We start from the raw sequence: 115,209 nt of genomic DNA on the forward strand, positions 1-115,209 counted from the left end.
TTGATTTGGCTATTTGAGTTTAGATATAGGCTATGCCATTTTTTTGTGATTTTTTGCTTGTTTACACTTTTAATTTCTGATTTTGAGATGGGTAAGTTTAAGCTTATTTCTAGGATTTTTAGGGATAGTTTAGCTGCTTTATCGGCGTTTTCATTACCATATATTCCCACGTGGGCGGGTATCCACAAGAAGGTTATTTGTTTGCCTTCCTTAGTTAGGTCGTTGGAGCTTTTAAGTATTTGATTTATTAATTTAGGTCGGTTTTTGGTATTTTTGTTTTGGAGGGCTTGCAGTCCACTAAGGGAGTCGGTAAGTATTAGGATTTTGTTTTGTGGTTTTTGGATTCTTGATTATGGAGGGCTGAGGCCATGCCCATTAGTTCTGCCGTGAATATTGATTGGTTGTTTGGGAGTCGGAAGGATTGTGTGGTTTTAGTTGGTTGTGTGGTATGGACTCCGAAACCTGTTGTGTTTGGAGGTCGGATCTGAGGATCCGTCCGTGTAAATGTGACACCAATTTGGCCAATTTTCGTGTATGTATGCTAGTGTGGTAGTTTTAGCTATGTTTGGGTCGGTTTGTTTATTTATTTGGCTAGCTAGTGTTGTGTCTATTTTGGGTATTTTAAGTTTAGGGGTGAAGATATTTGATTGTTTGCAGTTTTGTTTAAGATTTTTAATTTGGTGTTCATTTAGGTAGTTTGTTATTCTTTGGGATATTGGGTTAAGTAAGGGGTGTTTACGAGCTAGAGCTTGGTTTTGGGGGCTGATGTTTTGGTTTATTAAGTTTTGCATGAGAGGGTTTGATTGGGACGCGGCCCAGAAATTTAAGCTTAGCTGTTCCCTGCGTAGACTTAGTGGCATTTCTCCTGTTAAGGCCTGAAGTGAGGTGTAGGAGGTGCCATGTTGGGTGCGTGTAATTAGTTTGAGAGCCTGATATTGTATTGAGTCAAGTTTTTTAGATAGAGTGTTGTTTAGAGTGTTGTATATAGTCTAGTTTTGATCTAATTAGTGATATGTAGAGAGAGAGAAGGGTATCTTTGGAGGCTCCCCAGTTAGAGCCAGTTAGGCATCTTAGGGTGTTTAGGTCTTTACTGCATTTAGTTGTTAGGTTTTGGATGTGAGCATCCCAGGTGAGATGTTCATCGAAAATAAGTCCTAAGAATTTGGTTTGTTTTTGAAATTTGATTGTTTGATTGTTTAGCTGGAGGATTGGGGAGGCGGGTTTCATGCTTTTATGTTTGAGTATTATTCCTGTTGTTTTTTCTGAGTTAAGGGAGAAGCCCCATTTGTCAGCCCATTGTTGTATTTCTTTAAGAGATTTTTGGAGTAAATTTTGGACCATTTTCATGCCTTTAGTGCGGATCCAGATGGCTCCATCATCCGCGAATTTTGATGTGTTTACTTTAGGGGATAGGCCCTCGAATAGATCGTTTATCATTATATTGAAGAGGGTGGGGCTGAGGATACTGCCCTGTGGAGTGCCATTTTCTAGGGGACATTGGTCCGATAGAGTTTGGTCTATACCCACGGTTATTTTACGATTGTTTAGGAAGTCCTGAATGTAGTTTGTTATGTGACCTTTGAGTCCTATTTTTTAAAGTTTTTGTATTAGCCCATCGTGCCATACCATGTCGAAAGCTTTAGAGAAGTCTAAGAAGATGCCTGTGGTATATTGTTTATTTAGTTGTCCTGTCTTAATATCTTGTTCTAGTCGAGCGAGGTTATCTAGGGTTGAGCGGCCAGGAGTGAAACCGCTTTGATCTGGGTTTATGATGTTATTTTGGGTTAAGTAATGTTGTAATCTATTTTTAGCCATTGATTCCATTACTTTACATAAGTTTGAAGTTAGGGATATTGGTCTATATGAGTTAGCTTTATTAGCTGGTTTATTAGGTTTAGGGATTGGTATGACTAGGGCCTGTTTCCAGGGAGTAGGAACCTGTCCGTTTAGGTAGATGAGATTGTATAGTTTGAGAAGTGCCTGGAGTAGTTTTAGGGGGAGTTTTTTAATTATTTGGTAAAAAGTTAGGTGTAATCCTGGGGCTGTGCCCTTTTTCCTGTTTTGGATTACGTAGAGGAGCTCCTCCATTGTGTAGGGTTGATTTATTTCTAGATTGTTATTGTTTGGTTCTTTTGTGGGTTTGTTTTCTGTTTTAAGTTTATCTTGGAATTTTTGACTGAAGTTGGTGTTACTGCTAACGGCCGAAAAGTGGTTGGCGAGATTATTTGCTTTTTGGGCGGGGTTGGTTGAGTTGTCAATGTTAGGGGTTTTTGTATGTCGTTTTAAGCCTCTGATGGCGTGGATTTTGCGCCAGACCATTCTGGCATCTGTACGGTTATTTATACCTTCGCAGAATTTTTTCCAGTCTCTACTTTTGGCTATTTGGACTAGTTTTTGAACCTGATGGTTTAGTTCGTGGGCTATGTTTAAATATTTGTAGTCGCGTTTTGCTTTATTGAAGGCTGATTTACGTTTTCGTCTAGTCTGTTCTATTTCCTCGTAACCAAAGCGCTGTACCGCTTATATAGTCGCCAAGGGAGCCAACTCCCAATAATCTGGAAATTGGTTGTGTACGGCCACATGGTCCCAGATCCAAATCAGCAGTCACCTCTCCGCCCCCTCTTGAAGGACCAAAGTTGAAAGACGGCCAAGCATCGCCAATTGGATTTCGTTACACTTAGACGTTTACCAACAGAGCCACGGTGAAACCCACGAGCACTAGAAACATAATCGGGGCGAACTGTGATTCGAAAACACTATCATTGGTGTTTGGCGTGCCCAAGGGACACAGTTCTGCACAGCGAATTGCGGCGCCTTAGACGACTGGGCCACCATTGCCCTCGAATCATGATGGCGAATATGTGATTAAGGAAACAAGGCGGCAATAATCTGACCTATGAAAAAAATATCTCATTATAGGCTGACAGGCTACGGGGTTAAAGAGACTGCAGTTACTTGTCAATGCTGCAAATCAGCTAATGAAAGGACGGCTATGTCACGTTTCGAAGACAAGCCCTGACTTTTTTCACATTTTCAAACTAAAATATATAACACATGGCAATTACAGGATCTTCTGTAGACACGAAGAAAACAAATATTCGCTGGTAATGGCTTCATAATGACCAAGCAAAACATCTGTTTACGACGTCAGGGCAACGCAATGAAACGAATCTGAGACCGTAGTTAATTGTATTTACATTACATTCGTCTTTCAAACTACCCTCAGATGAAACACATTTCCTATTCTTAAGTGACACATATGTAATATCGTTTCCTAGTTGTGATTGATGGGTTGAATGGATCCACACTGATGCCAAGGGTGAAGTAAATACGTAAGTAAGTTGATGAGGACGGATTCCATACTACAACGCTCATATGACTTCGTGCTAGCCTCCACTCAACTCCTGATTTGTAAAATTCAGAAACATCGAAACAGATCCATACACTCAGATCAAACAGCACCTTATTGTCCATAAGTATTTATATAAGTGAAAGTATTAGCTTATCCGAAAGTAATGTGCGTGTGTTCATGTGTAAGGAAATCCTAGTCTAATGAGATTGTTGGTTCTTAAAATAATGATCATATTTAAATTCGTTGGATTGCAACATTTCAAATGTGGTGTAGTTGCCAAAGTTGCCAAAGATCCTGTAAACCGTTTCATGTAAAATGTTTACATAGTAAATTACATAGCTCAACTTCAGAGCTAAAGTTAGCTTCCATATTGTCTGCTAGGAGTGCGACTACGGAGGAAAGGTTAAATCAGGAAATCACCCTCAGTAGTTCCGGGAATGATGTCGGGATTATGTGCTATACAAAAAGGTAGAAATGACATAGGTTTTGAGCAATTTCACAATCTCTCATGCTCCGACGATGGCTTATAAAATTGTTAACATGTATTTGGTTCAGTTAAAAAATTAAATGCACCAACAGGTTTCTTGTGTTTTGCATGTTTTGTTTGCATAGATATGTGTCAGTGATACAAATGTGCTATATTGGAATGGTAATAGCGTGAAAAAGTCGCTCGTTTACTGTTGCGCAGGGATACATTTGTTTTGAGCAATAAAAGACGTTCAATCTAGAGAGAGAATTAGAGGGAGAGAGCTTATAAATATTATAAAACGTAGTTTTTGTAAATGATGTTCGTGTGTTCAAGTGAAAGGAACTCCTATTCAAATTTGATTGCCGTTTCATGAAAAAGTGATTATTCATAAATAGGTGACACTGCAATAATTAGTTCGATGTTGGTGAATGTATCACAAACTTGACAAAGTCTCGGCAATCCTTATATATAAACAAGAAGTGAAACACAATCAACATGTTTGCACTCATGATTAGCATAAATATAACTACGTCAAAACAGCAACCGCTATGTGAGCAACAAACAAGACATCATAATATTTACTATGATAATTTATTTCAACATTGCTGCATTCAGACATTGTGTGGGTAGCACCTTCAGAGGGATTAAGATTTGGCTTCTTGCAGTCTTCTTTCTGAAAAATATAGTGACATGCTAGCTTTAGAATTCGAATGCCTTTCTACTACATAACAATAAAGTGACACATCAGAGCAAAGAGGTGCACTAACATACAGTTTGTATCAATATCCACAACACGCAGTCCTCTGAGACAATGTTCAATAAGACAGTATGTATACACCATGATGTAAATAAGTAATTGGTACAAGATAATCAAGATTTCACATTTGCATACGAAGTAAGGCCCGACATGTTCAAAAGGAATGTTCAAACCTATTTCCCGTGATGGTGGTGACCATGGTGATGGTGTCCGTGATGGTGGTGACCATGGTGGTGGTGTCCGTGATGGTGGTGACCATGGTGATGGTGTCCGTGATGATGGTGACCATGGTGGTGGTGTCCGTGATGGTGGTGACCATGGTGGTGGTGTCCGTGATGGTGATGACCATGGTGATGGTGTCCGTGATGATGGTGACCATGGTGATGGTGATGGTGTCCATGATGATGATGATGATGATGATGATGTCGATGACGTCTATGGCGGCGACAACGTCGATGACGATGAGCAGAAGATAGTTCAAACAGCAGCACATAGCCTGTAACATGTATCAGAGAGCATTAGAACTGGCACTTTCAGTCAGTTTACCGTATGTAGTGTGGAGGGGGCAAATCATTCCAGATAGTGACGCCATGTCACTTTCAGAAAACTCGCACTTACACAACAGAGACACATCTTTGTTATAGTGATGACTCTATCAAGCTAACTTCTATCCTTATTCTAATACACTGAACATAGAATTTACAATAAAAGGGCGTCATACTTACAAAGAATAAATACCACCAAAAAAGTAGAAATTTTCATGGTTCGTTATTGTCTTTCCACTCTGGATGTGAATGAGCAAATAGGGCGGTGAGTGTCATTTATACACATTAACCAGTGATACGCACGTGAGGTTTAGTACCCTCTTTACCTGGTCGTCACTGCTCGTGTTTATTAGACCACCCTATGTGACCGTGGTCCCACATCCTGAGTTCCATATATAGGAATGGGAACTGACATAGACGACATGAAACCGATGGGCATCAGCGTTGTCAGCGTGAAAACTCCGCTTGGTGTCACTTGGACCAAACTGTGTAGTTACAGGGAAACTCAGCATGGACAGCCTTCATGCGGATATATTAACCACATTCATTCACCTATAGGCTGACCAAACTTGGCATTTTTGCTTATTGTACCACTTTCCTACATGGTCGAACAAGCTTAAAGCGATTTATATGTATTCATGTAACACCAATTCATGAATATACAGGCCACAGGCCCTTTGTACAAAATGTATGGCATATTTATGGCAACAGTCACAATGATAAAATACGTGTTCTCTCTTCTTTACTGTGAAACAGATATTTAGCGATCAGCTTTGTGTTGGTTGTAGATAAAAGAATATTAAACTTATGGACATTTGGGTGTAAATAATATATTTGAAGGAATATAGAGATGGCGTAGGTGAGTGTATGCAGGGCACACTAGCAGGAAATGAAACTCGTTTTCTATTAGGCCAACTTGACATAGTTTGCAAAATCTTTTTTCGCGAGGGATATTAAGTTTTCTACCAGTTTCTTTTTCCAGCCAGTGTGCGCTGCATCTAAACCTTGACATACATGACCGGAATTTACTCACGGTTACACAATACAAATATTCTTCACACTTCAACGTTAATTTAAAATGAGAATAGAAGGACATTTTGGAGCTATTACATAAACTTCTATGGCATATTTGTTGAAAATTATCTTTCAAACGTTGAAATAAATACCTGTACGTTACCGGGTGATTGCGATAACCAAACATGACCGAATCCGAGTGAAAATAACGTTGTTCTAATATTAGTAACCCAATTCTTCTTTCCTTGACTATCGTATAGATACATCATTTCATAACACTTTTTAGGTAAGCGGGTACACGGCATACACATTAAACGTAGCCAATATTTAAAAGCTCTCATCATTGCATTGATATGTAAAGGGAATCTGCCACATTCACCCAATACAGCGCTACTTGATGTACATTGTTTAACATTCAATAACCATTTACACGCATATAAATGAACTTTCTCAACTTCTTCCATTTTATGGAATGCCCATATTTCTGACCCATACAGTAACATAGGTGATATCTTGGAGTCAAACAATCTGAAAAGAAATTTTGGAGAATAAGGTTGTAAACAATTAATGCTTTTTAATAAGTTGATTAGTACTATTTTAGCTTGAACTGCTATGTTGCTTAAAGCTTGTGTCCATGAAAGCCCGCTGCAAAAAAAAAAAAAAAAAAATATTTATACCCTTGTGTGACTTCCACAAGTTGTCCATTCAGATACCATTTTTCACTTTTTTTCAGCCGCCCACCTTTCTGAAAAACTACAATTTTAGTTTGTTCAATGTTAACTGACATACTCCAGTCCACACAATATTTATCTAAGATAGATAGTTCCTTCTGTAGTCCACCAATAGTGTCTGAAATTAAAATCAAATCATCTACAAAGAGCAATAATAAACTTGTATAATATCAGGGTGTATCTGTACTCCGTATAGCTGCTCCAGTTCCATTGTGTGTACAATTTCATTTATGAATAATTGAAATAAGAAGGGGCTTAAAACGCAACCTTGTCTTACACCTAAATTATAATTGAAATTGGTTGTTTCTTCTGACACATGCCTTGACATTACAATGAATTGACTTTAACATTTTGGACATCTTCGTGCTGACACCGTGCTTTCCAAATACTTTCCACAAAAAAGAACGACGAACAGAGTCAAACGCCTTTGAGAAGTCTATAAAGACTACATATAACTTACGACCAGACATACCTAAATATCTTTGAATAATAGCATTTAAAATAAATAGATTGTCAATTGTCGAGTGTCCTCGTCTAAAGCCAGATTGACATTCTGATATTTTGTCATACATATCTGCCCAAAAAAACTAATCTATTATTTAATATACTTGTGAACACTTTAGACAAAATACTCAATAAACTAATAGTCTTTAGTTATCTTTGATTAATCTTGAGCCTTTTTCATGTAATGGGATAATAACACCTGTATCCCAATCTTTTGGAAAAAACACCACTATCAAAGATACAATCGAAAATTATCTCAACATGGGGGACAATGTTAGGTAGTGCAAACTTCAGGTATTCTGGGAGAATATTGTCCATACCAGGTGATTTAGAGTTTTTGAGAGAGTTAATACTGTCAATAATTTCATCTTTTGTGATTGGTCCATCCAGGATGACGCGGGAGATTTCCTCGCTTTCTATTATTAGTGGTTCGGCTTCGTCGTTTAAGAAATCACTATCTTCTTCAATGGTAGATTGATTAAATAAATGTTCAAAGTATTCCATCCATTCTTTTGAATCTATGGGATTGTAGTTACTTTTCGTATTCTGCAAGTCCTTGATATTCTTCCAAAATGACTTTGAATCAGTAGTTTGCCCCGGTGTGGTACGTTTACTGGTCATGTAATCCCTTGTTTTTTTCTACAAATAGTCTTATATTCATTCCTAATTTGATGGTAGTTCAGCAAGTCTTCATTGTCTTGAGTTTTTCTAAATTTGTTAAGTGCACGACAGCGTTCGTGTTTCATTAACAGACAGTCATCCTCATGCCACGGGTTTCTTGTTTTACAAATATGTTGATGATTGTTATTATTATTCCACGTTGTTTTTTTAACATGCTGCTATAAGAATTGCCTCTGTAAACGTTGATACACTCTTGTCTATGTCAGTAAGAGCTTCTAAGCTCGCTTTTTCCAGATTCGTTGCAATTCCATATTACATGTATGCATGAACTGTTCCTGCTTGTTATCCACCCAGGGGTATCGAACACGACGGTCTGTTGATTGCGTTTCCGCGGAGCATTTTACCACAGGCGTTGTCATAGTTACAGGTAGATGTAGTGAGTCACATCGAGGCACAACCTCAAAATCACATATATGATAAAAGAAGTCAGATGAGCATACAACATAATCTATGGTACTACAACCATTAGGGCTGACATAAGTGTACTCTCCTATTTGGTTATCCGCACTTAGTCTACCATTCACTATGTGAATGTCTAATACTAAGCACAACTCAAGTAGGCTTGTTCCATACATGTTGACTACTTTATCGCAGGAATATCTTGGTTGGCAGAACCTTGGAAAATAATCTGAGTAACACCCATTATTATCAAGGAATGGGAAAATGTCATCTTCTAAATAATCTGCTTTGTCACCTGTTCTTGCATTATGGTCTCCCATCAAAACAATAGGAATATTTGAATATTGCCGAAACAGTTCCAAAATATCATTTTGAAGTAATTCAATAACATTCTTGTTTTCCTTATTTCCATACCAGCTGGAACGTTAAGGATGTACATATGAAAAGACATACATGATATTATCAGTCAAATTTAGCATTTCTTTTGAGAAAACAATGCATATGCTATGTTCAAAAGTAACAATATTAATGACAAAATCAGTCAGAGAATTTCTTACTAAAACGATAATTCCACCTGATCATCTGTAGACTGCCACATAAGAAATCACAATTTTCAATTTGTAAAGTTTTCATTATATCGTCTTCAACGAAATCCTTATCCGTACCGGCATTGAAGTCACTCCCTAGTACAATAGACACGTCACCAAGTTGTTGCAAAACATCCATAAGAGAATCTTGAAAAATAGACATTCCACAATTAATGTTTTTTATCATAATACCACGGTGAATTCTCTGGGTTGATATTACAGAGACTAACAGTATATCTTTGGGTGAACTAAGAAGTGACTTGTCAAATAAAACAAATATGCAATTATCACAGACTTTGGAAAACTTAATGAAGTTTGATATTCTTTTCCTTATCAGTAATGAAATTCCTCCTGAAAGCCTACCATACAAAGCAGTTTTACATGCCTGAACAGTGCGCGATACATAGTCTTGGAATACTGCAGCTAAATCACAACTTTTTGTCCATGTTTCACTAAGCGCGACTACATCAAACATGTTTACAAAATCAATAAAGTCATTGTCACATATTTTTGCCATTAAACCATTGATATTCCAGAAGAACAAGTCAACAGGTAACGACTAAAAGATGGACAGTGGTCTATTTATACCAAATAATACTTGTTTTACCTGCAGACATACATTTTCAAAGTGCTTGGTCCATACTAATGACCTACTGATACATCTTGATATTTATACCAAACAACTCTCGAAACAAAAGTACTTGAGGATATTAAGTCTCATTTGTAAGTCAAAACCTATATCAGAAATAAACGTGTATCATAAGCAAACGAAAGAAGAAATAAGTTCAGGATGAACCTGAATTCCTGGTTCGCCACGTGCTTCGATTTCATAACCTGTTCATTTATAAGAATGGAACATAGAAGAGGGCTCAAGATACACGCTTGATGTAAACTCAGTGGATAATCTAAACATGTTGCAAATTTATTATTAAACTTGACACATGCTTTAAAATTCATTCCTTGATTCATGGGACATTTATTACAAAACGTGGTTCAGGGCAATTCGTCAAAAATTGAAGCAAATACTATCTGAAGATTACTGAGAACACAATTTGTGAAATGTTGGACTTCCTCATAGATAACTTCTATGTAAAACAAATTAGAGTAAATTATTTTGGCAAGACGTAGGTATCCCCATGGGCACCAATTGTACTCTCCTTCTTGCTGATCTGTTTCTTTATGTATAGGAATCGAAATTTCTGCTCGGATTGGCAAAGTCAAAACAAAGTCATTTGGCCAAGAAATGTAACTTAAGCTTCAAGTATATCGATGATCTGATATCGTTCAATAACCATCAAAGAACCAATACCCTTTCATTGATTTACCCACCTTAACTTGAAATAACTTGACCAGTGGGTTGCCTCGTCACCATGTGATAGTGATTCATCAAGACCTGCTCAAGACATAGTCTGAATCGTACAATCGACTCTTTGAAATTTCTTTGAAATATGGAAGGGGTTTTGTCGCTATTATTGCCCCTTGTATAGACTAGATTGATTTTAACATCTCACTACTGCTCCCTCTCACCCTTGCAACATACTGTCACCTGGAATTGTTTTTGATTGTATGATTTCAATACCGAAATCTGGACAATGTGTTTGCTGTTATAGTATATTGAAGTCTATTATTACAGGGAATCATTCCGTTTCATAGCTTGTGCATGGAGGCACATTATTATTTGTTGCCTGCTCCAGTGATAATTAACGCCTCCACAAACGAAATTATAATGAATTGTATTTATGCTTCAAGCTGTGTATATGAGATGGTGAATTATGTTCTCTAAACCAAGTGTTATTTTGTCCGTCAGATATCTCCAATCAAACTCATGAACATCAAGCGAATTATGACTTAATTGTCTCATCTTGTTGACTTCATGACCTATCGATTACCTGTAAAACAAGTGATTTGCACGGGCAACGTATTTACAAAGGGGCCTATCAGCAAGATACATGCGCGCTGTGACAAATCCTATCGCATATCAATAGCATGCCACACTGTGCGTCATCCGCACTGCCTACACTGATGGTGGCAAGGCATAATAAACAAGCAGCCACAGTTATTTGTTTCTCGGCAATCAGTAAGGGCTAAAGTGTAAATGTATGTTGTATAGAAAACAACAACTTGTTTATTTCTCATGGAGTTATTTACAGTTCAGTGCCAGTTCAGTGGGGTAATCATAAAGAAATGTAGCTTGATGGATTACTATGCCGAAAACACCCGTGAAGAATTGTCGGAAGAGGTGACTGACGGGATCATGTGGTTGGGCTTGCTTACTTGGTTTATGAATGTCATCGTATCCCATTTGCGGAGATCGATGCTCAGAATATTAATCGCAGGATTGGTCCAGACTCGTTTATTTACAGACCGCCGTCATATAGCTGGATGATTGCTGAGTGTAGCGTTAAACAACAAACAAACAAACAAACCACGCCGCACACTTCTAGTCTCCCAACCAGTTTTGCAACATTTTTTCATCCCCTTTACATCGCGCCACTGCATCAGTTGCCAACAGTCATATAGCAGTGTGTTTTCTCCCCCTTTACTTCCCAAGGGATAAGGGGTCAGCATTTACACAAGTGAGAATTGTCAGAATTATCTTCCGCTTGTTGGAATGGAATTGTTTTATTTTGGTCGCGGTGACCTTGATTTGAGACCTGGACATGGTAGGAGATGTGTTGGTAAAGAGAATGTGTCGAATTCATGGCAGTTAATGGAACAGTCACAACAACAACAGCAACCACGCCATATTTTCCAACCATTCCACTGTTGTGTGTTGAAATATTAAAATAAAAGCGAAAAATCATCTATGTCACTGATGCGTCAAACTAGGGAATATCCTCCAAATGTCTATCATAATAAATCTTTTCAAGCTATATTTAGGCCTTGAATTTTGTAACACTGATCAAACAACCTTTTGAGCATGAGTCGAATGACGCTCTTTGAAATCTTCATGGAATAAGCATGCCCGACTGTGCCTCAAAAATTGGGAAATGTAGACACAAACGGCCGCAGCTGCTGGAATATTGCTCGAGATGAAGGAAAAGTAGACTATTGGCAAGTTGAAGCCATCCTTCTTGCCATACACTCTGAATGTCACTCTGAATCTTTTTGCATAGCTCTAGGGAGGAAACAGACGAGGCTGTCTCACTGGTCTCCTTCATGTCCAGTTTAGGTGGGTAAACACAGTTGGAACTCATCATACACACTGAAGATTACTATCGATCGTGTCGTCTTCCTGTGAATGTGAGTGAGCGACTCAGCCGCCTCACTGCAGGGCACCACGACCACTCAGCGGCGGTTGGCTGTGGTTATACTGTTTCATTGCGGTTGGCTGTGGTTATACTGTTTCATTGCGGTTGGCTGTGGTTATACTGTTTCATTGCGGTTGGCTGTGGTTATACTGTTTCATTGCGGTTGGCTGTGGTTATACTGTTTCATTGCGGTTGGCTGTGGTTATACTGTTTCATTGCGGTTGGCTGTGATTATACTGTTTCATTGCGGTTGGCTGTTGTTATACTGTTTCATTGCGGTTGGCTGTGGTTATACTGTTTCATTGCGTTTGGCGGTGGTTATACTGTTTCATTGATATATTAATCCTACATATGAAATGAAACACGTCCCTATGCAACCTGTTCGTGCATTAGACGGTACATTTTCCTTATATCAAAATAAAGGGACCTCAAACCTAAACACATATATACATATATATGCAATATTTCACGGTATTCCAAATAATTTTTCGCGTGACCTAAAACAAACGTGGACGTATTAATATCACAAGAATGAAGACTATCCGTGTTCCACCCCTGTTGTGTGAGTTAAAGCACCTTCTTTATAAATCCTGACACTCGTATTAAATGTTTAATGGAGACATTGCAAACAATGTTTCTTCTTCTAGTGTTTGATAGCAGTGTCGCATAGACGGCGTCAGAAACGCCATAGCCATCACAACCACCATCACCACGGGCAGCATAGAAACTAGGACATGATAGTAACACTATGAAGTTGTATGATAACTCATGTTCACGAATTGTTGAGGCGATCCAGCTAATGAACAAATATGGCTATCAGTGTTATTGGCGGAGTTTGTTTTAAATTGTTTAGCGCAAGCACAAACGGCATGTGGTCAGAAACTTGAAAGATACATAACGAGATAACAGTAACACACTTCAGAAGGTCAAGTTATACAAAAGATTTAATAAATCTATATAAATATATAGGTATTATTTCAGTACGTACATATGACCTGATCTTTCCACAGGACATATTTGTTTTATATATCATGCTATACTTTCTATACAGTTCTAACGCGTTAAAACGTTAAAAAGAACTATCTTAACTTTATTGAAGTGTATGGCACATATATTTTCTGTGAAATTGACTTCAGTGTTACTAACAGGCTGAGAGAGGGAGGAACTGTTAGACTTCCTACACTAAACTGTCCTGCTCCTGTCTCCGCACCACATCAAAACGTTAGCTATACACTGCGACACTGTCGCCAGCTAGTGTGACCGAATATAGAAGAGGTAGTGTTGTGTGTGAATGCAAGACGAAGCGTTTTAAATACAAAGGGTACATACTGCCATGTCGTCGTGTCATTCAAGAATCAATTGTGCTAACCCAAAACAACCGTGTATTTGCGTTCTGTTGAAACAGCAGAGAGCAAACAGGTTCTGTGCATGTGCAAACATATTTGCATTGGCTCCCACTTTATCGATCGGTTTACAGGAAACCAATACGAAACATCGATTTGTTCAAACGGTCCTAGATCAATTATGTCTCTCGTGGAATCGTTAAAGCCATAACCCAGCATTTGTACTTTTTGTGTTTTTTTTACTATTCATACAGTTCCAGATGTTTATATATATTATCTCCCCAAAAAGTAGATGGTCATGAAATATACATGATATGATCGGTCTTTGAATATGACTACCAGAGATAGAACGTTTTCAGAACCAACCCCTAACGTGCAATTCCTCCGTGCAGATGGGAAGGTGATCATTCTTGATTTTGACACTTCAATAAAAGGTCTTTGCTCTGATACATTAGTACTGTTGATTTTCAGCATCCACAGTAACACATACGCTCTCTATTCTTGTTTTAGTGCAGTATTTGCTGTGAGCAGATTGGGAATGCGTCGTCTTCAGGGTGATAAACGCCCATTGTGTCTCAGTCTATGATTTGCAGACGTTGAAACATGTTTCTGCAGACACAAGATGTTAATGATGGGCCCTGTACAGAGTCCTAGGGCAACAACATTAGTCCAGGATCAGAAACCAGGCTTTAAAAAATAGAGCGCAGTCAATTAAATCGCTATCAAAATATGAAAAATGGTATTATAAAGGTAACCAATTGGAGATAACAAGTTTTTATAAATATTTAGGAGTGTATTTTACTAACCGTCTTTCATGGACATATCATGTAAGCCAAGCATCCTTACAAGCTCAAAAGGTATTCATTGGTATACAACGAAAAGCATATGGTCTAAACTTTAATTATAATACACTTTTCAAAAATTTTGATGTAAAAATAAGTCCAATTTTATTGTATGGTGCAGAGATTTGGGGACTCTGAAAAGTAGATGCTTTAGAAAAGATTCACTTGTATGCATGTAAGAAATATTTAGGTGTAAAAGTTAATACACCCGGGGTTATGGTTTATGGTGATTGTGGTCGCTATCCACTGTATATTTTTGCATATATTAAAGTTATCAAATATTGGTTAAGAATTTTAAATATGTCTTTGTATAGATTTCCAAAAAAGTGTTATAAGATGTTATTGTTGTTTGATTCAAATGGTAAAAGAAACTGGGCAACTGGTGTTAGAGAACTCTTATTTGAATCTGGTTTTGGTAATGTTTGGTATGATCAACGGGTCAATAATACTGCTGCGTTTATCCAGTCACTGAAACAAAGACTAAAATATATTTATTTACAATCATGGAATGTTTCATTAGCATTATCAAATAAACACTTTTAATATAAACTTTTTAAATCTTACATTTATAGAGAATGCTGTCTCGTTGATATTACCATACCAAAATATAGAAAAGCATTGGCACGGTTTCGTTGCATGTCGCATGATCTACATATTGAAACAGGCAGATATATAAATACCCCACGAGAACAGAGAAAATGTAACTTAAATGAAATAGAAGACGAGTATCACTTCCTTATCAGATGTCCATTATATGTAGAACTAAGAATAAAATACTTACCAAAATACTATTACAGTGAACCAAACATATGTAAATTTACAAGTTTATTAAAATGTGAGAGAACAGAGGTTGTAAAGAATTTATCGATGTTTATTTACCATGCTTTTGCCCATAGAAATGAAATGTTAACTATTAATTAAATACTAGCTATGCCAGAATAAAATGAGCATATTTATGGTTGTCATTATGTATATATGTGGGAGATAATTTATTTCAATTTGATGTTCTATTGTAATGATTAATTATGTTGAATTGTATTATGTACTAAAGGCCTGTGGCCTCTTGAGTACGAAATAAAGATTGATTGATTGATAATGCACTTTTGCCTGATCACCGGTGTTCAAGTTACAGTCCAGGTGATTAGAAATCGTCTGCATGCTCGACGACTACATGTCTTACCATCGTTAACAAATCGACGCTCTATAGCCAGACGCCAGTAGGAAAGCATGGAAACTGTTGGAATCACCGATGGTCTCGTGTAATGATGAAAAGAGTCCAAACTTTCTGGATAGGCGTAGGACGTGTCTGAAGGCGTCCTAACGACGGTCAACGTAAGACATGACAGGTTTTGGGGTGGGTCTGTAATTATATGGGACGGGAACACACGAACTGCCAGAACGCGCTTCCGAGACAACATACGGGCCGAATAGTCGTGTCGTTTGCGCGTCGTAATGGTCCACATTGTCTTTCAAGACCACAAGGTTCGTGCCGACCGTGCACGTATCGTGCTACATCCAGCAGCGAAACATCCCCAGAATGCAATGACCAGATTGTGTTGAAAAAGAAACTTGAAGCTTTGAATCCAACAGATAATCTTTTTTATATTAGCGTCAATCAAAATATGGGTCTTATAAGTTTTTTGTTTGATACTATATCAAGGCGCCGAGTTCAAGGTTAATATATATATATTCAATTTCCTATAAAACAGGTCCTTAATTCCATTCGATACCTGTCTCCGTCAAGATCTTACAAACTCTAAACAGAAGGTCATATTCGGTAAGCGAATGTTTAGCCCAACCGAAATGGTGTCGTATTATTTTAAATCAATCAAATGTCAGGTTTGTAAAACGATTCGATCTCACCAAACTCTCAGGTTTGTCAACACAGTCCGTTGTCAATAACGGTTTCTGCTTGGTTATTGTAAAGCCTCTGTCCCTGTTTCTGAAAAATCGATCTGAAAAAACACGAGCCCACACAAAACACTAAGGTTCCTTTGACCATACATTTAAACTGGCATATTGTAATGATGATGTGAACCCTGCATCTATGTTATATACTGCATAACGTGGTGAACCCTTCATCTGTGTTATATATTGTGTGGCAATGTGAACCCTGCATCTATGTTATATACTGCATAACGTGGTGAACCTTTCATCTGTGTTATATATTGTGTGACAATGTGAACCCTGCATCTATGTTATATACTGCATGATGATGTCAACCCTGCATCTATGTTATATGCTGCATAACGAGGTGAACCCTGCATCTGTGTTCTATATTGTATGACAATGTGAACCCTGCATCTATGTTATATATTGTATGACAATGTCAACCCTGCATCTATGTTATATACTGCATGATGATGTCAACCCTGCATCTATGTTATATACTGCATGATGATGTCAACCCTGCATCTATGTTATATATTGTATGACAATGTCAACCCTGCATCTATGTTATATACTGCATGATGATGTCAACCCTGCATCTATGTTATATACTGCATAACGTGGTGAACCTAGATCTGTGTTATATATTCAATTTGTATGACAATGTGAACCCTGCATCTGTATTACATACTGTATGACAATGTGAACTCTGCATCTATGATATATACTGCATAACGAGATGAACCCTGAATCTGTATTACATACTGTATGACAATGTGAACCCTGCATCTATGTTATATACTGCATAACGAGATGAACCCTGCATCTGTTTTACATACTATAGGACAATGTGATCCCTGTATCTATGTTATATACTGCATAACGAGGTGAACTCTGCATCTGTATTACATACTGTATGACATTGTGAACCCTGCATCTATGTTATATACTGCATAACGAGATGAACCCTGCATCTGTATTACATACTGTATGACAATGTGAATCCTGCATCTATGTTATATACTGTATGACAATGTGAACCCTGCATCTATGTTATATACTGTATGACAATGTGAACCCTGCATCTGTTTTACATACTGTAGGACAATGTGATCCCTGCATCTATGTTATATACTGCATAACGAGGTGAACTCTGCATCTGTATTACATACTGTATGACAATGTGAACCCTGCATCTATGTTATATACTGCATAACGAGATGAACCCTGCATCTGTATTACATACTGTATGACAATGTGAATCCTGCATCTATGTTATATACTGCATAACGAGATGAACCTTGCATCTGTTTTACATACTGTATGACAATGTGAACCCTGCATCTATGTTATATACTGCATAACGTGGTGAACCCTTCATCTGTGTTATATATTGTGTGACAATTTGAACCCTAGGCCTGCATCTATGTTATATACTGCATGATGATGTCAACCCTGCATCTATGTTATATGCTGCATGACGAGGTGAACCCTGCATCTGTGTTATATACTGTATGACAATGTGAACCCTGCATCTATGTTATATATTGTATGACAATGTGAACCCTGCATCTGTGTTATATACTGTATGACAATGTGAACCCTGCATCTGTGTTATATACTGTATGACAATGTGAACCCTGCATCTGTATTACATACTGTATGACAATGTGAACCCTGCATCTATGTTATATACTGCATAACGTGGTCAACCCTTCATCTGTGTTATATATTGTATGACAATGTGAACCCTGCATCTGTGTTATATACTGTATGACAATGTGAACCCTGCATCTGTGTTATATACTGTATGACAATGTGAACTCTGCATCTGTATTACATACTATTTGACAATGTGAACCCTGCATCTATGTTATATACTGCATAACGTGGTCAACCCTGCATCTATGTTATATATTGTATGACAATGTGAACCCTGCATCTGTGTTATATACTGTATGACAATGTGAACCCTGCATCTGTATTACATACTGTATGACAATGTGAACCCTGCATTTATGTTATATACTGTAAGACAATGTGAACCCTGCATCTGTATTACATACTGTATGACAATGTGAACCCTGCATTTATGTTATATACTGCATAACGAGGTGAACGCTGCATCTGTGTTATATACTGCATAACGAGGTGAACCCTGCATCTATGTTAGATACTGTAAGACAATGTGAACCCCACATACTGGAATGGAAAATGAAAATATTTTTTACATGTTTGTTAACCGAATGTTGAATCAGCCTGCTGGCATATTGAACAGAGAGTACACTTGAGTTACAAAGGCATGAAACTAAAGCGTAAATAGTTAAATAAATAGGATATTGCATGGACATGGTAGAAGAGAATTATATTTTATTGTCTTTAAATAAATCAAACCTACATTTATTCAGTCTTTGTTGACATATGATAAAATAAATGTCCTTTTCACACATGATTGTATCTCACTCTGGTGGTCGATGATTTCCACGTCTGGTGTTCAGTACACGACTCTGCACTATATTAACAGCAACAGCCTGGTTTTACTCATTTCCTGAAGCCTATAGTCACACTGATGGAGATCTGAGATGAACCACACGCTCACGGAGAGATTACGTTACGGTCAGTTGGTTTAGTTTGGTGGTCTCCCACAAAACCAGTCAGGCATGATAATCCCCAAGAACAAAAGGTGTCTAATTGAGTTTGGCGTTTCTGTTCTCCTTTCTATTGTCAAGCTCAGTCAGGAAGGATAAACATGACGACAAGATGCAGGGTTCACTCGTGATGCAGAGTATAGGAGAGATACAGGGTTCACCTCGTGATGCAGTGTATGAGAAAGATATAGGGTTCACCTCGTGATGCAGTGTATGAGAAAGATATAGGGTTCACCTCGTGATGCAGAGTATGAGAAAGATACAGGGTTCACCTCGTGATGCAGTGTATGAGAAAGATATAGGGTTCACCTCGTGATGCAGTGTATGAGAAAGATATAGGGTTCACCTCGTGATGCAGAGTATGAGAAAGATACAGGGTTCACCTCGTGATGCAGTGTATGAGAAAGATATAGGGTTCACCTCGTGATGCAGTGTATGAGAAAGATATAGGGTTCACCTCGTGATGCAGAGTATGAGAAAGATACATGGTTCAACTCGTGATGCAGTGTATGAGAAAGATATAGGGTTCACCTCGTGATGCAGAGTATAGGAGAGATACAGGGTTCACCTCGTGATGCAGTGTATGAGAAAGATATAGGGTTCACCTCGTGATGCAGTGTATGAGAAAGATACAGGGTTCACCTCGTGATGCAGAGTATAGGAGAGATACAGGGTTCACCTCGTGATGCAGAGTAAAGGAGAGATACAGGGTTCACCTCGTGATGCAGAGTAAAGGAGAGATACAGGGTTCACCTCGTGATGCAGTGTATGAGACAATATAGGGTTCACCTCGTGATGCAGTGTATGAGAAAGATCTAGGGTTCACTCGTGATGCAGAGTATGAGAAAGATACAGGGTTCACCTCGTGATGCAGTGTATGAGAAAGATATAGGGTTCACCTCGTGATGCAGTGTATGAGAAAGATACAGGGTTCACCTCGTGATACAGAACATAGGAGAGATACAGGGTTCACCTCGTGATTCAGACTATAGGAGAGATACAGGGTTCACCTCGTGATGCAGAGTAAAGGAGAGATACAGGGTTCACCTCGTGATGCAGTGTATGAGAAAGATATAGGGTTCACTCGTGATGCAGAGTATAGGATAGATACAGGGTTCACCTCGTGATGCAGTGTATGAGAAAGATACAGGGTTCACCTCGTGATGCAGAGTATGCGAAAGATACAGGGTTCACCTCGTGATGCAGTGTATGAGAAAGATATAGGGTTCACCTCGTGATGCAGTGTATGAGAAAGATACAGGGTTCACCTCGTGATGCAGAGTATAGGAGATATACAGGGTTCACCTCGTGATGCAGAGTAAAGGAGAGATACAGGGTTCACCTCGTGATGCAAAGTATAGGAGAGATACAGGGTTCACCTCGTGATGCAAAGTATAGGAGCGATACAGGGTTCACCTCGTGATGCAGAGTAAAGGAGAGATACAGGGTTCACCTCGTGATGCAGAGTATAGGACAGATACACGGTTCACCTCGGGATGCAGAGTATAAGAAAGATGCATGGTTCTCCTCATCATACAGTATATAACTTAGATGGAGGTTTTATATTGTCATGCAGTATATAACTTAGATGCAAGGTTCACGCCGTTATACAGTATATAACACAGATGCAGGGTTCACATCGTCATACAGTATTTAACACAGATGCAGGGCTCACATTGTCATACAGTATGTAACGCAGGTGCAGGGTGTACCGTATGCAGTATATAATATAGATGCAGGGTTCTCCTCATCATACAGTATATAACACAGATGCAGGGTTCACATTGTCATGCATTATTAACTTAGATGGAGGGTTCACATTGTCATACAGTATATAACATAGGTGCAGGGTTCACATTGTCATACAGTATATAACACAGATGCAGGGTTCACATTGTCATACAGTATATAACATAGGTGCAGATGTACCGTATGCAGTATATAATATAGATGTGGGGTTCTCCTCATCATACAGTATATAACACAGATGCAGGGTTCACATCGTCATGCAGTATATAACTTAGATGGAGGGTTCACATTGTCATACAGTTTATAACTTGGATGGAGGGTTCAAATTGTCATACAGTATATAACATAGGTGCAGGGTGTACCGTATGCAGTATATAAAATAGATGTGGGGTTCTCCTCATCATACATTATATAACACAGATACAGGGTTCACATCGTCATGCAGTATATAACTTAGATGGAGGGTTCACATTGTCATACAGTATATAACACAGATGCAGGGTTCACATCGTCATACAGTATATAACTTGGATGGAAGGTTCACATTGTCATACAGTATATAACACAGATGAAGGGTTCACATTGTCATACAGTATATAACATAGGTGCAGGGTGTACCGTATGCAGTATATAATATAGATGAAGGGTTCTCCTCATCATACATTATATAACACAGATACAGGGTTCACATCGTCATGCAGTATATAACTTAGATGGAGGGTTCACATTGTCATACAGTATATAACACAGATGCAGGGTTCACATCGTCATGCAGTATATAACTTAGATGGAGGGTTCACATTGTCATACAGTTTATAACTTGGATGGAGGGTTCAAATTGTCATACAGTATATAACATAGGTGCAGGGTGTACCGTATGCAGTATATAAAATAGATGTGGGGTTCTCCTCATCATACATTATATAACACAGATACAGGGTTCACATCGTCATGCAGTATATAACTTAGATGGAGGGTTCACATTGTCATACAGTATATAACACAGATGCAGGGTTCACATCGTCATGCAGTATATAACTTAGATGGAGGGGTTATATTGTCATACAGTATATAACATAGATGCAGGGTTCACATCGTCATGCAGCATATAACTTAGATGGAGGGGTTATATTGTCATACAGTATATAACACAGATGCAAGGTTCACGTCGTTATACAGTATATAACACAGATGCAGGGTTCACATCGTCATACATTATATAACACAGATGCAGGGTTCACATCGTCATGCAGTAAATAACTTAGATGGAGGGTTTATATTGTCATACAGTATATAACACAGATTCAGGGTTCACATCGTCATGCAGTATATAACTTAGATGGAGGGTTTATATTGTCATACAGTATATAACATAGGTGCAGGGTTCACATCATCATGCAGTATATAACATAGATGGAGGATTCATATTGTCATACAGTATATAATACAGATGCAGGGTTCACATCGTCATGCAGTATATAACTTAGATGGAGGGTTCACATTGTCATACAGTATATAACACAGATGCAGGGTTCACATCGTCATGCAGTATATAACTTAGATGGAGGGGTTATATTGTCATACAGTATATAACATAGATGCAGGGTTCACATCGTCATGCAGCATATAACTTAGATGGAGGGGTTATATTGTCATACAGTATATAACACAGATGCAAGGTTCACGTCGTTATACAGTATATAACACAGATGCAGGGTTCACATCGTCATACATTATATAACACAGATGCAGGGTTCACATCGTCATGCAGTATATAACATAGGTGCAGGGTGTACCGTATGCAGTATATAATATAGATGTGGGGTTCTCCTCATCATACAGTATATAACACAGATGCAGGGTTCACATCGTCATGCAGTATATAACTTAGATGGAGGGTTTATATTGTCATACAGTATATAACACAGATGCAGGGTTCACATTGTCATACAGTTTATAACATAGGTGCAGGGTGTACCGTATGCAGAATATAATATAGATGTGGGGTTCTCCTCATCATACAGTATATAACACAGATGCAGGGTTCACATAGTCATGCAGTATATAACTTAGATGGAGGGTTCACATTGTCATACAGTATATAACATAGGTGAAAGGTGTACCGTATGCAGTATATAATATAGATGTGGGGTTCTCCTCATCATACAGTATATAACACAGATGCAGGTTTCACATCGTCATACAGTATATAACTTAGATGGAGGGTTTATATTGTCATAAAGGATATAACATAGATGCAGGGTGTACCGTATGCATTATAAAACTTAGATGGAAGGTTTATATTGTCATACAGGATCTAACATAGACGCAGGGTGTACCGTATGCAGTATATAACTTAGATGGAGGGTTTATATTGGCATACAGTATATAACATAGATGCATGGTTCACATCGTCATGCAGTATATAACTTAGATTGAGGGTTTATATTGGCATACAGTATATAACATAGATGCATGGTTCACATCGTCATGCAGTTTATAACTTAGATGGAGGGTTCACATTGTCATACAGTATATAACATAGGTGCCGGGTGTACCGTATGCAGTATATAATATAGATGTGGGGTCCTCCTCATCATACAGTATATAACATAGATTCAGGGTTCACATCGTCATACAGTATATAACTTAGATGGGGGGTTTATATTGTCAAACAGGATATAACATAGATGCAAGGTGTACCGTATGCAGTATATAACTTAGATGGAGGGTTTATATTGGCATACAGTATATAACATGGATGCATGGTTCACATCGTCATGCAGTATATAACTTAGATGGAGGGTTTATATTGTCATACAGTATATAACATAGATGCAGGGTTCACATCGTCATGCAGTATATAACTTAGATGGAGGGTTCACATTGTCATACAGTATATAACATAGGTGCAGGGTGTACCGTATGCAGAATATTATATAGATGTGGGGTCCTCCTCATCATACAGTATATAACACAGATGCAGGGTTCACATCGTCATGCAGTATATAACTAGATGGAGGGTTTATATTGTCATACAGTATATAACATAGATGCATGGTTCACATCGTCATGCAGTATATAACTAGATGGAGGGTTTATATTGTCATACAGTATATAACATAGATGCATGGTTCACATCGTCATGCAGTATATAACTAGATGGAGGGTTTATATTGTCATACAGTATACAAACATAGATGCATGGTTCACATCGTCATGCAGTATATAACTTAGATGGAGGGGTTATATTGTCATACAGGATATAACATAGATGCAGGGTTCACATCGCCATGCAGTATATAACTTAGATGGAGGGTTTATATTGTCATACAGGATATAACATAGATGCATGGTCCACATCGTTGTGCAAGCGACTTACGTCCCCCACCTTCTAAATGTATTTGAAGAACAAACCTGTAGCCTATTAAAAGTCAAGTTGAAACATTTTAGGGGCAATCTAGATACACACCTTGTTGTATTATCTTTTCCTTTTCTCAACTCACATCCACTACTCACACTTTAGCTCAATTTTATTACATTCATAGTTACAATGTCCCTACATATATGAAATAAACACATGTATGGACACGGTTGTGTGTTGAAGGATACACATGTGTCGACCGTGTTCTATGTTAAAGTATATATATATATATATATATATATATATATATATATATACGCACGGTAAATCAAAAAAAAATGAAGAACGAGGCGTGATTTATTTCACGATAACGTTTAACGTCGCGTTCAAGATTATTGCACTTATATAGCGACGTGCTTGCACGTGTGCGTGTGTGTGTGGTTGCCTGTATTAGTCTGGACTAATGAAAACCCCACTCAGGAACAATATACTGACTTCGAGACCGCCAGTCCTTGTTTTAGCCCCTTTATCCCGAGCGCCAGGCGGGGAATCAACAAGTACCATCTTTTGGGTATGACGCGGCCGGGGATCACACATCCGACCTTCCTCTCTTCGGGCGGACGCTCTACCACTAAACAAGGGAGGCGGTCAACGGATGTATGGAAATAAACATATAAAATATCTATTAATATTATCATCTTGGGTTGCTGTTTTAAATATGTTGTGTTGGTCTAAAGGAATCAATACACATATACTTGTTCATAAAGCTAGTACAGCATTACTTTCTTTTAAAGACTTACAATATATTTCACCATCAGTTTTATTTAACATTTTGTTACCCAGACTAAACCAATATTATTTTATACATGTGAAGTGTGAGGTTTCACATAAAACTGTTTAAATATGAAATATGTGTTGGTAATCATGTTTCAAATGTTGCTGTAGATGAGGTGTATTTGTTGACTATCAAAAGAGATGTATTATATACTGTTTGAAATTGTAATCGATATATAATAACAGATATCCAAACCTAAAACGTCCTCAGAGGGTAAGCATGTCCTGCCCTACCGATAGCACCCGGCACTCTCACATTTGCAAATAAAAGTAAGTGTTTGTTGCTTGTTATCGCACAATGTTATCGTTGAAGTCAGTGTTTAGATCAATATAATCCTTTAACCTGTGCAGCAAATGTGAAACTAGTCTTGATCACTTACGGTTGTCGTCTTGATCACACAAGACGCAGGTGATAATCTTGTATGTCTTATCACATCTGTACAAAGATAAAGAGATTGTGATCAACAAGACCGGTATTCGGAGGTTTGTAAATCTAGTAAACTCTGTATCAAGAATATTTTGAGAGAATCTCCTATAATTAAGAAATGTCCACATGTACAAATGAACGTTTCAATCAGTAAGGAACCCTGCTGTGACTGTATGCACATGGGCCATGTTGTCCGAATACGTATAAAACTTAAATGTCCGAGTTTATACATTGTATAAAGTTAAATGAATGATCTTTCTGAACCGCCAAGTCCATAACGTTGTTAAAATGGTGAGAATAACTGACCATACATAACATGACATGTTATTACCATCACAACGTGAAAGGTGCCGATATCCCACATGTTGTTTGAACGAAATCATTAACATCAATAATCAATTACATGAGAAATATGTATTATACCCAAGCCATGTTTCCTTGAGTGGGGTTGGCGACAGAAGGGGAGGAACCACTTTCTGGCTGTGTTAATAGCCCATTGTCCAACACTACTTGTATAAAGGACTACATTGATCATCCATAAGTTGCCAGCCCCTGGAATGCTCTCTGAGTGATGGCACGACAGCTTCTGCCTGGTTCTGGAAAACACCAGCTCCTCCAGTGAAGACAAACACCCGGCCACAGGTTAGTTTGCAAATATATTGTTTCCTTAAACAATTAAGATATGGAGATCTTTGTTTGATTTTCTGTTAACATTAAACGTATTTTCTTAATCCAGCAAGTTATGCATATGATAAGATCGGCTTGTAATTAATGTGTGCGAAAAAAACCTTCTGACAACGTTTTATGGACTGCTGCAACTGACAACAGTCCATGTACGTACAGACGGCATCCTTATAGCAGGATCATGTTTCGTCTATAGTTTGTAGCTATCAGTCCATGTACGTGCAGACGGCATTATTATAGCAGGGTCATGTTTCGTCTATAGTTTGTATATATCAGTCCATGTCCGTACCGACGGCATCCTTATAGCAGGATCATGTTTCGTCTATAGTTTGTAGATATCAGTCCATGTACGTACAGACGGCATCCTTATAGCAGGATCATGTTTGTCTATAGTTTGTAGATATCAGTCCGTGTACGTGCGGATGGCATTCTTATAGCAGGATCATGTTTGTCTATAGTTTGTAGATATCAGTCCATGTACGTACAGACGGCATCCTTATAGCAGGATCATGTTTGTCTATAGTTTGTAGCTATCAGTCCATGTACGTGCAGACGGCATTATTATAGCAGGATCATGTTTGTCTATAGTTTGTAGACATCAGTCCATGTACGTACAGACGGCAGTCTTATAGCAGGGTCATGTTTCGTCTATAGTTTGTAGATATCAGTCCATGTACGTGCGGATGGCATCCTTATAGCAGGATCATGTTTGTCTATAGTTTGTAGATATCAGTCCATGTACGTGCGGATGGCATCCTTATAGCAGGATCATGTTTCGTCTATAGTTTGTAGATATCAGTCCATGTACATACAAACGGCATCCTTATAGCAGGATCATGTTTCGTCTATAGTTTTTAGATATCAGTCCATGTACATACAAACGGCATCCTTATAGCAGGATCATGTTTCGTCTATAGTTTGTAGATATCAGTCCATGTACGTACAGACGGCATCCTTATAGCAGGATCATGTTTCGTCTATAGTTTGTAGATATCAGTCCATGTACATACAAACGGTATCCTTATAGCAGGATCATGTTTCGTCTATAGTTTGTAGATATCAGTCCATGTACATACAAACGGCATCCTTATAGCAGGATCATGTTTCGTCTATAGTTTGTAGATATCAGTCCATGTCCGTACCGACGGCATCCTTATAGCAGGATCATGTTTGTCTATAGTTTGTAGCTATCAGTCCATGTACGTACAGACGGCATCCTTATAGCAGGATCATGTTTGTCTATAGTTTGTAGATATCAGTCCATGTCCGTACCGACGGCATCCTTATAGCAGGGTCGTGTTTAACTGTCACTTGTGTACTCTTGCACGCATTGAAGAAACAGGTCACAGAAACATAGGGTGTTAATGATATTTTCGTAGTGCACACTCAGAAGGATTGGCAACTAAGGATAGAAAAGAAAGAATGTTCTTTGAAACTGATTTTTATAACAAGGTTGCGTCACATCGGACATGTGTGTGTTCATCATTACGTCACATATCGGAGGGGCCGTGGGGTAACCCAGTGGCTAAAGTGGAATATCCGGGTTCGATTCCCCAAATAGGTACAATATGTAAAGATCTCCTGTGTCCCCCGACGTGCTATTGCTGAAACATTGCAAATACCGGACACATGTGTGTTCATCATCGCGTCACATAACCCATAACCGATAAAAAAAATATATAATCGATAAGCCGTATATGAGGAATGTCTGCATGTGTGCTGCTAATATGAAACGAATTGTAAGCGAAATACATATCATTAAAATGTAAGTAAGCGTTTACTTTGATCACTCAATCCAAGTCCAACCACGTCCATATCCCTGTCACCATAGATACCTCTCTGTAGTCTAACCTTGGTCCATATCCCTGTGACCATAGATACCTCTCTGTAGTCTAACCTTGGTCCATATACCTGTCACCATAGATACCTATCTGTAGTCTAACCATGTCACACATTGGTCCATATCCCTGTAACCATAGATACCTCTCTGTAGTCCAACCACGTCACACCTTGGTCCATATCCCTGTCACCATAGGTACCTGTCTGTAGTCCAACCACGTCACACCTTGGTCCATATCCCTGTCACCATAGATACCCCTCTGTAGTCCAACCACGTCACACCTTGGTCCATATCCCTGTCACCATAGATACCTATCTGTAGTCTAACCTTGGTCCATATCCCTGTCACCATAGATACCTATCTGTAGTCTAATCATGTCACACCTTGGTTTAATCCCTGTCACCATAGGTACCTCTCTGTAGTCAAACCACGTCACACCTTGGTCTATAGCCCTGTCACCATAGATACCTCTCTGTAGTCCAACCACGTCACACCTTGGTCTATAGCCCTGTCACCATAGATACCTCTCTGTAGTCTTACCATGTCACACCTTGGTCTATATCCCTGTCACCATAGATACTTTTCTGTAGTCCAACCACGTCACACCTTGGTCTATATCCCCGTCACCATAGATACCCCTCTGTAGTCTAACCATGTCACACCTTGGTCCATATCCCTGTCACCATAGATACCTCTTTATAGTCCAACCACGTCACACCTTGGTCCATATCCCTGTCACCATAGATACCTATCTGTAGTCTAACCTTGGTCCATATCCCTGTCACCATAGATACCTATCTGTAGTCTAACCATGTCACACATTTGTCCATATCCCTGTCACCATAGATACCTATCTGTAGTCCAACCACGTCACACCTTGGTCTATATCCCCGTCACCATAGATACCCCTCTATAGTCCAACCACATCAAACCTTGGTCCATATCCCTGTCACCATAGATACCTATCTGTAGTCTAACCTTGGTCCATATCCCTATCACCATAGATACCTATCTGTAGTCTAATCACGTCACACCTTGGTCTATATCCCTGTCACCATAGAAACCTCTCTATAGTCCAACAACGTCACACCTTGGTCCATATCCCTGTAACCATAGATACCTCTTTGTAGTCCAACCACGTCACACCTTGGTCTATATCCCTGTCACCATAGATACCTCTCTGTAGTCCAACCACGTCACACCTTGGTCCATATCCCTGTCACCATAGATACCTCTCTGTAGTCCAACCATGTCACACCTTGGTCTATATCCCTGTCACCATAGATACTTCTCTGTAGTCCAACCACGTCAAACCTTGGTCCATATCCCTGTCACCATAGATACCCCTCTGTAGTCCAACCACGTCACACCTTGGTCTATATCCCTTTCACCATAGATACTTCTCTGTAGTCCAACCACGTCACACCTTGGTCCATATCCCTGTCACCATAGATACTTCTCTGTAGTCCAACCACGTCACATCTTGGTCTATATCCCTGTCACCATAGATACCTATCTGTAGTCTAACCACGTCACACCTTGGTCTATATCCCTGTCACCATAGAAACCTCTCTGTAGTCCAACCACGTCACACCTTGGTCTATATCCCTGTCACCATAGAAACCTCTCTGTAGTCTAACCATGTCACACCTTGGTCCATATCCCTGTCACCATAGATACTTCTCTGTAGTCCAACCACGTCACATCTTGGTCTATATCCCTGTCACCATAGATACCTCTCTGTAGTCCAACCACGTCAAACCTTGGTCCATATCCCTGTCACCATAGGTACCTCTTTGTATTCCAACCACGTCACACCTTGGTCTATATCCCTGTCACCATAGATACCTGTCTGTAGTCCAACCACGTCACACCTTGGTCCATATCCCTGTCACCATAGATACCCCTCTGTAGTCCAACCACGTCACACCTTGGTCTATATCCCTGTCACCATAGATACTTCTCTGTAGTCCAACCACGTCACACCTTGGTCCATATCCCTGTCACCATAGATACTTCTCTGTAGTCCAACCACGTCACATCTTGGTCTATATCCCTGTCACCATAGATACCTATCTGTAGTCTAACCACGTCACACCTTGGTCTATATCCCTGTCACCATAGAAACCTCTCTGTAGTCCAACCACGTCACACCTTGGTCTATATCCCTGTCACCATAGAAACCTCTCTGTAGTCTAACCATGTCACACCTTGGTCCATATCCCTGTCACCATAGATACTTCTCTGTAGTCCAACCACGTCACATCTTGGTCTATATCCCTGTCACCATAGATACATATCTGTAGTCCAACCACGTCAAACCTTGGTCCATATCCCTGTCACCATAGGTACCTCTTTGTATTCCAACCACGTCACACCTTGGTCTATATCCCTGTCACCATAGATACCTGTCTGTAGTCCAACCACGTCACACCTTGGTCCATATCCCTGTCACCATAGATACCCCTCTGTAGTCCAACCACGTCACACCTTGGTCTATATCCCTGTCACCATAGATACTTCTCTGTAGTCCAACCACGTCACACCTTGGTCTATATCCCTGTCACCATAGAAACCTCTCTGTAGTCTAACCATGTCACACCTTGGTCCATATCCCTGTCACCATAGATACTTCTCTGTAGTCCAACCACGTCACATCTTGGTCTATATCCCTGTCACCATAGATACATATCTGTAGTCCAACCACGTCAAACCTTGGTCCATATCCCTGTCACCATAGGTACCTCTTTGTATTCCAACCACGTCACACCTTGGTCTATATCCCTGTCACCATAGATACCTATCTGTAGTCTAACCACGTCACACCTTGGTCTATATCCCTGTCACCATAGAAACCTCTCTGTAGTCCAACCACGTCACACCTTGGTCTATATCCCTGTCACCATAGAAACCTCTCTGTAGTCTAACCATGTCACACCTTGGTCCATATCCCTGTCACCGTAGACACCTCTATGTACTCATGGGCAATTTACAATGTTATGTTTTATTATTTTTTTAGATTATTAAATGATAAGATTTGAACAGAAGAGCAGCGTTGAGGAACGCCATGGATAATCTGCTAATTATTATGATCGTTCTTATGTGTAACAGAGGTAAGCGTAAAGATGTCGCTTGACAAGAGTGAGTGAGTGAGTGAATATGGTTTTACGCCGCTTTTAGCAATATTCCAGCAATATCACGGCGGGGGACACCAGAAATGGGCTTCACACGCTTGGCAAGAGGCTGTCCTACTCAAACAATGAATGTTATTAGCAAACGGTTATAATAGAGCATAGGTGCGTCTTAAGTATATTGGGTTTTTGATTTCAATTTTATCTTTTCAGGCTGTGATGTAATTTGCGGTATTCAAACCTGAAAGTGAATATGCGCGCACGCGTGTGGCATACGTGTTTGTTGGCACTTATTCTGTCTCTCAATCCAGGCTGCTTTGGGAACGCCGGCAGTGACTTTGTGTTTGCCTTTATACAAGTGTACCACACAAATGACAGCTATGACTATCTGGTCCTAACACCAACCACGGACCAGGGAGCAGAGGTGAGAGTTATCGCCCCTGGATATCCTAACCTGGTCAACGAAACCATCATTCTTGCCCCAGGTCAAATACATTCTCTGAAAGTTCACGGAGCAATGGCAATGAACTATGGGTCTTACATAGACAGAAGAGGTATACATGTGACGTCATCACATCATATAACCGTTGTAGGAATCGACACGGAGTCGTGGAAAGGATCCGGCAGCAACTACGACTCATTTCTTGTTCGACCAACGGATCAGTTAGGGAATGAGTACTATGCTGTTTGTTATTATATCACGAACAGTGCGGCTGGATCGACGTTTGCTGTTGTCGCCACCAATAATGATACCTTGGTTTCCATCACCTTGACAACATCAGATAATGTGACCGTAACGTTCGACAGTGACACATACTCAAATGGTGACATAATAACAAGGACCCTGGAACAGTATGATGTACTCCAAATTCAGACTCGTTCTGATCTCACCGGAAGTCACGTGATTGCAAATAAGCCCATCACCGCCTATAGTGGCGTTAATCGAACACGTGTTCACTTTTATGGATGCTCGTCCACAATGGTTGACCAGCTTCCTCCAGTAAACGTTTGGGGGAAGGACTATGTGACAGTGCCGTTTCCGAACAGAATGTCAGGAGACATCTACAGAGTGCTGGCTAGCTGGGCCAACACGGCGTTGTATGTATATGGCATAGGTTCATACCTCTTACGGGAACCTGGAAACTGGATGGAGTTTTACTTGGAAAATGCTACATACGTTCGAGCAAACAAACCTGTACAGGTGGCCCAGTTGTCGGTCAGTCGCACCTCTGATGAAGGTGACCCATCATTGTTGATACTGTCCCCCATAGATGCAGCAAGAACATCATACGTCTTTGGTGTCAGTGTGACGGGTAAATGGCGGTATTACGTGGCAGTTGTCATTCAAGAATTTGCGATAGCTGGTTTGCTTTTCAATAACCAAAGTGTTAACGTCTCTAACGTCTCAGTCGAACAAGCAGAAGGAAGCCAGTATGCAATTGTTTATATTGAACTGATGAAATCGGCCTACCACAATACTATCACACATGAGGGGCACGTTTCGTTCTTGGCCTATGTGTATTCGGGCGAAAAGTGTAAAGCTACGGCACACTCGTTAGGAACTGCAGCGTCAACGCTTTTTGCCGTGAGTTTTTCCTGTTGGTCTCTTTTTGAAAGTGCGTGTGTGCGTGCATGTTGTGTGTGCCTGCATCTTTTTGTGTGTATCTGTGTATGGTGTAGTTAGGTGATAACCTTTCAAACATCTGTTTTCTGTATGTATTCATTGCGTATATGTTTTAATTGTTTGACCTTTTCACTAAGAACTAACAATATAGATATATGTATGACTGCTAGAATTGGTCCCCAGCATTGTATGCGACCAAATGGTTAGTTTTCAGGTTCTGTGATTTGGTAGGTGTGTGTATCGTTGCTCATAATATCGATCACTAGATTGCTTGGTCCAGACTCGATTATTTACCGGCCGCTGTCATAGAGTTGGAATATTGCCGAGTACGGCGCTAAACAACAAACTAACAAATCAGTTCTCAATGACGTTTTCCTCGGCCGACTACCTGTGTATACTGTGAATGCCATGTTATCTATGTCTGTTCTCATGCTGAAAGGTGTGGACGTGGACGAGGTGTGGTTCGGCTTCTGGCTATCTTACCTCAATGTTCAATGACCAACATTTCAGGCCTGTGCACCAACCTATGGTTACCCAGGAGACGGCGTGGACAACGACTGTGACGGCGTCGTTGACGAGGAGGCCTGTTGTGTGAACAAGGATGGAATAGGTACTTATACATATCTTCTCGTCGGTGTCAGTCCTTGGCATCGGGCTACAGGTCTACACGATGTAATGTCTGCTGTTGTCTGCTGTTGTCTGCTGTTGTCTGCTCGAGGCACAAGAGCAGAGGACCGTGTCTCTCAATCTCCAGCCCCCGATACTTTTACTGTCGATTGAAAAAGAAGTTTGATCTTCCCGTCGAGACTTGGTTCGAGAATGACGTCTTCTCATGTACCCTTAAATGTTTAGCAAATTGGCAAATCACCAGGAATTTAAATTTCAAATTTCACCATGATGGCTACAGTGCTAACATACTATTGTCGACAACAGTTATGATTTTACAGTCACCTACTTGTTCATGTATCAGTAATATCTGAAAGCATAAACCAAATAGTTTTCATACATAAAAATGTGTTCAAAAACACCGTGGAATATATTCAGCCAAAGGATTGTAAAGGTCGGTAAATTAGACCCCGGTTAGCCCATATGCAGGACGAGATGTTATGCCTAATACAAGTAATTAATAGCGACAAAAGCCTATCCATAACCATAGGAACTATCTGACAAAAGCAGAATCAATCGTACGACTTTGATTGTATTATATGTGTTTACACACACGTGCATTCACGTCGCTCTAATCTTGCAATAATCTTAAACGCGAAGTTAAATCCAACTCACCTCACCTGTAACCCTGATCAAACAACTTTTGAGCAAGGATCGTATGACGCTCTTTGAAATCTTTGTAGAATCAACATGCTCGATTGTGCCTCAAAAGTTGCGAAATGTAGACAGAAAAGGTTGGATCTGCTGGAATATTGCTCCACATAACGGGAAAGTTGAGAAAGGTTTCAGGTCTTTCTTGGGAACGGTCTTCGTAATGGTACAGTCCGTTTGACTCCAAATGAGAACGATGAATTGCAAAATAACTCGAAATCCAGAAAAGTGTATGAAACATCAATACGGTACTTGACCATGAATACCCTGTACCCAACAAAACCTGAATGTTGTTTAATTTAAGACCCATGGCGGATGAAGTTCTTTAAGAAACTATCATGTAATTTTGTATAGAAACGTGTATTTGACACGAAGGGGGACAAACCGTGGAAGGAACAGCACAAGCACGGTCTGCACGTGCGACACAGTGACCGTGTTCATTCAATGACAAGATGCGCTACTCAGCAGATGTTAAACAGTTGATGTTGAATGTGTATGATTTCTTTAGAAGTGAAGCAGAAAGAGCAAAGCCTTTTTATGCAATTAATAAATTCTTGAAACGAGCTTCAAAAGCTCTTGGTATGTCCCCTCAGAAACGTAAAAATGTTGTTAGTCGACGAGATACAGATAGTCAGGCCAAGGAGGTAGGGAACATGTCAAAACCACGCAAGGTTGATAATTTAGACAGTTTTCAGAGGGATCAAGTCAGACGTGCAATTGTTAAACTGCACTCAGAAAATAAGTACCTGTCCCTAGAGTTTTGAAGAAACACCTTGAAACTGACCATGATTTACGTGTTACAAAGTACAAACTATGGCAGCTGTTGCATACATTTGGTTACAAATACAAAAAGATAACTGGAGAAAATAGGGCTGTGTTGTGTGAACAGTCTGACATTGTTCGTCTCCGAAATCATTACCTTCGTACCATCAAGCAGAAACGTAAAGAAGGATATGAGCCCGTCTTCTTAGATGAGACATGGGTAAATGCGTCACACACAGCCAGCAGTCAGTGGGTACCCAGTGGTGACTGTAAGGAGTCTGGTAGAAAGTTACCAATGGGAAAGGATGAAAGACTCATAGTTCTCCATGCTGGTTCTGCTAGTCAGGGTTTTCTCCCAGACTGTGACCTCGTCTTTAGAGCCAAGGCCAAAGACAACAGGGACTACCACACAGAAATGAACGGCAATGTATTTCTGGAGTGGGTGAAAGATAAATTAGTCCCTGCTTTGCCTACCAAGTCTCTCTTTGTCATGGACAATGCACCGTATCATAGTGTGCAGGATCCAGAAAGCAAGACTCCAACCTCTAATAACCGTAAAGGAGACATGGTTACTTGGCTGCAACGGAGGAACATTACCTTTCCTTCTCGAGCGACGAAACCACAGCTCTATGAAATCATCAAAACTATGAAACCTGACCCCGTGTATAAAGTTGACAGTTAAGGAATCCCTTGGTCGGGTAACAGTAGAAACATGGAGGCGTTGTGTGGCCACAGTCGTTGACGAGATAGAGCCACGTTATTGGTCACGAGATTGACTACGGCCAGCCACAGTCCAACCTATAATAGTTATAATAGTGGCAGTCGGTTCAGGCACCAGCAGTTCCGACGACGAGATCTATGGCATGAGCGAGTCAGATTGCGACTGAAATTATCATGAGACTGCCCCTCTAACGCTCTGTCATTTCCCCTACCACAGAACGTGCAGTACATGCGTGCTTGCGCTGTGCCTTCCAAGGTTTGTCCCCCCCCCCTACGTGTCATGTACACATTTCTATACAAAATTACATGATAGTTTCTTAAAGAACTTCATCCGTCATGGGTCTTAAAATAAACAAAATTCAGATTTTGTTGGGTACAGGGTATTCATGGTCAAGTACCGTATTGATGTTTCATACACTTTTCTGGATTTCGAGTTATTTTGCAATTCATCGTTCTCAAACGGACTTCTTTTTTTGTAGTGTGACTTTAACATCTCGTTAATCAGCTTGTCATCGGTGGGAACAACTTCGTAACATTGATGGGGTGATGTGACGTTGGGGTGTATTTAGTATTTAGTATTGTCCCTAATGACTAAAAGGAGGAACTGTTCTCATGGTGCACTTTGATATTTCAGATGACGACCTAGATATGGTGGTTGACGAGGACTGCTACGCTCCTCCAGGTACAGATAAATACACGCACGCGCGCGCGCGCGCACGCACACACACACACACACACACACACACACACACGTGCACAAATCATCTTAAGCATACACATTACAATCCCACCTACCTATCGGGACACCCAGCGTGTAATTGTGTGGAATGTGCCTTAAATACACTTTGAGATAATCTTAGGAAGGGTCGATAACACATCGCTTTGAGACCGAGCACATTTTGATTGTAACTAGCTGTGTCATACCCGGGTCCAACATATACTTGTATAATGGTTTTGTCGACAAACCATGATCACACTGAATTATCCTTGCCCTTAGATCTATTGGTTGAATAGTGAATCATTATTTTGAGAATCATCTGTTACTCACCGCACATTTAAGACGTGTTCTATATTCCAGGTGTGGAGATGAGCAGTGTCTCGGGGCATGCTGTGTGCTGTAGAGGGGACACAACCTACTTGTGTGAAGGTAATGCCCCACACTATGTACTGCTAGATATTCTCCCAGCAGTGCGTACATTGGCACTCAAGTTACGATACATCATATCCCGATATTTTGTCTTATAATACCATACATTACCTATTAGTAGCATTGGCATTATTCAATTGATTGCATTACGATCATATATGAGTTGTAGGAATTACATGTATAATTATTTTTAGATATTAAACTATAACTGGTCGGACATATAACTTATATTTGTTTTCAAGCATAAACTGCTATTTATGTTCATCATATGCCGACCAGCTGAAACATTGGTGGGCCGGCATAGATTAGTCTCTCAACAAATTGTAGTCTGACAAAGCTTGTTACAGGCCCACATGTTTACTTTCCCTTTTCCACAGAAATCGTAAGAAATGGACATTTCAAAAGGATGGGCGACAAAAAGTACTTGGCCACTGACATGGCAGCATCTCATACCCGCAACAAACAGCAGTGTTTCCATAACTGTGGCAGAGAGAAGGACTGTTGGGCTCTCAACTACCACCCGCCATCTTTATCTGGAGACGGTAACTGTGAATTACTCCGTGGAGCAGTGACCGGCTCCACACAGGAAGGGAGCTGGACACACTATCAACTGGACAGATCTTGGTCGCAATATGTACCCCTTTGAGTAGCATTGCTCGTGTCATCCTTCACAAAAGGCGAGGGAATGTTGTAGGTCAATTGATCATGTTAAATACGATCCAAACGTATTTACTCAATCTGTGTATCATTACAAAAACAAATAAGCAGGGTTTTTTGCGGAAAGCTTTCTTTAAAAAATAACTATAGCGTATGTACCGAGGCGGACATGAACATTTGGAATTTTTCTTGTTGAGCTTTGTTGAATACTGTGTTTCAGGTGTGACCCTTGACATGTATAAGTTTAAATATCACAATTCCCGTTTTTACTTGCTCTCAAACACTGACTTCCCCAACTTCAGAAGACAATTAAATTATAACCAACTTGGACTTTAACCCGTTTCTAGTTAGTACTCGAAGACCCATAAATGTTCATGGGCATTAATAATATTAGCACACAAAGCCTGGGTCGAAAAGCCTTCGACTACATTCATGCAACTCACAGGAGAAACACAGCCAACAAGCGCTGCGCAGGCAGGGCGTCACACTGTGTGCTGACTGTGTGTGCAGGCTACCCTTTAGTTCACACCATTTTTATTAACACAGTATTCTCTATGGAACAAAGACCGCCTCAGTGGTCAAGTTATTGAGCGCCCACCCGGAGAGCGGAAGGTCGGGAGCTCGATCCCCGGTTGCGTCATACCAAACGATGCAAAAGATGGTACTTGCGCTCGGCATTAAGGGGCTAAAACAAGAACTGTATCTGAGTGGGGTATTCATGTTAAACTGCGGCACGGTTGGTGGTAGTATTCAACACAACTTATCTTTACATTCTTGTGGACCCATATTTTGTGGGTGTTTTTTTCGGTCTGTTGCTCCGGGACTATGGTCTCTGGTTGATGTTTTTTGGTCTGCGGATTATGTTACCAAAGCCTTGTGATCGATGGATTACAACTTGTGCAGCGTCACTAAAGCTCACCTGGATATTAGTAAACAGTATGAGATGAGTTGAACTAAATACATGTATGTTACCACGAGGAGATACAAACATGCGTACATTTCAGAGGATAAGCTTAAAGAGCCATACAGGAATGTGAGAGTATGGTCAAAACAAGATAAACTGTTTTGCGAAAAACGGAACATACCAGTATTTGTTGAATACAACAAACGAAACAAATACAAATCTCAGTACGTCTTGGGCAGAAAAATAATCCATAAATAGATGTGCCAATATGAATGCCCTGGTTGCCATATTGAAAATCGGATTCGAACTGCTTGAACAGAGTCGGTTCCATCATTGGTGGGAGCAAGCGTGTGAAGCACGTTGTGATTGGTCCAGTGGTGGCCCAGAAGTGCTGTACAGTAATATATGTAAGGAAATGCATGTGGGCGGAATCAGGACATGGATAAACTGCAAAGGTCAAATAAAGATAAAAAATGGAAATACTAAAAGTATATTTTGAGCACACTACAACTACACATTTAACAAATTACGTGACATTTTAGGCAAAAATGTGTTTGCCAAGGTGACCATTTTGAAAATAGGATCATTGGTTCAGTGGTTTCTGAGATGTTTACGACGCAGAACGAATGATGGACAAACAGGCAATTTTAAGTGATACCTGACAGTATTGTCGTGCGTACAAAAGGCATCATGGGGCTGTGTGGAGGTCCCATACATTCCGAATGGGCAATTCATACGTTACATGTTACATGGGCGTCGTGGTGTGGTGTTGCAACGTCTTATATATTCCTCATATATGGTGGATGCGTTTTTTTACAATTTAAAAAAACAATGTTATGGTTCCAAACATATATGTTATATAGCATCATCACGTGTGGTACAGCAGATATTTTATGTTCGTAGATGATGAGTGCAGGTGATGCTAAAAAGATAATAGAAAATTCGTTTCGTAATAATAGATTTATTTTTAGATTGGCCATTTGGTAAATCTTTCCATTTTCAATTTAAAGAGTTAAACCCTCATTTTAAACATCACGGTTAAGCCTTTATTCCATTGTATGAATGCATATTATTACACAAATATCACTTATCTTGGCCTTTTTTCTGAAAAGACACTTAATCATTACAGGGATTTGAATCAATGTTTCGGGGGGTTTTAAGCACATATATAAAGATTTACTAGATCGTGTGGTTTCCGGGAAGGTTCTTAAATATTTCATCACAACTTGATTTTAATTTGAGTTTCATAAAAACGAAAATATTTTGATTTTCTCGCAACAAATCTGAGCAACATTGCGGGGCTAGCCATGTTGAAGTTCATCCTTTCGGCGAGCTACAAACAGAAGGAAAGCGTTGCCTTTCAAAGGCATGTGAAAGGCTTACTTCTCTTCTTTGAACTTATCACCTTGAAGGTGTTTTCCACATATCTGAAACAGTTTTAAGATTCGGTGGGAAGAAAAACATATTATTTTATTACTATAATTTATATCGTATACAAGAGTGAAACATTTGGTTTGGAGGATCTGTAAACTAAATAACTAAATAAACTTACTATGGAATGTTCATAAACACATTCTGTCTAAAAAAATTATTAAAGTGATCAGTGAAATATGATAGAGACGCTTCTTTTGATAACTGTGTTGCATCTCTTTTCTATCTGTGCGCACTTCTATCATATAAACCTATAACCGAAAGACATCTGATCAGGCGACATTTCAACATGTGCTGATGTGATTAGCTCAACAGAGAGATGAAGCTGCGAAGACAAAGCTGCTGAGCTGCAGTTCAACACAGTAGCAGCCCAATCACCACCAACTCCGTAACAACACATCCCTCCAGAAATATGTCCACACCACGACATAAGACGCCAGGTGAAGAGTATTACACAGCTCGGCTTTTCAAGTAGCAAGCTGCTTCCAGTTTTGGACATTTACCTAATTGAACACGACTCCTGTAAACAGAGACTGCTTAAAACTGATCTTAACAGTCTGTAAGTCGCATTAGAGCGTTCAGGTTTAATATGGGAGAAAGGGGCAAAGAGAGGTGAATTCCCCATCCAGTGGTCGGATACTGACGCTCCATGGACCATAACAAGGTACATATGTGATTCCGACCTACGTCCAGCTCACCCAGGCAGTAGAAGGCACCTCTCCGCGAAACAAATAATGATTAATGAGGCCTTGAACCACTTGTCCATCCGTTTTGTCGAGTATATCAGAATATCAAAGACACAAGGCCTCTGGTGACTGATACACACGTACGATTTGGAGGGAGACCTCCTATTTATCAGATACCCCAGTGTCAGAAAGTTTAAAATCACATGTCGTGGTTGAGTACCCATTTTACCAATAGCTGTTACCCATAAGAAAAACTGGCTCGTCCCGCTCATATCCCAGTTGTCAGATACTGTACTATACAAATAAGACGAAAGAGATAAATTCAAACCGCATTTTATCATTTTATTTACTTCATATTTGTCAGCACAAAAATATAGCACGTGTGTATAAATAAACCAAAGCAGTCATCAACAGTTATCAAAACACAAGAATATTACTTATAAGACAAAGTTAGCGTGTCATCATCCACCCTGTTAGTAACAACGTAATCGTTGAACCTCACAGAGACGGCACATCTGGACAAGTATACATGGCCTCTATGTAAATATCATGGACTTGATGAACATGAAGAAGAGGTACGGCAGAGGCACGATGGATCCATTTCTCGACCTCTGTATCCTCCCGATAATTGTCGACCAGTCTAAGGAAGGGCCTTGGACCCTTCGCCATATAGCTTGTGCATAAAACAACCCTTCACTTATGCATCGGGGAACTCGATCTGGATAGCCCTTATAGCTGCCAACTTAAAATCTGTCTGGATCTTTTCTGGAGACAAAGCTTTGTTTAGGAGACTTTGTTCAGAACATGGAACTTGAGAAGACGGCTGAATGAAGCAATAGTGCAACAAGGAATCAGGGCATATACTAAAGGATAGGGTGAGGATCCAACAAACATTTGGTTCCACAAGTCAGGAATGGCGGTAATTGTCCCATCCATGTAGACGACAGACCCTGACTTGAGAGCATACAATTGTGCACCAGTCGAAAAGTAGTGTCTGATATCTGGGTGGTTATGGTCGCTGTAATTTCTTACAAAGTCACCAACAGTAGTGCTCTTTACAGTGCCTGTCTTCACAACACACCTCCAGTGAACACAGGTCTTCACAACACGCCTCCAGTGATCACAGGTCTTCATGGTCTTGTTTGTGTTGAAGAGGTGACGCTGAAACAGCACCTAAGGCGTACCTTTCTGCAACCCTGTCATTATTGTGACAATTTTTACAATTCTGAAAATATATATATACTTAAGTAAAAACAGAAAAATTGAGTTGAGATCTTAGTGTCAAGATATTTACATCATCAAAGAGTTCATTAATTAAGTCTCAAAGGTATTCTCTTTGCCATGTGGTGAGTTCATTTTATCTGAGTAGATGAAGGTCCTTAGTTATTTGATCTTTCCAACTGGGGGATTAAGACTGGTCCATTATCACAATAGGTATGCCTCACATATTTTTATAAGCCACCCCTATTAAACTGTCTGACTAATGGGGTACCACCATTTGGAGAAGATATGAAAATGACAAGACTACTTCCAAACATGGTCCGTGTACCTTGTAAACGACCAGATTATGATATTACAGCAAGTGTGCAATAGTTTCTGGCATTTGATCGTCATAATGCAGCTTACATGCCAACAAATACCAGACAAACAGTTCACACTACGAAGCAGGTGTCTCCCTTATGTTAGAGAAAACGGCAGTCAGGAAGGACAGCGAAAGAAATATATGATCACATGATCAAAGTGATGAGGAAACATGTCCCTCATTGCACGACTGTAATTTGATGGAGGGTTTAAACATGGCAGAGTCACCTTTTACGACATGGGTAGCATGGGTAGCTGAAGACCTATTCCAAACGTGATTATTAATTAACAAATACAGACAAATTGTTTTCAAAAGTTTATTTCATACTTTAGATAGTCATGTAAACAATTTCATTGAAATAACATTTTGTATAGACATGTGTTTTTATTTATTTCTGTAAGGGAAAACCTTTCCAACCATACAGCAACCCCTTCACTAATGTCATGTCGTGTGGTGGAAGCAAGGTCAAACTAGTTGAGATCAGCTCAAGGGAGAAATACCCTTCACGCTTGCAGAATATCATGACAAAACCTCACAGAAATGATGTGAAGAAGTGTGTTGTCATTGAGAAAACTCATTGAAGATCTGAGACCTCGCAATAATCCTACATGTTAAAGAATGACTTCCATCATTTGGACAAGGCTCCAGTCACCATCACCATCACCAAATAAAACTTCAACAGCTTAAAAATGGAATTCCCCATACACAACAAAAAGAAAATACCATTAGAAAACTGACCCTGACCATGCCCACCCATAGAAACAACAACAGAGACATAACATATACAACAGCAAATAGACAACTTAATTAGACACATAGACATAATTCCAGTATGCTTCAGCTTTTTAACTCAACTAACTTGGTGATTTATTCACCAATCATCACACATCTGGAATCATTCAGAACTGTGTCTGGGAATTTATTAATTTAGTGAGTGAGTGAGTTGGGTTTGATGCTGATTTTAACAGTATTCCAGTTATATCACAGCATGTCACCTTGATGTGGGAAGAAAGCCTAAAGTGATGCAGGTCTCAGATGTTACCACCTTGGTGAAACCCACGAGCACGGGTATGGTGCTGACAAACCTAGAAACATAATCAGGGCAAACCAGGATTCAAACCCACAATCATAGGATTCTGGCGGGCCCAAGGGAAGCAACTCTTCACAGCAAACTGCTTTGACAACTGTGCCACTATTAAAGTTTGAAAATCTAAATTTTGTATATCATATCCTAGAACACAGCTTTATGTTAAAAGCATAATAATTGGCACATCTGTTACACACCACAAACTATTTACAAATAAGCATAAAATGTATTTACTGAAAATAACATGTCAGATATACCATGATATCCACATGTCATGCTATGTGAAGAGGTCTCTGGACAAACATTACCAAACACAAGCTGTGTGATAACCGATTGATTGGCCTGCATAGCATATAACGGAAGAGTAGTCAGTTATTAAAAAGGCCAGTGTATAACCTCTGGGGATTCCAGGCCAGTGTATAACCTCTGGGGATTCCAGGCCAGTGTATAACCTCTGGGGATTCCAGGCCAGTGTATAACCTCTGGGGATTCCAGGCCAGTGTTTAACCTCTGGGGATTCCAGGCCATTGTATAACCTCTGGGGATTCCAGGCCAGTGTATAACCTCTGGGGATTCCAGGCCAGTGTATAACCTCTGGGGATTCCAGGCCAGTGTATAACCTCTGGGGATTCAGGGCCAGTGTATAACCTCTGGGGAATCCGGGCCAGTGTTTAGCCTCTGCGGATTCAGGGCCAGTGTATAACCTCTGGGGATTCGGGGCCAGTGTATAACCTCTGGGGATTCCAGGCCAGTGTATAACCTCTGGGGATTCAGGGCCAGTGTATAACCTCTGGGGATTCAGGGCCAGGGTATAACCTCTGGGGATTCCAGGCCAGTGTATAACCTCTGGGGATTCAGGGCCAGTGTATAACCTCTGGGGAATCCGGGCCAGTGTTTAGCTTCTGGGGATTCCAGGCCAGTGTATAACCTCTGGGGATTCAGGGCCAGTGTATAACCTCTGGGGAATCCGGGCCAGTGTTTAGCCTCTGCGGATTCAGGGCCAGTGTATAACCTCTGGGGATTCGGGGCCAGTGTATAACCTCTGGGGATTCCAGGCCAGTGTTTAGCCTCTGGGGATTCAGGGCCAGTGTATAACCTCTGGGGATTCGGGGCCAGTGTATAACCTCTGGGGAATCCGGGCCAGTGTTTAGCCTCTGGGGATTCCGGGCCAGTGTTTAACCTCTAGGGATTCCCGGCCATTGTTTAAACTCTGGGGATTCCGGGGCAGTATATAACCTCTGGGGATTCCAGGCCAGGGTATACCCTGTGGGGATTCCAGGCCAGTGTTTAACCTCTGGATTGTCTGTTCCACACTCAATTATTTACAAGCTGCTATCATAATTAACAATGAGAATCAGATTCACGATTATTTGATAAAAGAAAATCCATGGAAATAAAAGATGCCTCAAAGTATTAAAATTCTTTTGGCAAATCTATAAACATTCATCTTTGGATGTGAAAGACTGCAATGTCATCCTACTTTACTTGACTGAGGCTGGAATCTAGTGAAGCCAACAAACAATGACCGCATGCATTTCAATCATATCCTGGTGTGTCAGCCTCATGGTCAAGCTTGTTGTCAGAGGCAACTAGCGGGATCGAGTTGTCATGCTCACAGACTTCGTTGATGCATGTTCCAATTGTTTAGATCGATGCTCATGATGTCAATCACTGGAATGTATGGTCCAGGTTCAATTATTTACAGACCGCTGTCATACAGCTGACAAACAAACCTATGATGAACAAAATCATGAAACAATGTAGGTTGTAGACATTATCTCTTTAGTGAAACCCAAAAGTATGGGTATGGTGCTGACAAACCAAGAACATAATTAGAGCAAACCAGAACTAGAACCCAAGAACATAGTATTCTAGTATGCCTTAGGGACACAACTCTGCAAAGCAAATTACATCACCTTCGATGATCACCCTTGGCCTTGTCTGCCACAGAGAAATAACTATTGTCAAACTAATATGCCTCAAAAGGCAGCACGTCAGCACTTTGTAAAACATTTCATGAAGACACAATGAGCATGAGCTCCACGAAGAACACTTAGCATGAGAAGGGCTCCACTACAGCACAACATGGTCACTGGGAAATTGTACTTTAGCATTGTGGGCTTAAGTCATTCAGAAATGTCCAGCGTGATGAAACACATCAAGAAAATTGTAATGGAGACAAACATCTCTAAAAATCACTACAACTGGAAACTCTACATAAACCCAAGTTGAGTGTGGATGAAGATGCCAAAATCTTCTGAGCAAGGTTTGTGTTTCTTTCTGAACAGTTTCACAAACTAGATATATACATTGTTAATTTTAACTAGGAAAGTGTCTGCACAGACAGCTGCAGCCCCTATATCTTGCCTCCAGCTAACATAAAGATCAACCTAAACATTGGTTTAATGACTCCTATTACTCTCACTTTGTCAGTACAAAAATCATATACAATGTTGCTTTAGTTGTAATTACATCCAGTATAGTGGCATCCTTTATGCTTGTGAAAACACAAGCAGTAAAATACTGCGCCAGGCAATATGTTAGGCCTCCAGACACCTTAATAAGACATTTGTATGCATTTCCAGTTTAATAACCTTGACCTTCAATTTCTGCCAATCCAGTGATTCATTATTTCTAGTTTAAAACATGAATCATGTTGTACCAACACAAAGGATTGGTTGAATACACAAAAAAGCAGAACTAACAGATGAATGACCATTCCAGTGACGTTGACTTTCACTGAAGCTCACTAAACACCAGATCACTCTCAAGGATATGTACGAAATTACATTTGCCAACAGTAAACACTTCTTAAGTTATAATGAACACAATACATTATTGAGTGTGTGACCTTCAGAGTGAATGTCTTAGATCGACAGACAGACAGACAAAATAATCACAGCGCTGTCAAAACAAATTAGGTGTCATGGCAAGCAGCACAGAGTCAATGTGTCTCAGATGCCCACAATGTAGGTCAGGGAATGGCCGGTTGGCCACTGAAGCATGGCCTTGTGGACGAGGTGCAGGATACTACAGTCTGACCAGACATAATAGGTGGCTGTCTGACAGCCATTCACCTAAGCAAACCCATGTCTTGTCAAAGTATATTAATAACCATCTCCAACATGAGATCTGTGTACAGGATAACCCTGTCCAGACCACAGTGTATTAGGTAGATGAGCACGTTGCAGGAAACTTTTCAGGACTACAGCCACTCAGAGAGTCTGTAACAGAGATGCTGGTGACCAACACTGTGAACAATGTCTACAGCTTAGGTCTTTTAGGTCTGTTAACAATAAACAGTCATACTTAAAACCTTCCTAACTCTGACAGTTGATTCAAAGCACAAAGTAAAACAGTTCACAAGTGGTGTGATGTCCCAATTCCTACTGGTGACAGATGAAGATGTAAATCCACACGACCTGACACACTGCATACACACAATGAAAACACAATAGAAAATACAATTGTTCATCCCACAACATGCATCCTCAGCAACTCCAGTAAGGTTTGATTCACATGGTTGCTTTCTATCTGTCTGGACTGACCCTCCACACCTCAGAGGTGGTAATGTATAAGATGATGGGTATTGCCAGCCAATTCTCCACTTTGGTAGGCTTGACAGCAGTGGGTCCGACTTGTCTAGGTGACGAGGTGATCACACTTGGTATCAACTCATCACTAGGACATGTCTAATCAGCATCCGGGGATAACAATCACTAGCAGCTCTCTGTTGGTCTTTTGAGGATAGCCTGTAAGGTAACAAAAAATATATAACATTTACACATAGCTTAAACACTCAACTGAAGTCAATCACTCCTACACACAGTGACACGAGTTCACTTGGTACCTTTAGTCAATGTGGGGCCTAGTCCTAGTAGATAACTATAAACTCCAGATGTTACCTAATGATTTCAAATGGAAAAGCACCATGTACGGTTTGATTTGCACCATAAACTGACCATTGATGGCGAAACAATGGCGGATATAACTAAGAAGGTGTTTGTATTACATGCAAACACAGAAGACCATCCCCACCTTTCCTGAAGCCCCAAAACTTTCCCATCAGTTGCATGTATCATGATTTATTTTGACTTTACGTCAGGTGATACTTGGCTTCACACAAGCCCAATGCAGTACACCTTGGTAACAGAAAAGCCTATGCCTCTAGCTACCTCAATAACAAGGTGAGGTGGTGAAATGGGGTGTAATGTCGCGTCCAAGATTATTGCACTTATATAGCAACGTGCATGTACGTGTGTGTGTTTGTGTGGCTGCTTGTACTAGTCCGGACTGATGCCGATTTATAGTGCTAGCTCACTGAGATACCATGCCACAGTTTAACATGAATACCCCACTCAGACACAGTATACCGACTCCGAGCCGACCAGTCCTTGTTTTAGCCCCTTAATGCCAGGCGCCAGACAGGGTAACAACATGTAGCATCTTTTAACGTCTTTTGGTATGACGCGGCCTTGGATCAAACCCCGCCACCTTCCGCTCTCCGGGCGGACGCTCTACCACTAGACCACGGAGGCGGTCACCTCAATTACAAAGTTCATAAGCACTTTCTGTTTCATGACCTTGACCTTCAGTCTCAACCATGAAGTGCCCAAAGATCATGTATATAAACATTTGCCAAACTCCAATAATACATGTTGAAGAGATTGCAAATAAATTTTCTTGGAATGTCTACTTCACACTGAGTTACCTTGACCTTCAACATCACCCAATGACTTGGGAGAATATTACATCTTGCAAATCAGGTGGTGTTACAAATATGGCCTCCATACTATACTAACTATACTTCCTGAATGAAACTATTTAGAAGTCATTCCATTAATAAATGACCTCAAACCTTAACATTAGACACAATCATGACATATGAAAGTTACCTTCACATTTGACACAACTATTTATTGAGAGTCTTAGGTGATTAGAAAATAATCAGATATTTCATGAATTATTCCAAAATATTTTGAAATTGAAGCAAGTTTCATAATTTGACCTCTAGTGACCTTGACCTTAGCTAGCGGTTGAGAAAAACAATAGTGGTGGTGGCAGTGGAAGCAGTGGAACTCAAACTCCAGCAAACAAATGAAGTAGCCCCCTTTACAGGGAAATGGCAGGATCTGCTTGTTCAGGGAAGTGAATCAATCATCTATGGTTGTTTTCTTTGTGTGAATTATTTCCACAAACCTTCCACTTCAGAGGGTCTCTGTTGTCCCCCATCATGCAGATTGTGACTGATGTAAAGATCTTCAGCGTCTGTTTGGCAGCCTGTGGATGGAGGTCATCTGCTGCCCAGACTAGAGTGAGAATAGGTTGTTTGTGGTCCCGAATGTAAGTCTTGCTCTGCAGAGGCAGTTGCTGCAAACAGGAAGACAATTATTTTTATGGACGAACTGAAACCATAAACATGAACCCTTTCTTACTCAAAAGCTTCATAAAAATCTGTACAAAGAGAGAATTAATGCTGGGGCAAGCAAATGTACCACCAAATCCCCGTCTCAAAGTTTAACTATACTGGTCACCGACCAGTTATCGCCATTTCTTTTCATGTTATTTCTGAACTTTTCCATGTTTAAAGTTACCTATGGCAATAACTTTAAATTTTGTGAAACTACAAGCAAATGCACATTTTTCTGTCTGTGGAAAATGTTTCAGGAGATTTCTGTTACAACGCGATGACAGGGAATCAAAACAGTGGAAATAGAACTTTCCCATCCCCCAACTGTACCAGAGATCGCCATTGTCTAAACAGCCCGTGCCACATGAACACACACCACTTTGTTATACAAATTAAATTTTCTATTTTCTCTGGTATCGTACTCTATGTTTATATTCATCACAATTAATAAGAAATGCTTTTACCAATTTGTCATCTGCAAACTGACTTACACTAATATTCCCTAAACTTGATTTCCACATGCTTATCCTCAACACTATGTACTATGGATTTCACAATATATACAGGGTTATGCATTTTTTTTAAATATCTCAAATCGGTTTTAGAATTGAAATTTGGGGAAGAAATGACAGACTGTAGTAAGCTTTAACAGAACTAAATGTGCATCCTCATGTTGTTGGATTTTAGTTTACACGTGAATGAGTCACATGACACCTCCCACGTGTCTCTTCTAAAGTTGTATTTGAGCAAGGTGATTATATGGTTGGTTTTTTAATATTTCTTCACAAGAGTTAGTTTTGTTCACCATTTTGGGACAAATATTTCTCTCTTCTAATGAAACCAAGCAAAAGTAGAACGAGATGTGGTCACGTGTGCACAATAACGGGGAGTTGGCAATAATTGGTCCTCGGTGATAACTGGTCGCTGCCAGTAATCCTTAATACGATCAAGGAAGGACTTTCTTTATATTACCAAAAAGTATTTGAAACAAGTGGAATTAAAGCTAAGTGGATTCTCAAAAACGGAAGGGATTTGCTTCAAATTTTGCACTCTCAGAAAAGAACAAAGTTCAATTCTGTTGAAACTACTTTATACACCACCATCCCACATGGCAAACTTAAGGAAAAACTTAATTCCTTGATCAAGGGCCATCTGTGGTGATCACATATATAGTTACATCTCTCTCTTCAGAGGTTCATTACAATTTGTCAAAAATGAAAGCAAATGCCATCTGAAGTTTACTGAGAAAACAATATGTGAAATGCTGGACTTCCTCATAGATAAGAGGGGGCACAGGTGGCACAGTTTTCTAAAGTGCCGCAATTCGCTGTGCAGAGTTGCATCCCTTGAGCACACCAGGAACCTATGATTGTGGGTTCTAATCCCGGTTCACCCCGATTATGTTTCTGGGTTTGTCAGCACCATACTCGTGCTCATGGGTTTCACCGAAGTGGTAAACGTCTCACACCTGCATCACTTCAGGCTTTCCTCCCACATTAAGATGAAATGCCATGATATAACTAGAATACTGTTAAAAGCGGCATTAAACCCAACTCACTCACACATAGATAAGAAGAAAGCATCCCCATCCCCTTTTTGCCTTTGGTGTATACATGGTTGTGATGTAGTCGGAATCATACATTCAATTCAAGATTTCTTGTAAATATGGAACAGGTTTGGCTGTTTATATTTCTGTTACCAAACCACTGATATAGAGGTGATGTATGTGTTCCAACAGCATGAAATAGCTCCTCTACTTACATCACAGTAGACACGCTTGGAGACTCCGAACTTGAGTATGAAAACGTCAAAGGAATGATCCATCACCCCCATTACCATCGCCTTCTCTTCAAATGGGCCAACCTCCTGAAGACAAACAGACTGTCAGGTACATCAGAACCACTACAACATTTGTAATAAACAAAACTTACCAGTATGATCCTCTTCCCCACTGGCCCCCTCATACCTCATCACCACCTTGCCCCCTCATACCTCATCACCACCTTCCCACCTCTTACCTCATCACCACCTTGCCCCTCTTCCACACTGGCCCCCTCATACCTCATCACCACCTTCCGACCTCTTACTTCATCACCACCTTGCCCCTCTTCCCCACTGGCCCCATCATACCTCATCACCACCTTCCGACCTCTTAACTCATCACCACTTTGCCCCTCTTCCACACTGGCCCCCTCATACCTCATCACCACCTTGCCCCCTCATACCTCATCACCACCTTCCCACCTCTTACCTCATCACCACCTTGCCCCCTCTTCCACACTGGCCCCCTCATACCTCATCACCACCTTGCCCCCTCATACCTCATCACCACCTTCCGACCTCTTACCTCATCACCACCTTCCCACCTCTTACCTCATCACCACCTTGCCCCCGCATACCTCACAACCACCTTCCCACCCCTAACCTCATCACCACCTTGCCCCCTCATATCTCATCACCACCTTGCCCCCTCATACCTAATCACCACCTTGCCCCCTCATACCTCATCACCACCTTCCCACCTCTTACCTCATCACCACCTTCCCACCTCTTACCTCATCACCACCTTGCCCCCGCATACCTCACAACCACCTTCCCACCCCTAACCTCATCACCACCTTGCCCCCTCATACCTCATCACCACCTTCCCACCCCTAACCTCATCACCACCTTGCCCCCTCATATCTCATCACCACCTTGCCCCCTCATACCTAATCACCACCTTGCCCCCTCATACCTCATCACCCCCTTGCCCCCTCATACCTCATCACCACATTGCCCCTCATACATCATCACCATCTTCTCACCTCTTACCTCATCACCACCTTACCACCTCTTCCCCACTGGCCCCCTCATACCTCATCACCACCTTCCCACCTCTTAACTCATCACCACTTTGCCCCTCTTCCCCACTGGCCCCCTCATACCTCATCACCACCTTGCCCCCTCATACCTCATCACCACCTTGCCCCCTCATACCTCATCACCACCTTGCCCCCTCTTCCCCACTGGCCCCCTCATACCTCCTCACCACCTTCCCACCTCTTAACTCATCACCACCTTGCCCCCTCTTCCCCACTGGCCCCCTCATACCTCATCACCACCTTCCCACCTCTTAACTCATCACCACTTTGCCCCTCTTCCCCACTGGCCCCCTCTTACCTCATCACCACCTTCCCACCTCTTACCTCATCACCACCTTCCCACCTCTTACCTCATCACCACTTTGCCCCTCTTCCCCACTGGCCCCCTCATACCTCATCACCACCTTCCCACCTCTTACCTCATCACCACCTTGCCCCCTCATACCTCATCACCACCTTGCCCCCGCATACCTCACAACCACTATGCCCTCTCTTACCTCACAATCACCTTGCCCCATCATACCTCACAACCACCTTGCCCCCTCTTACCTCACAATCACCCTTGCCCCTGCATACCTCACGACCACTATGCCCACTCTTACCTCACAACCACCTTTCCCCTCATTCTTCACAACCACCTTTCCCCTCATTCCTCACAACCACTTTGCCCCCTCATAACTCACACCAAACTTGCCCATTCATATCTAATTACCACTTTGCAACCTCTTACCTCACAACCACCCTGGCTCCACTTACTTCACAACCACCTTGACCCCTCATTCCTCACAACCAACTTGCCCACTCATACCTCATCACCATCTTGCCACCTCATGACCACCTTGCCACCTCATAACCACCTTGCCTCCCCATGGCCACCTTGCCATCCCATGACCACCTTGCCACATCATAACCACCTTGCCACCCCATGACCACCTTGCCACATCATAACCACCTTGCCACCCCATGACCACCTTATAACCACCTTGCCACCCCATGACCACAACATGACCACCTTGCCACCCCATGACCACCTTGCCACATCATAACCACCTTGCCACCCCATGACCACCTTGCCACCCCATGACCACCTCATGACCACCTTGCCACCCCATGACCACCTTGCCACCCCATGACCACCTTGCCACATCATAACCACCTTGCCACCCCATGACCACCTTGCCACCCCATGACCACCTTGCCACCTCATAACCACCTTGCCACCTCATGACCACTTTGCCACCCCATGACCACCTTGCCACCTCATAACCACCTTGCCACCTCATGACCACTTTGCCACCCCATGACCACCTTGCCACATCATGACCACCTTGCCACCCCATGACCACCTTATGACTACCTTGCCATCCCATGACCACCTTGCCACATCATAACCACCTTGCCACCCCATGACCACCTTATGACCACCTTGCCACCCCATGACCACCTTATGACTACCTTGCCACCCCATGACCACCTTGCCACATCATAACCACCTTGCCACCCCATGACCACCTTATGACCACCTTGCCACCCCATGACCACCTTATGACCACCTTGCCACCCCATGACCACCTTGCCACATCATAACCACCTTGCCACATCATAACCACCTTGCCACCCCATGACCACCTTGCCACATCATAACCACCTTGCCACATCATGACCACCTTGCCACCCCATAACCACCTTGCCAAATCATAACCACCTTGCCACCTCATGACCACCTTGCCACCTCATGACCACCTTGCCACCTCATGACCACCTTGCCACCTCATGACCACCTTGCCACCCCATGACCACCTTGCCACCCCATTACCACCCCATGACCACCTTGCCACCCCATGACCACCTTGCCACCCCATTGCCACCCCATTACCACCTTGCCACCCCATGACCACCTTGCCACATCATAACCACCCAGCCACCTTGTCAAGTTTTGTGAAGGATGTACAAATGGGATCTCTTTGTCCATTACATTTCATTTCCGGAGCATAACTCATAAGCAATTCAATATTTATTCATGAAACTTTGTACACACATCAGGCTTGCTTTAAACAGGTGCATTTTTTCCCTTTTTGAATTTTCCAAAGCAACAATTTGGAGTTCAAATAGGGATAGGGATCATTTCAGGAGCATAAGTCATAAACTGTATCTTATTTCTTCGTGGAACTTTGTATACATTTTGAAGTGTCCAACATTCCCCACACATCACCCACCTTGACAAAAGCAGCGAAGAACATCTCGGAGCTCATCTCCTGCACCCTCTTGGCCATGTACTTCTTGTCGTTACAGTGGTCAGCCTGTTTGTGCAGCAGGCGGTGGTCCTTGCTGGTCTCCCTGCAGTAGGCTGCAAGCATCAGCACTGTGTCAGGCTACAGATCTCTCACCACAGAAGTCACCACAACAAGGCCATTATTAATGTACAACAAAGAATGAAATGTGTTTATAGGCAGCATAAGAAATTTCTAAATCAATTCAAAATGCAGATGAGCGGGAGAAAGTTCCTTCTGCTGATCTAGTTCATGATGCAGCACCAGTGAGTGAGAGTGCATGAGTGCATAGTGGGGCCATGTTCTACTTCATGATGCAGCACCAGTGAGTGAGAGTGCATGAGTGCATAGTGGGGCCATGTTCTAGTTCATGATGCAGCATGTTCTAGTTCATGATGCAGCACCAGTGAGTGAGAGTGCATGAGTGCATAATGGGGCCAGGAAATGGGTAGAAGATAGAAGGAAGGTAACACCCAGCTTCCCAAATTAACACTAACCACAATTGAGAAGTTGGAGCATTTAATCCCCAAGGAATAGTATCAACATGTTTGTCTGGTGGATTCAATACCTCGCAATCCAGCTTGTGCAACAACAGGCAACGGATGATGTCACTGCGTTGTGTTCTCAACAATGGATGATGTCATTGTGTTGTGTTCTCAACAATGGATGATGTCATTGTGTTGTGTTCTCAACAATGGATGAATTCATTATGTTGTGTTCTCAACTATGGATGATGTCACTGTGTTGTGTTCTCAACAATGGATGTCACTGTGTTGTGTTCTCAACAATGGATGATGTCATTTTGTTGTGTTTTCAACAATGGATGATGTCATTTTGTTGTGTTCTCAACAAAGGATGATGTCATTTTGTTGTGTTCTCAACAATGGATGATGTGATTGCATTGTGTTCTCAACAATGGATGTCACTGTGTTGTGTTCTCAACAACAGATGATGTCACTGCGATGTGTTCTCAAAAATGGATGATGTCATTGTGTTGTGTTCTCAACAACGGATGATGTCACTGTGTTGTGTTCTCAAAAATGGATGATGTCACTGTGTTGATGTTCTCAACAACGGATGATGTCATTGCGTTGTGTTCTCAAAAATGGATGATGTCATTGTGTTGTGTTCTCAACAATGGATGATGTCATTGTGTTGTGTTCTCAACAATGGATGAATTCATTATGTTGTTTTCTCAACTATGGATGATGTCACTGTGTTGTGTTCTCAACAATGGATGTCACTGTGTTGTGTTCTCAACAATGGATGATGTCACTGTGTTGTGTTCTCAACAATGGATGATGTCACTGTGTTGTGTTCTCAACAATGGATGTCACTGTGTTGTGTTCTCGACAATGGATGATGTCACTGTGTCGTTTTCTCAACAATGGATGTCACTGTGTTGTGTTCTCAACAATGGATGATGTCACTGCGTTGTGTTCTCAACAATGGATGATGTCATTGTGTTGTGTTCTCAACAATGGATGATGTCATTGTGTTGTGTTCTCAACAATGGATGAATTCATTATGTTGTGTTCTCAACTATGGATGATGTCACTGTGTTGTGTTCTCAACAATGGATGTCACTGTGTTGTGTTCTCAACAATGGATGATGTCACTGTGTTGTGTTCTCAACAATGGATGATGTCATTTTGTTGTGTTCTCAACAAAGGATGATGTCAGTTTGTTGTGTTCTCAACAATGGATGATGTGATTGCATTGTGTTCTCAACAATGGATGTCACTGTGTTGTGTTCTCAACAACAGATGATGTCACTGCGATGTGTTCTCAAAAATGGATGATGTCATTGTGTTGTGTTCTCAACAACGGATGATGTCACTGTGTTGTGTTCTCAAAAATGGATGATGTCACTGTGTTGATGTTCTCAACAACGGATGATGTCATTGCGTTGTGTTCTCAAAATTGGATGATGTCATTGTGTTGTGTTCTCAACAATGGATGATGTCATTGTGTTGTGTTCTCAACAATGGATGAATTCATTATGTTGTGTTCTCAACTATGGATGATGTCACTGTGTTGTGTTCTCAACAATGGATGTCATTGTGTTGTGTTTTCAACAATGGATGTCACTGTGTTATGTTCTCAACAATGGATGATGTCACTGTGTTGTGTTCTCAACAATGGATGATGTCACTGTGTTGTGTTCTCAACAATGGATGTCACTGTGTTGTGTTCTCAACAATGGAAGATGTCACTGTGTTGTGTTCTCAACAATGGATGTCAAGATGTTGTGTTCTCAACGATGGATGATGTCACTGTGTTGTGAACATGAACGATATATCAACACCTGACTAACAACAACATATTGTGTTCATGGACTTTGACTCTTTCTAATAATACAAACAATGGATGATGTGACTGTGTTGTGTTCTCAACAATGGATGATGTCACTGTGTCGTTTTCTCAACAATGGATGTCACTGCGATGTGTTCTCAACAATGGATGATGTCATTGCGTTGTGTTCTCAACAATGGATGATGTCATTGTGTTGTGTTCTCAACAATGGATGATGTCATTGTGTTGTGTTCTCAACAATGGATGAATTCATTATGTTGTGTTCTCAACTATGGATGATGTCACTGTGTTGTGTTCTCAACAATGGATGTCACTGTGTTGTGTTCTCAACAATGGATGATGTCACTGTGTTGTGTTCTCAACAATGGATGATGTCATTTTGTTGTGTTCTCAACAAAGGATGATGTCATTTTGTTGTGTTCTCAACAATGGATGATGTGATTGCATTGTGTTCTCAACAATGGATGTCACTGTGTTGTGTTCTCAACAACAGATGATGTCACTGCGATGTGTTCTCAAAAATGGATGATGTCATTGTGTTGTGTTCTCAACAACGGATGATGTCACTGTGTTGTGTTCTCAAAAATGGATGATGTCACTGTGTTGATGTTCTCAACAACGGATGATGTCATTGCGTTGTGTTCTCAAAAATGGATGATGTCATTGTGTTGTGTTCTCAACAATGGATGATGTCATTGTGTTGTGTTCTCAACAATGGATGAATTCATTATGTTGTGTTCTCAACTATGGATGATGTCACTGTGTTGTGTTCTCAACAATGGATGTCATTGTGTTGTGTTTTCAACAATGGATGTCACTGTGTTATGTTCTCAACAATGGATGATGTCACTGTGTTGTGTTCTCAACAATGGATGATGTCACTGTGTTGTGTTCTCAACAATGGATGTCACTGTGTTGTGTTCTCAACAATGGATGATGTCACCGTGTTGTGTTCTCAACAATGGATGTCAAGATGTTGTGTTCTCAACGATGGATGATGTCACTGTGTTGTGAACATGAACGATATATCAACACCTGACTAACAACAACATATTGTGTTCATGGACTTTGACTCTTTCTAATAATACAAACAATGGATGATGTGACTGTGTTGTGTTCTCAACAATGGATGATGTCACTGTGTTGTGTTCTCAACAATGGATGATGTCACTGTGTTGTGTTCTCAACAATGTAGCTATATGACATGCTACTGTAAGTGAGTTTACCGAGGGAGGTGGCCAGCAGTCGGTGCACCAGGACGTCGGCGTAGCGTCGGATGGGGGAGGTGAAGTGTGTGTACAGTGGGACGTTGAGTGCGTAGTGGTGGTACACTTCAGGGTCAGCGATCATGCCACTACAGAAATACTTGGCATTCTGAAACAGCAAGGTTAGTCAAAGTCAACACTCAGCTGGAAGATGAGGATAAGGTAGAGTAGCATGAACATCTTGCACCCAAGTCCAAGTCAGCAGTCAGCATAAAGCCAGCTGGAATGTATACCTCCATTCCACACATTCAACTACTTCAACAACACAACCAGTGCGCCGTATGTCCAAACAACACTCATTAATGTGGATAATAACTAGACAGCTAAACCCTTCAACTTGGGTACTTTACCTGCATGGGCTTCGAGCTGAGCGCCACAAGCACCTGCATTCTAGCTGCTGAGAACTCATCTGTACCTTGGTAGTTGCTGAGAGAATGCTGCAACACACACATACAGTCTGGTAACCATGGCAACAGGAACAACTGGCACGGAACAATGTTTCAATTATATCAAGGTCATAGTGAGTGAGTTTGATTTTACGCCACTTTTAGCAATATTCCAGCAATATCATGGTGGGGACACCAGAAATGGGCTTCACACACTGTACCCATGTCTGGAATTGAAGCCGGGTCTTCGGCGTGACGAGCGATCGTTTCAACCTCTAGGCTACCCGCCCATTTCAGGTTTCAACATAACACTCAAAGATAAGAGCTCTTGGCTTCCTTGGAGAAACTACTTGCACTGTGGGAATTGCTTGGAGTATCTCATAGAGAGACAGTCTGTTGACAAGTCAGAGTTTGCAGCCAATGTGACAGGAGAGATTTTAAACGTTTGGTTCCTGAATGTTCATGGATGCATAAAGTGCTAAAGAACTAAAGTAAATTCCAGGATCAACACAGCAAAGCAAGCTGTTGACTGGACTGTCAGTCTAGGTGTGAGGTAGTTTGTTTTTCGAGTGCATTCGTTCATTGCGTACATAAGGATGGGTCACACGAAGATTTTCCATCACAGGCATGCCCCGACTACTTCCAGTGACTAAAAGGTCTAAATGATCCTGGTGTGTGCTGTGTGACCTTCACAATAAAACACTATTGGAAGACGTGTGTTTGTGACAGGGTTTCTAGCCTGCAGACACCTACCTGCCACGTCTGACTGTTGGACAAGTCGACCGGTAACCCCAGCTGCTCACACAGGTCTTTCTGAAACACACCAGTCATGGAAGTTGTTACTTAACACCTCACTGTGACACCGTAATATTCCATCTATATGGTGGTGGCCTGGAAATAATCAAGTCAGGGCCAGACAATCCACTAACTGATATTATGCGCATAGATTCCACACAATTGATATGCAATAACATGCAATCACTCAAGTCACCAAGCCTGCATAATCCATTTAATTGCTTAATATGCCACACCGCACATACGGTACAGTCTGACAAAAATACCAAATACATATTCATCAAACAATATTACTAATCTGTGTGTAGGTATGTGGATACCAGCTTCTCCTACTCTTTTTCAGGTCCCATTCTTGTGGAAAACCGAAAGTCACTTCCCAGTGCTACTGCACAGCATGGTTATTTCTTAATAAGGTGGACAGGTGGGTAAGAAGAATATTTTAACAATGTTTCAATTGTTGATGAGTATGGATGATATATGACACATTCTTAATACAATGGCAATTTGAAGAATCTGGCCAGGTATCTTTTTTCAAGAAAATACAAATATTGAATTGAAAATGAGTCACTAAAGTTTCTAGTCGGATGAAAAGGTTTGTCTGCTTGTTTATGCAAATCAGCTGCATCACAGTGTCATGTGAACTGAATGTCGCAGTCAGGTGACAAAAACTATACCAAGAAATAAGGTCCATGATTTCCGTATATAACGTTGAGGCCTGCATACTGCATTTACCATTGCCAATATTTACTTTTAAAACTTTCTTCAAACATAACAAACAAAAAACAATTCTTATAAGCTAATGTTTTACTTGTGACAATAATAAGCAACATAAAATTATGTAAGATATGACATCTGGAAAACATGGTAGAAGGATAACTTGTGGTCAAGGAAAACCACTTTTCCTGTACGAAATATAAAGAACTCAACTAATTCCAGATATCTGTTCACATGCACATCATGTACTCACGTAAGTAAGTTTGCTGATGTCTAACTATACATACATGTGTATATGTACATTTAATATGCATCCACATGAGATTTAACTAATGTGTGTAAATAAAGTATGTAAACGGTGTAATAAGGCACCTATATTCATCAGTCTGTTCATGACCTTCAGCATCAAAAGGTTGTTTTCAAATCAAAGTCGAATGAGAAGAGAGTGACTTAAAAATCTTCACATGAACCAACATGTGTTTGATTTATTCTAGACAGAACTTTATGACTCCTTGAAACCCAATGAAAACACTGTCCGCCCAACTTTGGATGACCCATGAAAGTTAGTGATGATATAAGGGTAACGCTATTTTTCAGGGTTGTGGTAACCCCCGACTATATACAGTCATATCATCAACAAGACAACCCTGTATTAGAGGGATAGTCAAGATGTACATTTACTCTTCTTGAGTGTTTAAATTCATGGCGGAAGCAGCTGGAGCGAGGTTCCCAGAATTCCCTGCTAAGGGAGAAGTTATTACGCTTAAGTGGAAATCACGGGGAGTGGCTTATTGTTTTAAACTGTTACTCTATGACACTCCTCCCCCATAGTTTTGTTGCACTTTAAACATAAACTACCATAATGAATCTACACATGTTGAAAGAACTGACAATTGCTCCAGAAGATGTCATTAAAGTGTCTCTTCACACATCTCATTGGAACATTTTAAATGAAAATTAACCAATATTGTTCCAGATGTTATTTGAGTCTCTCATATCACACAATAACTGGAACACTTTAACTGTATATGCACTTGCATTAATGATTAAAGAAAACTGGATATGCACATGCTTATGTCTGAATAAGGGAACCAATAACAAGATCCAAAACTATCAATCACTGATGGTTCATTTAGGTGACAAAGAGTGTGAAATACATCACATTCTCATTACAGTTCATAACTCAGCAGCAATCTTTAGATTAAGTCTATCCGGCGCCTTCCGGATTCTGGAAGAACAACGAAATTCTTGCGCACCACAAGAATCTGACTGAGTAGATGATAGTGTCTCTGGTAAGACCTGCTGTGGCTCGGGCCTTGTAGAAGTAACTTCATCTTGCAGTTGAGGGGTACCCGGAAGTACTGGAATGTTGCCAAGTTCAGGCAACATAGGTAACTTGTCGGGTAGTTCTGGTAGAACTGATTGTTCATGTGTTGATGGAACTGTTTTATCATGTTGGCTTTCATGCGTCAGAACATGGCGCAAACGCAGGTGATCAATATGGCGCTTGACAACACCACCATTGTCAAGACGAACATGGAACGACACTGGACCGGTTCTCTCTGTTATGATTCCTGACAACCATTTGTCACCAGGACGAAAGTTTAACACATACACAAGACCTCCAACTTGCAAGTGACGGTCCTTTGCATGTGCATCATGTACTGACTTTTGCTGTTCTTGTTTGTTCCTAACTTTACAGCTCATATCTGGATGAAGAAGGTTGAGATGAGACTTCGGTCTTCTTGGAAGAAGTAATTCTGCTGGAGATAACCCCGTTGTAGTCTGCGGGGTAAGTCTGTATCTGAACAAAAAACGTGCAAGTTTTGTGTCCAATGTTCCCCCTGTCATACGTTTAATGCCAGATTTAAAGGTTTGTACAGCTCTTTCTGCTAACCCATTGGAGGCAGGGTGATACGAGCCACACATGTATGAGCGATGCCATTACGTTTCATAAAGACAGAGAATTCCTCACTTGTAAAACAAGTGCCATTGTCAGTGACCACTTGGTCTGGCAGTCCATGAGTTTTAGCAGTGGATGTGGCACTGTTCACTGGAAACACTTCCAACCATTTAGAATGTGCGTCAATACACACAAGGAAAATTTTACCCAGGAAGGGTCCGGCATAGTCTAAATGCAAACGACTCCATGGATGTTTAGGCCATTCCCAAAAGTGAAGCGAAGCCTCGGCTTGTACTGGACGAGACTGTTGACACACACAACAGGTTTTCACCTTGAGTTCCAATTCATCATCCATCTTTGGCCACCATATGAATCCACGCGCTACAGACTTCATGCGCGAGATACCTGGATGAGCTTCATGCAACATGTTCACAACAATCTCTCGACCTTGTGGCGACACAACAATACGATTGCCCCACAAAACACAGCCATCAAGGACACTCAATTCATGTTTCCTTTTCACAAAAGGAGTGAAAGACTCCTCTAGATTTATGCTTGGCCATCCAGAAAGAAGGAAATTTCTCACTCTGGAAAGGGTTGGATCTCTGTCTGTCCATCGTTCAATTTGCCATGATTTCACAGAAGCATCCATTGCTTCCAGTAAGAGGATTGTGTCCCCTGGTAGAGGTGGATTTGGTGGTGTGTATGGTAAGGGAAGACGACTCATGCAGTCGGCATTCGCAAGGGAAGTACCTTTTCTGTACTCAATTGTATAGTTATATGCAGAGAGAGTTATTGCCCAACGTTGAATTCTGCTCGATGCCATCTGTGAAATACCCTTGTCCTGACTGAAGATGCTCTCGAGGGGTTTGTGATCTGACAACAGAGTAAAGGAACGCCCATTGATATACTGATGGAACTTCTTAGTTCCGAAGATAATTGCTAGAGCTTCACGATCCCATTGAGAGTAATTCTTTTCTGCTTGTGACAGAGACCTGGATGCGAATGCTATTGGTTCCTCTACACCACCATCAGACTGATGTGAGAGGACGGCGCCTACCCAATAGGGAGATGCATCACACGCCAATACAAGTTTCTTATGGGGATCATAATGCGTCAAGAGATCACAAGAAGACAAATGTCCTTTCACCATGTTGAAAGCTTTTTCCTGTTGAGCTCCCCATGACCATGTAACCTCTTTCCTGAGAAGCCGATGCAAGGGCGCCAAGGTAGTGGCGAGATTAGGCAAGAAACGCTGATAATACTGCACGAGTCCAAGGAAGGATTTAAGTTCAGCAACATTGCGTGGAGCTGGAGCCGACACTATAGCCTTCACCTTTTCGTCAAGGGGATGCAAACCCTGCGCAACTATTTTGTGACCCAAATACTCTACTGAGCCGACCATGAATTTGCACTTCTGTGCGTTCAATCTGGGACCAGCCTTGCTAAGTCTGGATAGCACTTCCTTCATGTTTTCCAAATGTTCCTGTTCAGAGGCCCCGGTGACGAGAATATCATCCAAGTAGACACAGACATGGGGAATGTCTTTGAGTAAGCACTCCATTGTTCACTGGAATATGGCTGGAGCTGCCGATATGCCATAGGGTAAGCGCTGGTACTGATAGAGGCCACGATGAGTGTTTATAGTCGTGAGCTTTTGCGACTCCTTGTCAAGGGTTTACTGTTGGTAGACTTGACTTAAATCAAGTTTTGTGAAAGTCTTTCCACCTGACAAAGATGCGAACAGATCTTCAATCCGTGGAATGGGGTAAACATTAGTACGAGCAACCTTGTTGACAGTTAATTTGTAGTCTCCGCAAATTCGTATGTTCCCATTGGATTTAACCACTGGTACGATTGGAGCAGCCCAATCAGAATACTGCACTGGCTTGATAATACCCTGTTTTTCAAGGCGTTCAAGTTCATCCTCAACTTTCTGACGCAGAGCGTAAGCAACATTCCTGTGCTTATAAAATCTTGGCACATTTGAGGTGATCTCAATAGTGACCTTTTGATCCTTGAATTCCCCTATATCATCTCGGAACACATCAGAATAAGAGTTCAAAAAGTCTTGTAACCCTTCATTTCTCACATTCAAAATTTTCCCCGAATCTAGTCTGATGGCCTGAAGCCAATCTCTACCAAGCAAGTTCTCGCCATCACCTTCCACCACTGTCAGCGGGAGAGTAGCGGACTGATTTCCATAATTTACTTGAACGTCTGTAGTGCCTACTATCGGTATTCTCTCTCGGTTGTAGGACCGAAGAATAGCATTGGTCTCACTTAACTTGGGCCTGTCATCACCCTCCTTCCACACTGAATGGAAAGTACTTGAACTGATCACGGAAGTTGCTGCGCCAGTGTCTATCTCCATAGTTACCTTTTTTCCATTAACTAACACTTCAATGAGATAGGGCTCCACTCTGTGTCGCTAACCACTCAATCCGTTTCGAGCATGTTGAGTTTCTACCTTAAAAAGTCCATATTCATTGTTCTCTTCTTCCTGAGATACATCGTCAATACGATTAGCATCAGTTGAAGATCTGTTGTCCTTGTAATGGGTACCACGACCATGACCACGACCCCTGTCGCGACCACGACCACGGCTGTGACCACGAACTGAAGATCTATCATTCATGGCGCTGCGTGAGCGACCAGTACGCTGGATATGACCAACCTTATTACAGTTGTTACACACAGCGTTTTTGTAATAGCACTGACTACTGACATGATTTGAGCCCCCACAGTGATCACACTTCCTGTCTGCATTATTTCTCCTGTTATCCTCTCTAATCTTGTGCACTGGCCTTGGCATCTGATCTCCCCCTTTAATATCATGCACTTTCTTAGCAGCCATTTCCATTCCGAAACACAAGGAGTAAGCCTTAGCAAAGTCCAATGTTTTCTCAGTTAACAGTCTTTTTTGCATTGCTTCATTGTTGATACCACACACTAGACGATCCCTTAACTGAGTCTCTAAATCAGTGTATTCACATGTCGATGCCAAACGACGTAACTCAGCCACATATGCCGATACAGTTTCATTAGGCTGTCTATCACGCATATTGTACCTCCTCCTTTCCATCATAATAGTGGGTTTCGGGTGTAAATGTGACTTCATCAGCTGTACTAACGCATCATAAGAATGATCGCCAGGTTTCTGTGGCGAAGACAATTTCCGTATTAACTTGTATGACTTCGCACCAATCACACTCGATAGAATAGCACGCTTCCTACCCTGATCTGTAATTTCGTTTGCTGCGAAATAATGTCCAAGTCTCTCGACGTATTCATTCCAGTCATCAGTCTGAGAATCATATTCATCTATTTTGCCGAAGGTAGCCATGTTGTTTTGAATACCGGGCGAACGCACGTGGTCTGACCAAGATCGTTGTTACTACTCGCCGGCATGACAAACGCACTAAATTGACCTCGTCGCCAATATATGTGGTAACCCCCGACTATATACAGTCATATCATCAACAAGACAACCCTGTATTAGAGGGATAGTCAAGATGTACATTTACTCTTCTTGAGTGTTTAAATTCATGGCGGAAGCAGCCGGAGCGAGGTTCCCAGAATTCCCTGCTAAGGGAGCAGTTATTACGCTTAAGTGGAAATCACGGAGAGTGGCTAATTGTTTTAAACTGTTACTCTATGACAAGGGTATTATCAACTGCAGAAGCCCGAGGTCTTCAATTAACTGCCCGACGAAGGAGTGCCATTGAAATGATGGAGGGCTTCTGCAAATGATAATGCCCTGAACAACAGTGTTACCGTTATTATAGCTAAAAAGGATAGAATTTGTTATTATTTAAAAATAAACAACAATATCGGTTTTGAAACATTTACTGCAATCAACACTAATTTCACCGACCCACTTTTACAAATATGGAAAAGTCATAGAACAAGTCACCTTTCCCTATCCCCATGACATCACCTAACAACAGGCGTGATAATGGCCCGTCGTCAAGCAATATGAGGGCATTATCGAGTTACAGTGGCCTGCTCATTTCTGATAACATGCGGATGGTTTAATGATAATTCTATCAATTTTAGCTTAATGTATGCTGAATAGCGTTAACTTCATACAGCAGAACTATTAGCCAATGTGTTTGGCGTTGGCAAATCAACTGATATTTATTGACATCTTCCTCTGGCGTTGCATAAACCATCACGTGACAACATGTACATACAGTGCAGATTTGCACTTGTGTAAATTTTACATTTGCACCTGCTCCAGTCATGGTGCAAATTTGCTCTTATATACATACATAAGTAAACATGTTCACATGGCAAGTATACTCACGTGTGCATATTAACCCACATATGCAAATATACACACATATCTATAGACGTGCATATGAACAGGGTATTAAATGACATATTTCATTACCTCCCCTTGAAACAATGACAACCAACACCCCCGTAAATACTTCCTACACAGAGTGGATGCATCACTGGTCAACTGGTGTTGGGTCTCTACTACTCTGTTATATAGAGATGTAGCTGGGACTTACCAGGTCATCCACCATCTTGGACTGCGGGGGTGGGTGGCGTCGCAGCACAGCCTTCTGCGGATAAGACTTGTAAATCTTGTGGGCCACCGCCATGTTGGCCAGCAACATGAACTCCTCTATCAACCTGGAAGTAATCCCAAGTTCCTATCAGCCCTTACTCCATGTCAACATAATCTTTCTGTGCAAACCACATGTGAAATACACCTGATGAAGCAATCAACATTCCACTGGTCTCCCACCAAAGACAAGTTCTAGCCTGAGTTCCCTACAAGTCCTGCATTAGCCCCTGAAAGATCTGTTCTTAGACCAGAGCAAGTTGAAATACAGAATAGTCCTTCTGCCTGGCAAAAACAACATTTACATCAACTGAACTACAGAAATGTTAATGTGTGGTTCAATCTCATTGAAAACAGATCTAAGTTCTCGCTTCTGCAAAACAAAGGTGAGGTGAAATGGGGTTTAACGTCGCGTCCAAGATTATTGCACTTATATAGCAACGTGCACTTACGTGTGTGTGTTTGTGTGGCTGCTTGTACTAGTCCGGACTGATGCCGATTTATAGTGCTAGCTCTCTGAGATACCATGCCGCAGTGTAACATGAATACCCCACTCAGACATAGTATACTGACTCCGAGCCGACCAGTCCTTGTTTTAGCCCCTTAATGCCGAGCGCCAGACAGGGTAACAGCATGTACCATCTTTTAACGTCTTTTGGTATGATGCGGCCGGGGATCGAATTCGGACCTTACGCTCCCCGGGCAGACGCTCTACCACTAGACCACAGAAGCGGTCGCAAAACAAAGATCTGAGGACATCCCATTACAGATCACATCAGAATGACCTTTGGCGACTTTGAACGACAAATGAAATGACTGACAAGAAGTCAATATTAGCAGCCTTCTTGAGCTTTATGGCGCTTGTTTCAAACTGGCAACTTCCATTCCAGAATATGCTCAGAAAAAGATTGATTAAAATTTTGAAAAACTGAGCAAAAGAAAATTCTGGAATGTACACGATCAATATTGTATTGCAGTACCTTCCACTGGCTATGGAACGTTTCTCCCATTGAATGTGAGAGAAACACGTACATGTCATAACTGTCGCTCGGAATACCCTGTGTTAACCTTTTCATGGTTGCTTGATTAAAAATAAAGTTATGACTATCACTTTCCTGTTCTGGTTAGAGACGCTCTGATTGGTCAAATGATAGGTCGTTCTGGCATGACCCAAAATGGGATATCTTCAGACCTTTGTTTAGATTTTAATCAGATTGTGTGTGGTTCAGCTTACTTCTCTCACACATACACGAGAAACATCACAAATAGTAGTTCAGAAATGTTCAGCACTGTCTTCAACAACATGAGAATTCTAGTGCCCTGTTGACATGTGTTTTGGTACTGTGTCACAGCCAGGTTACTCCATTGTCGAGTCACCTCTCATGACGAGCACAGAAGACAGTTCTTCAACTGAGTGTTACACATCCAGACCACTGACTGCTGTTTACCTGTTGCTATCTCTCTGCTCATAAACGGAGTAGCCATTGGGCATCCCCGTATCCTTGTCAAGGGCAAATGTCAGCTTCACTTGGTCCAGACGCAGGGCACCGCTGTCAAACCGCTTCTTCCGCAGACACTTTGCAATCTGAAACAAATCACCAGTAACATTTAGGGGAACCTAGTAAAATCCTTGATATTTTTTATATTTGTATACTTATCCTGCATTACTCCTTAATGCATATTACTGCTTATTCTTGACAGAGAAAAGAGCTGTGTGAAGATCCTTGCTTGAAGTTCTTCCAACTAGTTGAGAGGCCAATGTGACCAAAGGAAGTGACGCCACAGATTCTCACATTACTCTGGAGTCCGGACATCGGAAGGCAGCGTGGGGAGGTATATCTGCAATGGGCTGATCTCTTTAGATGCAGTAATGCAGGATAAGAGTACAAATACAGAAAAAATCTAGGATTTTACTAGATTTCTTACTTATTCTGCATAACTCCTTAATGCATCTTTATCAGACGGAATCAGTGAAGGGCACACCTTCAGATGTGGACTTTCATCTCAGAACTCTCAGCCATTCCTCAGCTGTGTGGTCGGCTTGAAGTGACCAGTCCATGTATGGGAACCTCCGTTTCCCTCAGCCCGTCCTCAGCTGTGTGGTCGGCTTCAAGTGACCAGTCCATGTATGGGAACCTCCGTTTCCCTCAGCCATTCCTCAGCTGTGTGGTCGGCTTCAAGTGACCAGTCCATGTATGGGAACCTCCGTTTCCCTCAGCCCGTCCTCAGCTGTGTGGTCGGCATCAAGTGACCAGTCCATGTATGGGAACCTCCGTTTCCCTCAGCCATTCCTCAGCTGTGTGGTCGGCTTCAAGTGACCAGTCCATGTATGGGAACCTCCGTTTCCCTCAACCCGTCCTCAGCTGTATGGTCGGCATCAATGACCATTTCATGAATGGGAACCAAGAGTCCGGTATGCGGTGTGTCCAGGTACTTCACAGACACAGATGATAACCATCTCAAGTTAAAGTTGTAGACTGGTGTGCCAAGCCGTATGCATGTGGGGCACGAACCTTCTAGTCCAGGGCTTTTAAGCCAGGGGAGGTCAAGAAGCCAGCTCTGGACTGGAGGTGAGGTCAATGGCGTTTAGTAATGGTGACCTGCTGGGACACAGACGGAGCTCTTGTTCATCTCCCGCGCCCACAATCAAAGATTGGGAAGGGATGAGGAACGATCTATCTGGCTGTCCTAGGGAGTTGATTCTTGGCAATGAAGTCCCAGCACAGGCCCATGTGCTCCATGCTCAAAGCTGACGCATGTGACGTCCAAGGCGTGTAGCTCACTGACACAGTCAGCTGAAGCAAGCAACAGTAGGTAGACCGTCCTTTTTTGTCAGATTGTAGACTGACGTCGCTTTGAGTGGCTCGAAGGACGCGTCTCTCAGCGAGGTGAGAATGACGTTCAAGCCCAAGCTTGTGGACGAAATTTTGCCTTTTGGTCTTCCAACCTAAATGAGCGGAGCAGAGCCTGTAATTCCGGGATTTCCGTCATGCACCAATCTTCTGGAACTGCCAGGACGGAGTTGAGTGCCACAAGGTAGGTCGTTATGGTACTACCCTTGAGCATGCACTTGTGGCGAAGATAGAGCATGAACTAGGCCAGGAATTGAGGCGATGCAGTAGTGGGGTCTTGATATTTGCCCCTGCAAAAGCTCTCAAAGGATTGCCACTTGTGGTCATAGACACTCCTGGTGGTTGGGCGATGCCCCATCGTGATGACCTTTGCCGCTCTGGCCAAGTAGCCTTTGGCGTTCAGTGCTCTCTGTAAATGGACCAGACGTGAAGACATAATAACTTGTCTGGTCCTGGGTGTGGCTGTCTGCTGTGAGGGTGGATCAGCAGGTTTGGCCAATCTGGGAGTGGCAGCGGGTTGGAGTTGGCTAGCTCTCTGAGGTCGACAAACCAAGCCCTCGCCAGCCTCCAGGGAAGCAACCTGTTCCTATAGGTGAGCACCCCATCCCTGCAGGGAAGCCTCTATGAATAGGCGTAGAGAGGTCGAAAGCCCTGTCAAGGAGATGCCACCTAAGAAATTCGATTCCACCACTGGAGACGTGGTCCGTCCACCGAGCACTTGCTCTCGCAAGAGACAAGAGTGAAGGGTGTCACATGGCAGCTAGGTGGCTACGCACGTGCTGCATGAGGTAATTGAGATCTCTGTGGAAGATTTTGCTATAAGAGCAGTAGTGGGGGACAACAGCCTCGGTATAACAGTGGTAACATATTACTTAATGTAATATGTATGCTTTAATTTGTTTTTTCCACTGCATGGTTTATGAAACAAATATTATGAAAAACATAGGACAATATACAAAACAAAGACAAAATACTTGCAAAGGTACGACAATAGTGAAGTACCAAGCAAAAAGAATATAGAACGCAAGCCAGTTCACAACTTGCTGGCAAAGTAAAATATTCAATATGGCTACTTGAAACAACGAGACACCTGGAAAATTTCCATTGTTTTCTTTTAAAAGAAAACACCAACAGGGGTCAAAAAAGGTTATGCACATTTTACAAACATAGAATGTACAAGATACAAACCGTATGCACAACACAAAGACAATGAACATTAACTCAAGGAGCAAAACATGTGATGTTTGAACAAGTTTTTGCTTCAGATCAGAAACAGATCTTCACTCATCAAGTGACAAGAGTAATGTGAGGATCCATGATGTCATTTCCTTTGGTCACGTGGGAGCTGTGTGATAGGGTTGGCCTCTCAGCTAGTTGTTTGAACTTCTTCAAGCAAAGATCTTCACACAGCTCTTTTCTCTGTCAAGAACAAACGGTAATATGCATTAAGGAGTAATGCACATTAAGTAAAATATTTACCTGTGTCTAGAAGTAGCCTCCTACCTGTGTCCATCAGAACTCTCCTACCTGTGTCCAGCAGTAGCCTCCTACCTGTGTCTAGCAGAACTCTCCTACCTGTGTCCAGCAGTAGTCTCCTACCTGTGTCTAGCAGTAGCTTCCTACCTGTGTCTAGCAGTAGCCTCCTACCTGTGTCTAGCAGAACTCTCCTACCTGTGTCCAGCAGTAGTCTCCTACCTGTGTCTAGCAGTAGCTTCCTACCTGTGTCTAGCAGTAGCCTCCTACCTGTGTCCATCAGAACTCTCCTACCTGTGTCCAGCAGTAGCCTCCTACCTGTGTCTAGCAGAACTCTCCTACCTGTGTCCAGCAGTAGCTTCCTACCTGTGTCCAGCAGTAGCCTCCTACCTGTGTCCAGCAGTAGCCTCCTACCTGTGTCTAGCAGTAGCTTCCTACCTGTGTCTAGCAGTAGCTTCCTACCTGTGTCCAGCAGTAGCCTCCTACCTGTGTCTAGCAGTAGCTTCCTACCTGTGTCTAGCAGTAGCTTCCTACCTGTGTCCAGCAGTAGCCTCCTACCTGTGTCTAGCAGAACTCTCCTACCTGTGTCCAGCAGTAGTCTCCTACCTGTGTCTAGCAGTAGCTTCCTACCTGTGTCTAGCAGTAGCCTCCTACCTGTGTCTAGAAGAACTCTCTTACCTGTGTCTAGCAGTAGCCTCCTACCTGTGTCTAGCAGTAGCCTCCTACCTGTGTCTAGCAGTAGTCTCCTACCTGTGTCTGGCAGTAGTTTCCTACCTGTGTCTAGCAGTAGCCTCCTACCTGTGTCCATCAGAACTCTCCTACCTGTGTCCAGCAGTAGCCTCCTACCTGTGTCTAGCAGAACTCTCCTACCTGTGTCCAGCAGTAGTCTCCTACCTGTGTCTAGCAGTAGTCTCCTACCTGTGTCTAGCAGTAGCCTCCTACCTGTGTCTAGCAGAACTCTCTTACCTGTGTCTAGCAGAACTCTCCTACCTGTGTCTAGCAGTAGCCTCCTACCTGTGTCTAGCAGTAGCCTCCTACCTGTGTCTAGCAGTAGCCTCCTACCTGTGTCTAGCAGTAGTCTCCTACCTGTGTCTAGCAGTAGCCTCCTACCTGTGTGTAGCAGAACTCTCCTACCTGTGTCTAGCAGTAGTCTCCTACCTGTGTCTAGCAGTAGCTTCCTACCTGTGTCCAGCAGTAGCCTCCTACCTGTGTCTAGCAGAACTCTCCTACCTGTGTCCAGCAGTAGTCTCCTACCTGTGTCTAGCAGTAGCCTCCTACCTGTGTCCATCAGAACTCCCCTACCTGTGTCCAGCAGTAGCCTCCTACCTGTGTCTAGCAGAACTCTCCTACCTGTGTCTAGCAGTAGCTTCCTACCTGTGTCTAGCAGTAGCTTCCTACCTGTGTCTAGAAGTAGCCTCCTACCTGTTTCTAGAAGAACTCTCTTACCTGTGTCTAGCAGTAGCCTCCTACCTGTGTCTAGCAGTAGTCTCCTACCTGTGTCTAGCAGTAGACTCCTACCTGTGTCTAGCAGTAGCCTCCTATCTGTGTCTAGAAGAACTCTCTTACCTGTGTCTAGCAGTAGCCTCCTACCTGTGTCTAGCAGTAGTCTCCTACCTGTGTCTAGCAGTAGACTCCTACCTGTGTCTAGCAGTAGCCTCCTATCTGTGTCTAGAAGAACTCTCTTACCTGTGTCTAGCAGTAGCCTCCTACCTGTGTCTAGCAGTAGTCTCCTACCTGTGTCTAGCAGTAGCCTCCTACCTGTGTCTAGCAGAACTCTCTTACCTGTGTCTAGCAGAACTCTCCTACCTGTGTCTAGCAGTAGCCTCCTACCTGTGTCTAGCAGAACTCTCTTACCTGTGCCTGGCAGTAGTCTCCTACCTGTGTCTAGCAGTAGCCTCCTACCTGTGTCCATCAGAACTCTCCTACCTGTGTCTAGAAGTAGCCTCCTACCTGTGTCTAGCAGTAGCCTCCTAACTGTGTCTAGCAGTAGCCTCCTAACTGTGTCTAGCAGTAGTCTCCTACCTGTGTCTAGCAGTAGTCTCCTACCTGTGTCTGGCTGTAGTCTCCTACCTGTGTCTAGCAGTAGCCTCCTACCTGTGTCCATCAGAACTCTCCTACCTGTGTCTAGCAGTAGCCTCCTACCTGTGTCTAGCAGTAGCTTCCTACCTGTGTCCAGCAGTAGCCTCCTACCTGTGTCTAGCAGAACTCTCCTACCTGTGTCCAGCAGTAGTCTCCTACCTGTGTCTAGCAGTAGCTTCCTACCTGTGTCTAGCAATAGCCTCCTACCTGTGTCTAGAAGTAGCCTCCTACCTGTGTCTAGCAGTAGCCTCCTACCTGTGTCTAGAAGAACTCTCTTACCTGTGTCTAGCAGTAGCCTCCTACCTGTGTCTAGAAGAACTCTCTTACCTGTGTCTAGCAGTAGCCTCCTGTGTCTAGCAGAAGCCTCCTACCTGTGTCTAGCAGTAGCCTCCTACCTGTGTCTAGCAGAACTCTCCTACCTGTGTCCAGCAGTAGTCTCCTACCTGTGTCTAGCAGTAGCTTCCTACCTGTGTCCAGCAGTAGCCTCCTACCTGTGTCTAGCAGAACTCTCCTACCTGTGTCCAGCAGTAGTCTCCTACCCGTGTCTAGCAGTAGCTTCCTACCTGTGTCTAGCAATAGCCTCCTACCTGTGTCTAGAAGTAGCCTCCTACCTGTGTCTAGCAGTAGCCTCCTACCTCTGTCTAGAAGAACTCTCTTACCTGTGTCTAGCAGTAGCCTCCTACCTGTGTCTAGAAGAACTCTCTTACCTGTGTCTAGCAGTAGCCTCCTGTGTCTAGCAGTAGTCTCCTACCTGTGTCTAGCAGTAGCCTCCTACCTGTGTCTAGCAGAACTCTCTTACCTGTGTCTAGCAGAACTCTCTTACCTGTGTCCAGCAGTAGCCTCCTACCTGTGTCTAGCAGTAGCCTCCTACCTGTGTCTAGCAGTAGCCTCCTACCTGTGTCTAGCAGTAGCCTCCTACCTGTGTCTAGCAGTAGCCTCCTACCTGTGTGTAGCAGTAGTCTCCTACCTGTGTCTAGCAGTAGCCTCCTACCTGTGTCTAGCAGTAGTCTCCTACCTGTGTCTAGCAGTAGCCTCCTACCTGTGTCTAGCAGTAGCCTCCTACCTGTGTCTAGCAGTAGTCTCCTACCTGTGTCTAGCAGTAGCCTCCTACCTGTGTCTAGCAGTAGCTTCCTACCTTATCCAGCTGCAGCACCCGCTTCCTGATGTCTTCAACCACAAACCCATTTGTGATGGGAGGTAACTCTTCCTGGCTCCACTCACGATCTGGATTCTCTATGAACCCCTGGAATTGATCACAAATGTTCAATAATTTTTTTCATTGGATATTATTCCAAAAAGAAATGTTTAACTGATAAGATGAAAGTTTATCCTAAAGGGCATAATTACTTAAAACCTCATAAAGCAAAAGCCTGTGAGCAAATACTTAAGACATCCGAGGTGACATGTTTCCAGGCATTTTTCTCAGGTGAGCAAATAATTGAAGCAAGGTAGACAACTCCTCCAGAATATAAGACCCTGTTGTGTAACGCACCTGTGCATGATCGTAGCTGCATTTCACACAGGACCTGATAACAGTTCTCCCAAACCACTCATCTTCTATCTGGAAGCAAAAACCCATCAATTATATTCTGAGCACTTGTATGAAAGAAGAGTGAACAAAAGTAAGCATTATTATATCAATGAGCAATGACTCATGATTCATGAATGTGACAACAATAACACAGTGTGAACAAGTCTGTACTAGGATGTGTGTGTCTGCACAAGGATGTGTGTGTCTGTACAAGGATGTGTGTGTCTGTACAAGGATGTGTGTGTCTGTACAAGGATGTGTGTGTCTGTACAAGGATGTGTGTGTCTGTACAAGGATGTGTGTGTCTGTAAAAAGATGTTGTGTCTGCACAAGGATGTGTGTGTCCGTACAAGTACCAATGTGTGAATATACCTCTCCGTTGGCATCCATTGTCCAGAAGACAGAAAAGGTCAGCCTGTCTTTGTCTGGGTTGAGACTGCACAGCTCTTCACAAAGCAGTCGTGGCAACATCGGTATAACCTAAAACATCAGCAACACACTATACACACAGTACACACAGGACCAAGTACACACTGGTGGGTCAGCTGACTTACTTTCTGGACCAAGTACACAATGGTGGCTCGGCTGACTTACTGTCTGGACCAAGTACACACTGGTTGCTCGGCTGACTTACTTTCTGGACCAAGTACACAATACTCCATCAGCTGACTTACTTTCTCGACCAAGTACACAATGGTGGCTCGGCTGACTTACTGTCTGGACCAAGTACACACTGGTTGCTCGGCTGACTTACTTTCTGGACCAAGTACACACTGCTCCATTAGCTGACTTACTTTCTGGACCAAGTACACACTGGGGGCTCTGCTGACTTACTTTCTGGACCAAGTATACACTGGTGGCTCTGCTGACTTTTTTTCTGGACCAAGTACACACTGCTCCATCAGCTGACTTACTTTCTGGACCAAGTACACAATACTCCATCAGCTGACTTACTTTCTCCACCAAGTACACACTGGTGGGTCAGCTGACTTACTTTCTGGACCAAGTACACAATACTCCATCAGCTGACTTACTTTCTCCACCAAGTACACACTGGTGGCTCAGCTGACTTACTTTCTGGACCAAGTACACACTGGTGGGTCAGCTGACTTACTTTCTGGACCAGGTACACAATGCTCCATCAACTGACTTACTTTCTCCACTAAGTACACACTGGTGGCTCGGCTGACTTACTTTCTGGACCAAGTACACACTGCTCCATCAGCTGACTTACTTTCTGGACCAAGTACACACTGGTTGCTCTGCTGACTTACTTTCTGGACCAAGTACACACTGTTCCATCAGCTGACTTACTTTCTGGACCAAGTACACACTGGGGGGTCAGCTGACTTACTTTCTCCACCAAGTAAACAATACTCCATCAGCTGACTTACTTTCTGGACCTAGTACACATTGCTCCATCAGCTGACTTACTTTCTCCACCAAGTACACACTGGTGGGTCAGCTGACTTACTTTCTGGACCTAGTACACACTGGGGGCTCGGCTGACTTACTTTCTGGACCAAGTACACACTGCTCCATTAGCTGACTTACTTTCTGGACCAAGTACACACTGCTCCATCAGCTGACTTACTTTCTCCACCAAGTACACACTGGTGGGTCAGCTGACTTACTTTCTGGACCAAGTACACACTGGGGGCTCGGCTGACTTACTTTCTGGACCAAGTACACACTGCTCCATTAGCTGACTTACTTTCTGGACCAAGTACACACTGTTCCATTAGCTGACTTACTTTCTGGACCAAGTACACAATACTCCATCAGCTGACTTACTTTCTCCACCAAGTACACACTGGTGGGTCTGCTGACTTACTTTCTGGACCAAGTACACAATGCTCCATCAGCTGACTTACTTTCTGGACCAAGTACACATTGGTGGGTCAGCTGACTTACTTTCTCCACCAAGTACACACTGGGGGCTCTGCTGACTTACTTTCTTGACCAAGTACACACTAGGGGCTCTGCTGACTTACTTTCTGGACCAAGTATACACTGGTGGGTCAGCTGACTTACTTTCTGGACCAAGTACACACTGGGGGCTCTGCTGACTTACTTTCTGGACCAAGTACACACTGGTGGGTCAGCTGACTTACTTTCTCCACCAAGTACACAATACTCCATCAGCTGACTTACTTTCTGGACCTAGTACACACTGGTTGCTCTGCTGACTTACTTTCTGGACCAAGTACACATTGGTGGGTCAGCTGACTTACTTTCTCCACCAAGTACACAATACTCCATCAGCTGACTTACTTTCTCCACCAAGTACACACTGGGGGCTCTGCTGACTTACTTTCTCCACCAAGTACACACTAGGGGCTCTGCTGACTTACTTTCTGGACCAAGTATACACTGGTGGGTCAGCTGACTTACGTTCTGGACCAAGTACACACTGGGGGCTCTGCTGACTTACTTTGGACCAAGTACACACTGGGGGGTCAGCTGACTTACTTTCTCCACCAAGTACACAATACTCCATCAGCTGACTTACTTTCTCCACCAAGTACACACTGGGGGCTCTGCTGACTTACTTTCTGGACCAAGTACACACTGGTGGCTCTGCTTGCTGCCTTAATGTCCAGAGGTGTGCCTTCATCCAGGAAGAAGCTGACATCAGCTATGTGTACCCCCACCTTGTAGCTTCCTGCACACAGAAAGAAGTACATCTTTATCACTACAGACTGAAATACACTTTTGGTATCAGATATTTGGATGTTCATGAGAAGCATACTTGAATAACGCCTATGCTGTGTGATCTCTCTGTTGTATTTACCCTGTTCTGTCAAATGGGAATCAATCAGTGAGTGAGTTTTGTTTATCACTGCTTTCAACATAATGTCAGTTGTATTTAGCTTGTCACCTTTACTTAGGAGAAAGGACAAAAGGGACACAGGCTATAGATTTGTATCACTTCAGAGAAACATGAGTAGGGGTACGATGTGCACAAGAAACCAAGGGTGAAAATCAGGCAACACTTGAATTGAAACAAGAGTTTGCCACTAACGTGGCTATATCCCCCGCCCTTGTTGCAGAATTTATGACATAATTTTGTAGAATTTTCCTATTCAAAATATTCTATAAGTAATACGTTACCACTGTTATACCGAGGCTGTTGTCTCCCACAACTGCTGCTATAGCGAAATCTACCACAGAGATCTCAATAACCTCATGCAGCATGTGCATAGCCACCCAGCTGCCATGTGACACCCTTCACTCTTGTCTCTTGCGAGAGCAAGTGCTCGGGGGACGGACGGGCGGGCAGCAGCCCAGTGGTAACATATTACTTATAGAATATTCCGAATAGGAAAATTCTACAAATTACATTAAGTAATACGTTACCACTGTTATACCGAGGCTGACTACCACAGTAGGCGGTGGGGAGCACCTACAACCCGAATCCTGACTGCTAGCGTTCCTTCCGACCAGCGGAAGTAAACACCAAGGCGGAAGCACTGATCCAGGAATACCAAAGCACTGTCAAGCGCATACCGTAAGGCTCAATCGTCATTGCCAAAATGATTGGTGACTCCAAACGGCCTCACTGGATAGGTATTTCATCGCCGCAGCGGATGAGAACACTGTATCCTCGTGAGCTAAATCTTAGATCAGGTTAAACAGTCAAAAGGGGGAAATTAATTTCATTCAGACCGTATATCCCAGAGCAAGCCTACTTAACGTATGTATTAGGTGCATGACCAAATTCCAGTATTCGTAAGCATGTATCACTAGGTTGGAATACACGACAGACAATTAAATGCATAATTGTCAAAATACAAATAAGGACAAAACACACAAAAAGCCGCCTCACCTGTGGTGTGAGTGCGCTGGTTTCAAGGACCCCCACTCCTGTACCCACAGCGTGGGAACATTGGAGACGACCCAGATTGACCACCGTGCAAGGACTGACAACTGCGGAGTTTGGAATTGCGCTGGACAACCCCCCTAGATGACCGCTTGTGCCGCGATCAGCGGCCCAAGATGGTGCACCCCCTCCACGTCTTCATCAGAAACCTTTCTGAGGTAATGATTGGCAAAAACCGAGTCAGAACGCCAGTAACAACCTCGTAATATTCTGTGAACAGAGATATTCGAGTGTAGGGCAAATGTTGCCACTAGCGCCCTGATCTCGTGTGGGTTTGACCCCACTACAGGTAACCCCCCGAGACCGGTACGCCAGATTGATGACAGAACAAAGCCATAACACAATCGAGTTGCGAGTTATGTCAACCCTGCGATTAGGGTTACACGATATGAACAGACGGTCACGCCCTTGTCTACGGAGAAATGCTGTTTTCCAAGTCACATGCTGGAACGAAGCCCTATGCAAGGGTTCATACGGAGCTTCCGTAAGTGATTGCAACACTAGGGAAAGATCCCAAGCCAGTGCCCGTAGGCGGCCCTTCTTAAGATCGTGCTGTTTGACACCCTTGATTATACCCTGTATCACCGGCTCTTTGGAGAGACTGGTACCCATAGCAACGTCCCGTACCGTAGCAACGGACAAGACATAGTTGGCAATGGAACCCCCAGAGAGTTTCCGGGTCTCTCGCAAGTGAGACATGAAACGAGCAATATCCTGCACAGATACCTTATCTGGCGAATGAATGTGATGTTTACAACACCACTTCGTGAAAATAACCCAACGTGCATTATACACCTGGGTAGAATCACGATGCATACTAACGTATGCCCAAGACGCCCGACAAGAAAAACCTTTAGTCCTCAGACGCTCGGTGACAACATCCACTCGTGTAGATTGAACTGCCCTGCGTTTGCATGAAGCTGACGGTTGTGAGGGTGGATCAAGAGATCCGGTCTCACAGGCAGTGGAAGTGGCGACTGCGTGACCTGGGTCAGCAAGTCGGGGTACCACGATCTGTTCGGCCACATGGGCGCGATCAGTAACATTCGACAGTGAGAGCATCATGATCGATTGCCCTCGGGTCCAGGATTGGTGATACAAACAACGGGAGTTGATTGTTGAACCGTGTTGCGAACAGGTCAACCATCGGACGACCCAAACGTTCGCACAGCCACTGAAACACTACTGGGTTCAGCATCCACTCTGTGGGGCTCGGATCCTGAGGCCTCGATAGAGCGTCGGCCAGTACGTTCCGCACACCTGGCTTCCCCCAGTTCCCCTTCTTCCCGCGAAAGGGCTGCTGATGGCCCTTACTGGAGCCCTCAGGGCAGGGTTTCTTCCCGGAGGAAGAAGAACCCGACCCCTTAGACCTACCGGCCGCAGCATCATTGGGCGTGCTCCGCTTAGGAGCGGCATCCAGGCGCCTATGCAGGGACCCCACAAGATCCAGTGTGTGCCGAGAGGCCTTGGCAGACACAGCGGCCTGTTGTTCTTTTAGAACCCCAGGGATCTTGTTATTAAACAGGGTCCGAGCAGACCAAGACTGCGAAAGGAGCACCTCCTGATTAGCAGCGTCCAACCCTGAGGCAACCAGATATGACTGGCGCAGGAGAAAATGGCACATGACGAAAATAAAGGCCGAAGCCCCGGCACGTACTTAATGCGCTGGTCTCGGTCCGTGGGAGAACCTTCGACCAGACTGGCCGCTGCAGCCAGGTATGTGTCTCCGTGAGACATTGCCAGCATGGAGTGTCGAGCGAGGGTGTCCAGCTGCTGCAAGGTACCTTGTGGTACCGTGGCAGCCGGTGGGGCACGGACATCCAAACGCTCAACATGGGCTTCCGCAGTAGGACCAGCCTCGGGAAAGGCAAGGTCATGCACCCGGAAGGACCCTTTTCTCCACGACGGTGGAGGTAACGGGAGACCCCGACCGGAGGCAGCCGCGAAGGCTTTCTCCAGGGAAGGCTTAATCCCGGGCAGCAAGGTTGATGCCGGGAAAGCCTTGTCGGACGACTCGTACACCTCGGAGGAACCCACAGAGCCGTGGATTCCCCGCGGTATCGGCAGGGGCTTAGGCATGTCCTTGAAGAGGTCATAAACCATGGCCACGCGGTCCTTAACCTATAGCTGGAGCAACGGTTCTGGGGAAGGACCGGTGACCACGGCAGCCGCCGCCGTACCGGTGGACCCCACGTCCGAACCCGCGGCCACCGAAGAGGCCGGGGACGGAACAGCCAGCGGTCTATCCTGAGATAAGGCCTTTGCACTTGGTGCACCGGATGTCCCAGCAAGGAACCCTGCACCGCGGGCAACGATCGTGGGGATCCCGGGTCGATAAGAATTTGCAGCACACTCCGAGGAGCAGGGGTAGAGGGGGTTGGAACCGGGGACATTTCCATGTCAGACATTTTTGATTCTATGAACAAAGAGCAAAACATGGTTACAACGCACGCACCACAATGATTCACAAATGAGCATTTTCACAAGAAAATAAACGAGCAATGTGAACATATTACATACACATATAACGTATAGAGAAATAAGTGATGTTAACCCCCAAAACATACAAGAACAGGGCAAACGTAAAACACAACGTGCATATGCGAACCCCGCAAGTATAGAGAAAAAAAGGGCGGGAAAAATTCTCCGTTTGGCGGGAAAATTATATCCAAGCGTTGCTACCGCAACGCCCCATAAAAGCACAGTAGATTAAAGAATAAACTATAATAAATATCACCGAATATTCGAGGAACGCTTCAGCAGTCTTGGATACATGTCTTGCTAACGCAAGCAAAGGAGACAAGAGTGAAGGGTGTCACATGGCAGCTGGGTGGCTACGCACTTCTGCATGAGGTAATTGAGATCTCTGTGGTAGATTTCGCTATAGCAGCAGTTGTGGGAGACAACAGCCTCGGTATAACAGTGGTAACGTATTACTTAATGTAATAAATCTAAACAAACCCTCACCTTTTTTAACCAAGGTGGAACTTGTCATGGAAATTGTAAAAAAAAGAAGAGTTTGGAACCTAAGTCCATCTTGTTGCCATGGAAACGTAAAAAATAAAACTTTCTAAAATTTCTAAAGACCAAAAGGCACCAGTTCAGCATGTACCTGACAGACCTGCAACGTTTGATTAAAAAATATTGAACGGTTTATCAGTTATGCTCCATAAACGAACCCTACCCTCACAGAACATAAGTCCATCTTGTTGCCATGGAAACGTAAAAAACTAAAATTTCTAAAATTTCTAAATAGCAAAAGGCTCCAGTTCAGCATGTACCTGACAGACCTGCAAAGTTTCATGAAAAAAATATTGAACGGTTTATGAGTTATGCTCCGGAAACGAACCCTACCCTCACAGAACCTAAGTCCATCTTGTTGCCATGGAAACGTAAAAAATAAAACTTTCTAAAATTTCTAAATAGCAAAAGGCACCAGTTCAGCATGTACCTGACAGACCTGCAAAGTTTGATTAAAAAATATTGAACGGTTTATGAGTTATGCTCCGGAAACTAACACTACCCTCACAGAACCTAAGTCCATCTTGTTGCCATGGAAACGTAAAAAATTAAAACTTTCTAAATTTCTAAATAACAAAAGGCACCAGTTCAGCATGTACCTGACAGACTTGCAAAGTTTCATGAAAAAATATTTAACGGTTTATGAGTTATGCTCCGGCAACGAAACGTGACAGAGGGACGGATGGACGGAGGTACGGATGGACGGACGGACGGACGGATGGAGCCTGTTTCTATATTCCCCGCCAACTTTGTTGGGCGGGGGATAATAACCAGTGGATCTTGGAACATCTAAGGAAGACAACTTTCCAAGGTAATTACAGTGGCTTAGACCACTGAGTCACTGGTGCTGCCCATTAGGGATAAGTTTGGAATAGGTTTACAAATGGAAAATCATTAGAAGCATCCATTGAAAATAGCCCCAACATATGGGCAGCATCGTATTCACAGAATCATCTTCACATCAAGCACATCTACCAAATGATGTGAGGTCTGCTAAAGTAGATGTACAGTTGTTTAACATTTCCAAAGCAACCAACTGTATATTTAAATCATCAGATAATAGGACCAAGAATCCTCGATTACGATAAAAGACCTTGTCTTGCAAGTCGAAGAAAGAGTGATAACATGAAGCCATCTGTGCCCTATATTTGATTCTATTACTAACCATTCCCAAGATCCTCTATAGACATGGCATCATCCAGATCTCTAGCAGTTGATGGATCTATTGTGAAGATACATTGTCTTCGCAAATCTTGCCGATATTCAAACTCAGATTCTGGAATCACCCATGGGGAGGTTGGTAGACACGTCAGCACCTGCATCAGCATCAATACAATCAGGTACAACATATAGTGTCTTGGATCATACTGGTGTACAACATATAGTGTCTTGGATCATACTGGTGTACAACATATAGTGTCTTGGATCATACTGGTGTACAACACATAGTGTCTTGGATCATACTGGTGTACAACATATAGTGTCTTGGATCATACTGGTGTACAACATATAGTGTCTTGGATCATACTGGTGTACAACATATAGTGTCTTGGATCATACTGGTGTACAACATATAGTGTCTTGGATCATACTGGTGTACAACACATAGTGTCTTGAATCATACTGGTGTACAACATATAGTGTCTTGGATCATACTGGTGTACAACATATAGTGTCTTGGATCATACTGGTGTACAACATATAGTGTCTTGGATCATACTGGTGTACAACATATAGTGTCTTGGATCATACTGGTGTACAACATATAGTGTCTTGGATCATACTGGTGTACAACATATAGTGTCTTGGATCATACTGGTGTACAACATATAGTGTCTTGGATCATACTGGTGTACAACATATAGTGTCTTGGATCATACTGGTGTACAACACATAGTGTCTTGGATCATACTGGTGTACAACATATAGTGTCTTGGATCATACTGGTGTACAACATATAGTGTCTTGGATCATACTGGTGTACAACATATAGTGTCTTGGATCATACTGGTGTACAACATATAGTGTCTTGGATCATGGTGTACAACACATAGTGTCTTGGATCATACTGTTGTACAACATATAGTGTCTTGAATCATACTGGTGTACAACACATAGTGTCTTGGATCATACTGGTGTACAACACATAGTGTCTTGGATCATACTGGTGTACAACACATAGTGTCTTGAATCATACTGGTGTACAACATATAGTGTCTTGAATCATACTGGTGTACAACACATAGTGTCTTGGATCATACTGGTGTACAACACATAGTGTCTTGGATCATACTGGTGTACAACATATAGTGTTTTGGATCATACTGGTGTACAACACATAGTGTCTTGAATCATATTGGTGTACAATATATAGTGTCTTGGATCATACTGGTGTACAACACATAGTGTCTTGGATCATACTGTTGTACAACATATAGTGTCTTGGATCATACTGTTGTACAACATATAGTGTCTTGAATCATACTGGTGTACAACACATAGCGTCTTGGATCATACTGGTGTACAACACATAGTGTCTTGGATCATACTGTTGTACAACATATAGTGTCTTGGATCATACTGTTGTACAACATATAGTGTCTTGAATCATACTGGTGTACAACACATAGTGTCTTGGATCATACGGGGTGTACAACATATAGTGTCTTCGATCATACTGGTGTACAACACATAGTGTCTTGGATCATACTGGTGTACAACACATAGTGTCTTGAATCATACTGGTGTACAACACATAGTGTCTTGAATCATACTGGTGTACAACACATAGTGTCTTGGATCATACTGGTGTACAACACATAGTGTCTTGAATCATACTGGTGTACAACACATAGTGTCTTGAATCATACTGGTGTACAACACATAGTGTCTTGGATCATACTGGTGTACAACACATAGTGTATTGAATCATGGTGTACAACACATAGTGTCTTGGATCATACTGTTGTACAACATATAGTGTCTTGAATCATACTGGTGTACAACACATAGTGTCTTGGATCATACTGGTGTACAACACATAGTGTCTTGGATCATACTGGTGTACAACACATAGTGTCTTGAATCATACTGGTGTACAACACATAGTGTCTTGAATCATACTGGTGTACAACACATAGTGTCTTGGATCATACTGGTGTACAACACATAGTGTCTTGGATCATACTGGTGTACAACATATAGTGTTTTGGATCATACTGGTGTACAACACATAGTGTCTTGAATCATATTGGTGTACAACATATAGTGTCTTGGATCATACTTGTGTACAACATATAGTATATTGAATCATGGTGTACAACACATCGTGTATTGAATCATGGTGTACAACACATCGTGTATTGAAACATACTGGTGTACAACACATAGTGTCTTGAATCATACTGGTGTACAACATACCGTGTATTGAATCATGGTGTACAACACATAGTGTATTGAATCATGGTGTACAACACATAGTGTCTTGGATCATACTGGTGTACAACATATAGTGTTTTGGATCATACTGGTGTACAACACATAGTGTCTTGAATCATATTGGTGTACAACATATAGTGTCTTGGATCATACTTGTGTACAACATATAGTATATTGAATCATGGTGTACAACACATCGTGTATTGAATCATGGTGTACAACACATCGTGTATTGAAACATACTGGTGTACAACACATAGTGTCTTGAATCATACTGGTGTACAACATACCGTGTATTGAATCATGGTGTACAACACATCGTGTATTGAATCATACTGGTGTACAACACATTGTGTCTTGAATCATACCGGTGTACAACACATCATGTCTTGAATCATACTGGTGTACAACACATAGTGTATTGAATCATACTGGTGTACAACACATCGTGTCTTGAATCATACTGGTGTACAACACATCGTGTCTTGAATCATACTGGTGTACAACATATAGTGTCTTGAATCATACTGGTGTACAACACATCGTGTCTTGAATCATACTGGTGTACAACATATAGTGTCTTGAATCATACTGGTGTACAACACATCGTGTCTTGAATCATACTGGTGTACAACATATAGTGTATTGAATCATACTCATGTAAAACACATATTTGGGCTGGGACGAGTCCAAATTTACTACCCGGGTAACACACCCCCACCCCCACCCCTCACACCCCGATCTGGTCATGCATACAACCAGGTCCTACTCAGTACCCACTTGAGAGCCATTAGCATTGATAATCAAGTATGTTCTGTATAAAAACTGGGAACCACAACTAACACTAGAATCCTTATGATATAAATGAGTGAGTGTCTGTTGCTTAACACTGCACCAGCAAGCAGTGAGCATCCAGCAGGACATGCCAAGCTTTAACCACTGGGCTACTCCACCGCCCCTGAGAGATAGTGCTTTTGTTTGGTTTTCACTTTGATTTGAGTATGCATTGTGAGAGATCTAAATTCGAGTGGACAAACCTCCTCAGGAAAGTCGTCTGACTCCACATTATGTTCAAGAAGTATAGCCTCTGTCTCTGGCTCGATTTGGCCTGCCTCCCCCAGGCTTCGGGACAGGTGCCTGAAAGTAGCAGGACAAAGTTACAGGTGCAGGTCTAGCATGGTTACAGGTCTTATGGATATTTGACAAAAAACTGACCACATATATATGCTGTAGCGACCAGAAGAAATGTGACAACTATTTTTTATGTTTGACGCGATCCTGTATATAATCAACTGAATACATAAATGCACGATTAATGTAATGCGATGTGTTAAGTCTTGTTTGATTATCTCCCTTGTTGCGCGAAACTCGCATGTCAAGTGAGCCTAATTACTGACCGATGACACAGAAATAGCTATGTCAAAAATGAGTGAAACGAGACTATTGGTTTTGAATAATCGGCAACAAAACTTGAAAAGTTGACAGAATTACACAGAGCTACAGTTTATCAAAGTTTGAAACAATTTGAAGCCACCTAAAGCGCGTAATTGGGATGTGGGTCATCTCTAGGGGTGAATGACATACAGTGGAGTAAATTTCATGAAACCGGACGCCACGCCACGCCACGCCACGCCACGCCACGCCACGCCACGCACCAACAATGGCTACAATCAGATTGTGGAGTAAATGACACTCCACGGTACACACTAAACATAACTCAGTCCTTTATTGTGTACTCGTACTTACCCCTTCGCAAACATGGAGTTGTCCCACTCCGTGATTCTCGCTATGAAAAGTGTCTTGGCATGATCATCAGGCCGCTCAAAAAAATCTGAAAATAGTTTGACCTTGTTGTTAATCCTGACCTTGAACATATGATGACACTGATCTTATGTGTAAGGGTTATGTTTACCTTCATTCAACACAAACTAATACACACTGGCCACTGAACTCAACTGCACAAGCAGCCACACATATTGAACATGTAAATTTGACACATTAGTCTTTCTGCATGCATTAAATAGTTATCAAATCATAGTTATCATTGTGTATAATTCTATGAATACTACCTCTATTACATCATAGTCATAAATTCCTGTTCTGGCTGTAATCACAGGATAAAATCGTTAGATGTTACAAAAGACGTCCTATTCACTGCCAAACATATCTTATAGGTAGTTGTAGCTTCGCACTAGTTTTTATTTTGTATATATTGTTTACACACAGGAAATGAAGCATCTTCCCAAAGCAAGGGAGTAAATTGTTAATGCATCCGGTTCATAAATTGCTGTAGAGATTTCAGTCGACTGCAAGATTTTCACCCAACAACTTAGCGTCAACGGATACTTTCGAAATCTTTTCATGCTTTTAATTAAGGTGATCAATTGATTTGAGAGTAAATAGTTCTGTTGTAGCTTGGACTAGGTCCTGGTCACATAATTGCTGGTGCTGGAGTCAGAAAGAACTTTTAAACAATCCCTTATCACTAAGTCACTCTTAACTTTTGGAAATACTACAGTTGGGAGAGTGCATACTGAACAAGTCTATCCCTTGAAACTCAGTGTACTACTGTTTCCATGGCCAGGGTAGCACGGCAGACACATGACGCACTTACCTTTAGGGCATTCCGACATGGGCACCTGTATCCTCGGTACCCTGGAGTCTGTTGGTGAGAAGAGAGCCACATCCCGATTCCGGTCCTGCATCAGTTTGATATGTCCGCTGCACACACGGGAGTGCTTTGCCTCCACCACTGCCACGACCTGCAACACATCTGAACAGTCACTTTATGAACCTAAGTGTCAGCCATGGGTGGCATTCACGCTTACACCACACAACAGCCTGTTGTATCATTTTGCTCAAGAAATCCATCGAGAAAGACCACAAATTCAAAAGTCTCACCTTTCCTGTTCTCTGCAGCAGTTTGTCTCCGTCCCCCGCATCCCCCTGGTCCCCCGCCCCACCCATCAGGGCCTTGGCCTGGGGGCTCCCCTGAGACATCACCTCTCCCAGTGACGTGTACGTCTTGCGTGGGGTGGCATGTTTGTGCTTGTGGTTCTCACCTTGTGGCTTCTCTTTGGCTTCTGTCAACAAGTATTCTTTATTAAATCTAAACATAGGTGACCTGGATTTGTATCAAGAGACATATAAGTCTTTTAGTAATAAGTAAACAAGTGTTGGAGACCAGCTAATTTCAGTGCATGATGACTGATTACAGTTATCAACATGGTGAGTATCGGGTCACAGGACGACTGTGCCACACAATATCATGTTTACCCATATTACTCCCATCGCCAGATTGTGCTCAATGCTCAATGAACAAATTAATCAGTGCCTTAAGTCAGACAGTAAAAATTACATCAAGGCATCACATTTAAAAAGCAGAACAACAGAAGTCATATGCAGCAGTTACAAGAAATAATATTGTTAATGAGATGGTTCTTTGCACTTCTGGTTCAATGACATCACTTTCAATTTGGGAGTGAGTGAGTGAGTATGGTTTTACGCCGTTTATAGCAATATTCCAACAATATCATGGCGGGGGACCCCAGAAATGGGCAACAGACATTGTACCAATTTCAGGAATCGAACCCGGGTCTTCGGCATGACGAGCGAACGCTTTAACCACTAGGCTACCCGAACGCCCCTTCAATTTGGGAAAACACATGTTTAATGTAAGACAACTTAAACACATGACGACCCATACCTGTGGCTGCATTAAGAAGAAAGTCATATATGGATCTATCTCACCTTCACCATCTCATCATGTCTCCATTACAATACCCTGTTTACTCAAGTGCTGAACCTGCATTCATTCGAAATATCCAAAACATCAGCACTACAGGGCAACTGAGATTTATGTCTTCACAAACCTTGGCTGATTTGCATAACTTCTTCCACAACAACATCCGGACCTGAATCACTACCGTCATCCCTTGCCACATCTCCTTCACCCTGACCCCGATTTGGCTTGACCTTGGCCTCTTTGCTCTGAAGATCATCTACATAGACCTTCAAGATATTCAGAATGACAATAGTTAAATGCCCTACATTTGCATGCACGATGCAAAAAGTTCATCAACTGACAGCACATACAACAGAAATGGACAGATGTCAAGTATATGTAGGATATAACATACTCTTGAAACTTCAAAATTTCTACACACAAAGTAAATCCTATTGATGACACACATTCATATTCGGAACGTCCAATTGCTGGAATCTCCCTGACTTTCGACACACATCTACCGGCATACCTCAGCTGTGATATTTTGTTTGTTGTCTAACACCACACTCAACAATATTCCAGCTATATGACAGCTGTCTGTAAATAAATGAGCCTGCACCAGACAATCCAGTGATTGACATCACGAGCATCGATCTACACAATTGGGATACAATGACATGCATCAACGAAATGAGCGAGCTCGCCCACATGATCCCGTTAATCGACTCTTACAACAAGCATGGGTAGCTGAAGATCTACTCTGTCTAATGAGGCATATTTTTAGTGAGATAGAGAGTGCATCACTCCAGAAGAATACATGAGTGCTGTAGACAGTAGACACCCTACACAAGCAAACTTCACCTTCCACTCCTGTTTGTCCAGAAGCTGCACTGCCACAATGTCACCATTCAGGGCTCTGTTCCGATTGTTCAGGCCAGAAATATAGATATCAGCTGTCCCATCCTGGCAAAATACATACAGATAGTTGTCATCGTTCGATAGAAATCTAACACCTTGAGAATCTCATGCAGGTGGTTGAACACTGAACCACAAAAGAAACGTCACCCCAAGTAACATTGCATGAAAAGTTGTCATTTAAATATCTGGGTAATTTTTATCAAAGTTTCCAAAATTACCATGTCTGGAAAAATGAAATTTTATGATAAAAAAACAAAGCAGATGACAATAAAACCGATCGCCCAAACACATAACGGCAACAGACATGGTAACCCGATGCATGTGAGTTCCGTGCAAATTAAATTGCACATGCGCTCTCCCATTTCTTGCCCGATAAAAATTGGTCTTGCGCAGTGGATCGGCCCTGTGGTCTTCCAGAACATCGGTCAAGGGAGAGGCTATGGTGTCACAGCATCTCGGTACATTGATCAAGTCTTGCCATACCCCATTTGGCACCTCGCCACAACCACGAGTTTCAGCATGATAACGCCCACACTGCGAGAGCAACAAGAGACTTCCTCCAGCAGAATGGCATCAGAACCATGCAGTGGCCTGCCCTCAGTCCCGATTTAAATCCCATTGAGCACCTGGGGAACGAGATTCAAAGACGGCTGAATTACGTCCGACCAAGGTCGACAACTGAAGCTGAACTGTGTTAGGCGTTCCTCAGAGTGTGGGTTAAAGTGCCTATGGCCTTCATCAACCGCCTCATACATTCCATGTATCGACGTTGCACGGCAGTCATCAATGCACATAGCGGACACATGAGATACTGACTTGTGATGCCATTTTCTCAGAGACTAGTGTTGTGTTTCAATTTAAGAACATTTGACACTTTTATTTCAATCTTGATGATCGGTTTTGCCAAGTTTCATTGTTCATCTATCTATCCATGGTGACGTTTCTTTTGCAGTTCAGTATAGTTTTCCCTACATGTTGTAGAAGGTCATCACGGGGAAACATCTACAGATAGTTGTCTCTACATGTTGTAGAAGGTCATCACGGGGAAACATCTACAGATAGTTGTCTCTACATGTTGTAGAAGGTCATCAAGGGGAAACATCTACAGATAGTTGTCTCTACATGTTGTAGGTCATCACGGGGAAACATCTACAGATAGTTGTCTCTACATGTTGTAGAAGATCATCACGGGGAAACATCTACAGATAGTTGTCTCTACATGTTGTAGAAGGTCATCATGGGGAAACATCTACAGATAGTTGTCTCTACATGTTGTAGAAGATCATCACGGGGAAACATCTACAGATAGTTGTCTCTACATGTTGTAGGTCATCACGGGGAAACATCTACAGATAGTTGTCTCTACATGTTATAGAAGGTCATCTACAGATAGTTGTCTCTACATGTTGTAGGTCATCACGGGGAAACATCTACAGATAGTTGTCTCTACATGTTGTAGAAGGTCATCACGGGGAAACATCTACAGATAGTTGTCTCTACATGTTGTAGAAGGTCATCACGGGGAAACATCTACAGATAGTTTTCCCTACATGTTGTAGAAGGTCATCACGGGGAAACATCTACAGATAGTTGTCTCTACATGTTGTAGAAGGTCATCACGGGGAAACATCTACAGATAGTTTTCCCTACATGTTGTAGAAGGTCATCACGGGGAAACATCTACAGATAGTTGTCTCTACATGTTGTAGAAGGTCATCACGGGGAAACACCTACAGATAGTTGTCTCTACATGTTGTAGGTCATCACGGGGAAACATCTACAGATAGTTGTCTCTACATGTTGTAGAAGGTCATCAAGGGGAAACATCTACAGATAGTTGTCTCTACATGTTGTAGAAGGTCATCACGGGGAAACATCTACAGATAGTTGTCTCTACATATTGTAGAAGGTCATCACGGGGAAACATCTACAGATAGTTGTCTCTACATGTTGTAGAAGGTCATCACGGGGAAACACCTACAGATAGTTGTCTCTACATGTTGTAGGTCATCACGGGGAAACATCTACAGATAGTTGTCTCTACATGTTGTAGAAGGTCATCATGGGGAAACATCTACAGATAGTTGTCTCTACATGTTGTAGAAGGTCATCACAGGGAAACACCTACAGATAGTTGTCTCTACATCTTGTAGGTCATCACGGGGAAACATCTACAGATAGTTTTCTCTACATGTTGTAGAAGGTCATCACGGGGAAACATCTACAGATAGTTGTCTCTACATGTTGTAGAAGGTCATCATGGGGGAAACACCTACAGATAGTTGTCTCTACATGTTGTAGAAGGTCATCACGGGGAAACATCTACAGATAGTTGTCTCTACATGTTGTAGAAGGTCATCACGGGGAAACATCTACAGATAGTTGTCTCTACATGTTGTAAGTCATCACAGGGAAACACCTACAGATAGTTGTCTCTACATGTTGCGGAAGGTCATCACGGGGAAACATCTACAGATAGTTGTCTCTACATGTTGCGGAAGGTCATCACGGGGAAACATCTACAGATAGTTGTCTCTACATGTTGTAGAAGGTCATCACGGGGAAACATCTACAGATAGTTGTCTCTACATGTTGTAGAAGGTCATCACGGGGAAACACCTACAGATAGTTGTCCCTACATGTTGTAGAAGGTCATCTACAGATAGTTGTCTCTACATGTTGTAGGTCATCACGGGGAAACATCTACAGATAGTTGTCTCTACATGTTGTAGAAGGTCATCATGGGGAAACATCTACAGATAGTTGTCTCTACATGTTGTAGAAGGTCATCACAGGGAAACACCTACAGATAGTTGTCTCTACATCTTGTAGGTCATCACGGGGAAACATCTACAGATAGTTTTCTCTACATGTTGTAGAAGGTCATCACGGGGAAACATCTACAGATAGTTGTCTCTACATGTTGTAGAAGGTCATCATGGGGGAAACATCTACAGATAGTTGTCTCTACATGTTGTAGAAGGTCATCACGGGGAAACATCTACAGATAGTTTTCTCTACATGTTGTAGAAGGTCATCACGGGGAAACATCTACAGATAGTTGTCTCTACATGTTGTAGAAGGTCATCACGGGGAAACATCTACAGATAGTTGTCTCTACATGTTGTAGAAGGTCATCACGGGGAAACATCTACAGATAGTTGTCTCTACATGTTGTAGAAGGTCATCACGGGGAAACACCTACAGATAGTTGTCCCTACATGTTGTAGAAGGTCATCTACAGATAGTTGTCTCTACATGTTGTAGGTCATCACGGGGAAACATCTACAGATAGTTGTCTCTACATGTTGTAGAAGGTCATCACGGGGAAACATCTACAGATAGTTGTCTCTACATGTTGTAGAAGGTCATCACGGGGAAACATCTACAGATAGTTGTCTCTACATGTTGTAGAAGGTCATCTACAGATAGTTGTCTCTACATGTTGTAGAAGGTCATCACGGGGAAACATCTACAGATAGTTGTCTCTACATGTTGTAGAAGGTCATCATGGGGAAACATCTACAGATAGTTGTCTCTACATGTTGTAGGTCATCACGGGGAAACACCTACAGATAGTTGTCTCTACATGTTGTAGAAGGTCATCGCGGGGAAACATCTACAGATAGTTGTCTCTACATATTGTAGAAGGTCATCTACAGATAGTTGTCTCTACATGTTGTAGGTCATCACGGGGAAACACCTACAGATAGTTGTCTCAACATGTTGTAGAAGATCATCACGGGGAAACACCTACAGATAGTTGTCTCTACATATTGTAGAAGGTCATCATGGGGAAACATCTACAGATAGTTGTCTCTACATGTTGTAGGTCATCACGGGGACACCCCTACAGATAGTTGTCTCTACATGTTGTAGAAGGTCATCAAGGGGAAACACCTACAGATAGTTGTCTCTACATGTTGTAGAAGGTCATCAAGGGGAAACATCTACAGATAGTTGTCTCTACATGTTGTAGAAGGTCATCAAGGGGAAACATCTACAGATAGTTGTCTCTACATATTGTAGAAGGTCATCTACAGATAGTTGTCTCTACATGTTGTAGAAGGTCATCACGGGGAAACATCTACAGATAGTTGTCTCTACATATTGTAGAAGGTCATCACGGGGAAACATCTACAGATAGTTGTCCCTACATGTTGTAGAAGGTCATCAAGGGGAAACATCTACAGATAGTTGTCTCTACATATTGTAGAAGGTCATCTACAGATAGTTGTCTCTACATGTTGTAGAAGGTCATCACGGGGAAACATCTACAGATAGTTGTCTCTACATATTGTAGAAGGTCATCTACAGATAGTTGTCTCTACATATTGTAGAAGGTCATCACGGGGAAACATCTACAGATAGTTGTCTCTACATATTGTAGAAGGTCATCACGGGGAAACATCTACAGATAGTTGTCTCTACATGTTGTAGAAGGTCATCTACAGATAGTTGTCTCTACATATTGTAGAAGGTCATCACGGGGAAACATCTACAGATAGTTGTCTCTACATATTGTAGAAGGTCATCATGGGGAAACATCTACAGATAGTTGTCTCTACATGTTGTAGAAGGTCATCACAGGGAAACATCTACAGATAGTTGTCTCTACATGTTGTAGAAGGTCATCTACAGATAGTTGTCTCTACATATTGTAGAAGGTCATCTACAGATAGTTGTCTCTACATGTTGTAGAAGGTCATCACAGGGAAACATCTACAGATAGTTGTCTCTACATATTGTAGAAGGTCATCTACAGATAGTTGTCTCTACATGTTGTAGGTCATCACGGGGAAACATCTACAGATAGTTGTCCCTACATGTTGTAGAAGGTCATCACGGGGAAACATCTACAGATAGTTGTCTCTACATGTTGTAGAAGGTCATCACAGGGAAACATCTACAGATAGTTGTCTCTACATATTGTAGAAGGTCATCTACAGATAGTTGTCTCTACATGTTGTAGAAGGTCATCACGGGGAAACATCTACAGATAGTTGTCTCTACATGTTGTAGAAGGTCATCACAGGGAAACATCTACAGATAGTTGTCTCTACATGTTGTAGAAGGTCATCTACAGATAGTTGTCTCTACATGTTGTAGAAGGTCATCACAGGGAAACATCTACAGATAGTTGTCTCTACATATTGTAGAAGGTCATCTACAGATAGTTGTCTCTACATGTTGTAGGTCATCACGGGGAAACATCTACAGATAGTTGTCCCTACATGTTGTAGAAGGTCATCACGGGGAAACATCTACAGTTGTTGTCTCTACATGTTGTAAGTCATCACAGGGAAACATCTACAGATAGTTTTCTCTACATGTTGTAGGTCATCACGGGGAAACATCTACAGATAGTTGTCTCTACATGTTGTAGAAGGTCATCACGGGGAAACATCTACAGATAGTTGTCTCTACATGTTGTAGAAGGTCATCACGGGGAAACATCTACAGATAGTTTTCCCTACATGTTGTAGAAGGTCATCACGGGGAAACACCTACAGATAGTTGTCTCTACATGTTGTAGAAGGTCATCACAGGGAAACATCTACAGATAGTTGTCTCTACATGTTGTAGAAGGTCATCACGGGGAAACATCTACAGATAGTTGTCTCTACATGTTGTAGAAGGTCATCACGGGGAAACATCTACAGATAGTTGTCCCTACATGTTGTAGAAGGTCATCACGGGGAAACATCTACAGATAGTTGTCTCTACATGTTGTAGAAGTCATCACGGGGAAACATCTACAGATAGTTGTCTCAACATGTTGTAGAAGGTCATCACGGGGAAACATCTACAGATAGTGGTCTCTACATGTTGTAGAAGGTCATCACGGGGAAACATCTACAGATAGTTGTCTCTACATGTTGTAGAAGGTCATCACAGGGAAACATCTACAGATAGTGGTCTCTACATGTTGTAGAAGGTCATCACGGGGAAACATCTACAGATAGTTGTCTCTACATGTTGTAGAAGGTCATCACGGGGAAACATCTACAGATAGTTGTCCCTACATGTTGTAGAAGGTCATCACGGGGAAACATCTACAGATAGTTGTCTCTACATGTTGTAGAAGGTCATCTACAGATAGTTGTCTCTACATGTTGTAGAAGGTCATCACGAGGAAACATCTACAGATAGTTGTCTCTACATGTTGTAGAAGGTCATCTACAGATAGTTGTCCCTACATGTTGTAGAAGGTCATCTACAGATAGTTGTCTCTACATGTTGTAGAAGGTCATCACGGGGAAACATCTACAGATAGTTGTCTCTACATGTTGTAGAAGGTCATCACGAGGAAACACCTACAGATAGTTGTCCCTACATGTTGTAGAAGGTCATCTACAGATAGTTGTCTCTACATGTTGTAGAAGGTCATCACGAGGAAACATCTACAGATAGTTGTCCCTACATGTTGTAGAAGGTCATCACGGGGAAACATCTACAGATAGTTGTCTCTACATGTTGTAGAAGGTCATCACGGGGAAACATCTACAGATAGTTGTCTCTACATGTTGTAGAAGGTCATCAAGGGGAAACATCTACAGATAGTTGTCTCTACATGTTGTAGAAGGTCATCTACAGATAGTTGTCTCTACATGTTGTAGAAGGTCATCACGGGGAAACATCTACAGATAGTTGTCCCTACATGTTGTAGAAGGTCATCTACAGATAGTTGTCTCTACATGTTGTAGAAGGTCATCACGGGGAAACATCTACAGATAGTTGTCTCTACATGTTGTAGAAGGTCATCACGGGGAAACATCTACAGATAGTTGTCTCTACATCTTGTAGAAGGTCATCACGGGGAAACATCTACAGATAGTTGTCCCTACATGTTGTAGGTCATCACGGGGAAACACCTACAGATAGTTGTCTCTACATGTTGTAGAAGATCATCACGGGGAAACACCTACAGATAGTTGTCTCTACATGTTGTAGAAGGTCATCACGAGGAAACATCTACAGATAGTTGTCTCTACATGTTGTAGAAGATCATCACGGGGAAACACCTACAGATAGTTGTCTCTACATGTTGTAGAAGATCATCACGGGGAAACATCTACAGATAGTTGTCTCTACATGTTGTAGAAGGTCATCACGGGGAAACATCTACAGATAGTTGTCTCTACATCTTGTAGAAGGTCATCACGGGGAAACATCTACAGATAGTTGTCCCTACATGTTGTAGGTCATCACGGGGAAACATCTACAGATAGTTGTCTCTACATGTTGTAGACGATCATCACGGGGAAACATCTACAGATAGTTGTCTCTACATGTTGTAGAAGGTCATCACGGGGAAACATCTACAGATAGTTGTCTCTACATGTTGTAGAAGGTCATCACAAGGAAACATCTACAGATAGTTGTCTCTACATGTTGTAGAAGGTCATCTACAGATAGTTGTCTCTACATGTTGTAGGTCATCACGGGGAAACATCTACAGATAGTTGTCTCTACATGTTGTAGAAGGTCATCACGGGGAAACATCTACAGATAGTTGTCTCTACATGTTGTAGGTCATCACGGGGAAACATCTACAGATAGTTGTCTCTACATGTTGTAGAAGGTCATCACGGGGAAACATCTACAGATAGTTGTCTCTACATGTTGTAGAAGGTCATCACGGGGAAACATCTACAGATAGTTGTCTCTACATGTTGTAGAAGGTCATCTACAGATAGTTGTCTCTACATGCTGTAGGAGGTCATAAGTGTAGCTAGATTACTCACAGGCAGTGGCACATATGCTTCAGAATAATTCCTCTGGTTTACTCTGATTGGCCCCTGAAACAAACAGGTTATTATGTAAAATAAACACGGTTCTCTTGTGTTGTTCACTGTACATGTTGCATGCGTGGAGAGAAATAAACCATGTACATTGATAGCTAGGCCTTAGATCAGAGCCAAATTAGTGAATGTGAAAAGGGTTTTCGTCATTCTTACATACTTTAATGGCACACTCTGAAATACTATTTTTTAACATAAATGGTGAGTGAGTGAGTGAGTGAGTGAGTGAGTGAGTGAGTGAGTGAGTGAGTGAGTGAGTGAGTGAGTGAGTGAGTGAGTGAGTGAGTGAGTGAGTGAGTGAGTGAGTGAGTGAGTGAGTGAGTGAGTGAGTGAGTGAGTGAGTGAGTGAGTGAGTGAACACATTTACCACTAGACGATCTGACCGGCCTATTTATTATTTGAATCCAGTGATAATGTACAAAACAAAATGGACTATCAGAAGGGGAATGAACAGTTAGAAACAGAAAACACCATTACATATTATACAGACAAACATTTTCTTTTTTTTAAATTCAACTAGCCCCTTCATAAAACTTGCTTCAGGAACTTCATTGTTTAAACACAAGACAAATGAAAGTCTGTGAAAGATCCTACAATGTGTGTGATGTCATAACCAACTAAAGTACTGTCGAAAATGCTAGAAAACTGCTTTTCTGGCTTCATTTAATAAATACGAGTCATAGGACTATAGGAATAGCATATATCAAAATAACGCGAATTGCCCTAATCTAGCCTGTCTTAAATGACACTGTGATTACCGTATTCGACGTAATAAGCGCCCAGGGTGCTCTCAAAAATTAGAAATAGGGGGCTCTTATTAGAATATTATTTTGGTGGAAAAAAACAGAGTTAAAAGGTAAATTTCGAGGTTTATGCTGACGGCCTGAACTGTTTATATACGACAGATATATTTTTCCAGAATTTAATTGCCCATAATTAAGGGTGCATATAACACACGAGTGTGTATTATACACAAATAAATAAGTCTTGTGTACTTTGATCAATCAGAAGGGGTGCTAATTGGGATTGTTCACTAGCCAATATATTAGCAAATATCGCCGGGGGCGCTTATTAGAGCGGGGCGCTTATTACATCGAATACGGTACCCTTAAAATGAACTTTTACAGGTAAAATGATGATAAACTTAGAAAATATTTGTGTGTTGTCATGCATGTATGAAATGGCCTATAACCTGTGGTAATTACCTAACACCTGTCCTGAGGTGATGACCTCACAGGGTCGTGTGCATTCTCCCAGGTGCAAATGTCATGTGTTGATGAGGTAGCAATTTAGGATATGTACTGCATTATATTTGCTTGGAAACATGATGGACTAAAGTACTCATGGAAATGAAAAAAAACTGTTTTGCTGGATTAAATCGACACAAAGCATTACGTAGATGTAAATACGAAATAACAAAACAAATGGAAAAGTACTAGTCTGGTTTTGCTAGTTTTATCTCAGTGCTCTATACAAAATGTACTTTACAGGAGGTAATTTGTAGGCACTTTCAACATTCAAAAATAAAACAGTCCAATTGGACATGGCAGAAACAGGCTATAGGCATTATGCAAATTAGCCTGGAAAAAAGTTATCAAAACAACAATAAAAATAACAGCTATGTTTAGGTACATAATAATAATGACATGTAAGTTGTTGTTTGAGAAGGGATTATGTTCCTTTTACGTTCTGATATTTTGACGATGATTCACTATCCCACAATGCCACTCAACAAATCACTAACCACTCACAAATCACATGCACGTGGGTTTCAAGCACCTGTTTTCACCTGTCGTCAAGGTGTCATAGGTCATGGACATTCACCTTGATCTACTAACACCTGGTTATGTTCAGTTTCACAATAGTCTGTTTTGTTCATATTTTTACACACTTTTACGTGTAAAAAGACATAAAAATCTTTGATACGCTGTATTTGTGCCAAGGCCCAATTAGTACTAATTGAGTTGTTTGAATATTTATATATTTTGTATATTAACTGCATTTATTTAAAATCTGAGAAAATCGAAAATCGAAAAAACAGGTTTTCTTCATTGCGGTGAGTACTTTAGTTAAGAGCTATGAAACGGGGTGATTATTGAAAGGTTGCGGTTTTGGAATCCAGAAGTATTTGTTGTTCTACAGATGGTTTCTTGGGGTAGCATTTATCTCTGCTGATGACGTACATGAATCTGTACTTTTGAATGTTGTGTTATGTCTTGCCACGAACCCTGTACATTTAGCCAAGATAGACACAACAGGGTTGAGCTCACAATGTCTGACTGCCGTACGTAAGCCAACGTAACCGTGTTGTGCCGCCAGCACATGTGTCTTGTACTTTACTGGTTTCTTATTCAGCTGAATTTTCTCAATGAGTTGAACCTTCGTTTCATATGGTCTGAAGTCGACCAATGTCATATATTCCTGTCTGGTCGCCTTCAGACTACTCATGGTTTGGGCGACAGTATCTGATTCCCGGACATGATATTAACTGGCGTTATCCATGACAATCACACTGACGTTGTTTAAAATGGGCAATAGCTGAAGTTCCAACCAGTCTATGAACACATCATCTCCTATCATTTCCTTATGAAAATCACCAGTTTTCTTTTTCACCTCGAAAACATCCATCAATAAGCCCCATATCATGGGTTGCAGCGTGCAAAACAATGACACGATTACCTTTACCATGGGTGCTTTTTGATATTTCAATAACAAAAGTCTGTGAAAAATTATATCCCTTTTTAACAGGCAAAAAGCAGTTTTCTAGCATTTCTGACAGTACTTTAGCCCCCTCATAAAACCAGCTTCAGGAACTTCACTGTTTAAACACAAGACAAATGAGTGTCTGTGAAAGATCCTACAATGTGTGTGATGTCATAGCCAAGACCCTGATGAGAGCTGTCAGACAAAAGTGTTACATGTGTAAGTTTTTATATGCAAGTAGGTGCTGTGATGCATACCTCTATCAATGTCCCTCTCTTCAGGCCATCAGCTACTTCCTCTTTGGATAAGTGGTGTTCAAACTTGGCCTGAAATATACAATGTAGAATCCAATTGTCCTGTCTTCCATATTTTGGAATAAAATGCCATAAAAAAAATGAAAGAAAGAACATATTGCATACCTGCTTGGTTTTTATATTCCATTTTCTTCTATCCTTCTGTCCATGACTTTGATGACCTTCACTTGTCTGTTGACCTTCACTGGATTTGCCACTTCTATTTTGACCTTGACCTTCATCTGACCTATTCCTGTTGCCTCTATGACCTTCGTTTGGAGGTGGACCAGTTCTGGCTCCTGCATGATGATTCGGGTGGTTCCTTCTCCCGGGATAATCCCTTCCGCTGTGCCCTTGATATTGCTGACTAGGGTAGTCTTTACCTTGGAAATGTTGACCTGAAAGGTTATTGCCCTCACCCTGATGCCCTTGACTTGATCTAGGTGACATGCTACGTGGACTTTGTTCATATCTATCATTCCACCGCGGTGCTGGTCCATCTCCAGGATAATGTCCACTTTTATTCCTCCCTCTGCCCCCCCTTCTGCTATCTCCGCCCCCACCCCTGGAACTCCCTCTCGGATTATTTCTCCTCTGATGAGATCTTCCTTGAGGTGACGGGGCTACCCCTCTCTCCACATCTAGAAGGAAGTCAAGGAGACAATGATAATCACCACACATTAACTTGATGACTAAAAAGAATAATTTTTGCTATTAACAAATTGACAAAAAGGTTTGTACTACAACATTATTAATTTATTATTATTACGAATTGTTAGACAAGAGCTGTTTTGACCTTCAGCCATATTATTTCACTGCAAATTGAAAGGATAAAGAAAACATGTTTATTTAGCAACTGCCATGTTGGCTGACAACAATATCATAGTCTCTTCAGTTAACATGGCAGCACAGCTAAGTCAAGGGAAGACATCTCTTCCATTCAATTCTAAAATGAGATTTTCAATGCTTCAAAACCAAAAATGAGAGCCACATGGCACTGTAGCTCACCTGTCTATTTTTCAGAATATATAAAATGTAAGTAATTCCATGCCATGATGGAACATTTCCTGCTGTTGTGTAAGCTATACCAATTTAGTATCTAGCCAGTGAGTGGCCCTGTGCTGGTGATGGTAATTCAATAAACATTACACAATGGCACAATGGTTTGCTTCTGCTTTTTAAAAGCCACATAAACACTTTTAACCTTGTGTTGTTCAATGAGGAGATATTCAGAAGGTAATTATCGGGAAATTCTGTGACAGTAAACCTGGGTGATATATGAAAAATATTCTGAATAGTATAGATAACTTTTAGGCAGATTCTTCTTATTCTTATGATATATGTCAGAAAAACTTCTTAACAATCTTGCTACAAAGGTTAAACAAAGGCATGAAGTCAATGGGGCACATATGTTTACATGTGGTGATCAATGGGGCACATATGTTTACATGTGGTGATCTATAAGGCACATATGTTTACATGTTGTGACCAATAGGGCACATATGTTTATATGTGGTGATCTATGAGGCACATATGTTTACATGTGATGATCAGTAGGGCACATATGTTTACATGCTGTGACCAATAGGGCACATATGTTTACATGTGGTGATCAATAGGGCACATATGTTTACATGTGGTGATCAATAGGGCACATATGTTTACATGTGGTGATCAATAGGGCACATATGTTTACATGTGGTGATCAATGGGGCACATATGTTTACATGTGGTGATCAATAGGGCACATATGTTTACATGTGGTGATCAATGGGGCACATATGTTTACATGTGGTGATCAATAGGGCACATATGTTTACATGTGGTGATCAATAGGGCACATATGTTTACATGTGGTGATCAATGGGGCACATATGTTTACATGTGGTGATCAATAGGGCACATATGTTTACATGTGGTGATCAATGGGGCACATATGTGTACATGTGGTGATCAAAGAGGCACATGTTTACATGTGATGATCAAAGAGGCACATATGTTTACATGTGGTGATCAATGGGGCACATATGTGTACATGTGATGATCAAAGAGGCACATATGTGTACATGTGGTGATCAAAGAGACACATATGTTTACATGTGGTGATCAAAGAGGCATATGTGTACATGTGGTGATGAAAGAGACACATGTGTACATGTGATGATCAAAGAGACACATATGTGTACATGTGGTGATCAAAGAGACACATATGTTTACATGTGATGATCAAAGAGGAACATATGTTTACATGTGGTGATCAAAGAGACACATATGTGTACATGTGGTGATCAATGGGACACATGTTTCCAGGTGATGATCAAAGAGACATATGTGTACATGTGATGATCAAAGAGGAACATATGTTTACATGTGGTGATCAAAGAGACACATATGTTTACATGTGATGATCAAAGAGACACATATGTGTACATGTGATGATCAAGGAGACACATATGTGTACATGTGGTGATCAAAGAGACACATATGTTTACATGTGATGATCAAAGAGGAACATGTTTACATGTGGTGATCAAAGAGACACATATGTGTACATGTGGTGATCAAACAGACACATATGTGTACATGTGGTGATCAAAGAGACATGTGTACATGTGATGATCAAAGAGGAACATATGTTTACATGTGGTGATCAAAGAGACACATATGTTTACATGTGATGATCAAAGAGACACATATGTGTACATGTGATGATCAAGGAGACACATATGTGTACATGTGGTGATCAAAGAGACACATATGTTTACATGTGATGATCAAAGAGGAACATGTTTACATGTGGTGATCAAAGAGGCACATATGTGTACATGTGGTGATCAAAGAGACATATGTGTACATGTGGTGATCAAAGAGACATGTGTACATGTCGTGATCAAAGAGACACATATGTGTACATGTGGTGATCAAAGTGACACATATGTGTACATGTGGTGATCAAAGAGACACATATGTGTTCATGTGATGATCAAAGAGGCACATATGTGTACATGTGGTGATCAAAGAGGCACATATGTGTACATGTGGTGATCAAAGAGACACATATGTGTACATGTGGTGATCAAAGAGGCACATATGTGTACATGTGGTGATCAAAGAGACACATATGTGTTCATGTGATGATCAAAGAGGCACATATGTGTACATGTGGTGATCAAAGAGACATATGTGTACATGTGATGATCAAAGAGACACATATGTGTTCATGTGATGATCAAAGAGGCACATATGTGTACATGTGGTGATCAAAGAGACACATGTGTTTACATGTGATGATCAAAGAGACATATGTTTACATGTGATGATCAAAGAGACACATATGTTTACATGTGGTGATCAAAGAGACATATGTGTACATGTGATGATCAAAGAGACACATATGTGTACATGTGATGATCAAAGAGACATATGTGTACATGTGGTGATCAAAGAGACCTTTGTTTACATGTGATGATCAAAGAGACATATGTTTACATGTGGCAATCAGAGAAGCGCATATGTTAACATGTGATGATCAATTGGGCACATATGTTTTTATGGGATGATCAAAGAGGTATGTATCTTTACATGTGGTGATCAAAGGCCACAGCAAGTTGGAAAATACACCAACACATGTATTTGATATACCAAATACTTACTGTTTATCAGATGACATCATACAGCAATTTAGAAAAATGGGAATTCTGTGAGCAAATTGTAGAGATATTATTGCAGTCTACGACTTGTCTGAAGCACATGTCTTGTGAAATAAATGTCTTCTGGCCTAGCAAGATTAGCTATTATACTGGTAATAATTTTAAGACTAAAATATCAAGTTTGGGCCAGTCGACTTAACATTTTGGCACAAAGTGACAATGGAAGGATCATCTATCAGTACCACCTGTATTCCGGGTCAAAAGTATAAATTCTGCAACCACTTTTTGATAATTTTGCACACAATTCTGTGAACTTTTAAGCCTGGTTTTCGTGTTGCACCTGTTTGACTTGTGGCTGGCATGTTTCGGACAAACTTATTCATGCCTAGTATAGCTTATTAAAGTGAATCTGGCTATCACTAATGTAAACATATAGACGAGTTCACTTCAAAAAGAAATCTGGATATTGATTCCATTTAACTATTTTTCAAAACGTAAAATGCTTAAAGATTGATTGTAATTTTTTTTCCATGTAACACAAACGCCTCAAATAATTATTTGGAATGATTTAATTAATACAATGCACAATTCAGATAATGACTGTTCGTTTCAGCAAACTTATGCAACCTTTACACATTTAAAAACATCGCTCAATCTGTAAGTTAGAATGCTGTACATTTCTGCTTGAGTGGACATTTCTGCAAATATTCCGTGACCGCAGAATCACAAAATACAGCGGGGACTGATCCTTACAAAATGCGATCATCATAGGCGTGTATCTACAGTGGACAATGGCGAACCATGGACAATGGTCAAGATGTTTACAACAGACAGGCAGACAGCATGCCATGACACTGGCTCACTTGAACCTTCTTCCGTTCAGGTGAGTTGAAAATGGCTGACCACCCTCAATGCAAAACCATTGTGTTCACATCACTTGCAAGCCAAATTGTTTTACTACTACACCCGTAGAGCAAAGCATAAAATGATGGAGATATGAGCTGCTCTACAGACTTACAATAAATTCCACAAGGTCAATATAAATTCTTAAACAAGAAATTACAGAGAAATAAACTAAAAGCAAACAAAACATCAATAACCAAACAAAAGATGTTAGTCAACCCAAAATACAAATAAAAAACAATTATCTTTAAAGAGATTTCCCGAGATATATCTGACAATGATATTAGCTAGAATAAAGCACTACAGTTAAAAGCCCAAGCTAAGCTATGCATAATATGACTACAGGACTATGGTAGACCACCCATCATTGCCAAAAGTCCAAATGGAAATGTTACCTGTGAGATATTTTCAGATATCAAAGTAACTTATATCAATCTCTAATTTAACAGATAGATGAATGATATATCCTATGATATCATGAGAATAAATTATCCATATCCATGAGAATATGATCCAATCACATATAATAAGTTTATGCAGATAATATTGATAGAAACTGAGGATATTAAACTGAAAAAAGGACTACTTGGCCCCCATATCAGTGTGTTTCTCCCCTCCGACTCACCAGCCAGCCCTCTGTCACTTTCCTCAACATGGGATTTCCTTTCTTTCTGTGGGGACTGCTGGACAATCTGACCTTCAGAGTCATCTGGGAATCTTTCACGTTGGCCATTATCCTCATACGTTATGTCTGCAAACTGATGGAATCTGCCTGAATAGCCATAGTCCTTACTCGGTTTACTTCTGTCCTGTAATTCTTTCTGATATCTTTGTTTTTTCTTTTGTTTCCTGGACTGTTTTATTTTATGAGAGTCACTGCTAGCAGCATCTCCATCATATTTCTGATCCTGATCATGAAAGCCTCCTTCTACAAAATGTGGACTGTCCTCTGCATACTGGAAATTAGTCATATTACCATCCCTTTCACCACAATCCTTCTTCTTGTGCTTCTTCAATTTGTCTTTCTTCTTGAAAGGAACATCAACCTGCTCTTCCCACCGGCCCTCTCTGGGCCCTCCTTCAGGACACCATCTGTCTTGATACTGAGCATGCATGTCATCCACGTCCTGAAACCTTTCATCTTCTCTTGTCTGGTTCCCATAACTGCTTTTCTTGTTCATTTTCTTCTTATTGTCCTGTCTTCTACCACCAGCGCCAACACTGTTTACAAAACTACTGTAGCAGTCAGTCTCAACATGTCGTGTCCCATCTCCTGTGGCAGTAATTGTCAGATTCATGAACCCTCTGTCCTGCACAGTTTCAAATGACCCGCTATCTTCAAGCATATGCATACTCTGATTAGAGGACTCGGACTCAGAATGAGATCTTCTGACATCTTGCGTAGAATATTCTCCTGGCTTTTGTCCACTATGACTGGAGGAATCTGATCTGTCTGTCCTTGACCTCCTGAATTCCCTTGATCCCCGCGCTCGCCCCCTTCCTCTTCCTCTCCTGCTACCCTCATCAGAAACTTGACCTCTACCACGACCTCTGGTCCTTCTCTGATTCCTTATTCTGTATCTCTCTTCATTATTATCTTTATCATCATCATCAACATCATCCATAAACTTGCCTGACATCCCAGTGTTGTCATAATAAACATGCCTTGAACTGTTACCATCATCTAATTCATTCCTAAAATATGCCAGTGCACCTTCTACAAGAGCATCCTCTTCTCTACTTCTCTCATGCCTATCAAATCTATTGAACTTTTTACCCTCCCTCTTTCTCCTGCCAACCTGATGCCGCAGATCCCCTGGGTCCTCATCTACACTCCCATCATCAAAATCCTGAAGTTGTTCCACGTGCTCCTCGTCAGCGGCGTCTCTCGCAGGGAAGTCTTTGTTCTGCCTCTTTTTCTTCTTCCTGTTCTTCTTTCCTGGTTTAGTATTTCCTGCAGCAGCATCCTCTCCTCCCTGTTCCTCCCCCTCCCCTTTCACCTCCCCTTTCACCTCCCCCTCCCATTTCACCTCCCCCTCCCCTTTCACCTCCCCCTCCCCTTTCACCTCCCCCTCCCCTTTTACCTCCCCCTCCCCTTTCACCTCCCCCTCCCCCTCCCCTTTCACCTCCCCCTCCCCTTTCACCTCCCCCTCCCCTTTCACCTCCCAGTCCACACTTTTCTCTGTGGTCTTCCTCAGCAGATCACTGTAACCCATTCCCGGAGGATTCCTTGACCCTCTACCAGACCTTTTCCGGACACATTTTCCTGGTGAAACAGATCTGACACTGCTTGAAGACTTTGGTCTTACATCGCTATCAGCACCTACAACAGCTTCCTCCAGTTCACCTTCTCCACAAGTGTTGTGCTTTTCTTCAATTTTCTTTTCTGGTGTAAAACCATCCAGTGTTAGAAGTGTTTCACTTTGAATTTGTTTTGCAGAATCTGATATGTTTATCTTGTCAGTATGTGAGGACTCTATTTGTTTTAATTCAGTTGTGTTCTCTGTGACAAGTTCTTTGGCTTTGCCCTCTTCAACAGGAAGTATTCTCAAGGCATCCACCTTGGAGTCACACAAAACATTGACTTCGTCTCTGGCATCAGGAACATAATCTGGTTGTTGGCTCTCCTGAAGTAAAAGGGTGTCAGAAATGATTTCAATCTCAGATTCCTCATTCATTTTAGTCCCCACCATGACCGACGTCGTCTCCCCTGCAGATTCATTGAGTGCTGCATCCTTTGTACTGGACCTGACTTCATCCCCATCACATGCAGACGCAGCAGCAGGAATGTGGAGATCAGTTGTCGTCGCGGGCCCAGTTCCAAAGGTCCCTTCTGCTTCCACATCCACATCATGTCCAACATCAGCAGGTAATAGCGATGTTGAAGAATGTATATCAATCTTGGTGACACTGTGCATGACTGTGCATGTTTGTTCTGATGATGGAGGGCAATGAGGGTCAAACTGGGCAGATGTGTCTGGTGCAGCACCATCACCCTGTGTAACCTGGTCTGTGGTGACACCATCAGTGACAATCACTTCTTCTCCACTGTTGCCCTCACACTTCTCTTCATCCCTTACTTCCTCTCTTCCTGAGTCTTCCGTCTCTAGACCATCACCTTCCTTACCATCCATTTCTTCACTTCTTAAAATTGTAGGCTGATCATCTACTATTTCTTCTGTAACAGTATGTGGTTGTGATCCACCTGCGGCACAAATGTTGTTATTACCCCGGCATTCTACATCGGCAGTGTTAGTTGCATCAACAGAACTCACAACAGGGTTATCTCCCTTAGCATGCACGTCACAGTTATGGTCCTCAGGTCCATGCAATAGGGTTGTGTGTCCATGCAAACTTGTGGTTTCAGAGTTACTGGTTGATCCATCATCAACCACATCAGACATCAGATCATCATTACTGTCCTTACCTGATCTTGCTGATGTATCCAGCTGGGATTTACCTGAGACATCTTGGATATTTTTCCCTGTCTTGCTTGACTCTCTAATACTGATAGATTTAAGTTGCTCCTCCACATCTTCAACATCAGCTATCACTTCTGGCTGGTCACTTTCAGAGGATGCCATGGACACTTCTGGATCTTATCTTGTTGACACTTAAACAGTCTGAAAAAAAGAACAGTCAATATTTAATAGAACTACAAGGCTTTGCCACTCACCTGAATTTAGGATTTACTACATAATGACAACAAAGGGTTATCAACTCAACTCATAGCGTATTCCAGTGAGTTATTTTATAATCAACAGCCAAATATGATTTGTTTCTAAAATGTCAGGAAGACAAAATTTAAAATGTAGATGTAACATGCTTTATCCATGTGAAAAGCAGATAGCTAGCCAGCATACACGTAGAAATGGGACAATCTATGAAGCTAGCCAGCATACACGTAGAAATGGGACAATCTATGAAGCTAGCCAGCATACACGTAGAAATGGGACAATCTATGAAGCTAGCCAGCATACACGTAGAAATGGGACAATCTATGAAGCTAGCCAGCATACAGGTAGAAATGGGACAATCTATGAAGCTAGCCAGCATACAGGTAGAAATGGGACAATCTTTGAAGCTAGCCAGCATACACGTAGAAATGGGACAATCTATGAAGCTAGCCAGCATACAGGTAGAAATGGGACAATCTATGAAGCTAGCCAGCATACACGTAGAAATGGGACAATCTATGAAGCTAGCCAGCATACAGGTAGAAATGGGACAATCTATGAAGCTAGCCAGCATACACGTAGAAATGGGACAATCTATGAAGCAAGCCATCATACAGGTAGAAATGGGACAATCTATGAAGCTAGCCAGCATACAGGTAGAAATGGGACAATCTATGAAGCTAGCCAGCATACAGGTAGAAATGGGACAATCTATGACTCTAGCCAGCATACAGGTAGAAATGGGACAATCTATGACGCTAGCCAGCATACACGTAGAAATGGGACAATCTATGAAGCTAGCCAGCATACTGGTAGAAATGGGACAATCCATAAAACAAGCCAGCATACAGGTAGAAATGGGACAATCTATGAAGCTAGTCGGCATACAGGTAGAAATGGGACAATCTATGACGCTAGCCAGCATACACGTAAAAAAAATGGGACAATCTATGAAGCTAGCTGGCATACAGGTAGAAATGGGACAATCTATGACGCTAGCCAGCATACAGGTAGAAATGGGACAATCTATGAAGCCTGCTAGCATATAGGTAGAAATGGGACAATCTATGAAGCAAGCCAGCATACACGTAGAAATGGGACAATCTATGAAGCCTGCTAGCATACAGGTAGAAATGGGACAATCTATGAAGCTAGCCAGCATACAGGTAGAAATGGGACAATCTATGAAGCTAGCCAGCATACACGTAGAAATGGGACAATCTATGAAGCTAGCCAGCATACACATAGAAATGGGACAATCTATGAAGCTAGCCAGCATGCACGTAGAAATGGGACAATCTATGAAGCTAGCTGGCATACACGTAGAAATGGGACAATCTATGAAGCTAGCCAGCATACAGGTAGAAATGGGACAATCTATGAAGCAAGCCATCATACACGTAGAAATGGGACAATCTATGAAGCTAGCCAGCATACAGGTAGAAATGGGACAATCTATGAAGCTAGCCATCATACAGGTAGAAATGGGACAATCTATGAAGTTAGCCATCATACAGGTAGAAATGGGACAATCTATGAAACTAGCCAGCATACACATGGAAATGAGACCTTGTATGAAGCTAGCCAGCATACTTTGTTTGTTTGTTTATTTAAAGGGGCACTGATCTAAAGCGATTCCCCGGGACTGGTTGTTGCCTTTGTTATTGTTTTTTACCCGGATGATACGCAACGCAACTGAGTGTGACAAGAGACTGGGCTACCGTCTGCAAGGACAGCTAAAGAAACTTGGAGGCAATATTTGTTTTACCTATTTTTGAACACTGATTGGTTAACCGTGATCTATAAAGATTTCGACAAAGGGCGCATGTTAATTAATTTCTTCAGCCTAAAAAAACGGTGGAGTTCATCGGATGTTGTCATTTGGAAATACCCCTAATTGTTATAGTCTAATAATTAAAAAAAGTATCCATGCAGTGAAAGTATTTTCGGATTTCGGATTGCGTCGATAATACGATTACAACTCCCTTGTTGTCATCCACGTTTTCTGGTATAACCCTACACTTGTGTATTTGATGCTCAGTTAATGAATGTATTACGGGTATTATTAGAGGTAGCACCACTCAGATTACCTGACAAAGGTTCCCATTTGGCATTTATAGTGTCTGGGGTAATTATTCAATTTAAATACAGGTTTGAAGTGAAGTGAAATGTGTGTTATGTAATATGCACGTGGCAGCCCAGCAAGAGATGAATGATCAGTTGATTTACTTTTTTGTAAATTAACAGATCATTCCTAGTCATCAAAGTATTAACAGAAATACATTGATTGATAAATCACTGTTATCTTGCACAGTGGATATGTCAAAAGTAAATGTTTACATGTCTAGGTTTACTAAAACAAAGGGAATACAGTCATATCGTGGCGTGAAGTGCCGATGTAAAAACACCATACTTTGTTCAAAGGGTTAACCGATAATCCGTTGATTGATTGTTCATTGTTATCTAACTCAATGAATTTCTTTAGGAACCGTGGAAGTTATGAAAATAGTTGTCACATGGGTTTTCTCAGCCGACCTTTGAGACTTGACACCTATGTGAAACACCTGAAACAATCTAAGTGATAAGTTGAGAAACAAACACAGGTTATAATATCTGAAACGATATATTTATTTTAAAATATTTGATTGTTACAGAGACACGTGACATCAAATAGGTTTCTTTGTACAGCTGCAGACGTGTGGGATATTGTTCCTTTGTGTGGATATTCACAGATACATTCCTCGAACAAGGAAGCTGCCTAAAATTACACACATAAATTTGGTAGGTTGCAATTATGATATTTGCATTTTGTTTTCCTTTATTTGCTGTAGCATTGGACAGATTCATTCTTGTTCCTCTACGTCTTGGTTGGGAAATTCTTCGATGTGCGATAGACAGTGTTTTCACAAGTCTTTTCCTTTGTAAGCGTGTATATATTACAGTCAATTTGTAAAATGTGATTCTCTCAGGCAATTTATAATTTCATTTTGACTGAAAAATCTGTCCATTTCTTTAACAGATTGACTAAAATTGATTAAGACGATCAAAAGGGCCTAAAAACATCACAATAGATTATTATGTAGGATTAGAAGCCAAACAATATAGAAATGTACTTTTCATCGAAACAATTTCAGTCTCTTGGAATTCGTTGTCATAATAATACAGATGGATATATTTTTCAGTCAATTTGTAAAATTACTGAATATTCCGGCGTTTAATAAATTTCCAAAGTGAAAATTTTGCACATTTTGACTGTAAAAATATAAACACGATAAAATAAGCAATGCTCAGGAGAAATATTTACTTTGTGTTGCAAGTCAAAATAGTGTAAACGAAATCGTGCTACCCACAATAATACCTACATTTCCTTATTATTTCCAAAACTGTATTTCATTTTGTCGATCAATGTGACCACACGCCCTTATACTATCAATAAAAGTGACAAATGCGCTTACGAATTGCGCAGCACAGATAGTGAACTAGTCTGCTCTATCATCCGGTTACTCACGGGAAAAAACAATAACAAAGGTAACAACCAGTCCCGGGGAATTGCTTTAGATCAGTGCCCCTTTAAGCACTCAGCAATATTCCAGCTGTATGACGGAGGTCTGTAAATAATCGAGTCTGGATCAGACAATTCAGTAATTGACATCATGAGGATTAATCCACGCAATTGGGATACGGATGACATGCATTAATCAAGTCAGCGAGTCTGACCACCCAATCTTAAGAGTCACCTCTAACTATCCAACATAAATATTTACAAATACCAAACTGTATTCTTTTAACGCCTTGCTGCAAGAGAAGGCCAACGTTTAAAGAAATTCAGTAATACAGGTTTGAATTATTATTTCTTGACAAATATCTTGGGGATGAAGCTTGCGCTTGAAGTGATGTGTTTACACTCAGACACAGGCGATGGCAGCTTGTTAACAGCGTAACTATCCTATAAGGCCGGTATGCCCCTTATTGTTGATTAGCGTAGCAATGTCACAAGGGAGAAAACGCATCTCAGAACACAGGAAAGTAGACTTTTCGTAAACGTTCCTCACTCTGAATTAACAGACCTGAAGCTCTGAAGTGTTCAGTCTCCCTGTCACTATATAATGTATTGCACCACCAAAACACATAATCACAATCCACCACACGCACCTCACTCAGACTCGGTACCAGGCCTGTAATTTTGTCACGATTGTAAACTTATAGTCAGCAAGAAGACGGAAGATGGGGCAAAATAATACGCCTAAGTACTTGACGCGTGTGTGAGCATAAACATACCGGATTATCAAATTATGCACCTTCGTTTCAGGAAACGTCAAAATTGCCCTCTGATTTCGCTGTCACGCATTCTGCTGAACTGCTTTCAGTTTACATATACCGCGATATTGCACGAGATTAACCAAGGGAAGCCACTCCAACATAACTTGGACAAAGGATAACATGTCATTTGTTATTTTACATGAACGGCTTGAACAGTGTTCGTACCCACATTTTTTTTATTTTTTGTATGCAGGTGTTATAATATCTACGATCAAGAAGTATAAAGCATGAACTAGTAGGTGTGTGTGGAGAGTGGGAATTGAATCCACCATGTACAGACATATATCAGGTAGTGATCAATTTCAAAGAATTCTTATTTCAATCTCATATATATATATATACAAAACACAAATATTGTGTTTCAAAGGTTCGGACTTGCATTATTATCTAAGTGGAAGGTGGAGATAGGAATGGGTGTTGTTTGTCCGTCCGACCGTCACGTTTCGTGTCCGGAGCAGAACTAAAAAAACATGAGAGATATCTTAACACACTTGGTACATAGATAGGTCTAGTGGTGAACTGGTGCTTTTTGATAGTTTGGGGTTTTTAAAAAATATATAGTGTTCGAGGTTCCATGGCAACGACTTTGACTTAGACTGAAAGTGGCGGTAGTGCTCGTTTCTGGAGCAGATCTTGAAAACCGTAGAATATAACTTCACCCAACTTTGGCACACGGTCTAGTGGTGAACTGGTGCCTTTTGACAGTTTGGGAGTTTTTCAGAATGTTTCCTTGGCAAGAAAAATACGTGTAGCATTCGTTGCCGAAGCATAACTCAGAAACCGTTTTCACATTCTACAAAAACATCTATGCAGGGTTGTCTGAGAACCGTTACCATAATTACCTAATTGAGATGTATACCACTTGACAAGAAATTTAAAGCCCAACCTGGGCCCACTTGATCAAAGCGATCTTAGCGCTAAGATAATCGTAACTCACATACTTTAACATAGGCTTACAATAGATCGCCTTTTGCAAGTGGGCCCTCGTCAAGCGTATACAATGCTCAGTAGGGCCTAATCAAGGAAAGGCCTAAAACTTGTAGATTTTGATGAACAAAAAACTGCAGTAAACGAAAAACCATTGAAGTTGTTGACGAAATTGCGGAATGAAAGACTGTTCACCTGGACACACTCTGTAGAGAACAGTCATGGCGATGGACTGAAGGTGGCTCACTTGAATGTTCGATCACTCAACGCTCATTTTGAAGATGTGAAGAATGATAAGTTCGTCTGTGTGGTGTATGTTTTGTGTTTCAACGAAACACACATCAATGATTACAGTGAAAGAGACCTCCAAGGATATCAAGTCTATACAGGAGACACTACACATGGTTTAGCTGTGTATGTGTTTCAAGAACAGTGTCAGCTATGTGATGTAACCTCATCTCGCAGTACGGAATACATTTCCTTTCTTGTTGGAAAGTTCTGCATTGCTTGTGTGTATATGTCGGTTGTCGCATTCACTTACTCTATTCATGCAGAAACTTCAGGATCTCTCCGAGCAGCTTGAATGTGAACATGTCCTAGTTACTGGGGATTTCAACTGTGATTTGTGTAAAAAAACAAATATTTGAAGATTTTTTTAATGTGCAGAAATGACTCAACTCAGTCACTCCCCAAGCCACTGTCTTGCAGCTACACTAGACTTCTTGTTTACTGATCATGCCAGTGCTGTAGCATTCCAGACTCCAGTCTAAGACTCAGATCACCAGACTTTGGTGCTGTACTTCCCAGTACACCTCATGATAAACCCTACTCTCAATGATCTCTAAGTAAAGTATGAACTCCCTTACTTCTCTGATTATTGTTTAAGTAATAACACAACTCATCACAAATACAGTCACATATTCTTTCATAAACTGCAGATGTCAAGAAACACTAGTAATAACTTTTCTTAGTGTTTGCAATTAGGCCATTTACAAAAAAGTCCAGTGAACATAGATCACAGAGGCTTGCACACAACCGGACATGTCATATTGGCGGGGGACATGAGTATTTCAAGCTTGCTCTTTTATAAATTTGGAAAAGATTCAAAGGATGTGCAGTTGTATTTGTGAATGAAACCTGAAATGTTCAATTACAAATAACATTAGTTTTGTCTCGATAACTATTCGACAAACTAAATGGAGACAATGGTCAAATTCAACACCCCAGTCAAGAACAATAATAGACCTCGACATAGGGCATCGGTCCCTTCTTCAATTATCCAAACCAAAATAATCATATTGCCCACAATGTCGTTTGCAACAAAGTCGTTTCTTAATGTACAGTACTGCTACTACTACTACTACTACTACTACTACTACTAATAATAATAATAATAATAATAATAATAATGATAATAATACGTTCTATAAATTATGACACTTATCATCAATATGTATTTATGGTTTAACAAAAGAAGACCTCAAGTACAATGTTGTATATAATAACTGCTCTGATATCAATACCTATCAAATAGTTAATACATAGAGATTAGTGTTCGAGCATGTGCGTCAAACTGATTTTACGAAACAAGTGTCAGAAATGTTATATTTCCCGAGTGAGAGCGAGGGTAATACATGAATTCTTACACGAGGTTCGTTAAATCAGTATGACACACATGCAAGTGTAATACTTTCTTTTTTACCCATTATGTCGTCATCATGTTGAGCTGTCCTTTACTAAAATGCACTGATCACGATCACCGTCTTTAAAAAAACAATTGTCGAATGACATCAACAATCTTCACCTATGACGTTGTTTCTAGTGCTACGTCATTCCGACCTTATGTCACAATAAGATTCGAATTCGGTTTTTATTACCCATAGGGTTAGAAATAACCCGATTATTATGAAGTCGCTTCCTACAAGGAGGCGGTGGGGTACCCAAGTGGTTGAAGCGTTCGCTCGTCACGGCAAAGACCTGGGTTCGATTCCCTACATGGGTACAATGTGTGAAGCCCATTTCTGGTGTCCCCCGCCGTGATATTGTTTGAATATTGATCAAAAGCGGCGTAAACCCATACTCCCTCGCTCACTCACTCACGCTTACACAAGCATAATGCGCTGGGGGCCTATTCTGACCAGGCATGGTCAAGATGTCGTGATTCGTAAAGTGAAGTTCGTGAAGGGGCAGGTACAATACATTCTTTAGGTGGTGGGATCTTAAGCCAAAACGAGATAAAGCAGGGGCGTCAGTCAAACACAATCGAAGGATACGTCCGCCAAGATGGCTATGTTGAAAGGGTGTGCTCTTAATTGGCACCACAGTAAGGCGGTTTGCGTATATATAACCCTAACCATATAAAATGTTGATAAAGTATGGGATTATAAATAAAAATACATGCATGTGGCATTGTCACTTATTATTTTCATCTTGATTGTGATTGGCATATATTTACATGATGGCTACCGCGAGGGACATGTGTTTACAATATGGCTACCGTGATTGCCATGTTTATATTAAGAATTTAGTGAATATATATGACATATTATTC

General features: G+C 41.6%; 2 protein-coding genes and 2 long non-coding RNA genes across 7 annotated transcripts; 3 read left to right on the top strand and 1 right to left on the bottom strand.

Moving 5' to 3' along the window:
• The first annotated feature begins 31,258 nt into the window (after positions 1-31,258).
• LOC124110788 (IgGFc-binding protein-like) lies at positions 31,259-37,861 on the top strand. The gene is made up of 5 exons (XM_046470206.2): positions 31,259-32,627; positions 33,177-33,276; positions 36,100-36,147; positions 36,544-36,612; positions 36,990-37,861. The coding sequence occupies exons 1-5, from the start codon at positions 31,296-31,298 to the stop codon at positions 37,256-37,258; spliced, it is 1,818 nt and encodes a 605-aa protein (XP_046326162.2). The 5' UTR covers positions 31,259-31,295; the 3' UTR covers positions 37,259-37,861.
• A 4,313-nt stretch (positions 37,862-42,174) lies between these two features.
• On the bottom strand, positions 42,175-111,823 carry LOC124110798 (DIS3-like exonuclease 2). 4 transcript variants are annotated; one of them, XM_048394344.1, is made up of 25 exons: positions 111,690-111,823; positions 107,195-107,357; positions 99,308-99,822; positions 99,146-99,214; positions 96,129-96,182; positions 88,324-88,425; positions 87,608-87,746; positions 86,637-86,818; positions 86,350-86,497; positions 85,482-85,566; positions 84,773-84,872; positions 81,463-81,613; positions 75,946-76,058; positions 73,766-73,873; positions 73,355-73,423; positions 72,998-73,105; positions 66,907-67,043; positions 65,403-65,526; positions 58,224-58,283; positions 57,435-57,521; positions 57,046-57,193; positions 53,450-53,580; positions 50,131-50,235; positions 48,159-48,329; positions 42,175-46,711 (listed from the first exon to the last, which is right to left on the bottom strand). In XM_048394344.1, exons 2-25 carry the CDS (start codon positions 107,316-107,318, stop codon positions 46,679-46,681), a joined length of 3,063 nt encoding a protein of 1,020 aa, XP_048250301.1. In that variant the 5' UTR covers positions 107,319-107,357; positions 111,690-111,823; the 3' UTR covers positions 42,175-46,678. The 4 variants fall into 4 exon arrangements, with proteins under 4 accessions (XP_048250301.1, XP_048250299.1, XP_048250300.1 ...); XM_048394342.1 differs by having other exon boundaries at positions 107,162-107,357; XM_048394343.1 differs by having other exon boundaries at positions 107,162-107,357; positions 111,710-111,819.
• On the top strand, positions 92,312-93,636 carry LOC125378621. Its single transcript, XR_007220398.1, has 3 exons — positions 92,312-92,823; positions 92,911-92,960; positions 93,011-93,636. It is a non-coding gene; the product is annotated as an uncharacterized LOC125378621 (long non-coding RNA).
• On the top strand, positions 95,340-95,972 carry LOC125378620. Its single transcript, XR_007220397.1, has 3 exons — positions 95,340-95,734; positions 95,819-95,915; positions 95,963-95,972. It is a non-coding gene; the product is annotated as an uncharacterized LOC125378620 (long non-coding RNA).
• Positions 111,824-115,209: the final 3,386 nt, after the last annotated feature.

Source organism: Haliotis rufescens, unplaced genomic scaffold (genome assembly GCF_023055435.1).
Source record: "Haliotis rufescens isolate VD_foot unplaced genomic scaffold, xgHalRufe1.0.p SCAF_13, whole genome shotgun sequence".
NCBI classification, from domain to species: Eukaryota; Metazoa; Mollusca; class Gastropoda; order Lepetellida; family Haliotidae; genus Haliotis; species Haliotis rufescens.

What these genes read in the sequence shown, in the direction of transcription:
- LOC124110788 (XM_046470206.2), top strand. Translation starts at nt 31,296, where the DNA reads ATGCGCGCACGCGTGTGGCATACGTGTTTGTTGGCACTTATTCTGTCT. An exon ending in GGACTGCTACGCTCCTCCAG is followed by an intron (nt 36,148 to 36,543) that starts GTACAGATAAAT and finishes TCTATATTCCAG; the next exon opens with GTGTGGAGATGAGCAGTGTC. An exon ending in CACAACCTACTTGTGTGAAG is followed by an intron (nt 36,613 to 36,989) that starts GTAATGCCCCAC and finishes CCTTTTCCACAG; the next exon opens with AAATCGTAAGAAATGGACAT.
- LOC124110798 (XM_048394341.1), bottom strand. Translation starts at nt 105,374, where the DNA reads ATGTCAGGCAAGTTTATGGATGATGTTGATGATGATGATAAAGATAAT. An exon ending in CAGACGACTTTCCTGAGGAG is followed by an intron (nt 81,614 to 84,772) that starts GTTTGTCCACTC and finishes ATGCTGATGCAG; the next exon opens with GTGCTGACGTGTCTACCAAC. An exon ending in CAATGGATGCCAACGGAGAG is followed by an intron (nt 73,424 to 73,765) that starts GTATATTCACAC and finishes TTTTGCTTCCAG; the next exon opens with ATAGAAGATGAGTGGTTTGG.